Source organism: Macaca nemestrina, chromosome 3, assembly GCF_043159975.1.
Source record: "Macaca nemestrina isolate mMacNem1 chromosome 3, mMacNem.hap1, whole genome shotgun sequence".
NCBI classification, from domain to species: domain Eukaryota; kingdom Metazoa; phylum Chordata; class Mammalia; order Primates; family Cercopithecidae; genus Macaca; species Macaca nemestrina.
The window spans coordinates 1,454,507-1,598,685 of NC_092127.1; the positions used below are offsets into that span (position 1 = coordinate 1,454,507).

Here is a 144,179-nt window from a genome sequence, read left to right on the forward strand (position 1 = left end):
CCAGTGACAACTATCATCTTTAATAGAGTATTTCTATCTTGTTAGTGACTGATATTTGGAGTGAATAATTTCATCTGAGAACTTTTAGTTTCTCACACTTTACCATTAAATAGTCCCAATTTATGAAATAACACTCACTGTTTGAGAATATTATGCTGTATTCATTGCAAATATCTTCCCACTTTAACTTCACATCAAGTAATATAGGAAGGAAAGACAACTGAAGGTAAAGTATTGGGCATGGATGTCACATTTCTTGGCAGATTTTTAATTTAGCTTCGTAACCTTAATGTGAGATAAATGATACAATCCTCATTGCAAGGCTTACAGTACCATTTAAATACGTGACAACACTGACAACAACATAGATCAGAAGCTGTGTGTGTGGGGGGAGGGGTTCTTTAATGGACATAGGTGGTCCAGACCTCAATCACAAATCTCATTCAAAAGATAGCCTTTCTGGTGGCTAGTGACCCCTCCAGGGAACTCAGAGCTTCCGTTTCAGCGTTTCTAAACATGCAACTTAGGATGGTGGCTTTCCTGAACTTGTGATACTGTGCCATACAGAAAAAAAAAAAAGGAAAGAAAAGAGAGGGAATTTCCATCTTGTTCGTCCCTCGAGACTATCTTGGAAAATGAAAGAGGCTGTGTCATATTAGTGAACATAGGAACTTAACAGCATTCACCTTTTTAAAAGAATTTTAGTGTAAAATACAACATGTTGTTTTCAGTAATTTGGGAGAAATTATGATTGACAGTTCAATTGAATTGTAGTCAGTAGTATTAATGTAGATGAATCATCTAAAGATTTGTAAGCAATTTTAACAGCAATGGAAAACAGTGTTATATAAATACAATGCTCAATAGGTAACAACTCATATTCAGTAACAGATGAAGACAGACAACTCTGTTCACATACATTATGATATAAAGAGAAATGAGAAAATTGGTTAAGAACGCAAATTTAGAGTGCTACAGCCCTTTTAAAATTTGTCTAGCAAGTTTTCCAGTTTTCACTGGAACCTCCACTCCAATCAAAAAAACAAACAAACAAACAAAAAAAATGAAAAACCCACAAAAGAACTCTAGAATCAAGTTGGCTGATTTTATATTCTAGAGCTAGCACTTCTCAAGTGTGTAACTTTCATCAAGCACCCTGTCCTCTCTGAGCCTCAGTACGTTCATCTGTAAAACGGTGGTAACACTGATGTCAAGGGTTCAAGACCAGCCTGGCCAACGTGGTGAAATATCGCCTCTACTAAAAATATAAAAATTAGGCCGGGTATGGTGGCTCACGCCTGTAATCCCGGCACTTTGGGAGGCCGAGGCAGGCGGATCAAGAGTCAGGAGATCAAGATCATCCTGGCTAACACAGTGAAATCCTGTCTCTAATAAAAATACAAAAAAATTAGCTGGGCGTGGTGGTGGGTGCCTGTAATCCCAGCTACTCAGGAGGCTGAGGCAGGAAATGGCGTGAATCTGGGAGGCAGAGCTTGCAGTGAGCCGAGATCGCGCCACTACACTCCAGCCTGGGCTACAGACCGAGACTTCGTCTCCAAAAAAAAAAAGGTGGTAACACTTCTAGGTCACTCTTAGGGTTGTTATGAAGACCAAATTAAGTAATACAGATATAGCACATTACCTGATGGCCATCAGTAATTATTACATAAATTATGTATGTTTCTGTATTACTTAATACCTTAAAAGAATAAATTTCACATTCACTTATCATGATAGTTTCCAGACAGATTTATAGCTTAGTTTAACTCAGATCATAATCTCAGTAATATATGTTCTTAAATTAGGTTGCAGGAGTGCTGTTAGAAAACATTTATTCTTCCAAGACTTTTAGAAATATCTGCTATTTTTAAAGGGCAAGATAAATCCACTCTTCCTTTCCCTAATTTCCACTCCCCCCTGCACTGTTAAATTTTCTGCATGTTTGTTTACATAAACACTGATAAAGCACAATGTAACTAACATTTTCTATGTATATAAATTATTGAAAAAGCCCAATAGCTTTAAGACATGGTGAATGTATTACATATGGTTCAATTGACCTGAATGAATTTGCAAAGATTTGTTTTCTCAAAATATTTTTACTAACTGCAAGATTGGCCGTTATCCATGGTGGATGCAGAGAAGTGTTTTTAGAAGGAGCTCTATCCCCTGAGAACTTGCTAGATATCCTGCCTGACATATCCCTTGAATTTGAAACTGCTGGGTATTTAATGATTTGAGGACCTTTACCCGGTCATTCTTCCGATGTTCAAATTCATTCTCCCTGAAGTCTGAATTTTGTCCAGCCAGTTGATAATTTAATTCACTCGTCAAACATCTTTCACTTATTCTCATCATTGATCTTTGCTTGTGGTTTTTGATTGTCTCCTGTGGTGTTCACACTGAATGTGTAATATTCAATTAAGGTCTTGGAAGGCAGCTCAGGCTCTGCCTCTCATCCTTAGTGGCTATCCTTCTGTCTCCTTGACTATCTGCTCAGTGTATTCTGTACTCAAACAGTCATTGTCAATGGTTACTACAATTCTTGCTTCATTTCCTATGCTTTGATTCACCACAGACACCTTACGGATACCACAGGCATTAGCACCAGAGGTGATTTCAATCTAAAGAATGCTATGTAGCTCACGAGAAATGCCTCAAATGTCAAACTTTCCAACTAAGATTTTCCCTTCGCCATTGCTTCCTCATCTTTATAAATTCAAACGGTTGTCAGAATATAAGGTCTGTGTCTCCTTGGTGGAAATGGGGCATTATGTGTGATCCCAACAAGTATGTCTTCCTTATCCATTTTAATACCAAGGGAAACATGAGTGATGTCCAGATACAGTAAAGCCTGACTTTTTTTCACTTATAATTAAAAATTATAAACTTAAGCCTCTTTGCCAATATCATTTTTATAATGAAGAAACCAAAACGAAGCTACTCTAGGAATTTCCCATTAATGTATTGTAGAGCACTGATCTCAACTGTCTGCACTGACAACTTGATTTCCTGCTCAACTGCTCCATCAAAAACAGATGTATTGGGGCTCATGCTCTTGTTTAATTATTTACTATTGCATGAATCTTGCAAAGATTTCTGGAACTTGGGAATACACATACTGCCTTGACTCTATGACTTGTCAGGTATAAAGCTTTCTTTATGGGATTTGGGGTGCTTGTCTTTATGTTAGCTTTCAATCCTTCAAAATGTAGATTTCTTCATAGAAGAAATGTGTCTCAATATTGGTCTGAATGTTGGCAGAGTACTTTAACAGGTTTGTGAACTATACAGAGTCAAGAAGCAGCATTTTGTCTCAGTTTTGTCGTTTTGGGATTGTATTTCAACTTGGTGATGAAATGGTTAACTATTGGATTGCCCACCCAAGTGGGTGTACCTAGTTATAGACTTGATTTTAAATATTTTGTCCTCAACAGTAAGGGTGAACATATCAAGGTGCCATGCTTAAGGTCACAAATCAATGCCAACACACTTTTTAAAAATCAACACACTTTTTTGGCCTCAATATTTTGTCCAAATTATGATCAATAACAGTGACAGTTGGCTCATTGGGGATTTTAGTCACAGTAAATGGAGCAATTATGTAACTCTCTTCATAACACTCGAAAGTTATTAACGTCAGTGATTCTGTGACAACAACTAGGATAGGCTTCTGAAGTTTTCTTTATCTTTGTCAAAATCATAGAAATTACAGCTTCTGGGGAGATGCTTTTGTTCTCTCCCTTGTTCTCCACCTGGAACTGGGCACATTACATATCATACACTATCATGGATAGCCAATGCTTCTTATCTGAATGGGCGGTTACATAACCAAATCTACATCCAGTGACCTGCTTGGCATCAGAAGTTGTTGGTGGGCTTCATTGAAACATGATTCTTTCCAGCAACAGTGATCAATCATTCTGTCAACGTAGCAATATGACTTAGAGCTGTCTTATTTCCTTGATCATTGCCAATGATCACACTTTTCCTTGTTGGAAAACACCTAGCCAGATATATGGTTTCAAGATTGTTGTCAGCTGGAAGCACCTTTGATGTATCAGGAAGACAGATCTGTCTCACAGGAGGAAGATGTAGAGAAGATAGCAATGTCTATGTCACATTCAATCTATCAAAGACATTTTTAATGTAAAGTGGTAAAGACATTCAAGAACAACCTTTTCAAACCCCTATCAGATCCTTGAACCCCAATAAACCCCATTCCAATGAAAATGCTAAGTAGAGAGAGCTGTTGTTTCTAGCAGTCTGGGAGAAAGAGATGGAGATGGGAGTGCCTCCTACAGTAGCAGTGGTGCAAAGGACCCAAGGCAAATCAGAAAGTCATTCTGTGATGTACTAAGGGTCAAACTAAGAGGAAAATAATGTGAATATGGCTTACCAAAATGAAGCGAGCCAAGAGGTAATACTTGGTTATATTGACATCAAAAAGGCATAGAATTAAAAAACAGGTCAAAAGTGATAAAGTGGAGGAACAGTACAGACAACTTCTGTAAATGTAAACCAGAATCTTTATGTGATGTTATAAATGCCTTTGATACATGTAGGTCCATGGTTTGGGGCCAATGACATAACTGTCATTCAATTGATAGCTAAAAACTTCCTGTCACTGGAAATCAGTTCCCTTCTGAGGCACTTTTTCCATATTTATCAAGTTTCTGAAATGGCATGGATTAAATATCCTCATCAGCCATTTGATCGTCTATAAACTTAAGCCTCTTTGCCAATATCATTTTTATAATGAAGAAACCAGAATGAAGCCACTCTAGGAATTTTCCATTGACGTATTGTAGAGCACTGATCTCAACTGTCTTCTAATGGATTTAACAGTGACAATAAAGTGCAACAAATGTCAAGTGCTCTGACAACTAGTTCACTACCTGGTACTCGTGTTGAATTTATAACCAACTCAGGTGTTTATCTTTTTTCACTTCTGCTAAGCTATATGCATTTCCTAAATTTGTTGTTATGATTATGATATTCTGCATAAGGTCATTCTTGCATTGCTATAAAGAAATATCCAAGGCCGGGCACAGTGGCTCATGCCTGTAATCCCAGCACTTTAGGAGGCCAAAGCAGGCAGATTACGAGGTTAGGAGATCGAGACCATTCTGGCTAACACAGTGAAACCCCGTCTCTACTAAAGAATACAAAAAATTAGCCGGGCATAGTGGCGAGCGCCTATAGTCCCAGCTACTCAGAAGGCTGAGGCAGGAGAATGGCGTGAACCCAGGAGGCGGAGGTTGCAGTGGGCTGGGATCGCGCCACTGCACTCCAGCCTGGGCGACAGAGCAAGACTCTGTCTCAAAAAAAAAAAAAAAAAAAAAAATACCCGAGACTGGGTAACGTATTTTTTTTAAAAAGATGTTTAATTGACTTGCAGTTCTGCAGGCTTTACCGGAAGCATGGTGCTGGCACCTGCTTGGCTTCTGGGGAGACCTCAGAAAGCTTACAATTGTGGCAGAAGGTGAAGACGGAGCAGGCACATCACATGGCAAAAGCAGAAGCAAAGGAGCAAGTGAGTGTGGGGTAAGTGCCACACATATTTAAAGGACCAGATCCTATGAGAACTCACGCACTATCGAAAAGACAGCACTAAGCCATGAGGAATCCGCACCCATGGCCCAAACACCTCCCATCAGGCCCTGTCTCCAGCATCCAAGATTACAGTTCAACATGAGATTTAGATAAAGACAAGTATCCAAACTATATCGTATTCCATCTTTTTAAGTTCAGTGTTCAAGTTTACAAAACCTGACTCGCATGCTTGTTCTCTAGGAAGGGAATAATTTTACAAAAGAACCAAAATTTAACCTCATGGTCAGAAAAATATAAAGCGTAGAACTATATTTTACTTTAAATTAACAGATTTTTTTTCCCTGTTACTCTTCAAAAGCTGAGAATGATATTTCTACATACATTGAACATGGAAATTTGTATTCACAGTGTGTCCAGCTGGACAGGTATCTGCAGAGAAAACTACGCTCTATTTTATCAAATATATCTTGAATTCGGATTCTATCATTCAACATCTTTAGAATTCATTCCAAGCTTGTATGCAGTTAGAACTCCTTCTGAATTGACAGCAAGTCTTGTGAAACTTTTTACTAACCTACTTAATTTTATTAGAATTGATCTCATGTCTTTTCCACAGAGTAATCATTAGAAACACTATCAAATATCTTTTGGAAGTCCTGGGAATCCGCCAAGTATTCCTGTCAAACAAAGAAATATCATTTGTTTGACAAAATTATTCTCCAATTTATTCCAACAGGTAGAAGCTAACTTTAGATATTGGTTACTAATTGTATTTATTTGCATTTCATCTTTTTATAAAAATTGCTTGTAATTGTAGCAAACTTTAACATTGAGTAAGAATCTGATAATCTTTGAGGATGGTGTGTGGTGGTTTAAACAACAACAACAAAAATCCACAAACTCATTGAAACTCTCTCCCTTGAGAGCTGGAGGTCCATCCCCCTGTCCTGGAATCTGAGTGGGCTGGTGCTTGCTTCAACCAATAAAATGCAGCAGAAGTCACATAAGGCCTTCTGAGGGTGTTTAAAGGGCCATGTAACTTCCTCCTAGTTCTCCTGGCATGCTCACTATGAGGGGCATAAGTGATCATGGGACAAGTCCAACTGCCCTGGGATTGACAAATTGTGGGTGGTCTGGTGGAGAACCCCCTTTGAAGCCAAACATCTTGGCCATCCCTATCAAGGTGTCTGACATGTGAGTGGAGCCATTGTGGGCCCTCAAGTTCATCCCACCCACCAGCTAAGTACAGCTGAATGGCCCAGTTGAGGCCGTAAGCAGAAGAATCATCCCAGTCCCTGCAGTACACAATCCATGTGATATTATAAACATGTGAATTGTCTTAAGCTACTAAGTCTTTATTTTTATTTTTATTTTTTTTGAGACAGAGTCTCACTTTGTTGCCCAGGCTGGAGTGCAATGGTGGGATCTCGGCTCACTGCAACCTCTGCCTCCCAGGTTCACGCCATTCTCCTGCCTCAGCCTCTCAAGTAGCTGGGATTACAGGCGCCCGCCACCATGCTCAGCTAATTTGTTGTATGTTTAGTAGAGATGGGGTTTCACTATGTTGGGCAGGTTGGTCTCGAACTCCTGACCTTGTGATCCACCTGCCTAGGCCTCTCAAAGTGCTGGGATTACAGGAGTGAGCCACTGCACCCGGCCTTAAGCTACTAAGTCTTGCAGGTAATTTGGTTTATAAAAATAGTAACTAGAAAAGGGAGAATGCCTTTTTTCTTGTTTTAAAATAATTAATGTAGCACTGAACAATTTGGAGGCAGAATGCAAGTACTATTAATTGATAAACGGTTTTACTTCCATCTAAATTCATGTCTTTTTATATGATGTCACTCTAATAATTCTTCATTTTTATTTTCATATATGTTTTGAGAACTGAAAATTATACTCAAATGAAGTTTGAGATTGTATTTATCTTACAAAGCATTATCTCAAAAAGCACAATTTTTTCGATTGTATGAATTTAATAAATCAAATATAAATAATTTCTGGCTTGGAAATCCTGTGTGAAATGCATAAATATTAACTGTGATGTTACACTTATGAATCCTTTAATTGGTAAGATTTATCAATCTCATAGAGTTGATCAAATTGAGATTTCAGAGACTGTTTGCCAAGAAATTGGAACTTTTCAATATTCCTATATTAGGTGAGTCATCTTAAAAGGTAATTGAGTCACCTAATCAAATTCTCAGTGTTATCGTCTGGCAACTGAGATACGTGCAACAGATAAATAAAATGTGACAGGCTGTTTTTTTAATGCCTACTGATAAACTTCATAGACCACTGAGATAACAGAGCAGTCTGTGTACCTGCTAAGAGTTTAATTTAAGCCAAATAAAGTTATAGAAACAATAATTTATAATTCACCAAAAGCTTATTATTCCTTCCTTCTACGAGCCAGTTCAGTTACTGGCCAGAGGAAAACATTTGCATGCTGGAGTTTGGAACCCAGAGTGTTCACTATGACTCTATTATATTGAGTCAACCTTCTCGGTTATCTATGAGACCATCAACTATCAACTGCTCAAAATATTTCCTCCAGCAATTGCTCCTTCTCCTAAAAGTTAGTATTTTCCCTCTCTCCTGGATTATTCTCATCTGCATATAATACCTGAAAAATTTTTCCTATTATGAAAACGAATACTGTTCCTTTTTTTTCTTTTTTTTGCCATGTCTCCATTTGTCTTCTTTCCACCTTCCACTTTTCTATTCCCCCTTAAAGCCATATTCTCTGTCTCCAGCTTCTTTCCTCCTGTTTTCTTGGCGGACACTGCAATCAGCTGAATATGCTCCACCGAAACCGTCGTCAGGGGCACCAGTGACCTTCCTGTGGCTAAAATCAGTGATCAATTCTCAGCCCTCAAATTACTCTTTCATATCAGCAGCATCTGATGCAGTTAATTGATCTCTTGTATTACATCATTTTCAAACTTGCCTTTCTGGAATCCACAACCTCGTGGTTTTCCTCTTACGTGGTTTTCATCTTACTTGCTTGTTCATCTTTTCCCCCTAACTCCTAAATGTACTATTTCTGTCCTCTGACATCTTCCCTCCTGCATTGTTACTCACTTCCTGGATGATCTCTTCCAACCTCATCGCTTCTAATATGACTTCTATATTTATGAATCCCAAAATGTGCACCTGCAAACCGAATCTTATCCATGACCTCCACAATCACATATCCAGTTTCTTACTTTGATTTTCCCTTGGTGTTACAAAAGTCTCCATCTTTAAATGTACAAAACATAACCTTTGACTCTCTTCCCTTTCTTCTTCTCAATCAGTATACATTAATAACTTGCATTTTATTGAAAAACATTTGTTTATACACAGAAGTGGGAACTTGCAAAGACCTAATGACTTTTACCTTCTAAATGCCAGTGATTTATTCTACCCACAATTATAATTTTATATGTAATCCCCAGTTTTCCTCTGTTTATATAAAAAAGAATTTTTCCAGTCTAAAAAATATTGCATCCATATATTATTCAATAAATTGCAAAAGGCTTTTGCATAGATGATTTTATTTGGTCAATATAAAAAAATTGAAAAAGACTTTAAAAGAATATACTTATTTTTTAATAACCCCTGGCAGAACTAAGGAGTTACACAGGGTCACTCACCTGAAGTATCAATAGAAAGACTAGAAGGCGTTTTCTAGGAATTCTACTTCTTTTTTTCTTTTTCTTTTTCTTTTTCTTTTCTTTTCTTTTTTTTTTTTTTTTTTTTTGAGACGGAGTCTCGCTCTGTGGCCCAGGCTGGAGTGAGCGGCGCCATCTTGGCTCCCTGCAAGCTCCGCCCCCGGGTTCCCGCCATTCTCCTGCCTCAGCCTCCCGAGTAGCTGGGACCACAGGCGCCGCCACCACGCCCGGCTAGTATTTTGTATTTTTAGTAGAGACGGGGTTTCACCGTGTTAGCCAGGATGGTCTCGATCTCCTGACCTCGTGATCCGCCCACCTCAGCCTCCCAATAGGAATTCTATTTCTATGCTCATCTGATAAATAGATCATCTGTTTGGTTTCTGAACTCCTACTACTGCACAGGAGTTTCAGGAGCTTCAGGAAGTCCTCACCCACCTTTACATACCAAATTCTAATGGATACTGTGTCTGTGGCTCTGCTTTTAAATTCTATTGTTTTGATATGTCTCTATGTTCCTGTACCTACCGACGGCTTCAATTATTGGAGTATGATCTAATAACTTGTATTCTCATTACTCACTCACTGGACTACATTAAAAATTATTGGTTCTTGGCTGGCGCAGCAGCTCAAGCTTGTAATCTCAGCACTTTGGCCGACCAAGGTGGGCGAATCACGAGGTCAGGAGTTCCCAACCAGCCTGGCCAACATGGTGAAACCCCGTCTCACCTAAAAATACAAAAATTACTAAAAGGAGGAATTTGTGGTAAACATACTAGATTGGTCTCGCACATCACCTTGGAGCCGCTGAAGAAACGTCACTGAAATTATAGTAAAGATGTGAAAAAATAACCTTACAAAGACAGAAAAAAATGAAAAGGACAGCAGTTAGAAATAGCAACTGAATTGCAGGCGAAAAAAGTTAAAGGCTAACATCCTACCAGTGGGCAAAGGGCAAGGGGAGGGCCGGGTGCAGTGTTTCACGCCTGTAATCCCAGCACTGTGGGAGGCTGAGGTGGGTGGATCAGGAGGTCAGGAGATCGAGACCATCCCGGCCAACATGGTGAAACCCCGTCTCTATTAAAAATACAAAAAATTAGCCGGGCGTGGCGGCGCCTGTGGTCCCAGCTACTCGGGAGACTGAAGCAGGAGAATCGCTTGAACCTGGGAGGTGGAGGTTACAGTGAGCCGAGATCACGCCACTGCACTCCAGCCTGGGCGACAGAGCAAGACTGTTTCAAAAAAAAAAAAAAAAGGAAAGGGGAGACAGAAACCAGGACACTGGTCAATGTCCATGGCAGATTCCAAGTAGGTTTCAGAAAACAGAAGAACCCTACATTAGACACAGAGTGCTTGTGAGTTGGAAAAGTTGAACACATCCAAAATTTTTGAAAGAAGTCAGACCTCTTGATCTCTACCCTCCAACCCAGAAAACTAGCAGTTAATCACTTGCTCCAAAGGTTGAAGGTTTTTCTGAAGAGTTTAAATGACAGAAAATTTTAATTTGTGGAAGATTTAGTTAAATTAATCCTGTGACCAGTGAGTATCAGAAGCCAGACTGATAGGCCATCAGAGGTAAAGGATTTCTCTGTTAAGTTAACTAGGATAAGACAAAGTCCAGAGAGATGCTGCTAGATGTGATTATCTAAAAGAAAGAGCCTAAATTTTACCCAAACACTCTATAGAGAAGCCCATTATTCTATAAGACCATCATTCTTCCTTAGGCTCGGAAGTTCTTATTTGTTTTTGCTTCCTCACTATCTCATTCTGAAATATAAATTGAGGGACAAGACGTGCCAGAGTTTGAGGAGAGTTTCAAATAAGAAAAATAGAGGCCAAACCCCAATAAGTTAACAAACAAAAATTACTTAGTGGAAACCGTGATAGTTCCAGAAGAGAAAGTAGCCTAGAAATAAATAACTGATGCACTCAGAAATATTAGAAGAAAATATTGTACTTTGAAATTAAAACAAGATGTTATATTTTTAAAATTTCAAAAATTCACATAATTAGTTATGCATACACACAACAGTAGCAGAAAAATCAGTAGGAGATTTAGATGTTTCATTTGAGAAAATTTCAGAAGAGTTGAACAGAAAGAAAACAAAATGTAAAAGTGGATGAAGTAAGTAAATGGGAAGATCCATCTAAAGTACTGATGTTCCTAAAACAAAAATTTTCTCAAAAAAGAAGAGGAAAAGGCAAAAAATATTCAAGCAATAAAGAGAAAATTTCAGAACATACCCGGACATGACTTTCTAAGTGGAAAGTCCACTGAGTGCCTGTCATAATAAATTTAAAAATGGCAATACCAAAGCATGGAATCAGTAGGACTGGGAATAATCTTCAGGAAGAAAAAAAACTACACAAGTTACACATGGCAAATCAGGAGTTAGAATGACAGAATGGAACCTAATACTCTATGCCGAGAAGCTGATATCAAGAATCTAGAACATGATGTGAAGCCTTCGTATTTCTGACAAAGTAATTTTCGATTCATAATCCTGTACACAATCAACTGCCAACGAAATGTGGGAGTTGAATGAAGACATCTTTCAGACAAGAGCTATAGATATTAGCCTTCGGCGCACGCTTACTCAGGGAGCTACTAAACAGTGCACCTTACCAACAAGAGAGATAAAATTAAGAAATATATTTTGGAAGCCTGGAGAGGTGACTTAAACCTGTAATCCCAGCACTTTGGGAGGCCAAGGTGCGAGTATGACTTGAGCCTAGGAGTTTGAGATCACCCTGGGCAACAAGTGAGACCTGTCTACACACACACATACATACACACACACACACAATTAAAAATTAACTGTGGCCTGTACTCCCAGCTGCTTGGGAGGCTGAGGCAGGAGGATCCCTTGAGTGCAGGAGGTTGAACCTGTGATAGCACCACTGCACTCCACACTCCAGCCTGGGTGACACAGAGAGACTCTGTCCCAACATATAAAAAGTAAAATATAAAGAAAATCTTCTGTGGCCTGTGAAAGAGGGAGAAAGCCCAGGAAAAAAAAAGAATTAAATCATGTGACAAGATTGATAAAGAAAGATTAATGAGACACTGTTCAAGATATAAGTGAGAGATGGAGGACTCTGGAAATTAAGTCTCTATAATAATAATACTAATAAAAAGAAATGAACAAGTAAATAATCTTATAATTAATTAGGTATTCTATAATTAAAATATTACATATATTTTAGAGTAATATATCAGAGGACAAATTTCTGATATGTGCATAGAAAATTTAAGAATAAAAATGCAATGTTCACCTCTAAGTACAAAATGTTACACAAGAACAAACTCATGCACATTGTACAAAAAATGATTCAGTAACAAGTAATTTTTAAATAGCCCTAAAAATGTAAATATTTCAATACTGATTAGACCAGAAATGATTGATATATATATACTCCCTATATATAGCTGTTTTGTGTGTGTGTGTTGCATATATAATTGGGATATGTATGCATATCTAAATATATATCCATATTTATATACACACACTGTATGTATATGTGTGTCTATGTGTGTTTGTGTATATATAATCTACCTTTCTTAAGAAAAAGCAAAAGAATTTATTTGTGTGTATGATTAGATGGATATAATAAATTTAAATGCTGTTTCTTTAGAAGGATGACAATAGACAATATCTAAAAGTCATAAATATAAAAACACATTTAATTATGTATATTGGACTTCTTAAACTATGGCCTATGTATTGCTTTGCTAGAAATAAAACTAAAATTACTAAATTAAATTAAATTAAAAAATAGCTAAACAATCCGGAGAAACAAGGGCAAAATTGGAAAACTCACACATCCCATTTCAAAACTCACTACAAGCTATGGTAATCAAGACAGAGTAATTCTAGCATAAGGATGGACATACAAACCAATAGAATGGAAACTCTAGAAGTAAATCCTAACATTTTTTGCTAATTGATCTTTGACAAAGAGGCAAAGACACATCAATGAGAAAATAATTATTTTTTCAACATGTACTACAACTCAAACTAACAATAAGATACCACTTCACATCCACGGGAATGGCTACCACCACAAAGATAAATAAACACAAGTGCTGGAGAGAACGAGGAGAAACTGAAACCCTCATTCACTGCTGGGGCAAACGTCTTAGGTTGGTGCAACGGTAAATGAGATGTTGTCAGTACTTCTAATGGCAAAAACCACAACTACGTTTCCAACCTAATAGAACAGTACAGTCACATTGGAATGCAGTCTAGCGGTTCCTCCAATGACTAAACATAAAGTCACCGTATGGCCCAAGTATTTCACTCCCGGGTATATACCCAAGAGAAATGAAAACATGTGTCCACACAGAAACTCATATGTGGGTGTTCATAGCCAAATTATTTATAATAGACAAAAAGTGAAAACAACCCAAAGTCTGTCAACTAAGAAACAGATAAACTAAATGTGGAATATTTGGCCATAAAAATGAGGAACTACTGGTACATGCTACGACATAGATAAATCTTGAAAATATTACGTCAGGCAAAAGAAGTCAGTCACCAAAGGCCACATATGATGTGACTCTATTTGAAATGCCCAGATTACTCACATCCATAGAGAAGCAAAGTAGATTCGGCATTGTCTAATTTGGGAGCTGAAGGAGAAGAACATGGGAGGAGCTGGGTTTGCAAAGCAACTGCTGGTGGGCATGAGATTTCTTTCTGGGGCGATGAAATTGTTCTGACCTCATATTATAGTGATAACTGCACACTCTTTATGCTAAAAATCCATTGAGTTGCACATAGGTAAATTCATGGTAAGTAAATTGTATCTCAATAAAGCTATATCTATTTTTTAAAAGAGGTTCAGAAAACAAATTCAGCTCGTATTCCATAGCTCATAAATTACTTCCCCTTTGTGGCATATCTTAGCTGGCTGTGCCCAAGTTGCTATCAGTACTGACCACAGCTATAGAAAGAGCCGTCCCTCGTAATACAATTTTAATACCTTTTTAAAAACATACAGTAGATTAATTCATTCTTACATCAGTATTCTACATTAGGCATAGTGGAGCCTTCCCCAAAACGGATTTTTCTGCATAGAATGGTTCACGGAGTGGTTACTGAATCAAAAGACTCTCTTTGATTTAACATGCAGGCTTTCCTGTAAAATCCGCTTTCAGATGTTTACAAGGTGTGAAATGTTTTTCACATTATCATATTCTCCTTCATTAGGTGCACTTGGGAAAATGCAACAAGGCATGCTGGATCCACAGGTCGTGATGCATTTTCCTGTGTGAGAATTCCTGCTGTTTCCCTGGAGACTGAAAGACACTGAACGGAATGCAATGAAGAAAATCCACCATTGAATAAATACAGCTGTTTCTTTCCCACATGGAAAACACCATTTGAGGAAGGGTGAAATGTTGGTATATAATACACCATAATGCTGATTTGAAAAGCTGTGTTCTCACTATTGCTTTGAGAACTCTTTGACCATCTCATAAATATGAACAGCACATCTTTACTGAGTGCTTATAATACGCCAGACACTATTCCTTCCTTTAGTAGGTCTCTTCAGAGAGTCTGACACCTTCGGTAAGAGACATTCACATCTATTCTCCTTCTTTTCTTTTTTGTTTGTTTGTTTGTTTGTTTGTTTGTTTGTTTGTTTTGAGATGGAGTTTCACTCTGTCACCCAGGCTGGAGTGGTGCAACAGTGTGATCTCGGCTCACTGCAACCTCCGCCTCCCAGGCTCAAGCAATTCTCCTGCCTCAGCCACCTGAGCAGCTGGGACTACAGGCGCCCGCCACCACACCCGGGTAATTTTTGTATTTTTAGTAAAGATGGGGTTTCACCATGTTGGCCAGGCTGGTCTCAAACTCCTGACCTCATGATCTGCCCACCTCGGCCTCCCAAAGTGCTGGAATTACAGGCGTGAATCACTGCACCGGACCTCGATCTATTCTCTCTGAAGCCTGCGACCTGGAGGCTGCCTCTTTATGACACAATCCTTGGCTTCATAACTCCCTTTTCCTTAACTCAAGCTGACTTCAACGTTTCAGGCAGAGCTTATCCCTGTCAACCAATTGCCAATCAGGAAATATGTGAGTCTGTCTAAACCTAAAGCCCCACCCCCAGCTTTGCATTGTTCTGTCGTTCAGGACCAAGGGAATGGATACCTGACATATATTGACTGATGTATTATGTCTCCCTAAAATATACAAAGCCAAGCTGTCACCCAACCACCTTGGGCACATGTTCTCAGGACCTCCTAAGGCTGCATCACGGGTCATGGTCCTTAAACTTAACAAAATAAACTTCTAAGTTGATTGAGACGTGTCTCAGATAGTTTTGGTTGACAAACCTGTTGAATGAAATTCAGCGGAAAGCTGCCTCCTTACCTATTTCAAGTTTCACCTGAAGGTTTTGTAGCACAGAGTGAACTAGAACCTAAAGGAGGTGTAAACAGAGTGATCAGACTGTAATCTACTCTTGTGCCAATTGCCGAGTTTTGGCCAATCCAAGAAGCATAACTGTTCAAACTGTGTTCAAATAAAGCAAACAGGGAGCTGTCTCCAATATTTCTCTTCCTGTACCTCACTTCCTCTTTCTGTTTTCTGTCCATAAGCCCTCTTCCACCACCGGCTGTGCCCGAGCCTCTGACGCTGCTCTGGCTTGTGAGGCCGCCCGATTTGAGTATTATTCTTTGCTTAGTTAAACTCTCTTAAATTTAATTTGGCAAAGGCTTTTCTTTTAACGAACCAGATCCCCTTTCCCCAAATCCAGCCATAAAACCTACAAGTATCCCTCTTAACTTTCCCTTTGCCTTTTTATGTAAAAGCTGGCCATACAGACATTATCTGACCTATTTTACTGGATTGTAGCACATAAAATCCCTATTCCAGAGAGGCCCTGTCCCACACCAGAAGGAAGGACGCTGCTCAGAGAGGCCAGGAAGCGTCTAGACTGACAGGCCTTGCTGGATGACCCCACTCAGTCTTTAACAGTGGGGTGTTAAAAGTGTGCGTTAAAACAGTCTTTTAACACACCCTTTGTGTCCACCCATATTTCTACATGGCTGTCCATACTCTGTTAAATCTCAGCATAAAACGACAATTTCCCCTGCATGCGTCTTCATTCTGAAGGCTCCTGTATACACACATTAAATGAATTTGTATGTGTTTCTCCAATTAATCTGCCTTTTCCAAGTTGATTTTTAGTGAACTTTCAGAGGGTGAATGACACCTTTCCTCTTGGCCCATACATTTTCTTCTATTGAACCTCTACATATGTTCAAATTAATAGCTTTAGGTAAATAAACCTAAATTTTTAAAATGAAAATATTCATTTTAAACTAATACTTACATTTCTGTTAGCATGTAAATGTGTCCTTGGGGTCTTGCAAGCTACATTGTTTGGGCTAATTTCTATTATGGTACTATAAACTAAAGTACTATTTAAAAATGAAAATCAGGCTGCATCTGAGTTAAAACTGTGAACAAATGATTAGTTTTTAAAGCTACTATTTATTTATGTTAACATTAAAAGGGGCCAATTTGTAACACCATCATCCCCCAGAACTAATAGGAAACAACTTCAAACAGCACTGAAACCTTAATTTGCTCCTTGTTATGTTTACAACATTAATAATGTAGTATTTGTACAGATAACAATAGTGATGTGGTTTGGATTTGTGTCCCCACCCAGATCACACGTCGAATTGTAATTCCCAGTGTTGGAAGTGGGTCCCAGTGGGAGGTGATTGGATCATGGGGGTGAATTTCTCAGAAAAGGTTTAGTACCATCCCGTGATAGTGATAGTAAGTTCTCATGAGGTGTGGTTAAAAGTAGGTGGCACCTTCCCCTCTCTCTCATGTTCCTGTTCCTACCATGTAAGACGCTTACTTCCCCTTTGCCTTCGGCCATGATTGGAAGCTTCCTGAAGCCTCCCCAAAAGCAGAAGCTGCTATGCTTCCCATACAGCCTGCAAAGCCATGAGCCAATGTAACCTCTTTTCTTTATAAATTACCCCGTCTCGGGTACTTCTTCATACCAACGCGAGAATAGTCTAATACAAATAGATTCTCCTTTATAAACCTAAAGAAATTTTTATCACAAAAAGTACTTCTTTATAAAGAAAACTAATAAAATTATTTCTTTAACTGGCATTTTAACATAGAGTACTCTCATAATTATAAATAATGCCATATTGGTAATTTGAATGGTAGAGTAATCGTTTTCAAAACTGCATATGAACTTTAATATTTTTCTATTTTCCTAAATTAATCCTTATGTTTTTAACACATAGACAGATATAAACTTTTGCAAGTTTATAAGTATTTCAATAAAATCTGACACCCACATATTCTTAATATCAAAACAATGCTGTATTCTGTAGGACCTGCTATAGAAAAGATAAAGGAAAATAACAGGTTTTGGATGACCACAGGCTTGAGCACTTATCAAGGAAGAATTAGGGCAACTCTAAGAAATTCTAGTATGTAAGAAACGTTTTACTGGCAGTTGTCAAGAGCAAGCAAAGTTTTCCCTCCTTATCTCTGTGAGATTCTTTTCACTAGCAGCAATTTTCAAGGCTAAGCACTAGAGTTCTATTTTTACCAAAAGAAACAAGTAGAACTAAGAAAGTAGGAACTTCAAATACACAAGATAAAAAGAATATAAGATGACTGAAATAATGGAAACCAAAGTATTTTACCCCAAAATACCCTTCTGTGACATATTTTGAGATGGATGTTCAGAGGGGGAGCGTGGGCAGCCCTGCAAAGGTCGTCTGTCAGGGAGACTTGCACCTGCAGGGAAAATCCACATCCGTGCAGCTTGGCTTTCCGAGACCCTCCCTCGTCCAGATCTAGAAAAGATTAGCAGTGTGACGCCTTTAAAGATCTAAAAGAGACATTTCCCATCTCTTCTCCCTGAGCCCTGCTGCCTGGGAGGTTTCATCTACGTAATAAGACCACCTTTGCAGGCCAGGCCTCCTCTCCTCTCCCTCCCATACCCTGTCCCGTCTAAAGTTGATTTACTACCATAACCTATTTTGCCAAGATCCAAGCTTATATACTTTCTGTAACCTCCAGATGGTATAAAAGCATCAACTACCTGGACATTTTTTGGTGCTCTTATATTTTGTATGCCTCCTGTGCGTGTTAATAAATCTGTATGCCTTTTCTCCTATTACATTGTCTTTTGTCAATTGATTTCATTAAATCTTCAGAAGGCAAAAGAGAAGTTTTCCCTTGGCCCCCACAATACCTAATGAAGTTTGAAGGTTAATGTTTTGTCCAAAAAAATTCCAGTTTTCTCAAGTCCATATATGTTTTTTCAAGGCAAACCACCAATTCTGAAGCTTGATTATTATTATTGGTACATTATTTATTATATTTACATTAACTGATTGGTTGGCTATTGGGAATTTGTAGGAGCAAAGCATTTTTATAAAAAAATGAGTAGGACATATAATTTTTTTAAGGTCATTCTACTAGTACGACTCATACTAGTACAAAATTCTTTCACCTTTCTGAAATGCTATAGATAAAAGATGCCCTTCTAAATCACAAGCCTTGCCAGATTCAGGTACCTGAACATGACGATTTGTTCTAAGACGGCTCACCTTATTCAAATGTACCCTCACCGAGCACCTCTGAAATTATGCTGACTTACAACCAAGGTTAGAAAATTTAAACAATACATCCTGTGTGATGTCAAATACATGACTTAGATTAAAAGTAGACTCTCGAAAGATTATTTTTATACTTCATTCCTTCATGCTGTTAATTATATTATATAGTTTACAAAAGCATATAGCTAAGATTATATTTTATTTTATCTGTAGTTAGATTAAATACAGTGATTATTCTGATGAGTATCTACTGATAAATCTGAATTTATTATAGCTGCAACTGGAAACACACTCTATAGCTTCCAACTCTTTTTTTTTTTTTTTTTTTTTTTTTGAGATGGAATCTCACTCCATCGCCCAGGCTGGAGTGTAGTGGTGCCATCTTGGCTCACTGCAAGCTCTTCCTCCCAGGTTCATGCCATTCTCCTGCCTCAGCCTCCTGAGTAGTTGGGACTACAGGCATCTGCCACCAAGGCCGGCTAATTTTTTGCATTTTCAGTAGGACGGGGTTTCACGGTGTTAGCCAGGATGGTCTCGATCTCCTGATCTGCCCACCTCCACCTCCCAAAGTGCTGGGATTACAGGCGTGAGCCACCACACCCGGCCTGTAGCCTCCAACTCTTATAGTTCATTGTGTTAAAAGAAAAGGGGAAACAATACTTTAATACGTATTTTTAAAGGGACAATAATAATTTCCTGAAGTTTTTAAAAACATGAAATAGTAACAATTTTATCCTGTAAACTCATTACCTACTGATTCTATAATAGAATTATTTGAATGTGACAATAAATAAATCTAATTAGCTTACAGAAAATGAGGATTTACTGGTAAAATAATAAGATAACTTTCAGAAATAACAAAGTATATGAGGAGTTTCCCGGGTTTTGTACCAGTCTCCAGTGTATTTTAAAACCATAAAACCTGGCCAGGTGAGGTGGCTCACGCCTGTAATCCCAGCACTTTGGGAGGCCAAGGTGGGTGGATCATGAGGTCAGGAGTTCAATACCAGTCTGGCCAACATGGTGAAACCCCGTTTCTACTAAAAGTACAAAAATTAGCTGGGTGTGGTGGCATGCACCTGTAATCCCAGCTACTCAGGAGGCTGAGGCAGAGAAGTACTTGAACCCAGGAGGCGGAGGTTGCAGTGAGCCGAGATGGAGCCGCTGCACTCTAGGCTGAGCATCAGAGCGAAACTCCGTCTCAAAAAAAAATCCATAAAATCTAATAACATTCATGAACTATGGGTGCTGATATTTCTGCTATATACAGAAAGTTCTCGAAAGAAACAGACAAGAATGAAGCCAGAGCTCCGTGTTCCAGTTGTTCCTGATGTCTTCACAGAGACGGCCACACTGCTTACAATTATTACTAGACTTGTTAATAAATGGATTGATCTGTGGCCTCGACAAGAAAATGGTCAGTAAGAAACCAAATTAATAAAGTGATGTAAAGTGGAAAGATCATCGATTGCACCAAACCCTAATGGTGAATGCATTTATTTTATTTAGAGAACAAAAGCTAAAAGGAGAAAATATATATGCAGTTGGACTGTTGATAGCTATTTTTTGGGAGGGAGATTGAGGAGAAACAGGTGCGTTCCAGGATGTTGGATAAAACATTGGAAACTGCAAATGGAAATAAGAAGAAGCTACAAAACCTCATTAATTATAACATAAAACGAAAGTAAAAATATGGGAGAAAATTATTCACCTGTCAGATTAACAAATACATAAAACTTTCTTAGTACTTTGCCTTCAAGCAAACGAAGAACAGCACTTTGTTACCTTACTGATGGATATATAAAGTAGTACAACCTCTAAAGAGGACAATTTGGCAATATCTATAAAAGTTGGAACGTACATGAATTTGGCTCAGTAATTCCACAGCTTGAAATGTATTTTCTCCTGTATTTATATATCTACATGAAAATGACTATGCCTGGGTCACCACTCCCCATAATGTATCTTTACTTGTTGGAGCTTAATAGCCACTTACAGACCAATCATGATTAAACTAGTTCAAACAGTCTTGCTGAATATATGTAATACAATACTTTTGTAACATTAGAAAGATGGTATTTTTTTCCCCAAGATACATTGTTAGTGGGGAAAAAAGTACAGAACACGAATGCAAAATAAGCTGCAATTTAGATGTAAAGAAAATAGGATGTATATGTGTAGCTATCCATCCAGGTGTAAGATAGTCATGGAAGGATAAAAAAGAACTGAAAAGAGTTTTTGTCTCTGGGGGAAAAAATTGAAGAATGGAGAGTTAGGGATAAAACCTCATGTTCTCTTGTAAAACCCTTGAATTGTTTTTATCATGTGAACGTACAAAACAAGCTATTTAAATAAAATGAAAGAAGAAGGAAATGAAGAAATGAACAAGGCAACATCTGAATAGATTATTGGCCTTCTAAGGGATCCTCCCACCTCAGCCTTCCAAGTAGCTGGGACGACAGGTGCACAACACCGCGCCTGGCTAAGTTTTAAATGTTTTTGGCTGAAAATGGGGATCTCACTTGCATTGTCCAGACAGGTCAAACTCCCAACCTCAAGCAATCCTCCCCCTTCGGCACTGGGAATACAGGTGTGTGCCACCATACCGGCCCAGTCACCTTTAAGGTGTGGTATACCCGCATGAGGATGAGCAGCCTGGCTTGACAGCAAATGCTGCAGTCATTTTGGCCTTGTAGACATGGTCAAACTTAATGATTTACTTCCTACATATGTACTATTTTGTGTGGAAAGAGTCAGGACAAGGCTGAATTACTTTTCTTAGTGTATTCTGGCAAACTTTCATTCATGTTCAAAAAGGTCAAGAACGATGGAAGACCCAGGTCAAGTTCTCTTCCTGTAAAAGGACCTTCTCAATTTCTTAGAAATCCTAACTGCTGCCTATTATATGGCAAGAAACACTACTCCTATTACCTATGTGTTCTTTTTGTCTTTAATGTCATTTTTGGATTTGAACCTAGAATCGTCTTCATTTGAGTTATTTTTAAGACATTTTTAGTGCCTAGGTAGGAAATAGTCTCTTGAGTTTCAGAAATCATATTTTATGTTGTGAATATACTTAAAACCCATCCTTAGCCACACTATATTATTTCGAAGTTCAGTAAGATAGCTTAAATTTAATGTGTATTAAAACGTATGTGTGACTAAGAATGTCTTGTTTTAAGTACACTTGCAACATAAAATCTGATCTCTCGGTATCATGTACTATGACTTAAAATAGAGACATGTGGTTTAAAAATAGAATATACTGCTCAAAATATTTTCTAGAAATAGCGAGACTTTTATTTAACACCATCATGCCAAAAAGTAAGACCAACAAAAATGTTTAAGCTGTTTGCCTTTACTTGACCACTTATCATTAGTTCTCTGTGGAAATATTTCCTAACGTAATGCATTTTGAGTCTATTATAGCAAATCTCTTGAGGTGTTTATATTTCAAAGTAGAGTTTGTCACTTCTTTTTAACATTTTCTTGAGCAAATAATTCTAAAATGTATAAATAAAATCAGATAGGTAGAAAGACAGAAAAATAGGTACCTGCAGCTTTTAGATTAAAATCATTACATCTGACTGAAGTGCCATATGAGCAAACATGTCATTTCATAAGAAAACAATTTTGCTTCTTTGCCAAGGCAATTTCATTTTTCCATTATAAAGTGTTTGGTCTGAAATTAGTTCATATCTGTTTTTCAAAAGTCCTAGGGAGGAAATTTATTAAACACAAATACTTTGTTTTTATATCGTCTAAGAAATCACTTTAAACCCTCATATTTTAAATCTTCATAAACTGTAAGTTAATATGAATGAATAAAGTGCAAATTTTATCATGTAATATGGCAATTACTGCACAGAACTCTTGTGTTGCCTTTCTGTAAGTGAGCATGGTTCCAAGCACAACTGATCTGACATAATTTTGGTTGTTTCAGTCACAAAGCTCACTTTATGAATTGGGCTCTACAGAAATCTTACTTAGGAAATGGGAAGTTAAGTACATGAATTCAAACCACTTTCCATCTTGGCTCATAGAGACTTTCTTTAGTCAGTTTCACGTGCCTCTGGGAGGCATCCTGAGCTGCCAGTTGTGCAATAAAACCTGGCTATAAATTGCTTGAAATTGACTGCCTTTGAGTCTTCAAGGACTAGATGAATAGGAAAGATTATGGTTTATAACTAGATTATAACATTCCTATGGGAAATTGAAGATGTAGAAATAACAACCAATAGATGTGGTTTTTTTTTACAAGGACTTCTGTAGCTTTCCAAAAATGGCTAAGATAAAAATCTAAACCTAAAATAACCAGGTTGCTTCCCTGAAATTGCATTCCATGGCATGTTTTGAATATTGTATTATTAAACGATTGATTTTGAAAATATTAGCATCAAAATTTATAGCACTTATTTTATTTAGTATTATTCAGCTGCTGATTTACTTTTAAAAAATAGCAAAACGTGTCATTGTTTTTACAAGGGTCTTACTAACATATGCTGACGTCTATGATACTGAGAAGTGAAAACGTGCTACTAGCCCTCACTCACTCTCAGCGCCTCCTCGGCCTTGGAGCCCACTCTGGCCACTCTTGAGGAGCCCTTCACCTGCCGCTGCACTGTGGGACCCCCTCTCTGGGCTGGCCAAGGCCGGACCCGCTCCCTCCGCTTGTGGGGAGGTGTGGAGGGAGAGGTGTGGGCGGGAACCAGGGCTGCACCCAGCACTCACTGGCCAGCATGAGTTGGGGGTGGGGGGCGCAGCTCTGCGGGCCCCACACTCGGAGCAGCCACTGGCCTCGGGCAATAAGGGGCTTAGCACCTGGGTCAGCAGCTGCAGAGGGTGTGCCGGTCCCCCAGCACTGCCGGCCGCTCCCCGCCCCCCTAACCCTGCGCTGGAATTCTCATGGGGCTTCAGCCACCTCCCTGCGAGGCAGGGCTCAGGACCTGCAACCTGCCATGCCTGAGCCCCCACACCCGTGCATTCCCCATGTGGCCCGAACCTCCCCAACGGGTGCCACTTCCTGCTCCTCAGCACCCAGTCCCATCCATCAGGCAAGGGCTGATGAGTACAGGCCCAAGGCACGGGACTGGCGGGTAACTCTGCCCAGGGACCTGGCTCGGGATCCACTAGAGGAAGCCAGCTGGCTTAGCAGTCACTTGGAGAACTTTTATGTCCAGCTGGAGAATTGTAAATGCACCAATCAGCACTCTGTGTCTAGCTCAGGGTTTGTGGATGCACCAATCAGCACTCTATATCTAGCTAATCTGGGGGGGACTTGGAGAACTTTTATGTCTAGCTAAAGGATTGTAAATGCACCAATCAGCACTCTGTATCTAGCTCAGGGATTGTAAATGCACCAATCAGCACTCTGTGTCTAGTTCAGGGATTGTAAATGCACCTATCAGCACTCTGTCAAAATGGGCCAATCAGCTTTCTGTAAAACGGACCAATCAGCTCTCCGTAAAATGAACCAATCAGCAGGATGTGGGTGGGATCAGATAAGGGAATAAAAGCAGGCTGCCTGAGCCACAGTGGCAAACCAGCAAGGTTTCCTTACATTTTGTGGAAGGGTAGTTATTTTGGTGTTTGAAATAAATTTTGCTGTTGCTTACCTTTTGGGTTTGCAGTATTTCTATGAACTATAACACTTATCACAATGGTTTGAAGCTTCACTTGTGAAGCTAGCGAGATGACAAACCCACAGGAAAAAACAAACAGTTCCAGCCTCGCCACTTTTAAGAGCTGTAACACTGTGAAGGTCTGTGGTTTCACTCCTGAAGTGAGGAAGACCACGAATCCACCAGAAGGTAGAAACTCCAGACACATCTGAACATCTGAAGGAAGAAACGCTGGAGACACCACCTTCAAGAACTGGAACACTGGGAGGGTCTGCCGCTTTGTTCTTGAAGTCAGCCAGACCAAGAATTTTCCAATTCCAGACACAATACTTAAAAATTTTTCATAGAATTTATGAAGTGTTTCAATATAAAAATTAAAAATACACAATACATATGTGGCAATTTAAAAAGAGGCTAATCATGTAAATACTCTTTCCATCTAATAAAATATTTCTATGTCTTTAGTATATAAGAAATACCATCCAACCACCAATGTTAATTGCATATGTATGTGTATATGTTTTTTTGTTTGTTGTGATGGAGTCTTGCTCCGTCGCACAGGCTGGAGTCCTGTGGCGGCATCTCAGCTCACTGCAAGTTCTGCCTTCCTGGTTCACACACCATTCTCCTGCCTCAGCCTTGTGAGTAGCTAGGACTATAGGCGCCTACCACCACACCTGGCTAATTTTTTTTTATTTTTAGTAGAGACGGGGTTTCACTGTGTTAGCCAGGAGGGTCTCGATCTCCCGACCTCATGAGCTGCCCACCTCGGCCTCCCAAATTTTGCAGGGGTGAGCCACCGTGCCCAATCAATTGAGTAAATATTTTAAAATGAGGGGAATTATGCCACTTTATAGGAATGTGAAATCTGGGATATCCAACCATAAAAGTTGGCATATCTATGAGGAAAATACAAATAAATGAAGAGGATACTCTAAATACAACTGATGTAATATCCAAAATTTATTAGTTAAGAAAAAAATCCAGAGACTAAGGGATCAGGCATTTCCAGTTGTGTGAAGTGAAGACAGAGGCTGTGAGCTAAGAAAATCCAAAATGCAGTAGTCATTTTTCAAATGGTTTTGGTGAAGCTACAAGGCCTGGCACAGCTTTTATTTCCCAGCATCCTGTTCTATACACAATTTGGTGCTTAATCCGTAAGAAAGGAATTTGGCCCTTTCTAACACATTTAATAAAATGAGGTGACAGTCTGTTTATTCGTTCAATAAGTATTTATTGAGAACCTACTAGACTCTACATACTGTTACAACATTAATCATTAAGTAAGTTGTTTTTGCAGAAAAATGTAGTATAGTCCAAAGCAAAAACAGTTGTAGAAACACTGAAACAGCGGTGAGACGCTGGGAGAGTAACGCTGACTTCACAGGGGAAGTGACTTCCTTTCTCTTTTCCCCAAGTAGATTCCAGGGGTATCTCTTCCCATAAATATTTACCACTTTAACCAGTCGTGAATCCGGGATCATAAACTAGAAAATTGTGGTAAACCACTGCTACATTTTTAAAAAGAGTGTATTTATTCAGAAATGTCTACATATCTTGGAATTATTCAGATGTCTTTATACGGCCTCATACCACTTTAGTCTCTTTAAAGAATCGAGCTTTAAGGAGAAGGATTGCCGAAGCACATCTTACGCCTGGAATAAAAACGATTTCTGACGTGCATGGTTTCCACACATCCCTGCTATGAAATTTCTCAGTAACTGTCTTTATACAAGTCAGTGGCTCTACAAGTACAACATGGACGATGTTTAAAGGGTAGAATTCTCCCAGGTGCCTGTGGCCTCCTCACTGACGTTTGGCAGTAATGTCAGTTGCAAGTGATCTGATTTTCCCCTTCAGTGTACCAAGGCACATTCTTTATCTCCAAGAATTCAGTCAAGCAACAAACTTCAGCTTGTTGGAAGAAAAAAAAAAAATCTAGGTTTTCTTCTTTAAAGTATCATGAAAAATGTTTCCAGACTTGCAATTTGGGGGGAAAAAAAACTTATTTAATCCCTGTTGTAATTACTAATACGGAAGGACAAACCATTCAGAAACTTTTATTCCTATCCCAGTTCTAGGTCTCATTTTTGGACAATCCAAATTAATTTCCACAATGCCTTAAATCATTATTTCCATAAGGTCATTCACATTACTAAAATGTGCTATTAATAAGGTTTTCCAATTGCTCACGGATTAAATTCAGTTTTCCAAGAACAATGCAAGATTTTCAGATTTTAAAATGACAATTTTATTGCCTAGCGAATGCTTTCATTGAATGTATCAATTTTACATTCTAGAATATAGAATATACAGAAGTAAAATATTTTTCTCAAAATATTTCATATTAAAATGTAGGATAGTCTTACAAATTGTAACACAAAGCCAGAATTTCTATAAGTAAATGACAGTAATATAAGAATTGGCAAAATAGAAAATTCTAATTTGCAGTAAAGTTAGAAAAGATACTCAAGTGTAATCATTATTATTATCCCCACTTGTTTGATTAGCCAACATTAAGTAGAAATATATCATCTACTTTTATTGAAAAGGCATTCTTTTTCTGAGGCATGTGCATTGTACCAGCTGTTTTGCAATGTCTATTATCATTTACAGAACATACATCTTTTTTTTTTTTGAGATGGAGTCTAGCTCTGTCGCCCAGGCTGGAGTGCAATGGGTCGATCTTGGCTCATTACAAGCTCCACCTCCCAGGTTCCAGTGCTTCTTCTGCCTCAGCCTAATGAGTAGCTGGGATTACAGGTGCCCATCACTATGCCCAGCTAATTTTTGTATTTTTAGTAGAGATGGGATTTCACCATGTTAGGCTGGTCTCAAACTCATGACCTCAGGTGATCCTCCCACCTCAGCCTCCGCAAATCCTGGGATTACAGGTGTGAGCCACCGCACCCGGCCAGAACGTACAACTTTGACTTTACATCTTCACTTCTTGGGATGTATGACATAGAAATTAAGTCTCGTGTTTTAAAGATTTTTATACAATAGTGCTTAATCCAGCATTATTTATGGTGTTGAAACAATCAGAAACAATGGAAACGCCCTTTAGTGGGGAAATAGTTGAGGTTTATACACATCATGAAATATTATATACAGTCACTAAAAAGGAATGGTAGAATTTCACTTCCTGACAAAGACAGCTCCCTGATGCACTGTCAAGTGAGAAGAGCAAACGCCGAGGAGTCAGCATAAAATGTATGAACCCTTCTAAAAGGCAAACAGCAACAGGAAATGTGTGTGTGTGTGTCTATTTTGGATGTAACTATACTGGAATGGAGAAAGCTGTAGCGAATCACACTAAGTTGGTAATCCTGGCTACCTGGTAAATTTAGTGCCTCAAGGGAGAAAGTTAAAAGAGAGCAAATGTGTATATATATATATATATATGTATATGTATGTGTGTGAGTGTATATATATGTATATATATTCTTGAAGAGTAAAAGAGAATACAAATCCTAACCATTCCAAATTTCTTCTTTATTCAATTTTGCCTTTCAGTGAACTATTTATTTATTTGTTTAAAGTACAGTTGCTTGCAGGAGGGACTTGCTGAAAACTCTCTAAGGATGTTGTGGTATGTAGACCTGGTTCTGTGCCTGATCTGACTGTATGAGAGTCACTCAGCTTCTAGAGACCACAGCTTAGGGTCCCTGAGTCAATAGAAAGAACGTAGCTTTAGATTAAGATGGCTCTAAATTTGTGGTCTGGTTCTACCCCTTCCTGGATGTGTGAATTTGAACAAGGAAAAACAAAAACGGTAAAGCTGTTTACAATGATAAATGTACACGGAAGCAAATCTATGTATATGTTATTTTTATAAAAGTTATTTTTGTGAATATGTTTTCAAAAATCAAATTAAAAAAACAGATTTACAGAAAAGAATGACCATCAAAAGTGTTATCATTGACTATGGGTAATTTTAATCGTTTCTTACTAAAAAAATTAAAAATGTTTTTTCACAATTATACTTGTATAAATACACATTCACATTGTTTCCAGTTTTTAACACTATGAATAACACTGCATTAAACATTTTTGTACATAAATTATCATGTCTTATGATTAAGAGATGAGATGAATTAAAATCACTTTATAAATAATAGAAAAATAAGTTTGAACCCCATTGTTTTAACTACAGTGATTTGAAGATATCATAAAATTCTCAAAGTAAATTTAATTTTAATATATAATGAAATTTAAATGTGTATGCTATTTTTAATGTACTAGAGGTATTAAAATATTAAGGTACAGTAAGGCAAATGTTTGATTCACTACCTTAAATTTCTAGTCACATAAGATCCTTCTGAAAAACATCGAGTCTCTGAAAGCTGGATGAAAGGGTAGAGCCACTAATGGCTAAATAACGTGTACGTTTCTCAACTTGCAGATATGTTATGAGAGTTTATTCATCCACTTTTTGTTTTAATATTCAAGATTTTGTTCAGACATAACAAATTGGATATGTGTACGTGTGAGGAGAACAGGTATCCATGCATCTTCATGGATGAAATAAGAATCTCTTTTTCTGTATTAATTTGTCTACTATCTTGATGAACATATATATGAAGGAATGATCTTTTTTTTGAGATGGAATCTGGCTCTGTCACCCAGGCTGGAGTAGAGTGGCAAGATCTCCACTCGCTGCAACCTCCATCTCCCAGGTTCAAACAATTCTCCTGCCTCAACCTCCCAAGTAGTTGGGACTACAGGACCACGCCACCACGTGCAGCTAATTTTTGTATTTTTATTAGAGATGAGGTTTCACCATATTGCCCAGGCTGGTCTCAAACTCCTGACCCCGTGATCCGCCGGCCTTGACCTCCCAAAGTGCTGGGATTACAGGCATGAGCTACGGTGCCTGGCCACGGAATGACCTTTTTAAATTACATCCAACAAAATATGAGTGCCACCTGATTTTTAGGAAACCATCATTGAACAGGAAGACTCTCCTTTTTAGTTTAAATATTGTGCTGTGCATTCTGGAATTAGGATGGAAGCATTTTGCTTGGACAGCATGAGAACTCTGGACAGTTCAATGTCTGGGCCACGACTACCAGGCATGACACTTTCTGACACAGCCAGAGAATGCCTGTCAAAAGGAGAGCCTGCTGGAGTTGGGAAAAGTGACTGCCTTTCTCATCTACGCTCATTGATTTTGTTTGCTGTCCCACATCGTACTTCACTGAACAGCAAAATTGAAGAAAGAAGTCAGTGACATGGTTGGGATTCTTATTCACTTTTACTCTTCGGAATATTTTTTCCTAATAAATGGAGTTGAAGGGAGTGTTCGATGGTGAGGGGTTTGGAAAATGGGGATGACAAAGACTGCTCTACAGTTGTATAAAGAAGAAGAGAACGTAGAGTAGAGAATTTCATGATACAAATAATCGAGCAATCTACAGATTAGCCCATGTAGAAAAATCAGTCTCTCATCTAGACAGTATTCCTTCTTCCTGCATTTTGTGTGTCTGCTTTTGAGTGATTTTTTTTTTTAATCTAGGAGCTGAGGTTGTTGAGTTTCTAATAGAGACCATGTTTGCTTGGCTCCTTCACAACCTATGGAAAACGTGGACTGTTGTAAACTTTAATTCCACCCAACAGAGCCCCAAGTCTCCAGTCAGCCCTCAAAATAGTGACCAGGAATAAAATACGAATAAAAAGATCAATTGTTTTGGCTGTGTTAACAAAGTCATTTATTCTCAAAAAAGAAAATAAAATGTTTTTCTGTGCTCCAGTCATGCTGTGTGATTGGTTTTTATCTCACTATCACATGCACTGCACAAGGAGCAGATTGTACTCACATGTTTAAAGAAATTCTGTTTAGCTGATAAAACTAGTTTACCTTGAAAACTAGTACAGTAAGTCTGTGTGAAAAGATACCTGTCATAGCATCAGAATGTTCCCTTCCCGCTACTTTCCCCAAATGTTGCACTGCTAGTAGGTCTGAGGGTGGAGACTCCCCTCTCCACTCCCCAGTCCATATCCGCAACACACACACCATCACTCTCTAGTGGAAATAGTTTATGGCTAGTAGCACCTTCTTCCAGATGGATCAGACAAATCTATTTACAATTAATGTAATTACCTCCGGAAATGTAGACAGACTTAGAAGGAGTCTCTGCTGTGGTGTTGTAAGAGAAAACCAAACTATTTTTTCTGTTCTTACACTCAACCTGCAATCCTAAATACTTCATGTCTGGTCGCCAAAATGAATGTGTGAATTTTTCCCCATTAACAACCAATCAATTAATTCTCCAGCAGACATTGGCTGGGTGTCCTACAACGTAACTCAATCCTGACACTATTTACCTGAAATTAGCCTCAGATCCCACAGGTGGAGGGCTCAGTCCCCAAGACTGTCTTCCACTTCAAATGACAGTTGCAAGCATCCGGTTGTGATCTGTGCTTCTGACTGAGTGGCTATAAGTTGGGGTCTCCACAATCCCCTCTTCAGTTCAATTAACTTGCTAGGACAGCTCACAGAATTCGGGGAAACACATTACTGATGTTTACCAGTTTATTGCAAAGGATATTACAAAGTCTGCAGAACAGTCCGATAGGAAAAATGCATAGGCAAGATACTCGGGAGGAGGTGTGGAGCTTCTGTGCTCTCTCTGAGCACAGCACCCTTCAGACGCCTCTCTGTATGTAGCTGTCCAGAAGCTCTCTGAACTCAATCCTTTGGGTTTTTATGGAAAGTTCATTACATAGACATGATTGATTGTATCATTGCCCACTGGTGACCAAGTCAAATTTCAACCCTCTTTCTGACCTGGAGGTTGGGAGTGGGGCTGAAAATCCTGACCACTGATCAGTCCTTGGTCTTTCTGGTGACTGTGTCCCATCCTGATGTTAGTTAGGGGTCCTTAACCACCAGTCATCTCATTAGCATACAAAGGACGCTGTTGTGTCTCTGGAGATTCCAAGGGTTTTAAGAGCCATGTGCCAGGAAACAGGGGCAGAGAACAAATATATGGTTATTATCACAATAACCACAGTCTCATCTTTCATTTAATGAAATCAGGTTATGTTTTCTCTAGTGTAGGACTAAGACATGTTAACAAGGGGAATGGACTCTTCTTACATGGGGTTAGACTGTTTTGTCTTAGAGAAAAATATAGACATTTGCTGGTTGCGTTGACAGCATCCTTAGACGTTCCTGTCTAGGTGTTACTAACAGTGACCCACCTCAGTGCACGGCAAAAAGTGTCTATTTGTCACATTCATCACTAATCGTTGGTCTAACTGTCATAGCATGCGTGCTATGCAGTCATTGAGCCGATAGCCCCAGCGGAAGCCTGCGGAGTGGGCAGGCTTGGCCGATCTGCAGTGAAGGGTGGAGAGGGCAGGAGGCTGGCATTCTACCCTGGGGTGTCCTGACTCGTGACATACAATAATGATGTGACCAACCATTTGTCACTAATAATATTTAAAGTGCTAAAATTTATAAACTATTTTCTTAATTATTAATTACAGACATGCAAAGGTGTGAAAGTGACAATGAAGTAATTCGCAGTCATAAGCATTCAACATTTTGAATGGTGGGGGAAGGGTAGAAGAAGAGGGAAGGGAAGAGTCTGAGGAAGCAGCGAGAGGATCATGCCCAAAGCTTTTGGATTTTTTAAAAATCAGATTTTTTTTTCCTAGATATTCAAGGTACCAAGCTCTTTTCATAATTGTAACACACATTAAAAGACCTGAGTTATACAAGCAAGATAATAAGGCAGGAACAGAGTAGAAAATAATGATGATGACAATTGGAAAAAAGGAAGTAAAGTTAATATTATTTGAAGATAATATTGTTGTTTACTTTGAAAAACCAAGAGAATTAATGGAAACTTGTGTATACCAGGGAGGATATATTTTCTGTATTGTCATCATAACCACCAAATTGGGTTCTGGTACTATTTTATTTTATTTTTATTATTATTATTATTTTTTTTTTTTTTGAGGCAGAGGCTTGCTCAATCACCCAGGCTGGAGTGCAGTGGCAAGATATCTGCTCACTGCAAGCTCCGCCTCCCAGGTTCACGCCATTCTCTTGCCTCAGCCTCCCGAGTAGCTGGGACTACAGGCACCCACCACCACGCCCAGTTAATGTTTTATATGTAGTAGAGATGGGCTTTCACCATGTCAGCCAGGATGGTCTCGATCTCCTCACCTAGTGACCTGCCCACCTCAGCCTCCCAAAATGCTGGGATTACAGGCATGAGCCATCGTACCCGTCCAAGCACTATTTTATTTTTGAAACATAGGCATGGGATGTTCTAAAATAAGGGAAACATTAAATGCAAATGAATCTCATCATCAATTTGGAGCTATGCTAAGGAATTTACACTTGAGGGAATTAAGCCTCAGAGAGGTTAAGCAATTTGCCAAACATCACAAAGCCAATATGCAGCTCAGCCATGATTTGAGTCCAAGTCTGACTGACTCCAAGGTCGTTCTAAAAGCACAAAGCTGGGGCTTGGTGGAAAATAACATTTTTCATTTTCCAACTGCTTTATTATTTTTAATGTATTTTTTTTAAATGTGTGCCGTTCAATCCAATAGAACTGTTATTGTAAAGTCTAATAAAAATTAATAAAAAACATTTCATACGACTCAGTAAATTCTTATAATGCAGCTGAAACCCTATTTCTGTCTAAACTTGTTTATAATTTTTTTTGTGTGTGTGACAGTGTTTCACTCTTGTTGCCCAGGCTGGAGTGCAGTGGTGCGATCTCAGCTCACTGCAACTTCCACCTCCCATGTTCAAGCCATTCTCCTGCCTCAGCCTCTGGAGTAGCTGGGATTACAGGTGCCCACCACCACTGGCTAATTTTTGTATTTTTAGTAGAGACGGGGTTTCGCCATGTTAGCCAGGCTGTTCTTGAACTCCTGACCTCAGGTGATCTGCCTGCCTCAGCCTCCCAAAGTGATGGGATTACAGGTGTGAGCCACCGCACCCAGCTCTCATGATTTTTAATAATGGAGTAATATATTATTATTATTATTATTATTATTATTGGAGACAGGGTTTCACTCTGTCACCCAGGATGGAGTGCAGTGGAGCTATCTCATCTGATTGCAACCTTGACTTCCTGGGTTCAAGCCATCTTCCAGCCTCAACTTCTAGAGTAGCTGGACTACAGGTGCACACCAGCACACCAGGCTCATTTTTGTATTTTTTTTAGGGATGGTGTTTCCCCATGTTGACAAAGCTAGTCTTCAATTCCTAGACTCAAGCAATCTGCCTACCTCAGCCTCCCAAAGTGCTGGTATTACAGGCATGAGCCACTGCATCCAGACTACTATATTGCTTTTAATCTTATTAAAACTTTGACCCACAATATGCCTTCTATTGCATTCAGGAAATAAAAATAATAATATTTGGACCTAGGAAATAACCCTTCCTGCTCTTACTTTCCTTTACATCATGGTAAGATACCTTTTTTTTGCTCTTAATGTAATGAATTTTAAACATGCCTATGCATTCTTGCAGTGATTTCTAATAATGCTTGTTGTATCGGTTATTTACTGCTGTGAACCAAACTGCACCAAAACCACCGTGTTGTATTTCTGCTAGCTCTGTAGGTCAACAGGGCATTTGTTCTGATCACCTCCCCTGGGCTGACTCTAGTGGTGCAGGCTGCAGGCAGCATGGCTTGAAGTGAAGGTCTGATGGGTGACTCTCATATTTCTGAGGCTAAGTTTCAAGGCTGAAATGACTGAGACAGCTAGGAGTCTCTCTCCATGTGGTCTTCATTCTAGGCTTCTTCACATAGTGTCAGAAACACTCCAAGAAAATAATATTGGAAGCCACAGGTATGAGTCCAGGGTTTAGAAGACATGCAATATTACAGATTATTTGATGACAGGAAATTACAAGGTCCTTCCAAGTTAAGAGACAGGGAAGTATTTTTCACCTCTTGATGGGAGCTGAAATGGAGTTACGGTCACAGTTAAGGAACCACACTTGAAATAGTCAGAGTATTCACATACTGCAGTGGTAAGACCCATAATAATATGAGAGACAGAGTCATCACACTTGAAATAGTCAAATTATCCACATACTGCAGGGGTGAGACCCATAATAACAGGACAGGCAGATTCATGCAGAAAAAAGAGCATAAAACGTGGAGGGCAAACGCATGACATCAAGCCCCAGTTTCCCCACTAGATACGCATTTGTAAGCAGTGACTTCAACTATGTATGGCTTAAACCTAATTCACCTCAGCTGTATAAAGGGATCATTCCTCCCTCACAGCATGGTCATGATAATTAGGTTCCATTGCATGCACAGAAAGAATTGTAGAGGATTAAGTACGGAGTTAATATGACATATTCCATAAATAACAAGGTGATAATTGTTTATTTCCCTAGACATCTTCTCAGGACAACTTAGGAAGAGCCCTGTTAAGGCTGTGTGAAACATTTTCATGAGCCACAGGAGGCGAGAGTGAGATTTTATGCAAATATTCAGATATTAAAAAGTGATTGCTAGATCCTGTATATTACTACTAATAAAGAGTGGTCAGGCAAAATGGTCCATGAAAACGTAAATTTGTGGTAATTCACATAAATTATGACGAGAGCTTTAGATGTCCACAGGCTGTAAGTAGGGTGTTCCAAGCTGAATTTACCTCTTTTCCAAAGAACAAGGATTTAGCAGCAGATTGCTAGATTACATCCAAACAAATCAGAGAACAACTTGCCCAATTGCTTTATGATTAAATTTCAAACAATTGATTCAGTTAAACAAGAGGCTATAACTTCAATTTCCCTTTTGAGTTAAGTTTATTATTGCTTTTATTAGAAAACAAATGGTACAAACTTTCTGGACCATAGAAGATCAGCAGTATTTTTTCCTTCCCTGGCAGAACGGAGAATAAAGGTGCAACTTGGAAACAGCCCAACTTACTTAACCTTCAGAAGACCAGATGCACGTGTATAACATTAATGCTGCTGAAATTTGCAGTTGTCACTGCTCCTAAGACAGGTCTCACTCACTGCTGACATTGGGTTACAGAGCAATGAGGCTTGCAAAGAAAGGCAAATTCAAGTTTTATTGGTACAAAGAGAGCGACATTGCAAACTAATGACTTCTGTCCCTTTAAATTATGGCTGGCAGGGATTTGCTCCAGCAAGGCAATCTCTTTCAAATAGCCCATCAAGATCCCCTCAACTGCCATAAGTGTCAGCACCCGCCTGCTCCTTGCCTGGACCATCTCTCTGGGGGCAATGTCCATGCCTCTGACTTTGGGCTAAGTTCTCACTTGAAACATTACAAGGTTTACAGGGGATTGGTGACTTCGTATCTTTTTACTACATTTGTTTTTAGGTAAAATTTGTGAGCCTTTCTCAAAAACTAATGGAGGATGTAAATTTCTCACTGGTCTGAGACCACAGCTTATAAATGGAATTTATACTCAGTGCAGCTCTGTCCTCACCCAGCGCCCTCCCGGTTCCAGGCATTCCGTTTGTCACACTGACTGTTTCCCCACTGAAGCACCCCCATTTCCATTCTTTCACATTTTTCCCGAGTCTTCCCCTAAATTCTCTAATTTCGATATAATTTATCTCCTTCATTGGGAGTTACCTCAGGTTGTAACTCAACTAAAAGAATAAACTATTTTAAAACAATGTCTGAGTGGCTAATGTTGATATGATATCTTTCTTTCTTTTTTTTTTTTTTTTAAATCAGAGTCTGTTCTGCCACCCAGGCTGGAGTGCAGTAGCACAATCTGGCTCATAGCAGGTTCAACCTCCTAGTCCCAAGTGATTCTCCCACCTCAGCCTCTAGGGTAGATGGAACTACAAGCCTGTGCCACCATACCCGACTAATTTTTTAAAAATTATTTTTAGAGATGGGGTCTCACTATGTTGCCCAGGCTTGTCTCAAGCTTCTGGGCTCTCACCTCAGCCTTCTAAAGTGCTGAGATTACAGGTGTGGGCCACTACACCCGGCCTGATGTCAATTTTTAAAATAAACTTGTTGAACTCTGGGCCAAAGCTTAACCTAGTATTCACAAAACAAACCTCCAAGCATTTCCCCAAATGAAGAAGGAAGTGGGAATTCGGCCTTAATCAGTGTGGCAAACGGTCTCATTCCCATTCATGTCTGCATCATGATTCTTTCAAGCCCTCAGCTTCCCCGCTTGGGATTTCTACAGCTCCCGGGATCGTGGGCACACGTGTTCCGGGCAGAAGCCTCCTGTGTCACTCTCTTGCTGGGGCTTTCTCTGCCTGGTACCTGCTTCTCATGAAGCTGCTCAACAGGCACAGGCTCAGTGACATTTCTGCAAGGAGTGGCCCTGGTGAGAAAGCCGCCGTCAGTGCCCAGGGGGCTAGCCGCTGTGCCATGAAGCCCACCGCCCCTGCCTGGGCCTGGGTCTTCCTTCATTACCGGGGTGCACCCAGTATTACTTACACCAGAGTCCCACAGTCACCTAAACGAATGAGGCTTCACCCTCAGGCCCTCAGCTCCCAATCTCTTATAGGCAACTGAAAAGAAAAATATACATCTCAAAAATACGCAACAGTGTTCAGACCCAGAACAAGCCCAATCTTTACTTATAAGAAAATAAAAGCTCTCTCAAGGGTACAAAATAAAATGCAGCTCAGCATGATACACAGACGACATTTTCCATTATTACACAGAGCAATATTTTCCTTGGGACCAGAGCATTTCAGAGCCATGTCTTTCTTACTGTGGTCTCTGAGGTATATTTGCATAACTGAAGATCTAGTCATGGACGCATCCTTCTAATCCCTCAAAGGCAGAGTCTGCAGAGCTGTCTTCAAGCCTTTGTTCCTTATAAGACAGGAATCTGCATTTTTCTTTATCTTCCATATCAATGTTTCAAAAATCTCAAGGCCCAGTTGTAGCTGGAACTCATGCTCAATGAACTGGGAGTGAGCTGCTTTTGCCTTCAGCAACCTCTGCAAGGAGAAAGCAAGTTGCCTGGAAGTGGAAACTGAGGCTTCAGAGAACAGCAAACCACACTCTATTGGGAGGCCTCACTGCATGCTTTTACGTCTTCCTGACAACTGTGAATGTTGCTCCCGGACCACACAGGGTACTGCTGAGTACTGAGGACAGTGGCAGCTTCACCCGTGTGAAAACAGGGGGCAGGTAGAAAGTACGGAATCCGCCCTCTTCCAGTCCAGAAACATCTTTAGCGCCTCTCCCCTTTCCAGCTTCTCCAGCCATTGTGGGGGCTCAGCAGCTCTAACACTTCCCTGTTACTCACTGATGCCAGGAAAGTGACTGCAGTATCCACTCAGGGTAACTGGCATCGTTAACCACATGCTTTTGCCTCTGTTCTCCCCTCCCCATCGTGCTGAATTCAGATATTGAACTCATGCTTTTGCTTAAGAAAAATCTGATTATCTGATTATCTTTTGTTAAAATACAACCATATACAGAGTACAAGCCTCTGTGCATTTGTGTGCTAACTCTCAGAGATTCAACTAGGATTCTTAGTGAACTATTCATACACACATACACACACACACACACACACACACTTTAAAGAACTTTTTGCTAAAAAAGTTCTTTCTCTTTGGCCTTAAAATTGTTATGATATGAAGCACTTTCACATGAATACATTAAATTAGTGTATTCAGAGAAAAGGCTTTGCTTTGTTTTTGCTTCTCTTGGTAAGTCTTTTTGATGATGCTCACTGCACAGGGCAGGGGACTGTGTAGAATGTGAGAAGTTAACACAGGAGCCGCCAAGATCTAATGCTGTATGGTTGTTGAGACATTCAGCTGTCAGCGGACAGAGCATTCAATAGAGTTAAGTAGAACTAAGTGCCTTCTTTTTTTATTTTAATCTAATGACTGAAAGCAGAGAAAAAAAGCACAACCAAAAAGAGCAAATCTGCATGTCACCAACCAAAACAACGGGGTTAGTATATTTCCAGGTAGTTGAAATGCTTCTTCTTATTATTTAGAGATATGTTCCATCAATGCCTAATTTATTGAGAGTTTTTAACATGAAGGGATGTTGAATTTTATCGAAGGCCTTTTCTGCAGCTATTCATATAATCATGTGGGTTTTGACAGTATTTCTGTTTATGTGATGGATTACATTAATTGATTTGTGTATGTTGAACCAACCTTGCCTCCCAGGGATGAAGCTGACTTGATTTTGGTGGATAAGTTTTTTGATGTGTTTCTGGATTCAATTTGCCATTATTTTATTGAGGATTTTTGCCTCAATGTTCATCAGGGATATTGGCCTAAAGTTTTCTTTCCTTGTTGTGTCTTTGCCAGGTTTTGGTAAGAGGATGATGCTGGCCTCATAAAATGAGTTAGGGAGCAGTCCCTCTTTTTTATTGTTTGTAATAGTTTCAGAAGGAAAGATACCAGCTCTTCTTTGTATCTCTGGTAGAATTCGGCTGTGAATCCGTCTTGTCCGGGGCTGTTTTTGGTTGGTAGGCTATGAATTACTCCCTCAATTTCAGAACTTATTATTGGTCTATTCAGGGATTTGACTTCTTCCTGGTTTAGTCTTGGGAGGGTATATGTGTACAGGAATTTACTGATTTCTTCTAGATTTTCTAGTTTATTTGAGTACAGGTGTTTATAGTATTCTCTAATGGTAGTTTCTATTTCTGTGGCATCAGTGGTGATAGCCCCTTGACCATTTTTTATTGTGTCTATTTGATTCTTCTCCCTTTTCTTCTTCATTATTCTACCTGGTGGTCTATCTTTTTTTTCCCCAGAAAAAACCAGCTCCTGGATTCATTGATTTTTTGAAGGGTTTTTCGTGTCTCTATCTCCTTCAGTTCTGCTCTGATCTTAGTTATTTCTTGTCTTCTGCTAGATTTTGAATTTGTTTCCTCTTGCTTCTCTAGTTCTTTTAATCATGATGTTAGGGTGTTGACTTGAGATCTTTCCAGCTTTCTGATGTGGACATTTAGTGCTATAAATTTCCCTCTTAACACTGCTTTAGCTGTGTCCCAGAGATTCTGATATGTTGTCTCTTTGTTATCATTGGTTTCAAAGAACTTATTGATTTCTCCCTTAATATCATTATTTACCCAGCAGTCATTCACAAGCAGGTTGTTCAATTTTCATGTAGTTGTGTGGTTTTGAGTGAGTTGCTTAATCTGAGTTCTAATTTGATTTCACTGTGGTCTGAGAGGCTGTTTGTTATGATTTCCATTCATTTGCATTTGACAAGGAGTGTTTTTTTTTTTCCAATGATGTGGTCAATTTTAGAATACGTGCCATGTGGCACTGAGAAAAATGTATATTCTGTTGATTTGGAGTGCATAGTTCTGTAGATGGCAAAACCCTGTCTCTAAAAAAATACAAAAATTGGCCAGACATGGTGGCATGTGCCTGTAGTCCCAACTACTTGGGAGGCTGAGGTGGGAGGATCACTTGAGCCCAGGAGGTCGAGGCTGTAGTGAGCTGTGATTGCACCACTGCACTCATCTGGCAACAAAGAAAAACCCTGCCTCAAAAAATAAAAAAATAATAAAAATAAAAAAGATGAAAAAATAAAAAATAATAAAAACAAAGTATTACAAATACAGTTGATATTAATCCAACTATACCTGTTATTACCTTGAACATCAATGGTCTAAATGTACCTATTAAAAGACAAAGATTATCACAGTGGATCAAAAAATAAGACCCAAGTATATGTCTACAAGAAACTCTACAAGAAACTGACTTTAACTATAAAGACATATAGATTAAAAGTAAATAGGTGGACCAGGCACAGTGGCTCACGCCTATAATCCCAGCACTTTGGGAGGCTGAGGCGGGTGGATCACCTGAGATCAGGAGTTCAAGACCAGCCTGGTCAACATGGCAAAACCACATCTCTACTAAAAGTACAAAAATTAGCTGGGTATGGTGGTGGGCGCATGTAATCCCAGCTACTTGGGAGGCTGAGACAGGAGAATCAATTGAACCTGGGAGGCGGAGGTTGCAGTGAGCCAAGATCGCGCCATTGCACTCCAGCCTGGGCAACAAAGAGCTAAACTCCGTCTCAAAAAAAAAAAAAAAAAAAAGGAAATAGGTGGAGAAAGATACACCATACTAGCACTAATCAAAAGAAAGCAGGAGTAACTTTGTGAACTTCAGGCAGAGCAGACTTCAGAACAAGGAAAGTCACCAGGAGTAAATAAGAAGAAGATTGCGTGACGATAAATGGTTCATTTCTCCAAAAAGATGTAACAATGCTTAACAGGCAGGAGCCTAACAACAGAGCATCAAAATATGTGAGGCAAAAAACTGATAGAAATGCAAGGAGAAACAGACGAATCCACTATTACCATTGGAGACTTCAAAAATAGATGAATATGGATAAAATATATTTCTATTTTTTCTTATTTTTAAACCTTTCTATAAGATTGATATTTTCAAAAAAAACACTCCCATTATCTATAAGGCACCACATATTGGAGGTTACACGTACACACGCACACATACACATATATATATACACATTTGTATTTGTATTTTTTTTATTTTTCCTGAATATAGTATCTACATCGTACAGGCTATAGTCATTAGAGATGTCTGTTTTGACTTAAGTTGGACAAAGCTCACTTTGGGGAACTGTGAGGCATCCTAGGGCCTAACTCACCCAAAAGACATGAAAACTGTAGAGTCATAGCAAGTTTAAGCAAGTGAAAATGTGTAGAGATCCTGAGTACAGCGTGGTGTCTGATACAGAGCTCTAACGGGATAAGCAGATGCTATTAACAGAAACCTAAGGCAGCTGTTCCCTGAAAACTCTCTGTGACACTGGCATCCTGGATGCCTTGCCCAGGGGAGCTCTGACAGAATGCGAGAGAAATGCAGGTCCATCCCCACCCTCCCCTAACATGACAACGCCCTGCAGCTTCAGAGAGTCATAGCTGAATCAGGGGACAGAGGGGTCTGGTGCCCAGTGGATGGCAGAAAGGGGAGAAGAAAGGAAATATGGGGCATTGTGTGATAGCTAGTAACACAGTCGGCCGTACTTGCTTGAATCACTTGCCAACTCTGAAAACTCTGAGCACTGGGGAATAAAGTCCAGTAGTGGCCACGATTACAGCCCCATTTAATACTCACAGGCGGATGACCTCCAGCGAAGGTTAGTGCGTACACTGGATGTGAAGTCTACACCTCCACATTTTCCTATGAAAAAGGCAACTGATGCCCCAGTCAAGACGCAGGCCCAAAATCGCCATGTAAAATACAGGCAGATTTTCTTAAATTTTTCGTTTTATATTTATAAACACAAAGGCCTCAAGCCAAACAGAAAATCAATGTAAAACGAGAAGGTGAATACAAGTCTCCTGCTTTTACAATCAAGTATTCTGCCCAGAGAACACTGCTTTAGGGAACATAAATAAAAAACAATGAAAGCTATTCATCAAACAGACACCACCCCTCCTCCCTTTGCAAGAACTGCACTGAAAGGAAACTGCTTTCTCTGTCAGGGATCACACCAACACCGACCAACCGAAAGGAAAGAGAAAAACTCCTCAGCTTTGTATCACCTACCTGTGGGGAAGCTTTTAGAAAGATGCTTCCTTAGACTAATATTATTTGGGGAATGAGAATAAGGAAAGCTTGGAGAGAGGGAGACGGTAGTTTAAAAATATCAAGATAAGTAATTAAAAAATATTGAAAAGAGTACTTCATTTGAGAAGAAAGAAAAAATAAGAAAAAGGAGAAATAGAAAATAAGATTATAAAGAAATTAATTTACCATACCCTGGCTTTCTTTAAATTGATATTCTATTTAGACTGCCCATTGCAAACCAACAAAAAGAGAAAGGAAGGAAACTAAAGTTTTGGCAAGACAGTACTCTTTAGTGTGCTAGAAGTAATATTCAAATATCTTGCTGAAAAACTAACGAACTAGTGAGGCAAGAGTGGGGGCTTCTTTCTGCTCCCTGTGACTCTGCCTGAGGATTCATAAAAGAGCAAAGGGCCACTCCTGAAGTTTCCCCAATGATGAAATAACCACACACACCCATATTTAGAAATCAAATGTTATTTCTTTGTGAGTTCAATTTATAAAATTAGTAATTCGACACACATTTACTAAGAAGGCCTGACTTATTTTTTTTTAAATGTTGCTTTTCCTTAGAAGTTAAGGTTAAGCATATCTACAAGGAAATCTGAAACATGATTTTACTAAAATTTTATATATCCATCTTGTAACCTACCATTTGGCCGTGAAGATACTCTAACGCAGATAAGGTTAAATAAACTTGCAATGTCCCGTTGGGTTGTTCATGTAAGGATGCTGGGCTCACCTAGCAGCTGTCTAACATCCTCCTCTAGTAACCATCTGACACTCTGGAGTTATTGACCATTGCTGATGAAAAGCAAAGAAGGAGAAAGTCAGCCCACTAAACACGCACGGTGTCCTGCCTTTACCTGGGCCCTAACACACCCTCAGTTCTATCATCTATACCACACACGCCACACCCTCCTACCGTCAATAACTCTCCTTCCCTAGAAAACCTTTCACAAAACTTTAATATTGGCTCCTTTTAAAAATGCCATCTAAGACTCTTTTCTTGCAGAAAATAAGCCCACCTCTTTTGGGGGGAAAATAAGGTCAGTAGGGAAGATCCTGCGCGTCTCTGGGGCTTCTCCTTCTCCATCTCCCTCTATTAAAAAGGGTTCAGCCAGGCGCGGTGGCTCACGCCTGTAATCCCAGCACTTTGGGAGGCCAAGGCGGGCGGATCACGAGGTCAGGAGATCGAGACCACAGTGAAACCCCGTCTCTACTAAAAATACAAAAAAAAAAAAATAGCCGGGCGCGGTGGCGGCGCCTGTGGTCCCAGCTCCTCAGGAGGCTGAGGCAGGAGAATGGCGGGAACCCGGGGGGCGGAGCTTGCAGTGAGCCAAGATGGCGCCGCTCACTCCAGCCCGGGCGACAGGGCGAGACTCCGTCTCAAAAAAATAAATAAATAAATAAAAAGGGTTCATATTGGTATCTTCTTGGTTGACATTTCTCTTCAGCCCTGGGACGTTGTTGGTAGCCATTTTCTGTTACACAAAATGGAAAACAGAGAACATTAATTCACAACTAAAGAGAAGAATGGAGCAGAGGTACAGAGATGAGCAGGAATGAGAAGGAAAGTCTTCCCCAATTCCCTTTAACATTGCTGTCCTCAGTTTCCTTTTGTTCATAATTTCCAACTCAATTCCAGGCTGTTCCAGAATCCTTCTCAAAATATTTCATCTTTTGTTACTTGGTTTCGGATGCATGACACACAATATCTTAACTACCATAGCCACTGTAAAATGTTCTACGTTTAGGAAATGTTACATGTTGAATTTTATTCTCCAAAAGATATGCCGAAATCTTAATCCCCAGGACCTGTGAATGTGGTCTTATTTGGGAATAAGGTCTTTGACGATGTAATCAAGTTATGATGAGGTCGGACTGAATTAGGATGAGCCCTAATTTAATGTCTGGCGTTTGAATAAGATGAGGAAAATTAGGACACAGACACACAGGAGAATGCCAGGTAAAAACACAGGAAGAGACACCCAGAGGAAAGACAGCAGGATGGTGACAGACATGGAGATGGGAGCAATGCACTGAAAGCCGGGAACATCAAGGATTGCTGGACATTGCCAGAAGCCAGGAGAGTGGGGAGCAAAAGTGACCTCACCTTGATGTCAGTCTGCCACGGTGACTTCTGATCAACCCCAGTCCTGTGAATGCCTCCTGATTCCTACTTTACTTACTTTGCCTTGTGTAAATGTCAACCTTGGCATTATTGCACAAATCATAGGCTGTGACATACCTGGTATTCCTGCCTCTTCTGGAGGACTGCCTTTAGTTGTTCATACAGAGGACATACACCTTTTCCCTATGAGCCCTGGGTCTGGGGGTAACAGGTGCAGAGATCTACCTGTTTTGCTGCCACTCAAGACCATGCTTCTGTCTGCAAGTTCTCCGATAAGTCACCCTCTACTGACACGCTGGATTTGTCTGCCTTGTTCTTTGGTTTCTCAGCTGCTTTGGCATTGGGAGACCACTTTCCATATACAGTCCTTCCACAGAACAGAGAGAGACATGGAACAGATTCTCCGTCAGAGTCTCCAGGAGGAACCAACCCTGCCCACATCTTGACTTTGAACATCTATCTGCCAGAACTGTGAGAGAAAACATTTATCTCGTTTCAACCACCAGGTTTGTGGAACTTTTGTTACAGCAGCCCTAAGAAACTAACACAGGAGACATACTAAGAAGGTTTTCTGCTGGGACCCTGAGACTAAAGGTCAAAGTGACAGGCTCAAAGGAAAGTCACAGATCTGGCAAGTAGAAGGCCTAGTCCTGTGATATTTCTCGGATGTCATAAAACTATTACATATAAATGACTCCAGTTGAATTTCATATATCTGTAGATTAGGCTTTGACCTCCTGCTTCTAGGTAATAACTAGTTTATCTTTATTTTAATCAGTCGAGTTTACAAAGAAATAAAATTATTAAAAACAAATATGTTAAGCAAGAGGGCGTAATGTAGAATGCTATCACTATCACATATGACATTCTGTGAAACCTCAAGGCAGTACTTGGCAGTGACGATATTATAGGCACTATGCCTAAGCGATTACTTTGAAAACAAACCAAGCCTCGCTGAATCTTTAAGGCTGTTTGTCTCATTTTCTGATGGATTTTGGATTTTATTAAAGTATTAAAGTTTTTCTTTTTCATGAGAACACAAGGCATATTAATATTATGAGGGATATAGGCTGGGCGTGGTGGCTCACACCTGTAATCCCAGCACTTTGTGGCTCACACCTGTAATCCCAGCACTTTGGGAGGCCGAGGTGGGTGGGTCACAAGGTCAGGAGTTTGGGACCAGCCTGGTCAACATGGTGAAACCCCCTCTCTACTAAAACTACAAAAATTAGCCAGGTATGGTGGCGGGAGCCTGTAATTCCACCTACTAAGGAGGCTGAGGCAAGAGAATGGCTTGAACCTAGGAGGTGGAGGTTGCAGTCAGCCGAGATCGTCCATCACACTCCAGCCTGGGTGACAAGAACAAGACTCCTTCTCAAAAAAAAAAGTTATGAGGGATACAAATACAATGAAAGTAGAGGACAACCATTGCTTGTGTGCAGGTTCTATACCAAACATTATGCTAAGTACTTTTATGTCCTTATGTCTAATCTATGCAGTACATATTATTATTCCAACTTTATTTTATTATTCATTTATTTTTGAGAATGAGTCTCGCCTTATTGCCTAGGCTGGAGTGCAGTGCTGTGATCTCAGCTCACTGCAACCTCTGCCTCCTGGGTTCAAGCCACTCTCCTGCCCCAGCCTCCCAAGTAGCTGGGATTACAGGTGTCCATCACCATGCCCAGCTAATTTTTGTATTTTTAGTAGATGGAGTTTCACCATGATGGCCAGGCTGGTCTTGAACTCCTGACTTCAAGTAATCTGCCTGCCTCAGCCTCCCAAAGTATTGGGATTACAGGAATGAGCCACCGCACCCGGCTATTCCCACTTTAGAAAGACCCTGGGTCTCACAAAGGGTATGTGATTCACCCTAAGTCACATAGTAAGTGGTAGACCTGAGTGAAGTGACTGCCTGAAGCCACAACCAACACCCATTCCATTCTACTGAGCTGACTTGGCACTTGCAATCAAGGCCAGAGCTTAAAACACAGACTTCCTGCTCAAGAGCAAAATGGAATAATCTAAATGTCGGTTTAAGAAGGAAAGTCATCATAGCACAGAAAAACCAGAAAGGGTGTTATGAATAGACTAGATTCTTGAAAAGTTCTTGGAAAGTAGCAGATGAGATGAGATTGATTTTTAAAGAAAAGATGAGGCCATAGCCCAAGACAGCAGAGAAAAATGTGGGTTTGCCCCACTCTGGGGTAAATCCATAAAAGGAAAAATATACGGCTATGACATAGGGTGACCAGGGGATGATTTAATAAAGAGACTTTTGGAGACAGTTGTCTCCCTTCTCTGTATGCAAACAGAACGTCTGGTAGACATTACTTGTGACCTCAAAAACCCCATTACATGCTCTCTGAGGAAACGAGGCTCCCTGTCCAAGAAGACCGCTCCTGAAGACAGCGCGACCCCCGGAAGAAGCAGAGCCTAAGAATACGGTTCTCCCCAGTGAAAGAAAGAGAGAAAGAAAGAAAGAGAGAAAGAGCAAAAGAAAAAGAGAGAGAGAGGGAGGGAGGGAGGGAAAGAAAGAAAGAAAAGCAACAAAAAGAAAAGCAGAAGTTCCATCCTAGAGCAAAGCGCTCCTTACTTTGCAAAGTGAAAGTCCCCAGATGACTGCATGCTCCCATTGCAGGTTGAAAGACTGACTCCCTGACTGCTGGGAGAGAGACCTAGCCATCAGCTGCAGTTCCCCAGACTTTCGGCTATTTACCTCAGACTGAAGAAAGCAACTTGCTGAAGTCCAGGCCCCTTCCCTCTGGCACCTGTCTCCCCATGACTAGCATATGCTAGGGTATAACGACTCTCTCTGGCCACCCTGGGCAACTGTGAAGGGCCTGTCCAGTTTCAGACTGCCTTGGGGGTTGGCTGAGGCTTGATGTTGATTGCATCAGGGTCCAGCTTCTCTCTCTACCCCATCGTATTTTCTTCCCTTCTCCCACAAAAGTTGATTGACAGAGAATCTGAATGTGCCTGGGATGCAGGGCCAGCTCTCAGCACCCAAGACAGGTAAAGATGAAAACCACAGCAATGTCTGTGGTAGAGCAAGGTGGTACCAGGGTTTCTAGAATCATGCTAATTTATTATTCCCTGGATTTGAACTTTCCTATGTGTGGCTATCAGTGTCAAATAAGTAAAATTTGAATTTATTGGAAAATATAAATTGTTTTTATATGATGAATATAGCTACTCAAAAACACCATATGTTACAGAATTCAAGGATTTTCCTTGCTGATATTTTCTTCAGGGGAAAAGTTAGCTTTAGATGTATACCATACTTTTAATATGCGTTTAAAGTTTTATTCAAAATAGCATAACAAAAGGACTTCTTTTTTTTTTTTTTTTTTTTTTTTTTTTTTTTTGAGACAGAGTTTTGCTCTTGTTGACCAGGCTGGAGTGCAATGGTGTGATCTTGGCTCACTGCAACCTCCCGGGTTGAAGCGATTCTCTTGCCTCAGCCTCCCGAGTAGTTGGGAATACAGGCATGCACCACTACACCCGGCTAATTTTGTCTTTTTAGTAGAGACGGGGTTTCTTTCTCCTTGTTGGTCTGGCTAGTTTCCAACTCCCAACCTCAGGTGATCCACCCACCTCGGCCTCCCAAAGTGCTGGGATTACAGGCATGCGCCACCTCGCCCGGCCAAGGGCATTTTTTTGAAAATTCAGGTTGTCACATTTTAATTGAGGTTCCATTTAAAATTAATCATATCCAAATTTCTGACCAGAAATGTTTATTTCCTTCTTTTCATTGCATAGGAATATGATCTAGTTTTAGTTGGCCAAATTTCTCCTCTTTTGGTTAAAAGTGCAAGACTTATAATCTGGCCACTATGGGGAGGTTCTTTGCTGTCATTTTGTTTTAGTTTGTTTTTTCCCCAGAGATATGCTGAAAAGACTTGATATTATTGGTCAAAACGTAATTGCTAATGTTCTGGCCAGTAAATTCAACCCAGGTATATGCTAGATCCAGCTTTGTTCTGTTCTTAATGTAACAAAAGGTCATTGACCAAAACAAAACAACAACAACAAAAGGCTAGCGTTGGATAATGGTTTTTGCTCAAGGTGTTCCCTGTTTTGGGCTGTGGAATTGGCTGGAATTTCAGCAGTCGTCCAGGAAAAGCACGCGGGGCAAGGACTGTGTCTGTGGTGCCCTCAGCGGGCAGCTTGGAGCCGCTGTGCCCCGAGCCTCAGGCCAGAGCAGGCCTGAACCTGCAGCAAGCTCCTGCGCTCCAGCGGGCGTGCGCACCGGGGAGGGAGGCAAGAGCCATCACCGCATCTGCCGTCATGGGGACACGCGGCCTGATTCCCCGACGGAACCATGAGCAATAAACCAGCTAAAGCCAGGGTGTAAGGAGCTGGCCACCTGCGCGGCTCCCTCGCGGCCTTCCGGAGTCCATTGAACTCAGACGGCAGATCGCGCGCCCCCACGCGGCGGGGCGGGAAACCTGCTGTCCCCGGCAAAGCAACCACTAGAGGGCGCCGCGCCCGCCCAGCGCCTGCAGCCCGGAGTCCCAGGGTCGCGGGTCCTGATGCAGGATCGGAAGCGGAAGTGCGGCCGCAGGGCCCCGGATCCAAAAGGAGGAGGAGGAGAGGACAGGAAGAGTCCCTGACGCTCAGCCTCCACCCCAGGGAAACAGAGCGGCCCTGAACAGCAGAAAGCTCAGGTAGAGCACGGTACAGTGATTTCAGCCCATTTTCTCCAGTTCTTAATTGATGGCGGCTGGCCGCTTCCTTCCTCATTACACTCAATGAGTTGATATCTCTCACCAAAGCACCCCCGCTTTCTCTCTCGAAATTTCTTCCGTTAAGAAACTCAGACTTGTTGCAACCTAGCATGTGTCACATGCCTGCTCTGTGTCTGACGGTGTGCAAGGGAGCGTGAGGATGCAAAGTAAGACTGACATGCTACCCCCTTAGGGAATCTAGTAATTTTGGAAAGACATGATCCATGAAATCTTTGGAGAAAGATATAAGACAAGATATAATCAAGTGTCACTATGTAGTAGAGGAAGCAAGTGCCACCGCGCATCAGACGAGGTAGAGATCTGGGCCAGGGGCGAAAGAGAAGATGGGGCAGGGAAGGCGCCAGGAAGGAGGAATGGGGTCTGGATGAGAAAGAAATTACACACAATCCATTTAGGACGTGGGATTTTCATAGAGGGGGCAGCGAGGACGCCGGGATACCCTGTATACTCCTGTGGGACAGAAGAGAGAGGCTGCCTCTGCAAATCTGGTCACTATGAGTGATGGTTGCTACCTTTAAGGCTTGAGGTATATATGTCTGACCACTGAGAAGTCTGCTGGTCACAAAAAAATACCATTAATGAATAATATGGGATGCTCTATCTCACAGGTGAAAAAGCTGAGACAAAGAGATTTTATAAACAAGTTGATGCTGCTTACTTTTTTCCCAATTTTATGTACCGAGATTTTTGGTGAGGAATCAGATATCTTCCCTTACATTTACAATGTGCTAGTTCTTGGCACATTAGAAACAGAAAAAAATAATTAGTTGTGGATAACTGAATGTACCTTTTGTAATACACTGAGAGCTATTTACTAAAAAAATAAATAAATTTTAAGGCAGGCTTTTATAGAGGCAAGAAGTGTGTAAAAGCAAACATGACACCTCCCACTGCTGTCATCCCCAGCACGTCATCATGTCCGCAGCTGGCGCAGAGAAGCCTGTTGTGCTCCCTACAACAACCAAAAAGCTGCCTGTCTCCCTCGTTCTAGTCCACAAGCCAAATGGAGGCTTGAGCCATCATTCCTATAAACTGCTGGCTCCATAAAAACATGACTTTATTCCTGATCTTTACAATAGTGATTACATTATCACTTTCAGATATAATTATATAAGAAAACTATTGTTTTGCTATCATGACTAAACTAGTAATAGCCTCAGTAACCTTGTTGATGTTGCTTCTTTTTTTCTTACCTGTTGAGCGGTTTCCACAAAGACAGCTGAAATGAGTGTCACTTCTTGTAGCCTTACAACAACAGCAAAACCCTAAATAAACGGTGAGTTAACAACTTTTCTGGAACCCACCAGAAAGCTGAGCAGGACAACCAACGGTTCTGAAATCTAAGGAGAGACAGGAGCCTCCAGGGGGAGATGAAATGCCAGCAGTGTTTTACCAGGACAGGATGAGACCAGCACGAAGAGCTCAGCACAGGTGACTGGTCGATTGATGGGGACTGAGTGTGCCTTGCTGAGGCAGAGTAAAGCACTAAGAGCCACGTATACAGGGGAGGGCCATATCCTCTTGCAGAATTTTTCTACACGAATCGGAGGAAAATTAAGGAATCTTGAGAAAGTTTGTTTTGTAGTACAGACTGGGGAAAGAAAACTGTAACCACTGTAGGAGAAGCAAGGCATTTCACCAGGATCCTTCTCCCATGTCTCTTGTGAAACCAAAGTTTTTATCTGCGTATATATGGTGAAATGGGGAAGTGGTGGTGCAGGATTCACATGGAACCCAGGCCTACAGCAGCTGGAGGAAAAGTAGGGCACTGAGAAGGCTAAACTCCCCCAACACCCAGGGGTTCGCTGCCTGCCTAGGACTGAGGCCTATCCAGAACAGCAGAAATTACACCTACTCACACATGCACATTGCCAATGAGCAAGCCTCTAGCAATATGTAACTTGCAAGAAAGAGACAAGCCAGGCCCAGTGGCTCATGCCTGTAATCCCAGTGCTTTGGGAAGCCAAGGGAGAAAGACCACTTGAGCCCAGGAGTTTTGAGACCAGCCTGGGCAGCATAGTGAGACCCCATCTCTTAAAAAAAAAAAAAAAAAGAATTAAAAATTAGCTGAGCATGGTGGCATGTGCCCCTGGTCCCAGCTACTCAGGATGCTGAGGTGGGACGATCATTTGAACCTGGGAGGCAGAAGTTGCAGTGAGCTGAGATCATGCCACTGCACACTGCAGCCTGGCCACAGAGCACAAAGTGAGACCTTGTCTCAAAAAAATAAATAAATAAATAAAAGAAAAGAAGAAGACCCTCTCTGAGACATAAGTGCATAGGTCACAGGGAAGACCAAAAGCAAAAGGAAGAGACATCAGAAAAAATCCCCTGGCCCCTGACAAAGCAGCCACAACCCTAAACCCAACATATCTCCAGAGGAAGTTTAAACCTGTGGTACCTAAAAGTGACCATAGCACAACAAACCTAAGCCTAGTTCAACTCCTAATTAGATTAATAATTCAACTCTCCACACTAAAGACCTACAAGAAAGAAAGGCATGCTCATTTCTAAGCAGGAAAAAAATCTTCATTTTTACAGTTCTGAAGAAGATGTCCAACTTTCCCCAAAAAACTTCAGACACACACAAAATAACAAGAGGAAAACGGCAGTCTCCCAAGGGCCCAAGCAGGCCGAACCAGACTTAGCTGTGCCACAAACCTTGGAAATGTATTAATCTTGATTAACACGTTAAAGGCTGTAATGGAAAAAGTAGACAGCGTGCAAGACCAGATAGGTCATTTCAGCAGAGGGATGAAGACTTTAAAAAAGTCGGATGGAAATACTAGAAATGAAAAACCTAATAGAGATAAAGATTGCCCTGAAGTGATTATTAGTAGACTCCAAACAGCTGAAGAAAGAATTAGTAAAGTTGAAAAGTCTGTAGAAATTACGCAAAATGAAACACAAATAGAAAAGATGGGAACAAACAAACAAGCAAACAAAAACAGAGTACCCACAATCTGTGAGACAACACCAGTCTAACATATGTAAAATTGAAAGCTCAGAAGGAGAAGGGAGCCAGGCACAGAGGCTCACGCCTGTATCCCAGCACTTTGGGAGGCTGAGGCAGGTGGATCACCTGAGGTCAGGAGTTCAAGGCCAGCCTCAGCAACATGGTGAAACACTGTCTCTATTAAAAATACAACAAAATTAGCTGGGCATGGTGGCACGGGCCTGTAATCCCAGCTACTCAGGAGACTGAGGCAGAAGAATTGCTTGAACCTGTGAAGCAGTAAGCCGAGATCATGCCAGTGCACTCCAGCCTGGGCAACAGTGCGAGACTCTGTCACAAAAAAAAGGACAAAGGAAAACAAGGCAGAAGGAATATTTGAAGAACTAAATACCTTTTTCTTTTTTTTAACTTGGAAAGTTAGTTCCTCTAAAGGCTGTATCTCCTTACAAAACTTCACTCCATGTAATCTAACTTATTTTTTTCAATGCTTTTCTCTCTGTATATTTTCTTGGCAAGTGATAAATAGCATGAAATCTAAACTACATTTCTAGTTTTGGTGTTAAATACACACCTCTCACCATTCAGATCTTTTTACACTGTTTGACAACTAATAATGATTCCTAAAGGAATTCAGTGGAACCCTAATCCTGGGAGACAATCTACCAGAAGAAAAAGTTATTCAGGACACTAAATTTGAAAAATTCTGATTACAATCTCTGTATTAGATCAAACACAAATCAAATTATGAAATGTTCTAAAAAGCTTTACGATAAAAAAAGGCTTAATGATTTTAACCCAGCATTTTCTAAATCTGACCATGCATTCTTTTCTTTGGAACATACTACTTATTAAAATTGTGTTAAATTGATGTTAAAATGAATCAATTTTAGGTAATTATAATCAAGGCCTTTGTTCTATTCTAATTTTCTTTTCCTTTTTTGGGGTTTATTTTGGTCTATGCAGACCTTCTATCAACTGGTACCTAGCCATTTCTCAAACCACATCTTGTACTGTTCTCTACCACACTCACCATATTTTAGCCACAGGTTTCTGTTATTCCTTAAACGTACCAACCTCATTTCCTCCATAAGAACTTGGTACTTGCTGTTCTTTCTGCCTCAGATGTTTTTCTGTTAGATATTTATATAGTTTACTCTTTCATTTCATTCAGGTCTCTGGCAAACATTACCCATTCATACAAGTCCTCATTAGCCACCCTTTCTAAATTACCATCTTCCTCTGTCATTCTTTATCCCTTTATTCTTTTTATTTTTCTTCATAACATTTATTACTATCTAACATTGTATTTCACATTCTTTGCTTCTCTCTGACTCCTAAGGAAGAGTGTAGATTTCATAAGGTCAGGGAATTTGTTTCTAAAGGACTACAATCTTGATGCCTAGAATTGCAACTACTATCATTCTAGAATGACAGGCACTCAATAAAACTGTTTAAAATAATGAAAAACGAATGAATTTGTCTGAACCACCTGTATTGGGTCTGTGTTCTTCTCTAATTTATCCCTAATTGGCCTAGCTAGCCTATGCCATATCAGACTTGTTCAGCTTTCTAACAGAGGTGATACACAAATGGAAAAACATTCTCTTTCTCTTAGTCTTAATTGTTAAAAGATAAGTCAGTATAAAGACTGCCTGACTTCCACACTATAATTCTATCGGCTACTTCTTTTCTTCTGGATTGATTTTGCACTAATTTATGTAACGTTGGGGCATCTGAAAATGTGCTCTGCTAGCAAAAGATCTTAATGCTGTGTAGCTTTGCCTAATTTTTAAGGAAAAAATGTATCTTTCTCTGGGTGATTATCTCAGTCTCAAACCATCTTTACCATAACTAAACAATTTTAAGCTACCAGTGCAAAAGAATTTGTGTGCACTTAGAAAATATGAACCTTATGCAAGGAATTCATTATCTGGGAAAGTAATTTTAAAGCAACAAAGTGGAAGAACATCGAAATGTATATGGCAGAACACACGATTTAAAGCTCCATATCAATTGTGAGTCTAGATAAACACACAGAGGACATCTGTAATACAATATAAAATAGATATGGTCTTCATCCCATGGTCCCATGTTTCTGATACAGAGCTGCAAAAACCCTTGGAATTTACAGCATGATGGGAAAATTTCTGTTATGTTAATGAGGCAGCCCCTGGTGGGGATGGGATGGGGGTGCCTAGATGGCTTCAGGATTGGGATTGATCCCCAGAAAGGCCAAATTTGTGTTTCAAGAATTGGAACTCTGGACCAGCCTGACCTCTGGGGAAAGCAGGGGTGCTGAAGGTTGAATTTAATCACCTGACCTGTGATTTACTCAGTCATCCCTAGGCAATGAAACCTCAATAAAAGCTCTGGCCATTGAGGCTCAAAGGACCTTCCTGGTTGGTGAACGTGTAAGTGAACCAGGATGCTGGCATGCCACGACTTCCCAGAGATGAACGCTCCTGGGCTCAGGACTCTCCTAGAGCTTGCCCCATTACCTCTTCATGTGGTGGTTTATGTATATCCTTTATAATGAAATGGTAATTCTAAGCAGCACTTTCCTGAATACTGTGAGCCTTTCTAGCAAATTTTATAATGAAATGGTAATTCTAAATAGCACTTTCTTGAATACTGTGTGCCATTCTAGCAAATTTTTCAATCTAAGGAGATTGTAGGAATCCCTGAATTTGTAGCTGGCTGGGCAGAAGTGCAGTAGCTTAGGGACAGCCAAAGCTGTGGCTGGTGTCTGAAGTGGAAACAGTCTTGCGAACGACTTTGCTCTTACTATGTGGATCTGTGCTAACTCCAGGCAGTAACTGTCAGAATTAAACTGGATCATAGGACATGCAGTTAGTGTCAGCAAACTGGTGTCAGAACACAGCATGCTAACAGAAAATTTACTTGTAAGATACAGATGTTTACACAAGTATTTTGTCTTTCATTCATAATAAAAACTTTTGATCATTGTTATAATATATTAAATTATTTCTTCTAAAAATAAAGATCAAACATTGGTGAATTATTTCCTCGTTCAAAAGTAAACTAATGTGTTGCATAGATTTAAGGTAATGGAGAAAGTAAATTCTTTGAACTTTAATGAATTATTTATCTTTTCTAAAATTTAAGACCATTCAAAAACTAATTGTTTTAAACATTTGACTCAATTTTTTAATATTTTCTTTTATTTAAGCAGTTGAAAGTGTGATATTTAAATTTTTCACTTTCTATTGTTGTTTTAGGGTAGCATTTTACAGCAAATAATTCCATGTTTCTCTCTAAAATAATATTGAAAAATTTGAAGAATTGATGGCATTAAACATAAATTTCTCATTCTGCTGTTCGATATTTTCCTCTTAGTTATTCTTATTTTTATCTTGGCTCCTGTACAATAAAGATTCAGTATACATGGAAAAATAATGCCAAATCCAGAGGTTTAAGGATAAAGGTTTGTGACTCTAGGAGTAAGCAAGGAAAGTTAGAAATTACCAACTCAAATGGAATGACTCAACTAGACATTTGGAAAAAAGACAAAAGTTAAAGATAAAAGAAGCTAACTCATTTTTAAAACTAAGGACATGAAAAACCTTGAAATAATGAAAAAAATCATAATTTTCATTTTAAAAATATATAATTTAAAATATTTTTACATAATAAAATCGATATTATATATAATATATATTACGTGTGTATGCTATGTAGAAGTGAATGAAAACTGCCCATGAATTTGAGCTGAGGATTTGAGACATTTTGAAATCAGCTCTTCCTCAATTACAAAATTCAGCTTTTAGAATAATGAGAGTCAGCATAGTGTAATATTAAAGTGTAAGTTTTGAAATCAAACATTTTGATTTCACATAGCATATCAGCTATGTGAATCTGGGCAAGTTACATTTCTCCTCCTTGGCTAAGCCATCTGTAAGAAGGGAGGATATTATAACTGGAGTGCAGATTACTTGTCATGCAAAATGGCTAGCTCATCATTGGCACCTGCAAATGTTAGATAATTTGGCCTGAATAACCCTAGACTTCACAGTCTGGGACTAGAACTGATGATGTGAGAGAAATGCTTAGAAAAGAAGCTGGATTTTTAAAATTGTTGTGAACAATGCAATTGATATATTTTAATCTTTCCAGCCATGAAAACAAAGAGTGAATGCTTTGCTATTAAACTGTTTTTTCTGAACTCCATGCCTCTCTGAGCCTGAACCACATATGCCTATGCTTTACCAGGATTACACAAGCAGATGCTGGAAATGTACTCTGCTCCATAATCACTGTGAATCAGGGGGATCTCCATTTCTACTTTTCATTTTTTTCTGGGAGAATCATGTCAACATTTTGTAGGGAAAGTGAGGGGAAATCTCTAATGTCTAATGTAGCATTTCGCTGTACGTTCTAATCCATACAATTAAATAACATGGGAAACCATTGAATTGGGTCTGTAATAGAAACATGGGATTGTCTTTATCCATGTCTGTGGTTCAATGGTTCATCATTATTTGTCATTGAACTGAGTCACAAAGGAAGCTGGATGGCGCCTGAGAAGCAGGTGTATAATGTTAACCCGAATTTAAATAAGGGTTCCTGAAACAATATCCTCTGACATTTCTTAAAGTGTCAGATAATACGGCAAAGTCAATGAAAATGTCCTTTAAAATAGTCACTATGAGTTGTTATGGCTACTGATTTTATTTCTTAAAGTCATTGATTGCTTCTTGAAATGATTATTTTTCAAAGACAAACAAAATGTTTGGCACTTGTTTGTGAAATTAAATTTTTCATAGTCTGTGAAACACCTTAAAATCAAATGAAATATTTCTTAGGCTGAGCAGCTTTTCCCATTTCAGAAAGAATGTTAGGCTACAAAAGCTTATGTGATTTCGTTTTCATGGCATTTGCCAAGTTAAGTGAATCTGAATGTAAAAGTCAGTTAATATTAACGATCCTAAGAAGGAAGCTGAACAAATCTGGATTTAGACTTCCTCTTAATTACTTTGCTATTTATCCTCTTGGCTGGGTTCAACTGAAAACCCTGTAAGTGTTGTCAGCACACAAAAAATGAAACTCCCTTCTTTAGCTTAATCTTTCTTAAACTATTCTAACAAGTTGGTGTCACAGTTGGGGTTTTTTGAACAATCTTCATGGACGTATAAAATATATTTTCTAGGCTGGGATCAACAGCTTTGCACCTGCACTTAACTTTCTAAAGCTTCATAGTCACTTTCTATCTGTAATGAATGGAAAGAGCTATCACTCTGGAAAGCAACAGCATGAAGGATATTGGCAATCTGAGCTCACGATGCAATCTGAATTTCAAAGTGCACAAGAACTTTTGACGAGGATTTTATTTAGTTTTATTTTCCCCCAGTATAGTTTTTTAAATCTGTGCCGCACCTTCTGCTTTATTTATTTATTTATGTAACAACACAGTCTGTGTTTACCTGAGGAAAATAAAATCTTCTACTTGAAAATTGGAATAAATCGAAGTCCCTTAAAATCTTCTACTTGAAAATTGGAATAAATCGAAGTCCCTTGTATTTCTGCCTCTAACTAAGAGAGATTTTGTTCTGCCTACAAAACAGAATATAGCAGAAATGTTGAGCTACATTGACATAAAAATCTTACTATAACTTTCACATACCTAACTGCCTCACTTCTGTTTTCCCTTTCTTCAATATTATAATTTTCTCCCACTCTGAAAATATATTACTCACAACACAACAGAAAGACATAAATCAGGACTACAAAATGAGACACGAGAGGTCAGGGGCACATTAATCACGTGTGGGGCAGGTGATTTAGCAGAAAGTGCAGGGGATTGATGAGGTCTGGGCGCTGTTGTGGCGTGGCTGCAAGCCTTCAGGCGAGTCTTTGTATGCTTTTGTGGTCTCCTCTGGCAACGTGTGGATAAGAATGCAAAGACTGGATGGTTGCTCCTAAGAATTGAGGTGATTATAACTATGTTGGCTACAATTCATTAAAGTTTGATTGTTTGCTGAGGGACTGTTATAAATCTTTACATCAATTAATTTTTAGGACATCCCTATAAGGTGGCTACTGTTGTCCCCATTTAACAGATAAAGCAATTGAAGCACAGGGATTCAGCTCCTGTTCCTAGCTGCTGTCAAGATTGCTTCTCAAAAATATGTGCAAATGCCACTGGATCAAAATCCGTATTCAATGTTTGTTTTCTTTATTCTTTCACTCCAGAAAGGCCTTGCTGGATTTCTTCCCTCAGTCTATTAGCATTAGATCTTATCCTTTTTTTCCAATCACACCTCTACACAACGATCCATTCTTCATCGAAAGGAAGCATAAAAATAGTTTCCCCTGAAGGCTTTATTTTTGAAGGCTTCTGTATCATGTAAAGCTTAGATTAAACAAAGTTGTCATGCTTATCTCTTGTTAACTCACCTTTTATTATAGAAGTATTGGCCATGACCCTTGTGATGGGTGAGGTGAAGCATCACATCCTTTAGCACCTATAATAGTTTGTGTTATTTCAGTCTCTTTAGAGTTATTGAAGCTTGTTTTACAGTCCAACAGATGGTCTGTCCTGGAGAATGTGCATTGCACTTCCTTGAGAAGAATCTGTATTTTGCTAGTGTTGAGCAAAGTGTTCCATCAATGTCTGTTAGGTCTAGTTAGTTGATAATGTTGTTAACATCTTCTGTTTCTTTCTGATCTTCTCCCTAATCACCATATTCTTTGCTGAAATGGATATTAAAGACCCAGCTGTTAAATTGTACATTTTCCCTTCAATTCTTTCAGGTTTTGATTCATGTATTTTGGAACTTGTATATGTGTTTATAATTGTTATGTTTTCCTGATGGAGTGACTCTTTTATCATCTTGAAATTCTCTTCATTATCTCTAGCTACAAATTTTATCTTATGGACTATTTTTTCTGACTTTAATATAGTCACTTCAGGTTTATTTTGGTTACTGTTTGCTTGTCTTTTTCTATCCTTTTGCTTTCTATCTCCTAATCCAAAGTGTGTCTCTTGTAGATAGCATACAGTTGTATCATTTGTAAAAATTTATCTGCTAATGTCTGTCCTTAAATTGCAGTGTTCAATTCATGTATGTTAATATAATTACTGATAAGGTAGAATATGTGTTTACCATTTTGTGGCTTGTTTTCTATGCATCTCATGTCTTTCTGTATATCTTTCCTGATATGTCAATCCCATTGTGACCCATGGGTGAGATTTATTTATGTATCTCATAGAAAATTTAAACATGTCCAAAACTGAATCTATATTGATCTCCATTAGAGTCTCTCTTCAGTGTTTAATCTTTTAGGAAAAAGTAATATTGTTCATTCACTTATGTATGAGACCTAATTGCCATTGGTTACATTTCCATCTTCTTTACTCACCTCATCTGATGACTCTCAAATATCTACATATTCTCCCTATTGAAATAATGCACCTTTCCTCAGCCCTGCCCCACTCTCTTAGGTCTGACCATCATCACAGCATGCTAGTTCTCAGTCTACATTCCAGACTTAATTCTACAACTAGATTGATATTTCAAAAGTGCAAGTATAATTATGTCAGCATAAAAATCTTAGTGGTTTCCCATTGCTCTAAATTTTGCAGTCCTTGGCATGCTTTATACTACCTACCTGACTCAGTCCCTCTTTTCTGCCAGCTCTCTACCTTGAACCTTGCCCCTGACCTGGAAAGCTTCTTTCCATTGTCTGATCACAGCCTCCTCTCACATACGGCTTTCCCTGAGAAACACATTTCTTTTCATCCTCTCCTTTATCTAACCAGTTCCTCTCAGTACTTAAGGTTATCTGTTAATTATTTTGCACCCCAAAATAATTTCCTGAAACTTCTATTTGAATTATCTTCTAATATTTACTTTCATAGAATTTTATGCCCTTTTTATCATACCACTAACATCATTTTTGATAATATTTCTTGTTTCTAGTCCCCAAATAATCTCAAATTTCATGAAGGTATGGACTTTTAAAGTTTTGTTTCTTAATATATTTTAGCACATTTCCCAGAACCTAATAGTTACCAAATAAATACTATGAATGAATGAATTAATACCCTAATTTTCCTTAATATCTCATTTTAAACTTGTCATCCATAAATTGTTTAACTTTTTAAAATTTCTCTTTAGAATTTCAGTTTGCACTGACTCTTGGAAAAAGAATTTTTAGATGTTGTCTCTAATTGTGATAACATGGATGGTATGTGGTGCACAAGCCTGAGTCTACCCTACAACCCCTACAACTAATTTTTTTCTGTTATTATAAAGTCCTATAATATGTCTTCTTAACTGTCAAACTTTTGAATTTAAGAGTCATCTCAAGATTTGAAAGCCATTTCTAGATGGAATATGAATTGTCAATTCTGCTATTATTCTAGGAGTTAACTTTCTTTAATTCTATTACAACTTTTTAAAAAGTATGGCTTCAAAGTAATTCATGTGAGAAGACATGAGTTCTATACAAAGTACATAACAAACTAAATTCTCACTGGAGTAATTGTCCTAGTGACATAAAATAAAATAAAATAAAAGTCTTCAATATACAGTGTACTATAATGCCGATCAAGCCTCAAGCCTGGCAGGTTGAAGACTATTATTCATATATAGTGTTGAACATGCTTCTTAACTGTGTGAGACTACACTTATTCACAGTGAAACACGTGGAGCCTTCGAAACCAAACCACCAAACTGCCGGGCTTCATTGACTTGACGTTTCACTTTTGAGATGCAGATTTTAATTATTGATAGTTAGAAAATTTGGATAAAATTTCAATTCTACCAGCCAATCTTTCTGGAAGATGACTGCCTGAAAAATCATTTGGGTGATTCATTTAAAATTCAAGTTTATGGGCTTGTATACAAATGACAGTAGTGTGGGCTACCAATGATCAATGTTTTGTAACATTAACAGGGAGAAAGGCTGTTAGACACTGTAGCTCTGATACACTACTCTTTACATGTAACTGTGGGATGTAAGATTGATCTTTGAAATAATTTTATTTATAAAAATTTTGCTATAGTTTACATACAATTTTAGCAAATATATCACTTTATTTGAAAAATAGAATGCTGTGTAATATACAAACGTGAAAGATAAAAGAATATAGATATACTGTATTTCAGCAAAGACTTATTGAGTTTCAAAATATGATATCCCCAAATATGAACTCTAGTGCTTAAGAAAAATAGCAGAAGTAGGAAGGTCCCTGTGACCTCTCCCTTCTTCTTCTCTCCTGAAGACTCTCATGACACAAGTGTCTTGCTGTTTAGCCAGAGGGAAGGACTGTCACACAGGGAGTCTAACAAGAATCCGAACAAACCGGCCTTCATAAGATCCCCCCAGTTTACTGCCATTAGACCGTACCCGTTTGTCCTCCAATCACACTTCTGCACGACTGTCAATAAAACACACAGTTGTCCCTGGGTCTTCAGGTCCCATGTCATGTAAAACTTACATGAAATAAACTTGCATATTTTATCTTGTTCATTTGTATTTTATTACAAGAGTGTCAGCTATGAACTCTGTGATGGGTGAGGAAAATATATTACTTTTTCTCTCCTACAGACTAAACATTTGGCCAAAAATTTATTTGAGATAAATTGCTGTCTTATGAGATTTGTTTACTGGAGAGATATTTTTCATTTAGAATGCAATTTGCAGAATCCAGTATGGAGACATGAATGTAAAAACCCATTGTCATTTACACATGGAAAGCTTCTTATTGTGTTTTCCAGAAAAACACCACATCAGACAAATTTGGTTTTACAAAACTGAATACTATATTTAACATACTCTATGTTTTAATGTATGGGACTTTATTCATAGTATATGTGAATTTGTGCAACACAGGCATGTTACAATAACGTTAAATGTTATAAAACAATTTCTTAATGGTATAATAATGTGCATTTATACTTCTGTCTATATAGGGCTCCAGCTTTTAGACCTTTTTTTTTTTTAGTTTATTGAATTTGGAAATTTTACTATTTCTGCTGTGGACTAGATGGATATAAAGTACATTGGGGAGAAATTGCAAAAGAAAATATTACTCCTTGTAAAATGTAATCTTGTGTGGCCTCTCAGGTGTAGGAAATACATTTATTATTGGTTAACTTTTCCCCACAGGAAGGTGGACTCTGGAAATAGCAGGGGAGAGTTGGAAATAACTGGTAATAACAATGGATGGGTATGGCATTGTTTTGTAGTAGTTCTGAAAAGTGGTTGTCTTCTCATTTTATAATAAGAGGACACATTCTACATAAGGTTAGTTTGCCTGCACAGGTCTTCTCATTTCATTGCCTCCTTTCTTCTGTTGAATACTCAAAATAAATAATCCAAGAATGGGAACTGAGTTCTATATGTCTGCTCCATCTGTTGGAACAATGCAGATACTAAAGCTTTTGCAATGTAGGACCTAAACCTCTAAGTCTTTTAGGAACACTGTGACTCTCTTTCTTATTGTTGCTGAAAATTATTATAATAAATGTTATTTATCAAATGCTTACAACACGTCAAACCTATTTTCTGCACATTATATATAAAATGTTCCTTAATCTCTGTAGGGAGACCCCCTGAAATTATTGCTACGGAATAAAAGATGAAATGCTTCTGATTATTGTAAATACAAAATTACATGCAGGATTGTGTAAAGACAATGCCAGGTTGGGCTGCCAGAATGAGCCAACAGCGCGTGATGTGCTTCCTCCTGCAGAGAGCCTGTGAATGGACGTGCAGTCAGGGAGGTTTCACATCACCAAGATTCCTATCCCAGAAAAGCAGATGTTCATAGCTCTGAGAATGGAATGTGACCTTTGTGGAGAGCCTATAAATGGACGTATGGGGGGTGCCTGCCCATATGATAAGATAGGGCTATAAATGCCCTCATCTCGCCATGGCTTTTCTAGGCCTCTTTAGGGTTAAGGCATAGTCCCTTCTGAGAATTTGTGGTCTAACCGGTTGTCTAGCTTCACGTCCTATTTCTACGGATTGTTTGTAACCAGTTTTTGCTGCAACTGTTACTGCTGATTAATATCTTGCTAATCATAGGTTATGGAAAGACTGCATTTCTGTTTTAAGGCTCTGTGAGAAATCAGCAGATGCACACCCTCTATCGTAAATTCTTCTCTCTGTATACAGAGAATTTACTTCTGCATACAGATGCTATGTTAAAGAATTACGTCATCCCCATGTGACCATCTCACCTCATAATCAAATGACCCTAAATCCCTCACTAACCTACCCCCACCCTCACTAAACTTAATAAGAAATGTTGGTATATCCAGTGCATTGGTGGCACCGTGGGAGTAGAAAGCAGTGACCCCCATGGACCCAGCTTTCACTATCTTGTGTGTGTCTATTATTTCTCAACCTGCCGATCCACCTGGGAACAAAGAAAGAGCCCTGTTGCATTGTGGGCTGCTGGTCAGATCCTGCAATAAATCTTCATGAACTTGTAACCTAGGTTCATGTTATTGTCTTTAAATGAAGAAATCAAGACTCAGTGAGGTTGTCACAATCATCATAACACAAGGACTTAATTTGGACTGTCAGACTCTAATGCCAATGATATTTAAAATTATTACCAAAACTATTTTTTTTTTAATTTTGCAACACTGAATTCTACATCAAAGATTTTATGTGTTGGTGAAGATACAAGAGTGACTAGCAGATACTTTCCAGCATTCTGCAGGTTAAAATGTATTATAAATACAAAGGACTGAAAATCGAAGACTCTCCAGCTGTCATGTGAAGAGTAGCAGCCTGTGGAACTCAGAAACTGAGATTCTGACTCTGTTACAGTCCTCCTCTGCTTCAAAAGTGCAAAGGATGAGTGCATGGACCTAAAATGCTATTTAGAACTATTATATTAGAATTTTGGATTATATAAATATGAAATAAAATTTTGCTAAAAATACCAAAAACACACAAGATTTTACATGGCTTTTGATTTTGTCATTGTTTTATAGAATTTTAAATGTTTCTGTAGAAGACAATGGAAAAGTTCCTCTTTGCCCTTTGAAGATTTGCTGACAAATCAACTCATAGAAGGCAAGTTAATGACAGAAAAGCCGTACAAATGTATTAACATGGGGGGAATTCAGAGAAACCTGAGGCTTCTATTTCAGTTCAACATGTCAAAGCGCTATATTTTGGGGTATCCGTTTCTGACCTCCAACATTTTACATGTACTATATATTGATTTATGCTATTTAAACTATTCTGAACTTCAGATAAGTGTTGGCTTAACCGTTAATTCCTATGCCAAACAAAACTATCACACCTAACTAGGTTTATCACAAATTTACTAAAGAGAAATCAACATAGTCCATTAAATTTCTCTAAAATCCAGGCAATTTACTAATTAATACTTTATCATTCTAAATTTTATTAGCAACCTGATTCTTCAGATGTAGTAGACCATGGAATACTATTTTATTACCAGACTATGAGAATTTGATAGAAAAGCTGTCTTCCAATTGAAATAACAAAGAAAACTCTTTCTTTGAGTAGCGAGCCAATAAAATGTTCTCCTTTGAAAATATGCTTCAGGCGGTGAGTGGCAGCAGTTGCTTGAAGAGTTCTCTTCTTAGCTATTCAAATGTAATCGACAAGTAGGGAACCCATTGCTAGGGGAGGGAATTTTAACAGGGCTCCCTCTCACAGCATGTGCAAAGTTGGTCCCTATGGAAAAAGAAAGTACATTTCTCTGGGGAAAAGGGCCCAAACTAAGAAAGGGATTATGACCGCAATTACTTTTCCTGTTGATATTCAATGGGCTTCTACTTGTAGTCGTGCCTGGGGTTTTCCAAAATCTATGGCTCCACTTTACATCATTATCCAGGTATCATCAGGGCAGAAAAAAATGTATGAAACTACATAGAACTAGTCTTCATTAGTGACACCACATAGCTGTTTTAGAAACATTGCCTACAGTAGACTGACAAAACACTAGTTTAGAGACAGGCAGGCCTGACTTCTTTCGGCTAAATAAACCCCAAAGGTGTGGTAGCAGATTTTCAGGGTGTATCTCCATCTCTATCTTGAGGGGATTCAGAACACACTACCCCCCAAAATATGGCATCTTGGCATTTGAGAAAACAGCAGAAGCGGGAAGATCACTCTGACCTTCCCCTGCCCTTCTCCTCCAAAGCAGGTTGTACAACTTTCATTCAAAATGTGCCCTTCTATACCTGGAAGAAAAGAGCATCCTTATCTCTGAAGACACAAGGACACAGAGAAGCACATGAACAAACAGGCCTTGCTAAGTTCCCCCAAACACTTGTCCTCCAATCATGTTTCTCTACAACTACTCACTCTTCTTCAAATCTAAGCATTAAAACGTACAGATTTACCTGTTTATTTCAATCTTCATTTATGAAAGCTCCGTGTCTTATAAAACTTGCATCAAATACATTTGTATGTGTTTCTCTTATTAATCTGTCTTTTGCTACAAGAGTCTCAGCCATGAACCTAATCGGATGAGGGAAAAGTATTTCTTTTCTTCTATAATCTCCACCTCTATCTGTATCTATTTATATCTGAAATCTGTATGTAACCTATTTCAGAAGAGGTACAATTGATTAATTAGAAAAATAACATTAAAATTTTATTGGATGATGAGATTACAAGTAATGTTTTCTACTGATTTCATTTTCCATTGTTTTCCAAATTTTCTCCAGTAAAGGCATAAGGTTTTTCTTTTCAGTATTTCATGAAGCAAAAGAGAGTGAGAGTAAGATAAAGAGAGGAAGAGAGGAAAGTAAGGAGAGAGTATGCAGAATACTTAAACAACATAATTAGCTGATCAAGTGAACATGGCATCTAATATTTGCATAATATACCTTCTTTTTAATCACTCATGAATCATTTAAAAAACATGGCAAAAGGCATTTCATAAACAAAATTTGTCAATTGTCAATTGATTTCTATCTCTAGACCAATGATATTGGGTTAAATTTTATAACGAAAAGGTAACATACCTCTAAATAATTCACAAAATTAAAATTATAATGAAAATTAGAAAGTATTTGAGCTAAGTTATATGTACAATTGACTGTAATTCTAAATATGAAAACATGTGATGTGGCCAAAACACTAGAGGAAAATTTATAGCATCAAATATGTGTTATAAAATGTATATTATAAAAGAAGAGATGACAATAATTATGTATGCAATTTAAGAAATGTGAAAAAAGAGACAAAAAGAGGAAAACTATATAACAGGAATCAATTGATCTAGGCATACAAACTGGCTCTGTGAAAAGAATAACAGATTAACAAATGTTTGCTGAAAGCACAAACAATACTGGAAAGTAAAAATAAATAATTATATATGAAGACATCATTGCAATCAACCAACATAATCAATTTTAACTGATACATTTGAAATTTTGAGGAAATAGATAAAGTGTGAAAGATTAGGAAGAAGAAAACAAACTTTCTTTGAATATTACATAATTGTATCCATAGAAAATCCAAAGGAATCTATAGATGATTTGATAAAGGAAAAATAAGGCTTTGAAAGGCTAGTGAAAATATATCAATATAAAAATGTATTCTATAAGTCAACAAATATGCATTTTTAAGACTTTATTTATAATAGAATTGAAAATATGGTTGTATTTAAAAACATGATATGTGATACCTATAAAAAAGTTAAAGTTTTTAAAAAGATAGTAGGAAAGACCTATTTCCAATAAATGAGAAGATGTAGCTGGTTCATGGTTTGAAAGTGTTAATGAATAATATTTCAAACTTCTCTAACAGTATCCATAAATTTAATGCACTCAAAATCCAGTATGCTTTCAGTGTAAATTTATAAACTGAATCTGTAATGTATATAGAAGTATAAACATTCATGAATTATCAAAATCCTCTTGAAAAATGCTAACAAGGTGAGAGGAGTTGCTTTATCAATTATTTCTTATAAATTCATTATAAATAAAAATTATAACAATGTGGTAATGAAACTTTAATACTCAAATGATAAAAGAGAATAAAGAGCCAAGAATACCTCATATCGACAATTTAGGACTGACATGGTTGTGCAGATCCATAGAAAAAGAATGAGCCTTCCAATAAATCATGATCATACAATTACAGATATGACCCAAGAAGAAAAGAAAAGCATGAGAGACAGAGGGGGAAAGTGGAAGGACAGGGAGAAAGAGAATGTGGGAGTAAAAAGGAGAGCAAAAGAGAATGGAAGAGAGGAAGGAAGAAAGGAAGGAAGGGAGGGAGGGAGGGAGGGGGGAAGGAAAGAAGGAAGGAAGAAGGAAGGAAGGGAGGGAGAGAGGGAGGAAGGAAAGAAGGAAGGAAGGGAGGGAAGAAGGAAGGGAGGGAGGGAGGGAGGGAAGAAAAAAGGGAGGAAGGAAGGAAGAAAGGAAGGAAGGAAGTGAGGGAGGGAGGAAGGAAGGAGGAAGGAAGAAAGGGAGAGAGGGAGGGAGGAAGGAAGGATGGAAGGAAGGAAGGAAAGAAGGAAGGAAGGAAGGAAGGAAGGAAAGGAGGGACAGATGGAGAAAGGGCGAGAGGGAGGGAAAATTGAAGAGCAAATGAAAGAGCTTAGACTCCTGCTTCGTGCTACTCACAAAACTCAATTTCAAGGAGACTAAAGACATAAAAGTGAAAGTATCCTTTCAATCTTGAAATAGGAAATTCTTTTAAGCATGATGTAAAAGAAAGAACGTACCATAAAGTTAATAAATGAAGTCGAGTATATCGAATTAAGAACTTTTATTTATGAAAGAATATCATAAAGAGAATAAAAGAACAAGATGAACTTGGAAATAATGTAATTGCTTTTGATATAATTTACAAACGAATGATTTCCAGAATATATAAAGAGATCCTCAAATCTATAAGGAAAAGACAGAAAATGTAATTTAAAAATGGGTAAAAGAAAAGAGCAAGAATATTACAACTGAGAGATGGAAATTACAAATGAGAGGATGATTTTTTTAAATGCCAACTCTTTTGTCAACTGGAAAATGTAAAATAAAACCCTAATTACAATCAACTCTCCCCAGATGCACTGTGATTAGTCTGACAGGATTAGTCCGGCCATGTGTTTGAAGCAGGGAGGAGAGAGCTCCTCAAACACACTGCCAATCTCCCCTGAAGATTGCTGTCAGATTTTTAGCCACATGAATAAAATCTCAAGAGCTAAATGAAAAATCCCCCAAAGACAATAATGAATATCCTTCCATCTTTGTGGGGTGGGGTGAGATTGGGAATTGCCAGACTCTCAATTTAAAAATTCCGTGAAACGCACATTCACAGACGAGAAGCAAACTAGAAATAGACTGAGTGGTACTGAAATTGCCTCAGCACAGACTTGATTACATCGTAGTGATCAGCTTGTCACCCTATCTTCCTCACGCAGGAATGAGGAGACCTTCTGGGGAATATTAAAATAATGTGCAGTTTTTTATATATGTCGGAGGTATAAAATTAAAAATAACCAATTACCATGCATATAGAGAGGCAGAAAAATGTGACCAATAATTCAAAGAAAAAGAAAAACAAAATCAATGGGCCCATCGACGACAACAGCATTAGGACAAAATCAGTGGGCCCATCGATGACAACAGCATTAGAATTATGCTAGAATTTTAAAATAAAGTGATTTTTATAAATATGTTAAATAGAGGAGACAAAATAAATGAACAATGAAGAATTGTGATGTGTAAGTGGAACTGTAAGAAAAAAATAGATACACTAGAACCAAAAGATACAATAACTGATGTTCATTCAATGCATGAATTGATATAAAGACCCGTTGGATGGTTTAACAGCAGACTGAGCACAACAGAAGACAACATTAATAAACTCTGCAGTGAGTCAGTAGAAAATAACAAAACTTAGAGATAAAACAATGAAAAGGAGAAAACAACGCATAACAGACATATAAAATATGTGGTCAGAATGTCTGATGTATGCGCATGGAAGTTCTAATGATGCGGGACCAAGAGAATGAAGCAGTAGCAATATTTGCAGAGATAAAGGCCTTAAAACCAATCAAATACGTGCGTTTATGAAGCTCAGCAACTCCCAAGCAAGATAAATACAAATCAAACCACACATAGGCATGCTGTAGTCAAATCGCTGTAATTCTAAAGTAAAGAGAAAAATTGTGAAGACATTCATAGGAAAGAAGCACATCATCTTTTAAGGAGTACGTTAAAATTGATGGTTGCCTTGAACAAATTAAATAAACAGAAAAGAATGAAATGCCATCTGTAATGTTCAGGAGAAAAATATATTGTCAAACTGAAAGTCTAAATCCTGCTAAAATAACCATCAAAATTGAAGGCCAAATGACGACTTTTTTAAGAAATTACAAATTGAGAACATCTAAAGTTTACCGTCAGATCTGAATTACCAAGAAATACTGCAGGAAATATGCCACGCTGATGGAAAATGATTCAAGATGGAGGGACAGAACCCCAGCAATGATGGAAGGACAACTGTGTAAGTAACTTTAAAAGAATATTGACTGTTAGTGGAGTTAAAATGTTGCAGGCCATATACATTTTTAACAATTGCTAAAACCATTATACTAATTTAGAGTACACTCTATTAAGTCAGAGTTGCATGCTGTAAAGAGCAACCACTAGAATTATAAAGTAAAAAAACTAATAGAAGGGATAAAATGGAAGATTGAGAAGTGGATTAATTCAGCTCACTGCAAGCTCCGCTTCCCGGGTTCCCGCCATTCTCCTGTCTCAGCCTCCCGAGTAGCTGGGACCACAGGCGCCGCCACCACGCCCAGCTCATTTTTTGTATTTTTAGTAGAGACGGGGTTTCACCGTGTTAGCCAGGATGGTCTCGATCTCCTGACCTCGTGATCCGTGCCTCGGCCTCCCAAAGTGCTGGGATTCCAGGCGGGAGCCACCGCGTCCACCCGGTAGTTTCTTAATAATAGTGAATTATGGGAACATGCCTATTCTATCCAATTAGAGATTTTCTTGAGAGACTAGGGCAGAAATTTTTTGAGTACAAATTCATTTTTAGTTTTTAATATATTTGCATGAAGAAGAGACTAGAAATTTAATATATTTTTGGTCAAGTTGTCATGGCTTTTAGAATAAAAAATTTTTTTTGAAAATGCTGTTGCCGATGGCAAATCATAAAACTGTTTCTGGCAACAAATGTACAAGCAGAGGAAGTGGTTGAAGGGAATTGTATACATAATATGTCTTTTTTTTTTTTTTCCTTTTTCCTGTGGTTTTGTAAGTTGTAACAAAACTGCATAAAATTGAATTTAGGAAAGTGTGTCTCTATTAAATTGAAATTATATAGAATTATTTGCAGCTGGTCAAGCCATTTTTGGTACACAAAACAACATTTCTAAGTGAAAAACAGCAGCAAATGAGCACCTTGCAAATGTTCATAAACACAGTTAACAGTTCATTATGATATCAAGTATCAACAGTAAACAGCATCAAAACCAGACACAGTAGATAATTACAGCAGTGAGAATCAGCTGAAGTCCAAACGTATCTTCCCGGATGCCAACCTCCTTCCTGTTGCTTTTATCACAAGTAAAAGACCCCATGCTTTCCCCTTCTTCCTTTTCCCTTCTAATTGTCACTAATTCTAATGTCTCTGTTTTCTAATTCTAGTGAGTCACAGAATGCTGTTACCTAAAATAGAAAATGGCTGTTTTTAGGTCAATATTCTTTACATCCCTTCTTTCTCGAGATAAAGACCATATATGGGGTGAAAATAATTCTGATTCATTATGTGAATGTAATTCTGTATCGAAATTTACTCATTTTATAAACTTAGCCTTTTCTGTATTAATTTTGAAGTGCTTGTGTCTACTTGGAGTTTCTCAGTTGGTTTTGATGTTTTCTGTTTGCTTTTTACAAGGATTAGGGGGAGGAGAAATTTACATTTGTTTGGATGTTTTAAAAGCCATTATTCTGGTGGTTTCTTCCTGGATTATCCATATTGAATAAAATCCCCGTTCTTATCTTAGCTTCGTCTATCTTTAATGCTATGCCGTAAGTCCCTTATTGGTTGTCTTCTGACTTTTGCTAGACTTAAAGCTCTCATTGCTGGTTTCTCTGTTCCGGAGATAAATGGAGATAAATAGGATATCTGCAAGTATGTCTCTGCCTGGGCTGAAAATGAGAAACTTAGTAAGAAATTGTACCCATTTATTTATAAATTTGCAAAATTAAAAAAAAAAAAATGAAGAGTACTTTTTATTCTTTTTGTAACATGGGGTTTCATTCCTCATAAAATTAACCAAATAGGAAGAACGAAAAGAGTAACGTGATTTCTTCCGAGAAAACTGAGTGCAAGCATGGTTTTGTGACCGTGCTTGATTTTTATATATAGAGGCAACTGTAATTTATTCTGAATTACCCATCTTGTAAAATCTAATCCAAAATTTATTTATCTGGGTTAAAAAGTGGAGAATTAACCTGAAAATTGTAAATATTTGGCCCTATCAGTGCAGAGAGAGTTATCTGACGTTTTTAAATCCCTCTACTTTGTAGGCAGTAAAGACATCAGTTTGTAGGAATTCTTGGAAACATGCACAATAAAAAAAAATTCCTCAGATTTGCCTTGCAGAGGAACAGAAAGGGCAGGGTGGTACATTTCAGGTAGATTATCCCCAAAGTCCTCCTCATGTGACTATGAAGGCCTCTTTACAAAACAGAAAGGACATGAAATAAAACTATGTTGAATGTTTTAAAATACATCAGACTTCATAAAGGGTCTTTGGTTGTTCGTTGTAAAGAATGCAGGATCAGTGAGATTTATATTATAATACTGAGTCTGCTCTCATTACAAAATGACATGCTGAGGAACTTTATATGATAACGAGTAACTTTTAACTGTTTAATCTAAGTTTTCTGGGAACCAAAGACCATTCCCTGCTTATAATTTTAGAAGTTCTTTTTTTTTTTTTTTTTTTTTTTGAGACGGAGTCTGGCTCTGTCACCCAGGCTGGAGTGCAGTGGCGCGATCTCGGCTCACTGCAAGCTCCGCCTCCCGGGTTCACGCCATTCTCCTGCCTCAGCCTCCCGAGTAGCTGGGACTACAGGCGCCACCACCGCGCCCGGCTAATTTTTTGTATTTTTAGTAGAGATGGGGTTTCACTGTGGTCTTGATCTCCTGACCTTGTGATCCGCCCGCCTCGGCCTCCCAAAGTGCTGGGATTACAGGCTTGAGCCACCGCGCCCGGCCTCATAGAAGTTCTATATACTTAGGAAGGGCTGAGGCACCACTTAAAAATAATTCAAACAAGAAAATAAAGAAGGAAAGGAAGGATGTAAGGAAAAAAGACACAAACGTCGGAAGTGAAATAAAAATAAGATGTTTTGAAACATAATTGGGAATTTAAGAAGATAATATTTTAAATACTTCTCTTGTTATTTTAAAATAAAAATACAAAAATTTCTTCACTTTTGGAAATATAATTAACTATAATCTCATAATTACATATGAAATATATCTTCATACATCACAGTAGAATAAACATAAAAAAACTAAAGAAAAATTACACATTTCTCAGATAACTGTTCTTAGAATATGTAATTCTATGTAATATTTTATATGACAAGGTGCCAATAGAACTGTTTTAAATGAAAGGTAAACTTCATATTCTTATAAAAGAAGGAATATCCCATTATCCTGGTTCTCATTAGAAAATAAGTAAAAATAAATAAAATAAAAAAGAAATAAAAATAAGCATGTTTGGACCAAGATTTAATTGCGTTCACGTAGGGGTGTGTTCTGAAAGATATCATATGTTAGAATTACAAGTTAAATTATAGAAGTAGATTTTCTAGGTAGAATGAAAGAATAATTTTACTAATTGGCACTTTGGAATATAGTGGTCATAAAGGGACACCAGTGCCTCTGCTCATTTCTATACCATTTCTTTCTGTAAAGCATGATGTGTGCTGTTTTCCAAAGTGGCTGAATGATTCTGATTCTCTTCACCAATGTCTGAGAATGGAAGTTGTTTTACTTCCTCTTAGGTATTTGGGGTTTGTCAGTCTTAAAAGGTTTAAGCTTCCTACATGTGTGGTGGTGTCCGTGCAGGTGCAGCCTAAGTTTTCCCCAGACTGCTCTATTTTTGCCTGTAGCTGTGATTTTTCAGGCAGGCTGCTTCTCCGAGGACCAGCCTTAACTGTTTACCTGACTGATTTTTCCTTTTCCTCTCCCTCATTACTTTCAAACTTCTTATACAGAACCAGAAGTCTCAATTTTCTTTTTAAAGAGGCTAAAAATGAAGAACAGGGTCTTTTATATTTACTCACACTTTTCCCATTTTGGTGCTCTTTATTCCTTTGCACAGGTAAAAATGTCAGGCTGGGTGTGGTGGCTCGAGTATGTAATCCCAGCACTTTGGAAGACCGAGGCAGGCAGATCACGAGATCAGGAGATTGAGATCATCCTGGCCAACATGGTGAAACCCTGTTTCTACTAAAAATACAAAAATTAGCCAGCCATGGTGGCACACGCCTGTAGTCCCAGCTACTTGGGAGGCTAAGGCAGGAGAATCACCTGAACCCCAGAGGCAAAGGTTGCTGTGAACCGAGATCGCGCCACTGCACTCCAGCCTGGGTGACAGAGCAAAATACCGTCTCAAAAAAAAAAGGTCAACCTGTTATCATTCCTTCTGCGAGAGGAACCAAATTTGACATCATTTGTAGTGCTTAAGTGTTGATAAAGCTCTTTTTGTTGACCAGGAAAAAATCTTATTTCACATTCATTTTTGAAAGATATTTTCACTGAGTGTAGAATTCATAGCTAACATTGTTTAGCACATTACAGAGGCCATGCAATTTACTTCTGGTTGATGTGATTTCTAGTAATAATTTTCTGCCACATTTATTTTTATTACTCTGTATATAATGTGTTTTTTCTGGTTTATTTTAAAATTATCTATGTTATTGGTTTTCGGATATTTTGTGTTTATGTGCTCAATTTGTTTTTATTTAAACAAATAAATTTGCAAAATTGGGGGTGTACATTTTTAAGCATTTTTCTCCCTTGACCTTATTTATTAGAACTCCAATTGCAAATGTGTTAGACCACTTAGTATCGTCTTAAAACTGAATGAAAGATTGTTCTTTTCTGCTGAACCTGGTTTTCTTTGAACTCTGTGCTTCATTTTGAATAATTTTGATTGGCAGCTTTCAAGTTTGCTGATCTTTTAGATGCTTTTTCTACAATCCAATGTAATTGTCATTTTTGATATGCTTTTTATTTCTAGAAGTTCCATTTCAGTCTTTTTATATCTTTGATTTTTCTCCATAGTATGTTTATCTTCATTTACATCACTGAGCATAATCATAAGATTTATAATAATCTTTGAAATCCTTTTTTACTAATTTGATCATCTTTGTTATTTCTGCATATGTTTCTATGGGTTTATTTTTCTCCTGGTTATGAGCCAAATGTTGTCACTTTGCATGCCTGGTAATTTTTTACTGGGTGATAGACATTGTGAATTTTATGTTATTTGTGCTACATTTTTTACATTTTTTAAAGAGTTTTGGATTTTGTTTAGTCACACAGATAAGAACCTTATGGGTCAGCTTTATCATACTTTATCCTATTGAGCTTTGTTTGGTTGGGTCTAGAACATCTGTATTCTTGTGCTAGTTTAGCATAATTAGCTAATTTAACGCTTCTACTACGGTTTGTGTCTTTTCTGGATTCTACACTAACCATGTATATTATGAAGTTCCTACATTCTGGCAGATAGGACATGAAGTATTCCTAATGCAGTTGCTGTAGAATTATTTTGCCTACTGCTTTCTTTCCCCAGTCTCATGGAATTTCCTCTCATCTCTATTTTCCAATAAAACAAACAAGCAACACTGGAAGAGTCTCTTCTGCTGTTCTGGAAAGTTCTCCCTGTATGTATCTTCTTCTAGCAAAGTACTTTACTTTTCAACTTCTGGATTTCAACCTCAGCCTCCTGAAATACTGAACTTGTCCAATCCACTTCTGGGCTTTAGTTCAGGTTCCCTTCACTTTGCTATAGAAAATTCCTCCAGACACAAACCTTATCTCTTTTGTTTTCTTCCCCTGTCAGGTGTTTTAGTCTTGTGCTGTTTGTCATCTAAAACTGTTGCTTCATATCTTTTTTTCCAGGTTTCTAGTCATTCACTCTCAGAAAGCAATTTCTGTAGCTGTTAATTCTTCATGGGCAGAAGTGGAAGTCTCCACAGTGTGTCCAACTGATTTCAATATAATCTTATTAAATGTATTTGCTTTGATGTTTCCTGATGTGTTTGATTTGTTTTCCTCTAAATTCTACTTAAAAGTCTTTTCAGGAGGTGGTAGTGTTGAGCCGAAAATGCAGAGCGTACAACGCAGACTCAACACAGTATTGGGAAACCATGGGTCCACTGACGTTATTTGACAGAACTGTCCTCATTTTTCTCATCTGCAGATGAGAGGGTATTCATATCCATCGTGTAGGTTTGCTATATGGAATATAGGTCACATTTTTTAGTACCTAGGGCACAAATTTAATAAGCTTAATACAGAAAAAAGAGATATTGTGTATTAGAAGATTGTTAGAGAAAGTACTATGGTAAGCAACTAATTATTTTCAACATATACTAACTAAAAAACCCTAATTTATATATAAACACAAATTTCAAGAAGCAAAACACTTATACTCTGGATTAGACCAATGCAACTGACTGGACATTATAGTCTTTTTGCAATTGTATCAATGAAGAAGGCTGCTTTAACAATCATCATGATGTGACAGCTGATTTTGCTTATAAAACACATTTAGTGTTTCTCTCTCTCCCTCTCTCTCTCTCCTCTGCACCTATTGAGGTTGAAATGACAAAATTATTGAATGTGCATTAGGGCATTGTTAGTGTAAGTGGATGTGTTACCAAACCTGGGTTTGCAGTGTATTTGTTACTGCAACGTTATAACTACTATAGCAATTGATGCGACTTGCATGTATTTAAGACTAGATTCAGTGCTTTGTAAAGACTTTAAAGGTGAAACAAACATATCTCTGATCAAATTTCTGTTGGCCAGATTGAAGAATTAGTGGGGAGGAGGTGTGGATAAGGAATCATAAAAAGTGTGAAGAAATTTGTTCTTCACCCAAATTCCTATAAGTGCTTTTAGGTTCTCATTAAATAGTATTTTGGATAATACATTAGCTGTAATTTGTGCCATAAAATAACACAGAACTCTTCTTAGCAGGTCAAGAGTCAGAAGAAAATCCATGACCTTAAAGTAAAAATTAAAGAAAAAATTTCCAATCATGCTAAAATTTTCATGTTGTCTTTTTTTAACAGAATTTACTGCTTATTCTAATGGCATCATACACATGTTTTTTATTATTATATAAATGAAACTTTCAACGAATTTCTCTATCCTTACTCTACTTCTCACCCATTTCCTTGTCTTTTTTTCTTGTACAGGTCTAACTCCCTAATCTTCAGTCCCCTTTGAGGGAAACAACTCTCTTATTCAGTTTTCAGCTTTCATGGAATTTTACACTTAAAATTATTCCAATAGTGGTAAGTAAATGATAGCTACTTTTAAAGCATCGGGTTCTTAAGAAAAAAAAGAAAAAACAATTATGAACTCTCAAAGGCCAATCCAAGTAAAAGTTCTTGGAGAGGCACCACAATGAATAAGCACACAGAGGCTCTCAAATGTTAATGCGTATTACTGCTATTACCAAGCACTCAGGAGGTTATTTATTTCTTCTATATTGACGATTTCTGATGCTCTAAGCATTGAAATAAACGCTAACGATACCAAGTGATATATTTTCCAGAAAGAATTTAAACAAACACATCAATAATTTTGGTATTATGAGTTCCATGATTACCAAATACATAGATTGCTAGGTGAACTCACTGTAAGGACCCTTGACTCATTTTGATGGGTATCCAAGGAAGATTTCCTAGAAGAATAAACATGTAACATTTTTTGAGGAACAAATTGCATAAAGATATGAACCCTTATGTGCAGAGGTGTAGAAACTGATCCGAGACAAAACACAGAGGGGACAGAGAGAAAGAACACGTATCGCACTCGAGGAGTGAGAAGTAGTTGCGTGAAATTGTATCATAGACCACCACCCTGGTGTGGGCGGTTAGACCATGAATTACATGATCTGGTGTTTTAAAATTACCCTAAAGTTAAAAATCTAAAACTTCTGGTAAGACAATGGGAACATAATTATTTTGTTTGACAAATATCATTTTATTCATTAAGGACTGTCTATGAAATTAAGATGTGTGAATCCCAAATATCTGAGGCAGGTCTCAGTGAATTTAGAAAGTTTGTTTTGCCAAAGTTGAGGACACGCCCATGACACAGCCTCAAGAGGTCCTGACGACACATGCCCGAGGGGGTCAGAGCACAATTGTGTTTATTCATTTTAGGGAGACAGGAGACATCAGTTAGCATGTGTGAGATGAGCACTGGTTTGGTCTGCAAGGGCAGGACAACTAGAAGCCAAGGTGGGAGGACTCCAAGTGGGGAAGAGGCTTCTGGCTCACAGGCAGATGAGAGACAAACGGCTGCATTCTTCTGAGTTTCTGATGAGCCTCCCCAAAGGAGGCAGTCAGGTATATGCATTGATCTCAGTGAGCAGGGGGCTGACTTTGAAGAGAACGGGAGGCAGGTTGACCCTAAGCAGTTCCCAGCTTGACTTTGCCCTTTATCTTAGTGATTTGGGGCCCCAAGATTTACTTTCCATTCACAGATGTTACAAGGATGCTATAATACCTCATGCCAGTTTTGATTGTCCTGATTATACATTTTAAATAGTTCTATTAGTTATATGTATGTGTTTATAATGAAGGCATGAAAGATACCTCGCACAGTGGTCCTCCTGAAAAGCACTTTCCTTCCACACAATCTATAGATAATTCAAAGGAAATTATTTTTTACCATATATACATATTATATATATACCATATATATATTTTTTTTTACATATATATGGGAAAAAAGTAGGAACCAACAAAAAAAACATGACTTGTTTAGTTCATGTATTTATCCAGCAAATATTATTTATTATCTGAGTGTTTACTGTGTGTCAAGCATTACAACAGGTACTAGGTATTTAGCAATGACCAAAACCAAAAATTTACTTTTACATAGAAAACAATCTATTTATAAACAAGAAAAAAATTCAATATACTTTTCACACATGAAAAATACAAACTAAAAGTTTTAGTATATCATCGCTTCATATGTCACGGAAATTTTACTTCAACTCCCATTTCTTAACATCTTGTGAGACCATAACTGCATTTTATTCTGAAAAATCTCTTCTAGGATGTTCGTATACCACAGAGCCTTGGAAGATACAGGTCCCATTATCTTACAAAGAGAAGAGCAGGTTTGTTTACAGCCTTGAAAAATAGAGCTCCTCCTTCCAAAGCAGAGCAGGAATGTTGAATGCCCAGGATGAGAAAGGGAGGTTCCCATAGCTTAGTTGGTGCTGTCACACAATCTACTGGGCAGGCAAGTGTCACCTGGCTCTCTTCATAATGCCTTGTGTTTAGGCTTCTGGGAGCTAGAGTCAAGTGACCAGCTAACGATTTGAGCAATAAACTGTTCTTTGTCTCTGACCCAAAACCTCCTGCTGTCTTGAAACAGTCATGAAAATGGAACAGGCTAAACTGTTAGCTTGCAAACAGGGTGAACTCTCAGACAGTCACAATTATTGATAACAAATATCTCTTTATCTGTAGTTCAAAATGAATTTCACCTAGGTCACAAGTTCAAAAGCATCAAAAGGTGATAAAGCAACGGTTTTAGATTCTTGGAATTTATATCAAGAAAATTATAAAACCACATTGAGAGACAGAAATAAGATCTGAATAAATGAAAACACATACTAATAACTAATAATAAAACTATGTTAAAACTATACTAATAGAGGAAGGTTCAAGATTATAAAGATGTGTTGTGCTCAAATTAATATTTTACTTAATTTCATATCAACTACAATTCTAATAAGCTATTCTATTTTACGGAATTCCTGCTGGGAAATCAGAACTGAGGGAGCAAGGGTGGATTAAGGGAGAACAGTGACACGTCAATTTTTACACTTTCTAAATTTAATTTTACATGAAAAATGTTTTCACATATTACATATATTACTTTATTAACTTTATTTTTTATTTTTTTATTTTTTTGAGACAGAGTCTCGCTTAGTCGCCCAGGCTGGAGTGCAGTGGCCGGATCTCAGCTCACTACAAGCCCCGCCTCCCGGGTTCCCGCCATTCTCCTGCCTCAGCCTCCCGAGGAGCTGGGACCACAGGCGCCCGCCGCCTCGCCCGGCTAGTTTTTTGTATTTTTAGTAGAGACGGGGTTTCACCGTGTTAGCCAGGATGGTCTCCATCTCCTGACCTCGTGATCCGCCCTCCTCAGCCTCCCAAAGTGCTGGGATTACAGGCGTGAGCCACCGCGCCTGGCCACTTTATTAAATTTAAAAATAAGTAAAACGATTACAAATAGTGAAAATGACTAAGAAACATATAATTCTTGGCAATGAAATTAGAATCCACCATAAATTATACAATAAGACTTTCTTCTTTTCTTTAAAAATGTTAGTAAAAATAGTTTACGTTTTTTTCCATGACCATGCACTTTGATAGACAGAAAACACATATATGTTTCATATGTCAATGGTTATGATTAGATAAGACATAAAAATGTTAAACTCAGTGACTAAGTTATTTCTTTTGCGATGTCATTAGATAGATTTAGTACATGAGATGGCACATTTTCTGTTTTCTATTTTATGAAACATTTTCTACATTTCTATATTGTTTGTTTCCTATTTTATGTCATGCATTTTCTATTCATAAGAGAAAAGATGACAGGTTATTCTGTATCTTACAGAAAAAAAGCAAAATGTTTATTGTCATCTTTATTCATTTTTTAAAGAAGAGACAGTATGTGCATTAGGCTTGTCAGTGAGCTTTTTGATGCTCTGTTCTCTGAGTCTCTGACTTTCTGACAACTTTGATTACTATAACATAAAACCCAACATAATACAATGGTAAAACCATTTAAACGTTTTAAAGTTCTTGCTAAATTTCCTGTATTCGAAGACTTCAAAATTCTAACATGCCCAGAAGATCTCATTTTTACTTTTAATTCCATTGTTATATTCAGCTTTAGAAGTCTGAGGCCATATATTTATTTGCATTTATATATATTTATTTATATATTATATGGATATATTACAATAATATTATATATCCATATTATATATGTTATGTATATGGATATCTATATCTCCATATATTCATATATGTCTATATTATATATAATTAAATAAATATTTAATTTTGAATTTTGATAAAGTTCACTGAAAATATCAAGGTATCAATTTCTCTTTGGTTTTATATTTATCTTTTATCATATTCCAATTTTTTTTTTTTTTTTTTTTTTTTGAGACGGAGTCTCGCTCTGTCACCCAGGCTGGAGTGCAGTGACCGGATCTCAGCTCACTGTAAGCTCCGCCTCCCGGGTTCACGCCATTCTCCTGCCTCAGCCTCCCGAGTAGCTGGGACTACAGGCGCCCGCCACCTCGCCCGGCTGGTTTTTGTATTTTTTAGTAGAGACGGGGTTTCACCGTGTTAGCCAGGATGGTCTCGATCTCCTGACCTCGTGATCCACCTGTCTCGGCCTCCCAAAGTGCTGGGATTACAGGCTTGAGCCACTGCGCCCGGCCTATCATATTCCATTTTATAAACTTTAATTTGCCATTAAAGTTCACTGAAAATATCAAGGTATCAATTTCTCTTTGGTTTTATATTTATCTTTTATCATATTCCATTTTATAAACTTTAATTTGCCATTGAAAATACATATGCACTTAAACCCAAAAATGAGATATTTGACTTGAGTCAATATAACTTATGCATCTGATTTGAGCCTTAGGTCAGAACATTCAAGGAGCATGATCCAGGCAAGGGCAGCTGTTTTTAGAGATGCAAGCTCTGACCCAATCTTCTCTTTTAAACTCTGTGCATCACTTTAAGTGCAGAGAAAATGGAGACAACCAGTGACTTCAGACACCTACTAAAATCATAGATATCTCAGAGGAGAGAGCTATATTTACATATATATATAAATTTACATATATCATATATATATCTAATATAACACATTTGGAGAAAAATCTTAAAGTGATCTAATAATAACATGCAAATTACCTGGAATTATCTTTCATCAAATTAGAATTAGAATTTCATAAAATGTACAATTGAACTAGAACATACCTATGAAATTATTTAATCTCAAGTCTTACTTTCTAGTTACATACTGAGGTTAGGCCTTCACTCATTTTTTTCTTCTATTCTAGCTTAATCTTATTTTCACCTGTCATTCTTTTTCTCTTTTAACTATGACTTAATTTATCAAAAATTGGTTATATTCTTTTAACAACTTATTTCTTCCCTTTCTTTGAACTCTAGTTCACTTTAACCATGCCTCGAAGCTAGTGAATGAAATAATGTAATCAAAACTTTTATTTCGAATGTAATATTTTGACACATTTTTGATCAGTTTAAAAAATAAGCTATAAATACTCTTGGATTCTTTAGTAAATTGTCAAGTCTCTATCTTCATTAGCCTATAATTTCTATTTCTCCTAAACCATAATGGTTATTCTGTACAGGAGAGTAAATTTTCAGTCAGGTTACACCTAGGGAATTACCCTACTTTCTGTGATTTGGACCAAGCTTTGTTTTGACTCTGATATTCCAGCATAAATCAAATCCAAGCAACTTGACCAAATCATTGTTTGCATTCAGTTAAAAGGAAAAACAAACTTATAAAAACAAGACCTAAATCCCACTTTTTCTTAAGTTGACATTATTGACTGAACGTAATTTCTGGATTATTTAGCTATTTTGATTTCTTCATCAGATGTTTTGCACATAGAAAAAAAATATGTAGGTGTTAAAAACTGAAACATACATTTAAAAATTATCAGGAAGTGTTTTCCTATGTCTCAAATACAGGTATTCCACAAAAATTTGTTTCCATCATTAAAGATAAAATCCATAATGCCTTCCAGAATTAACTTCTTTGGAAATAAATCTGGGGATATATTTATGTAGAGTGAATTTGTTTATTTGAAAATATATCTTGTCTCCTAAAGTAAAATTAGAATTGATAAGAAAATTATTAGAAATTAGATATTATTAATTAATTAGAAATATTAATTCTGTATATAAATACACCAACAAATAAACACAGACTGAAATGATACAGTGTAACAGAAATTTTTAATCTGGACAGACCTTATTTATCCATCTCATTGTGAGCCATACATCAGGTGGTTGATAAATTGAACATTAAGCTGTAGCTTAACATTTAGTTAAGATTCACCAGAAACTATCACTGCTCTATATTCTTATTTAATTTACATAAAATTTTTTAATTTTTTTGTTTCATTTCTAAGAAATAAGCTTATAAGTAGATTCTGCTTCAATTAAAAAAAATAAAGCAGTGAGGTTCATACTGCAATTACATATAGCCTGTAAGTTGGCCATGAGCAAACATTGGTAGGTTGGGATCAGCATTAAAATAGAATAGAATAGAATAGAATAGAATAGAATAGAATAGAATAGAATAGAATAGAATAGAATAGAATAGAAAACAAAGAAAAGGAAATATCAAAGTATCTGCCAAAGCAGTATTGTCTTGTGACTCTTTTACTGAAAGTATACATTTCTGTATTTATGTTTCAAGATATAAAGTATACCTCTTTCAGAAGATTGTGGTCAAAAACCTTGGAAGCCACTGCTTGAGAGAGCAAAGTGGCTGAGACTAAAATAACAGTGTGATCAGGAAAGCATCTGCTGACGGTAGGCAGAGGTGACAAGCTAATCCTCTGGTGAGGGACTGTTATTACCTACAAACATTCATAAGAGGTCTTAGGCAGAAGAATTTGTGCAACTCCAATAGGCCAAACCTCAACCATTCTAATACGTCTCAGCAGAATTCTGACCTCTCTCTGGTATTTCAACTTCTCAGTTTAAGAAACACAACAATTTGGTTGGTCTGAGAAATGATGCTGAGAAACATTTTTACAGGATTCTGTTTCAGTCTTCTCTGTAACGTGGATTTCTCTTTTCCCTTTCACTTGTTCAGCAAGAAAATAGTAACTGCTTCACTCTGTTTCCTGCTTAGCACAAGCAGACCTTAGCATCCCGTTAAACCAACTTCCCATTATTGCCCTTGTGAACTTTTCTTTTCTACTTTTAGGAGCAGCCATTTTCCAATAACGTGGTCTCAGATAATACAGATGGAAAATTGCTATTTGTCACCTTCATTCCTTACATCCAACTGTGTAGCATGCTGTTTAGTTAACTGCAAATAAAGGATTATCTGGCTGTGACCTTTACAAGTACAACTTTTAGTCATTTAATTATTTCACTTGTGGTCATGGAAAGTCTAAGGTGGCCCCTCTGAAAACTGAGGCTGGATTTGTTGATGTTTGGATGAGGTGCGGCTCTTGGGCAGTGAGGTGGTAAGAGGTTTCCCCAGTGCTCTGGCTGCTGAGGGGAAGATGACTGGAAGTTCTTAAAAAGAAAGTAAGTGGCGACCCAGTGTTCACAATGCCCATGCGTGCCCGCAGGCGGTTCTGTAACCGGGTACCCACGTTGTTCTAAGAGAGAGTTTTTAAACATTGTTTTCTCTTTTTTCTCCTTTCCACCTTTTCCCTGTTTCTTAACCCTTTGGAAATGTAAGCACAACTTTTCACGGCCCCTCCCCAGACATTCCCTGCAGAGCAAGTATAACTGTGGGCTCCAAGAGGAACCTGTCCTGGAGACTTGACGGTGGATTTGCTGACCAAAGCCCCCCACCCCCCGCGGAACTCTCACCTTCAGGGGTTGCCTCGGAACTTTCATCCACCAAGAGGCCATGTGAAAAGCAAGTCCACTTGGCCACTTTGACAACTTATGTCTGCCCAGGAAGGCGCCAGCTCCACTGCCTGGTAGATAAGGCACCAAGCTAGCAAGGGGGGCCCTGCTCTTGGTCTCTTCCTCCACTACCTTCTGAAAGGACCGCTTTCTGCTCCACAGGGGAAGTGCAGGATTTAAAGGCAGGACGCTGGGCCCTGCCCGAGGCTGGCTTCGGAATAAATTCACCTGCTTTGTACCCACACCTCGCTCTTGTTACTTGGGCTGTGCATGCGGCAAGCGAGTAGCCCACATTCCAGTGACAGTTCCTTCGATGCCCTGTGAACATGTGGTGTTGGGCCAGGCCCTGTGCTGACTCCCCCGCAGAGCAAACCGCTGTGAGCTGCTGGTCTGGGTGCCCCACCAGTCTCTTGCCTTCTGCCGCGTTTTTCTTGGCTCTGTCTTTCCCAGCACTGCTTCTTCCAGGTGTGGTCATCACTGCACACATCATTCTACTTACATGGATCACAATTTAAATTGTAGCCAACTGGCTTCTCAACCTTTCTCGGCTGCACAGGCCATTCATACCCACGTGTCACCAACACGGTAACCTTCTGCCACTGGGAGCTCAGGAGCCTGAAACTCAGTCCCCTCCTTTGGGGAATCTGAACCCTCTCGGGATAGCTTCTTACCATGGATCCCTTCATTATAAACCACCCACTGTGGTCTACTCTTAAAAACAGGTTCTCAGTCGGGCGCGGTGACTCACGCCTGTAATCCCAGCACTTTGGGAGGCCGAGGTGGGTGATCACGAGGTCAAGGGATCAAGACCATCCTGGCCAACACGGTGAAACCCCGTCTCTACTAAAAATACAAAAATTTGCTGGGCCTGGTGGCGGCGCCTGTAGTCCCAGCTACTCGGGAGACTGAGGCAGGAGAATCACTTGAACCCGGGAGGTGGGGGTTGCAGTGAGCCGAGATTGCCCCACTGCACTCCAGCCTGGGCGACAGAGCAAGACTCTGTCTCAAAACAAACAAACAAACAACAATAACAACAAACAGGTCCTCAAAGGCAGACATTAGTAGTTTATTGGCGCTAAACGTAGTTCTGATTAATTCAAGCTTTCCTTTGCATATCCATGAATACACAAATCATTCTAGATTTTAACTTCCTCTCTTGGCCTCCATTTTGTAAATAAAATATTTGGTATCAAACCTACTTTTTTCAGAATCGCTCACCTCCGTGAAAAGATCAAACAAAGAGCCACAGAGGTTACACACTGCACCAGACTGAATAGAAAAATAATTTAATCAAAATACGTTTGTTCTCTTTTGTTTGCCAGGATCTAATCGTTTGAGGGGCACTCTTCCAGGTGAGAGGGGCCACCGTCTTTATTTCAAAGATAACACAAGTCTGATATTTCACACACATCTTTCATTTTGAGAATCCAATATCTCTCTGTCAAAACCACTAATGGAATGTCATAATGTTCTTTTTAAAGTAAAAAATTCAGGCAGAATAAAAGAATTAAATGATTTCAGAATGCCTCTTCATTTTCACACAAATATTCACACAAATATGGCACGTGTGAGTCACAAAATAATATTGAACCTAAAGTATGTATTTTTTAAATATCCCGTGATATCTTTAAAAATGCACTTTCCTTTTAATCCTATACTCTAGGTAAGTTCTTCAGCCAAAATGAACGCAGCCAGTTCTACAGTCAACACAGCTTTCAAAGTCATGTTCCAGAACACTGCTGCACAGCCCCAGTGTCCCAGTCATTTTAGGGATATCTGCTAATTGAATATCAGTTACCTGAGATTCAAAATAGTTTAATTAAAAATGCGTCTAGGAATTTGGGTCTCATTTCTGCTGACAAATATAGAGTATGAAAGTTTGCAACTTTGCTGCAGAAATCACTGAGCGCATGCTAGGCCTAAAGAGGAGCGGGGAGAGCATATCTTTTTAGATCCTTCAGCATAATTGGTGACACACAAATGGAAGCTTGAGGAGCTCTGAGGACTGTGATAATTCAACCAACCCCCTTGCCTCTTGGGATTGCTCCAGGTCACGTCATCATCACAAGTTAGCTTCCCAAGTCATCTTATAGGAAGATATACTTAACTATTGACAGGTCATGGTACCATACATGTGTCATTATTCACGGTATTCATTGAAATCCTGTCCTTAGTACACTGTCATCTCAGGCACCACTCTCCCTGGCCTCTCCTCCACTTTAGGGTCTTCACATCACTTGGGAACTGATGACTCCAAACTTTTCTTTTCTATCCTGGCTGCTTCTCTGAGCTTCTAAAGGGACATCTCACCAGTACATCCCACAAGCATACAAGTTCCACATATTCAAAACAGAATTTAGCCCCTTCTTTCTATATCTGCTCCTTCTCCAGCATTCTTTTTCTCCATTAGGGAAATAATAACCCACTGGTCACCCATGCTGGAAAATGGAGCAATTCTTGGCTCTTGCTCTGAGCCTCCGTATGCAATAATTCACCGTGTCTCAATGTTTCTTAAATTGGACCTTCCATCTTCATCTTCATTTATTAAGCTCATGTTTACTGAATGCCTGATATATGCTAGCACTCCTAAGGCTGAGTTTGATTTGGCCAAGAAAACAATGCAAAATCCTGCATTTCTCAAGCTTAATTCTAGTTGGGGAAGACAGAAAATAAGCAATGATTATAGTACATTGGCTATCAGAAGCTGTACCGAGGATGGAGTAAGATACATGGACCAGGGTAAGGAGGATTAGGAATGTAGAGGAGATTAAAACTTTACACGGAGTCTGGGCATGGTCGTGGGCACCTGTAGCCCCAGGTAATTTGGAGGCTGAGACAGGAGAATCACTTGAGCTCAGAAGTTTGAAGCTGGCATAAGCCTTGATCACACCACTGTCCTTCAGCCTGGGTGAAAGGGAGAAATCTTGCCTCAATACAAAATAAACAAAAAACAAAAATACCCCAAGCTTTAAATGGGCTTGTCAGTGGAGGCCTCACTGACAAAGTGATAACTGAGCAATGACTTAAAGAATGTATGAGTTAGTATGTACTGGAGAAGAGTATCCCAGAAAGAGGACAACCAAGTCAGGATGGGTGTGGTGGTCGGAGGAACAACAAGACCAGTGAGACGAGATCACGGCCTTAGGGGTGATCATCCTTATTACTGAACTTCCAAAATAGTCTCCCTCTCTACATTCTTACAGCCATCAGGGTTATCTCTCTTCACCTACAATTATTATGATTCTCCCCTTTTTAGACCCCTCAATGGCTACCCACAGACCACAAGAAGCAGTCAAACTCTCAACTGGTGTATGGAGGTTTCCATCATCTGCTCTGTGTTTTCTATAGGTCAGTCTCATCCTTCCTCCCATCGACTTTATGTCCAAAAATACCAAACTCTTTGTAGTTTCATAAATGCTATTTTTTTTTTGCCCCTATAGCTTGATGTTGTGCCTTCTATGCAGAATTCCTATCCCTCTTCCATTTGGCTAAATGTATTTACTATTTCATCATTAACAACCCCTAACACAGACTAAATTCACTGGACCTCCTTTTTCTACCTATGTGTATCTTCAACATTGTTCTGATTAACTATGTTGCATCTATGTTATAAATGTGTGCCACAGGTATATGTCATAGAGATATGTCTGTACGAAGGTCTTTTCATCAGGACCTGTTAAGCTTCTGAAGTGTAAATACTGTGTACCGTGGGCACAGCAGACGCCCAGTAAATATTCTAGATTAGTGATTATCATCATGTCTAACTGCTTATAAAACAAAGTAGCAATATCTTAGTTGGACTTTAAGATGAACTTTTTTCCTATTGTTGCAAGATAAAATTACAATTGTTTTCTGGCTGCCATAGAACTCAAACTTTTAGGCCGGGCGCGGTGGCTCAAGCCTGTAATCCCAGCACTTTGGGAGGCTGAGACGGGCGGATCACGAGGTCAGGAGATCGAGACCATCCTGGCTAACACGGTGAAACCCCGTCTCTACTAAAAATACCAAAAAAAAAAAAACTAGCCGGGCGAGGTGGCGGGCGCCTGTAGTCCCAGCTACTCCGGAGGCTGAGGCAGGAGAATGGCGTAAACCCGGGAGGCGGAGCTTGCAGTGAGCTGAGATCCGGCCACTGCACTCCAGCCCGGGCTACAGAGCAAGACTCCGTCTCAAAAAAAAAAAAAAAAAAAACTCAAACTTTTAGTCCCATGTAGCTGTCAAAATGTTTGTGCATGTAAAATCATCTATTCAACCATTTTTTACTGACATTCTACTAAGCATAAGGCATGAATTCTTTTTTTTTAAGGGCACATGTGGTTTACCTTTTCTTTTTCTTTTTTTAACTTTTATTTTAAGTTTAGGAGTAAAAGCACAGGTTTATTACATAGGTAAACTTGTGTTGTGGGGGTTTGGTGTACAGATTATTTCATCACCCCAGTCTTAAGCCTAGTAGTCATTCGTTGTTGTTCTTGATCTTCTCCCTCCTCCAACCCTCCACCCTCCGAAGGCCCCAATGTGTGTTGTTCCCCTCTATGTGTCCATGTGTTCTCATCATTAGCTCCCACTTATAAGGGAGAACATGCGGTGTTTGGTTTTCTGTTCTTGTGTTAGTTTGCTAAAGATAATGCTCTGCAGCTCCACCCATGTCCCTGCAAAGGATGTGATCTTGTTCTTTTTCATGACTGCATAGTATTCTATGATGTATACATACAACATTTTGTTTATCCAGTCTATCATTGATGGGCATTTAGGTTGATTCCACGTCTTTGCTGTTATGAACAGTGCTGCAATGAACATGCATGTGCATGTGTCTCTATAATAGAATGATTTATATTCCTTTGTATATATCCCCAGTAATGAGATTGCTGGGTCAAATGGTATTTCTGTCTTTAGGCCTTTGAGGAATCACCACACTGCCTTCTACAATGGCTGGACTAATTTATGCTCCCACTCCCAGTGTATAAGCATTCTTCTTTCTCTACAATCTCGCCAGCTCTGTTATTTTTTGACTTTTTAGTAACAGCCATTCTGACTGATGTGAGATAGTGTCTCATTGTGGTTTTGATTTGCATTTCTGTAATGATCAGTGATGTTGACCTTTTTTTCGTGTGATTGTTGGTTGCATGCATGTCTTCTTTTGAAAAGTGTCTGTTCAAGTCCTTGGCCTACTTTTTTATGGGTTTTGTTTCTTATAAATTTGTTTAAGTTCCTTATGATGCTGAATATTCGACCTTTGTCAGAAAGCACGCTTCTTTACATTTAAAGAGGTCACTGCTTAATAAAAATACATTATATATGAATATATGGTGTATATACTTTCCATTTATCAATAACCTCTTTTCCATTTGTGAAACCCCTTTCCAACATACCTTCCACAAGCTGACTGATAATCCTGTCTTCCTCGTTTCCACAAACACACGGTGCTGGTTCCGGCCCCTGCACCACTACGCTAGTGCTCTCCTCGTCTCTTTCTTGGTTCATCAGCTTCTCTTTTCTCTATCTTAAGATTTATCTCTAAATCTTATCCCTCTTATAAACATAACGGAAGCTCTGCTTCTTCACTGAACCCCCTTTGCTACTCACATCCTAATGAGGTCTCTCTCTCCACCGTTGTGTTTCTATTCTTCTTTCGCAAAACATACTTTTGGGGTCATTGTGTGGATTTCCTATTTATCTTGTGTTTTGGCTTTCATCTTCTCCTGATTTTAAGATACAAGAAAGCAGAAATTATGTCTTATTTTCCCTATGGTCGTCAGAGTGAATATTTGCTGAAGAACTTGGAGTGCCTAATACTAGAATGAGATAAAAAGGTTTGTTAGTTATTTGCATTTGGAGATGGTTAATTAAAGCATAAACAGTCATTTTCCCAAGCCAATCTGGAATTCACCTCTGTATAAGAAGAGTAATGGGCAAAATAGTTCATTGAAGACAATTCAAGTTTCAAGATTCTTACCTCAAGCTTCAAAAGGAAAGTAAATGAATATATCTTAATGAGAGCAAAACTCAACGAGAAGAAAATGGCCATGTGATTTTGCTTGTCTATCGTAGGAAGCCAGCTTTATTTCCTTTCTATTTTTTCTGTTTAGCAACTCTAAGTTCCAGTTAATCTCTTGTAATTGCAGTTGCTTAGTATTGATTAATGATGATGCGAACCAAGAGGTAAAGGCAGGATTTCACCTCAGTTTGAAGGTTTTGTATTTCAGTTCTCTCTTTCCTTTCTCTCCTGATCTTTTCTGTGGAAAGTAGAATATTCTACGTACCCAGATGTGCCGTAATTTCTTTGTTGAATACCAGAGTCCTTGCATTCACAGTTTGTAGAAATACAATAAATCAGAGGGATATTGCAGCATATTTTTCCCAAGAGGAAGATTATTATGTGCAATAAACATGTAGAGAAGGACCCACTGACCTGGAACCCAATGAGCTGGTTTTCAATTGCCTGGGTCTGAAGAGCTAGTTCTTCTTTTGACGATCGTATTAGAAAAAGCTATGAAGAGAACAGTGCGAAAACACTGTGCTACCAGGTGGACACTGCTGACAATTACTTCATTTTGCAGGAGAAAAGTCCTATGACCTGGTTTTCTCAGATAGTAAGTTTGTATTTTATGCCCCTTTATCATTTTCTAATCTTTGTAAAGTGAATTGACCTTAATGGCTGTATTGTTTATGAGTTGATTAATTTATGTTGAAGTGACTTTAAGACATCATGTTGTCTGTCTTTTATTGGTTTTAAGTCGACTACAACAAACGCCTCTCAATAAGTCAACTCTATTCACTTAATCTGTTATAGATCTGAATGTCACCCATAGAATTAGTGTTAGCATTAAGCGGTCTCCCACACTTTGTGTTTTGTAGCCTGGTCATTCCTCTTCACAATATGATTGCGTTTACACAAATACTAAATGCTTGAAAATTTACCAAGGGAAGTGATGTGGTCCCGAGATCAAGCATACACGCTCTGGCACGAGAGCTTGAGTTACATTCCTAGTTTCATTGTTGTTTACTTTCTCTTTGCCTTGTTTTTCCCACCTGTGAAGGGTGATAAGTATACTTAATCCTCAGGGCTAAAGACTAAATAAAACAATAGATGTACCTACTTATGACTACACCTGGTTAATAATAAATGCTTTAAAAATTTGCAACTGTTACTATCATAAAATATTCATATTTTTAAAAATTTAAGTTGTTTTAGAGGCAGGATCTCACCGCGTTGCCAAGCTGGAGTGCAGCACCATGATCCTAGCACATTGCCTTCCACGCCTGCGCTCAAGCAATCCTCTCTCCTCAGTCTCCCATGTGGCTGGGACTACTGCTCTCTCGAATATTCACCAGCTTCACTTACTGTATCTGTACCCCGTACTTAGTGAGAATAAAGCCTCAGACTCATTCACACCAACATATTATTTTCCTGTTCCATGAAATCACATTGAATTACTTTTGTAAACTGTAAAGTGCTCTGTGAAAAAAAAATTTAAATGTAATTAGCATCTGAAAGGGAAATAAGAGGACAGAAATGGTTTTGACACAAGGAAATGGTAGAAAAAGATGGAAGGCAAATTCAACTCCGGCATCCTTTTTCCAGTTCCCTCCTTTACAGTGTAGATTATATTTAGGGAATATAATCTAAGTTCATCTCTTTGTGGTTATCCAATGAGAAAAACTCCATGAGAGATTTCTCACCCAACAGGCTGAACTGAACAAATCCAGGCCAGTCAGCCCTTCACAGAGGGCAAAGGACACTGCTTCCCCGGGCACAGGATTGGTCAAGTACGTGCGCATCCTGACCGGTGTGCAAAATGTGGCTAATGGAACATGCAAGGCCGTGACCCTACACAATGCGTGCCAGACCCGATGTTCACAACAGTTGTAGGTGCCCAACTCCACTGGAAACAAATCGCAGCAACTGTAGAGGGATTTGCAGAGGGCATAACCTAGGGTGGGAAAAAGCTTGAGGGGCTTGGATCTGTTTAAATCTTAAGTCTTAATGTACGTATTATCTCATTCGTGTCTTTAGTGTGGAAAAATGTAGTTACTGATGTTTAGTTTTGTTTCTGGTTTTGCCCCACTATCTCTTTTTTGTAGAATATTGTGAACTGCCGGAGAAAAATAATTAATGTCATAATCATTTCTTTTTTCTCAATACCTGGCACACATCCTGGCGCAAAATAGCTGCTCAATCACTTTTTTAGTACACAAATGAACACAAGAAATTATGCAAAAAGTTGTCTTTGGCATTTCTTCCAAAGGTATACATGGAGTGCCTGCAAAATGTGGTCAAAGCTCAGATTTCACCGAGAGAAATCCTCAGCAACGTTCTGCCATACCGTAGTAAAGATGAAGAGAGGGACTTACAAAACAGCATGCTCCTTGTGAACCCTCTAGCATTTCTGTTTCAATCTGAGTGATTCTGAGAAGATTCTAGAGGCTGTCTTAAGACACCGTTATTATCTTCCTTTCCAGGGGAATCAGAAGATCTTTAGATTTTACCAATATTATAACCCCAGAGAAAGATAATTATTCTATGAAGCACTATTCAAATGTTTTTATTCATGATAAAGCATTTAATATCATCCTGTTTTCTAAAGACTTCGTTTTGTTATTTGCCTGTGAGTGCCACATATTAAACAGTCTAAGCAAACATACTTTTAAACTGTATAACAACATACAAATAGTAAAATTATATTGATTCAAAATTTTTAATGCATAGCCTGAAAACTCTTATAGTTAGGCACAATAATATATTTAACTGTATTTTGAGTTCATTAAACAAAATGACTCATTATAACAATTTTATTTTTATGCACAAAAATTGCATTCTGTGCAGGTTATATGCATATGGACAAATGATCCTTTATTGAGACTGAGTTATCTCAAGAGGAAAATTCACTGTAAAGTTGGTATGAATGGCACTATACAAATTGTATTCTGATATATTATTCATGGATAATAAAGCTGAGTAAAACTTCCTTTTGTGATGCAGAAATGCTACCTAAGTATATTTTGCTGTATGCAAGTACATAGAGACAGGTGTCCAGTTTTGATTATTGCATATGGCTGTCATTCTAAGAGCTGCTCATATAAGCTATTTATGCTTTTGGATGTGGATCATGTCTGCCTTGGAACATATGGTCATCCTTAAAGTCTTCAGCATCTCTACAAATGGAAATTATTCTTCAATAATTTAAATTATTTGAATTATAATTTTATCAAAACAAAGATATCATGACCAAATATGAGTACATAAATATCCCAGGATGCCCTTAATTAAAAAAGAGAAGACAGAAGATTTAGATCCAGCCAAGAAATTACAAAAGAGATAGATATTTGATATTTGGTTTCCTAGTTCACCTCAAACTCAAAAATTTCTTACTTAATGTTTTAGGAGATTTATAAAAATGAAATGTTCCTTATTTCACGCCTACAAAAACTTTACTTTTCTGACAGTAGACAAAAAGAAAAAAATTGGCCTGGGATCCAGTTTATATTTTACTGTGGATTTGAGTCATATTTAATTTATTTTCTACTCTGCCCAATTTATCCCTGAAATTTGGTACATGCATTCAACGAGTATTAAATACCCCCTTCCATCTGAGCTCAGCTTTGCCTTCCCTCTTTCCTTTTTTTCTCCCTCTCTCTTCCTTTCTTCATGTTTTCTTCTCCTTACATTCATTTATTTCTTCCTTCTCCCATCCCTTCAATCCTTTCCTCCTTTTTCTGTATCTTCTTTCCTTCCTTTTTTTTAATGCTTTATATTCTTTGCAGTCCATCAACTGTTTTCAGCCCTCAAACTGGGAACCACAGCTTAATCACAACTTGAAGCTATCACTTTGTACTCCTTATTCAACAACTTCCCGTCCCCCCGCTCCCTATCCCTGGTGCACAACAGAACAACTCTCGTCTGTAGTATACTGTATATTTCACAATGACTAAAAGAGTACATTTCAAGTGTCTCACCATCAAAAATGATAGATAAATGAGATGATGGATATGTTAATTAACTCAATTTAATCATTTCACATTGTTACATATATCAAAATATCAAATTGTACTCCATAAAGATAATTTGTCAATAAAAATAATTTTAATTTAAAAAACGCAAAACACAAAAGCTCTCACTTATCACATTCCTAGCCTCAGTGCAAAGACTTTTGCTGAGGTGAAAGTTCTGTTGGTGATCTGCTGAGGCAGTATTTTCAAAACCTCCAGATCGTAGAAACTACCTAGGATCTAGCTGATACACAGATAGCCAGGACCAACGGAAAATAAATTTTAATGAACTCTCTAGATGATTCTTAGAGGAAAATGCTAGGAAAGGCTAATCTAGATCCACCCCTCAGTCAATGCAAGATTTTCCTTCTTGCCATTCTGACCTGCAGTCATACAATACCAGCTTCAGCACAACTATCAATATTTCTTTTAGGAGAAAACCTATTCCATTGTTAGACTGCTCTAATTACAGGGGAAACAAAAGTCTTCTTATCTTGTTCTTAACTCCATTTCCTATTTTGCAGATTACAGTTTTATCATGGGCACATACTGCTATCATTAAAAAGAGAGAATAATTGTAGAGGAAATCAAAAACACTGTAATATATATGATTTGACATGAACAGGGCTTTGCTGGCGGGGAAGCAATGAAAATGGGATCAAGTCTTCCCAGCAAAGGAAATTAACCGATAGGAGTCTGACAATTACAGGCTTATTTTTAGAGACAGGTGATATGTTTTGAAGGTTATTAAGATGTCACCTCTTATTCATCTAGAAACCCAAATGTTTCTCTTTGAGAAAAAGTCTTTAGGAAAGCTACAAAATGTTGTTACCTCTGACAGGTGAGTTCCCAGGGAGTAATGCTATTATCACATGAGTTTAATCAGAAAACTTCAGTTTAAATTTCGATTAAGACACAGTAATCCTGCCACCTTAAGTAAATGATGGAACTTCTCTTCGAATTAGTTTTTCATGTGTGATATATAATAAGGCAATTCCGACATACCTAGTTGTAATAAGGATAAAAGGTGCTATGTGGATGAAAAATTATAAACTTACTTCAGTAAGCATGTGAACGTCATTAAGGAGTGTCACTAAACTGGCTCTAAGACGTGTCTCTGGTAGAATTCTAGTACTGATTAATTCAGAGAAAAAAAAGCCTAACAAGTCAGTTAGCATGCATATATCTAAAATTACCTATCTCCAGAAGTCACACCTGGTGGTTTTAAAATATCATTCTGCTCTCAACAGAAACTTTTTATCCTTATTAGGTTTCACGTATTTATTGGTGTGAGAGAATAGAAACAAGAAAACCAGGGTGAGGAAAGACTGAGACTTCAAATCGAAATCAGTCATCACTTCTCTCTGTTAGCCAAGCAAGACAATGGAACAATAGATTAAATTAAAGCTTTATGAAAGTAAAAGACAATATAGGAAGCTGAATGAAGTATTGAGGCTCGTGAAATCATCTTGCATATGTCTGCCCAAAGAAAATGCATTTGGGACAATTGCCTTATTGTACTCTGTGTGTGTGTGTGTGTGTGTCATTGTACTAAAAATGTCAATTTTTAAAGGAGACAAATTACATGTTCATTTTTCTCTTCATACACAATATATCAATGTACGTATTCAGGAGGATACTTCAGTGTTGGATTTTTTAATAAGAAAAAACAGAGCCCCCCGCCCCCACCGCCCCGCCCCGGCCCACAAATTAAACCCTGGTTCTTACATTAGCTAGCTGTTTATTTTGAATAAAGACACAGATAAAGTCAATGATCACTGAAAGATGCATCTAGCTTCAACCTTGATTTGTACACACATTTTTATTTAAAGAAAATATTTTAAAATAGAGAAAAATGACTTGAGCACTGAAGTAAAACTGAGGACGGACACAAAAATAAACATGGAGTGGTATTTTGAGTTCATTATGTCAAGCATTCCTTTAAGAGAACAATGGCAGGGAAAAAATTGATTAGACAAGATTTCCGATATAACATTAGGACAAGTGACATCAAAATTTTAAAAAAGTTATTTACTTACTGTTGTTCCTGATAAAATATTTTTAAAGTAAACCTAATATTAGCATTTCTCATTTAGTAAAACAAAGGCAAATTTGATTGCAATTTGAATCTGTTTTATCTTTTAAAATATTTTTAATGTGTGCAAAAAAGAAGTTTAACCCTAAATTATGTATCTCATTTTAAACATGTTATTTAACATTGCTGAGGGCTGCAAGAATATGAAGAGATTAGAATCAATTTTCTGAGCACCTTCCATGTCCAGGGTACCAGAGAAGAAAGAAGAGGTGCTCAAAGATCAAAGTATTGCTTATTGAACAAATACTGAATGAGTTCCTCACACACGCCGGGGAAGGCTGATCTAGCACATTGTCAGATAAGTGCTGTAAAGGAGGGAAGGCTGATCTATAGCAGACTGTTACATAAGTGCTGTGAAAGAGATAAATGTACTACAGAAAAAAAAATCAGATTAATTCCAGCTATGAATCTCTGTAAAGGTTTTGGTAGGATGCAACTGACAAACGCATTCATGAACTAAATCTGAACAACTCTCCAAAATCATATTCAACTGAGCATGTAAATGAAGAAAATTAACGATTTCAGGGGAATATACAGCCACGTTTCCCATAACAATGTTTCAGTGATGAACCTCCTATGTAATAGAGGTTTCCCAAAATTATAATAGATAGTTTAGATACACAAATATTTACACTGTGTTACAATTGCCTGCAGTATTCAGTACGGTAATGCTGTCAGTGACATTCTGCACAGGCTCATTGCCTAAGCAGGAGGCTACCCCATGCAGCCTCGATGTGTAGTAGGCTATCCCATCTAGGTTTGTGTAAGGTACCCTATGGTGTTCCCACAAAGACGAAGCCTCCTAACAGTGCATACACTCTACATACATTGGACATGTTTTCCTGTATTTGATTTCAGAATCTATATGAATAACATGATTGAAAATTTCCGAATAGGCCGGGCGCGGTGGCTCAAGCCTGTAATCCCAGCACTTTGGGAGGCCGAGACGGGCGGATCACGAGGTCAGGAGATCGAGACCATCCTGGCTAACACGGTGAAACCCCGTCTCTACTAAAAAATACAAAAAACTAGCCGGGCGAGGTGGCGGCGCCTGTAGTCCCAGCTACTCGGGAGGCTGAGGCAGGAGAATGGCGGGAACCCCGGGGGTGGAGCTTGCAGTGAGCTGAGATCCGGCCACTGCACTCCAGCCTGGGCGGCAGAGCGAGACTCCGTCTCAAAAAAAAAAAAAAAAAAAAAAAAAGAAAATTTCCGAATAAACTAGTTTACTAGAGAGTCATCTCACCCAATTTTTGTATGTTTCAAAACGATTTCAACAGTTTGCTTAGGATGTTTAATGTAAGTAAAATTTTTTCTGGGGAAAACCATTTTTCCGAAGAAGAGGCAATCTTATTTATAAAATTAATATTTTTATATTATCGACTGGGTACACTTTTCTTTCTTTGTAAAAAAATCCATGAATATTTTTATACACTTATAAATATCAGATTTTACTGCGATACAAGTTTTTATGAACAAGCAAAATGGTATAGTTAACATTTGAACTGTGATTTCGACTCCATTCCTCAATCGTGAAGTCGGTGCACAACGCATTTGTCTCTATATTTTGTGAGAATAATCTGGATTGAAAAATGTTGGAAGATTTGTGTTTATAATTAACTTATTTGTTATTCAAAAATTTAATTTCATGAAGTGACCTAATCTTTATTTTTATTAAGCTTTTGTTCATAATAATACAGTCATTATCATATACAAATTAATGACAGATAAAACTTCATTTTTAGCTTTTTGTCACTAGACAGATATGTTTTCATTTCTGGGCCTCCTTGAGTATATTCTAGTACTCCCAATCTATAAAAGTTTCATAATTTTGCTGATCCAATACTTTACCTCTGATATAAAAATTAGATGGGATACTTCTCATTTGTATTTTAATATATCGTCTCTCAAGTTGTTTGTATCAATTTCTTTTTTTGAATTTCCAAAGCAGTCTCTGGTAACGTTTTACTGCTTCAAACTTAAAATCCCCATTTCTTTGTTCTTGACTTCATGCTTTGTATAACTCAAGTGTGACAACTCTAGATCCCAAAACCTATCCCTGAAAGGATTTATAGTTTAGCAATTTCAAATTTTAATTTCTTCATGAACATTTATTGAGCACTTACTATATGCAGTGTACTTTTAACATCTTTCATCTCATTCTACTTTTCAGAAAATGGTAGTCACACATCTTCTTAAGTGTTTAAATTATTGTTGTTCAAATGGCAGGTCATAAAGAATTAATGGAAAGTACAATGAGATGAAAAGTATAATGAGTACAAAGAGAAAAGTAATGTTTGATGCTTGCCATTTTGGAATTCGCTAGAGGCAGTTTGTCACTGTGTCCGTCATTTTCCCTTCTAAAGTGTCTCTCAAATTTACCCTTTCTTCTCAAGTCTGACTATGAGGCTGAAGCTCAGACTTCCGTCCTTCATGCCTGGAATATTACAGCAGCTCTTTCACTGATAAGTCTGTCTCTACCCATTCCTTCTGGAACCCATCTTTCATTGTGATACGCTTTCTAAAATCACTACTATTACCATGCCAGCCTTCTGCTTACCACACCCTATTTTCTTCTGCATAAAGATCAAACTCTCTTACCCAGCCTTAATGGTCACTTATAATTTTGTGCCATTCTACTAGTGAAGCTTCATTTTCTAATTTTTCTAAGTCTACATCCATTACCTCTGTCAAATTTGACAACTCACTTCGTTCCCAACTGTATTAGTCAAGATTCTCCAGAGACTCTATCATCTATCTATCTAGCTAGCTATCCATCCATCCATCTATCCATCTGCCTATCTAATCTATCTGTATGCATGTATATATATGCACACACTAATTACTATGGGCATTGGTTCACATGATTATGGAAGCTGAGAAGACCCACCATCTCCCCTCTGCGAGCCGGAGGCCCGAGAAAGCCTGTGGCATAACTGTCTGACTCTGAGTCCAAAGGTAGGAGAGCTGAGCTTGCAAATCCCAGTCTGAGTCAGAGCCTGGCTGGGGAAGTGGGGGATGTGTTGGTGTACATCCTGGAGTTGAAAGACCCAAGAACCAAGAGCTCTGATCGCCAAAGGCAGAAGATGGATGTCCCAGCTGAAGGGAAGAGAGAATTCATCCTTTCTCTGCCTTTTTGGTCTATTTGGACCCTTAATGGATGGGATGATGCCTGCCCGCATTGGTGAGGGCAAATCTTTATTGATCTACTGATTCAAAGGCTAACTTCTTCCAGAGTTACCCCAGTAAACTCACCCAGAAACTATGCTTTCTCTGCTCTCTGTGTATCACTTAACCCAGTTAAGTTGACACAAAATTAACCACCATAGCAAGACACACTGTCTCTTGCCAAGTTCTTGCTTTGTGAGTGTAATTTGCTTCTTTGGAATGTTTCCCCTTCCCTGCAGCTATCCAACCACTAACCCATCCTGTAAAGCCAACACTGAACCTCACTTACTGTAACAGTTCCAGCATATCCCAATGCTCTTTCCTTTTCTGAATTCCAGTAACATTTATCATCAGAATCTCATGGCTTGTGACTCAATTGCTCCTGAAAAAGGCACTGGAATCAAATACAGACACTCTGAGTTCACGGTTCAAGACACACATCGTTCACGGTTGAGCCTTCAGACTGTTTCTGCCTCCTTTGCCCTCTGGTATGGCAGTCACCACAGCCTCCCAGTGAAGGATGGTGTTCCCTTCTTCTCCTCTACTCTGGAAGCCCCCAGGAGGCATCCAACTTATGTTAGCTTCCCATGCCCAGTGCCCCCGAATCACTGCTGACACATGGCAGTCTTTTGATACATGTTTGAAGATTGAATGTCTGACATGAATTCTGATCTAGGGCTGCCTTATCTGTACAATAGAATTAAGCCCTGCCCCGCTTAGTTCACAAGAACATTTTGAGTAGGAAGAAAAGGAGGGGAAGTGCTTTGTAGTTGTAAGCACTATAGAAATATTATATACTATATGACATTGTATATATAAGGATGCTTTCCTAACTACTTTCTTTGAGGCTAGAAGCTCTCTTATGTTGACACCAATGTGCACACTTGACTACTAATATCTTGTTGGCTGACATCATACTTTTAGTAAAATTTATGCAAATTTGTCAATTAATTATAATTAATAAAATATTAAAATCATTCCTTTATATATTGTTAGTATATCTGTTTGTCTCCTATACATCATAGTACTTAAAACAATAAAATAATTGAAATTCCAATTATGAACAACCTGAGTGTTTCCACGAATTATATTTGTATATGTTATAATCTCTGCACATAAATATGAAAAAAGATACCATTTAAAACAGAAAACCATTAAGATAATCACCACCTAGGATAGATAACAGAGCCAGGGAACTCTTGTTTGGCATTAGGAGGAATCACTACTTTGCAAATAGAAAGTGTTAGAAGAACTGGATTTTGATCTCAGTTCTACAGACATACTGGCTAGATGGTCGTGAGCAAATTACTCACATTCACAGAACTTCATTTCTTTCCGGCAAAAATATAAATCTCAATAGAATTCTTGCTCCCATATTGATATCACAGATTAATGTAAATAAAAGGAGAAAATATATGTTGATATGCTACTTTATGAATGCAAGTTTTTAAAAAATTTAATTATCTGAACATTTCACACTATATACCAATACATCAACAACACTATTAAATAAAGTATTTTTATAATGGTGACTATACAAAAATAGTGGCTACATGAAAAACTTTGGGATGGAATATACATATGTTTAGGGTTATGTTTCTGAGTACTTTTGGTGAAATGCATTGATCTGAGTAAATGACATACACAAACCATTTTTACAAATCAAAATGCCTTGGACACAAGGATGTTTTCCTTTTTCTTAATTATCTTTCTAAGTGGATTTGGCAGATTAGCTAATAGCAATTTATTGCTGCATTGTGTGAAAAGGTAGGTGTTAGGTGTGAAGAAGCCAATGAAAAGTAATTGTCAATTTTTTTTTTTTTTGATGGAATTTCGCTCTTTGTTGCCCAGGCTGGAGTGTGATGGCATGATCTCGGCTCACTGCAACCTTTACCTCCCAGGTTCAAGTGATTGTCCTGCCTCAGCCTCCCGAGTAGCTGGGATTACAGGCATGCACCACCATGCCTGGTTAATTTCGTACTTTTAGTGGAGACAGGGTTTCTCCATGTTGGTCAGGCTGGTCTCGAACTCCAGACCTCAGGTGATCCACCTGCCTCAGCCTCCCAAAGTGCTGGGATTACAGGCGTGACCCACAGTGCCTGGCCAGTAATTGTCAACTTTTGATGGAACAACTTTAACAGAAAGTAATGACTCTAAAGCAAGTCCTGCTGTAAAGAATAATAAAGGAAGTGAATAAAACATCACCAAAAATCCCAAAACAACAAAAAAGTATATGTCCGCTGTGTAGACACGAAGTAAAGGTGCTGAAGTTAGCACATCAAACCTTATCATTAACTTTCGTCAAAACAAAAGACTTTAATTTTGGAGGTGAGGCAGGGCAGGCAATTCCTTCAAGTTGTGGTCCAGCAGGAGCAAGCAACATCATGTCTTTAGCATTGCATCCAGCGTGGGGAAGGGCATGAGTGTTCTGAGTTGTAGTAAAGGAGGAGTAGTGGAAATCACATTTTTCTTAACACAGCTAAAAATTATGCTTCTTTTGCTTTTATAAGTTTCTAATGTTAAGTGCCTAATTGAATTATACAATAAAGGTTGATAAACACGGATTAGGACAGACTAGATTTAATTCCTTGAATTGCTGAGAAGGAATCTGTCATCAATAACCATCACCACGGCCGGGCGCGGTGGCTCGCACCTGCAATCTCAGCACTTTGAAAGGCCGAGGCGGGCAGATCATAAGGGCAGGAGTTTGAGAGCAGCTCGGCCAACATGGTGAAACCCCGTCTCTACTAAAAATACAAAAGTTAGCCAGGCATGGTGGTGGCCGCCTGTAGTCCCAGCTACTCAGTTGGCTGACGCAGGAGAATTGCTTGAAACCAGAAGGCGGAGGTTGCAGTGAGCCGAGATTGCACCACTGCACTCCAGCCTGGGCAAAAGGCGAAACTCTGTCACAAAAAATAAATAAATAAACAAAAATAATCATCATCATGAGGGCCCTTCTGAATCATTAAAAATAGAATGTATTTATCCAGTAAGGTTTGAATTCTATGTATTATTTACTTGCAAAATTTGGTAACCGTGCCATATTTCACTTTGTGTACCAAAGACATAAAGTAGAAAATAACATGGTGTGTATTTGGGAAAAAAGGGAAAAGACTGATCCTGAACTTTGCATTCAGCTGGATTTTCATTCATATCTAGTTTAGACCTTTCCATGGCAAAAATATTATGACTGCCATTGACTATCCTATTGTCTCTTTTTCATCTCCCTCCAGATTAATGTGGGCACCGAAGACCCTTCTACCCACTAGTTTTTCAACAACCTACTTGGGCCCATTTTGCTTTGCATTCATTTATATGATGCTACAATCTGAGTGTGCGTCCTCCAAAATTTATAAGTTGGAAACTTAATTGCCATTACAATAGTATTAAGAGGTGAGGCCTTTAGGATGTGATTAGGATGTGCATGCCTTGTTTTATTGCATTTTGCTTTGTCGAGCTTTTGAGATAATGCATTTTTTAGAAAGGGAAAGTGGTGGCGCTCCTGCATTGAGTAAATATATCAGCACCGTTTTTCCAACAGCATGTGCTTAATCTGTCTCTGTGCCATGTGTTGGTAATTCTTGCAATATTTTAAACTTCTTACTTTTATATCTGTTGTGGTGATCTGTGATGAGTGATCTTTGATGTCACTATTGCAATTGTTCTAGGGCACCATGAATTGTGCTCATATGAGACACTGAACTTATTAAGTGTTGTATGTGTACTGACTGCTCCATCAAACAACTGTTCCCCATCTCTGTCCTTCTCCTCAGGCCTTCCTACTACCTAAGACACAACAATATTGAAATTAGACCAATGGCCTCTAAGTTTTCGAGTGACTAAGTGTTTTTAGTCTAGAAATGACCAAGCTTAGTGAGGAAGGCAGGATGAGAGCTGAGATAGGCTGAAATCTACACCCCTTATGTCAAGCAGTTAGCTAAATTGTGACTGTAAACAAAAAGCTTCTGATGGAAATCTTTTCCACTGAGTACACAAATGATAAGAAAGCAAAACAGCCTTATTGCTGATACGGAGAAAGTTTGAGTGGTCTGGAAAGAAAACCAAAGCAGCCACAATATTCCCTTAAACCAAATCCTAATTCAGCACAAGGCACGACTCTTTTCAATTCTGCAAAGGCTGAGAGAGGTGAAGAAGCTGAAGAAGAAAAGTCGAAAGCTAGCAGAGGGTGGTTCGTGCAGTTTAAGGAAAGACGCTGTCTCCATGATATTAAAGGGCAAAGTGCAGCAGCAGTGTTGATGGAGAAGCTGCAACAAGTTATCCAGAAGGTCTAGCTAAGATAATTAATGAAGGTGCCTACACTAAACAACAGATTTTCAATGGAGACAAAACAGCCTTCTATTGGAAGAAAATGCCATCTAGAACTTTCATACCAAGAGCAATCAATGCCTGGCTTTAAAGCTTCAAAGAACAAGCTGACTCGCTTGTTAAGAGCAAATACAATGAATGACCATAAGTTGAAGCCAGTGCTCAGTTAGCATTCTGAAAGCCCGAGGCCCCTTAAAAAGTGCATTAAATCTACCCTGCCTGTGCTCTAGAAATACAGTAACAAACCCTGCAAGATGGCACATCTGTTTATAGCATAGTTTACTAAATATTTTAAGCCCACTTTTGAGAACTACTGCTTTAAAAAAAAAAAGTGTTTCAAAATATTGCTGCTCATCGACACTGTACCTCGTTACCCTAGAGCTCTGATGGAGACGTACAAGGAGATTAATGTGGTTTTCGTGCCTGCTAATACAACACCCATTCTGCAGCCATTCTTGGTCCATTCTGCAGTGCATGGATCAAGAAGTAGTTTTAAATTTCAAGATGTATGAAGAAATGCGTTTTGTAGGATGATGGCTCCCATAGATAGTGACGGATCATTCCTCTGATGAATCTGGGCAAAGTAAATTGAAAATCTCAGAGGGATTTACCATTCTAGATACAATTAAGGACATTCATGATTCATGGGAGGAAGTCAAAGTATCAACATTAACAAGAGTTTGAAAGAAGTTAATTCCAACTGTCATTAATGGTTTTGAAGAGTTTAAGACTTCTGTGAATGAAAATCACTGCAGACCTGGTGAGAATAGCAACAGAACTAGAATTAGAACTGGAATCTGAAGATGTGATTGAATTTCTGCAATCTCACAATAACACTTTAATAGATAAAGAGCTACTTCTTACGGATAAGCAGAGAGTGGTTTCCTGAGATGGAATCTACTCCTGGTGAAGATGCTATAAACATGGTTGAAATGACAACAAGGAAATTAGAAAATTACATAAACTTACTTGATAAAGCAGTGACAGGGCTTCAGAGGGTTGACTTCAATTTTGAAAGACATTCTTCTGTGAGTAAAATGCTATCAAATAGCATCATAGACTACAGTGCAGTCTTCTGTGAAAGGAAGAGTCCATTGACATGATGAGCTTCATTGTCGTCTTGTTTTAAGCACCGCCAGAGCCAGGCTAACCTTCGGCAGCCATCATACTGATCAGTCAGCAGCTGTTAATATCAAGGCAAGATCCCCCTCCAGCAAAATGAAAATTACTTGCTGAAGATGATTAACGTTTTTTACCAATAAAATATTTTTAAATTAAAGTATCTATTTTTGTTGTTGTTGTTATTTTTCTTCTTTATTTTGCTCTCCTGTGAGGAGCCAGTTAAAAGCCTCCTTTCATAGTTTGAGGAAAGCAAGATGTTGGCTTGGACCGTAATGATACTGATAGGCATAAAGAAAAGTGAGTAGATTGGAAGATATTCTGGAGATAAAGCTAACAGGATCTTTCTAAAGTATCTGTTTTTTAAATGTAATGATACTGAATACTTAATAGACTACAGTATAGAGTATACACAACTTTTATATATACTGGGAAACCAAAAATTTGTGTAACTCACTTTATTGCAATATTCACTTTATTGAGGTAGTGTGGAACCAGGCCACAAATATCTCTGAGGTATGCCTGTGTTGATGCTGTTATCTCAGAACTGGGCTCTCATGGGAGTTGGTTCCTAAAAATAAGGTCATGTTCCGCCTCCTCTTGCCCTCTTACCCTCACATTCTGTCTCCCTTGCTCTTCTGTCATGTGTGAGGTAGTAAGAACACCTTAATCAAATGCTGAGCAGATACTAGTGCCATGATCTTGGACTTCTCAGCCTCTAGAAACATAAGTCAAATAAATTTCTTTTCTTTATAAATTATCCAGTTTGTAGTATTCTGTATAGTAGTAGAAAATGGATGAAGACATAAGGTTTATACAACTGAGTGAATTTAGAAGTAATTCACCCCTCTCTCTTTCAAACTTCTAGCACCTAACATACCTGTTAGAGAAGATGGTAGTGTGTGAGAAGAGATTTTATTTGATTTGATTTATTTTGAGATGGAGTCTCTCGCTGTAGCCCAAGCTGGAGTGCAGTGGCCTGATCTCAGCTTACTGCAACCTCTGCCTCCCGGGTTCTTGTGCCTCAGCCTCCCGAGTAGCTGAGATTACAGGCACACACCATCATGCCTAATTTTTGTATTTTTAGTAGCACAGGTTTTCACCATGTTGGCCAGGCTGGTCTCGAATTCCTGACCTCAGGTGATCCACCTGCTTTGGCCACCACAAAGTGCTAGGATTACAGGCGTGAGCCACCGCGCCCAGTTGAAGAAGAGATTTTAATATGCTAAGGTCTGTGCAGTCTACCCAGAATACTTTGCATTTGTATTTATGTATAAAGATACAGATTAAAAATACACCTATATAGGGAGATAAATATTGGATACAGAAATATAAATATAAGAATAGATGTAACTATATATAATAACAGAAAGATGTAATTTTCTGTTACTTTCATTAATATTGAATTGGGATAGGGGATTTCCAACATTTCAAATATTCCCATGACTATTACTAATAAAAATAACAGTTGACCCGGCAAAATATCATGTACTTAATTAACTATAAGAGTAATTACATCAATATTAATGTATAATATTGTATATATTTTATATACATATTATAGATGAAAAACTAATTCTAAGTTAACATTCTTAACTCATCAGATATCTCAATTCTTAGCCATTCTGAATCAATAAAAGCTTGCCCTTTTGCTCAGAATGGGCCCTTGATCAGCATTACTGATTTTGAATTTTTCAATTTTCTTTTTTAATAGATCATCTTACTTTCCACCTTTTCTGTGCCTTTATTAGCAACTAACTTGAGCTTTGTTCTCACAGTGAGGACTACTCCCTTGAACTGGCCTTATTCTTCTGATTTATCACCCTCTGTCTGGCTTCCCTTTTCTCCTTAACTTGGATTGTGAGATCCATATTAAGCTTATTTAATTGTCTTCTCATTGATGCTCTCAAATCTCTTACCTGTTGGACTTTTGCTCCCTGTACTCTAATTAACCCCAACTCTGTGATCATTATTGTATTTCTTTACGGCTAGCAGACTATTTTAGCACTGCTGGAGAAAAGTAAGTAAGAAAAATCAGACTAATTCACTACAGATCCCTACTGTCCAGTCCTATTTCTATAGCACCACTACCGTGTGTCTCCTGATGGGATATGACTTCACCTTCTAAAAGAGTTTCCTTCCTCTCTTTATATTCTAATCTATTTTCTTCTTCTCAGGTTGAAATCTTCATTTTTTCATTTGACCATGTGTATCAACACCATCCCAGATAAACTGTATAAATCTCTATACAAAGGCATCCCATATATCCAGCCTTTTATTCTTTTTTACTGTCTCAAAGAAAAGATAAAAACAGACCGATTGCCTTCCTATTTTAGTGCTTAACTCACTATCTGGACTTTGATATTAACCCTTTTTTTCTGTTCTTTAAAACTCATTTCATTAATTAATCATTGTCCATATTTCTGCCTTTCTTCTTACATTTGCTCTGCCCACAAATGTGCCTTCCTTTTTCTGTCTCCTGACAAAGCCTTTCCTCACACTGGCAGTCTCCCAAGGTTCAATTTGTCTTGTCTTCTTGCTACTAAACCTTGTGAAAGAGTAGTTATGATGTTTTCCCCAAATCCTATCATTCTTTCACTTCTTGCACAGGAACTTTCACTACAAATACTAGATAATAACCAAGTCTACAACCCTTGGCTCAGCCTTCACTTCGCTCAACTTCTCGTTCATATCTGATCCAGGTAAACATCCCTTGTTTCTTGAACCTAATTGACTCTTGATTCTGCACAATCGTTTTCACTTTGACCATTCCACTATTTCTGCAATAAGAATGGGCATTATCATTTATGAAGTTCTTGCATCAGTGTATATATTTTAAAATGTGCTCTAACATCTATCATCCTCACTTGGTTCCCAATAGCAACTAACATCTTACATTCTCTGTTGTTGCTGCTGCCACATCATGAATAGATCTCATTGCTTTTTCATAATCTCAGGACCTCTCTCTCTCTCTCTCTTTTTTTTTTTTTTTTTTTTTTTTTTTTTTTTTTTTTTTTTTTTTTTTTTCCGTGGAGACAGGGTCTTGCTTGGTCGCCCAGGCTGGAGTGCAGTGATGCGATGTCTGCTCACTACAACCTCCGCCTCCTGGGTTCAAGCGATTCTCCTGCCTCAGCCTCCTGAGTAGCTGGGATTACAGGCACCACCACGACGACCGGCTATCAGGACCTGTCTCTTAACCTCCAAACTCACATCTCTATCTATGTGTTATCACCTTTACTTAAATATTTTGATATGAGCAGCATAACCAAAAGAAACCTTATCGTTTCTATGGCCCTTATCTCTAAATTAGTTTTTTCTTCTTGCTTTGAAAATATTTATTCACAGAGAGTACTTCTTAAAGGAATCACAACTTGAAACCTAAAAGCAATTATTGATGCCATTATCTTTTTTTTCTCCTTTACAACATCTAGTTTTATTCTTTGTTTCCCTTTTCCGATGACTTCCTTTTAACCTTTCTCCTTTTCCACTCCAACTGCCTCTTTCTTAGATTTAGTTCTCATTTTTCTTTACCTGGATGATGACCAAACTTTTTTTAACTTTTGAGACAGAGTCTCTCTCTGTTGCCCAGGCTGGAGTGCAGTGGCGCAATCTCAGTTCATTGCAACCTCCACCTCCCGGGTTCAACTGATTCTCCTGCCTCAGTCTCCTGAGTAGCTGGGATTACAGGCGCCCGCCACCACACTCAGCTAATATTTGTATTTTTAGTACAGACGGGGCTTCACTGTGTTGGCCAGGCTGGTCTCGAACTCCTGACCTCGTGATCCGCCTGCCTCAGCACCCCAAAGTGCTGGAATTGCAAGCATGAGCCACCGTGCCTGGCCAGTGACCAAACTTTTTACACCTTATGTGGTGTGGCTTTATCAAGAATCATCGTAAATGTTCTATTCCTCCATCCCACTATATTTTTCAATTCATGCATAATTTTTATCATTTTATTTGCTTCAATAAATCTTTTCCAAAAAGAGAAATATCTGTAGGACTGTAAGACTTCTGAAATTTCTTTTATTCAGTTATATTGTTTATGTGTCCTAAGGCCTCCGTGCTATTTGTTTCTGAAATATGTACTGCCTTCTGGGTGAGTTTTCATGAAAAATTCAGGAAGCTACATTTGTGTTTTCTTCTTCGTAATGTAACTATCTTTTAGATATTTTCCTTTTCTTCATGAGAAACTCTGTAGTGTAACTCTTCATTTACATAAAAATAATAAATATATGCAGAAAAGGATGAAAAACATTATTATTTTCCTAGTGGGGAAAAAATACAAATGTGAATAATTAAAGATGAATCCCTGTTAGTCACAGAGCAATAGCCCTTCTTACTCAGCTTGTGGATAAAGGGAGTCCACATGCCCTCACCACGTGATGTCCCCAAAATGAGCACTGATTGCCTTTTTTCCGGGGCTAACAGGTGTCTTCTCTTAAAACCGTTTTCCTGAGGCTCAAGCCCAGGTATGAGCCTTGATCTGTGTCTTTTGTCTTGTTTCTTTTTTAAACACAGGTACTGGCAGGAAGATGGGCTGCCAAAGGGTTTTGTTTTTAGCTGCAGAGCTCCTGGGATCTGTGACAGAAACTGATCTTCTAGTATACCAGACTCTTAAAGAAATATCTACCTTCCTTCCATGTCAAGGATTGACTTAAAAGGTTTTCTGGGCTAATAGATTAAATTACTCTTTAAGGCCAAAGGGCTGAGGTATGGAATTATACCTGATGTAAGAAAGAAAGAAATTAATAGGAAGATATGAAAGTAATAAATCTTCCTTTATGCATAACCCATGAAGTGTGGTTTTATTGCTGACACGGAAATAGTCACACCAGGTTTTTTTGGAGGTGTGCACCTGACTCAGAGCTCTCCACATACTGCTGAGAACATGACAGCTGATGTTCACTGGCCTAATACTGGTGAAATCTTCCTGACGGTGCCGCCACTTGTGATACATTATTTTTTATCAGGTGCTTAATAACTTCAGTGGGCATAAGAAATATAATTGAGTGTGCTCAAGAGTTTTAAAGGCTATTCTTTAAAGTAAGTGCACAACGTCATAAAATCCGCAACATCATAAAATCGCCTTTATATAGAGCTTGGCTTGATAGAGAAAAAAATAAAGAAACACAAGTCTGTGAGATGCTCAAAAACAAAACTTGTTGATTTTTGCTGGTTGATTCCAGCCCCTTGCCTAGAGTTTAGTAAATATGCTTAGGAATGTATTGAATAAATGAAACTAGAAAAATTATTTCACAATCATCTTTCAAATATCAAAACTTAAGATACACTAGATTTTACTGCAATGTTTCCTAATTTGCATGTCAAAGCTCAGCTTAAACCTTCATTAAAAGACCCTGATTTGTGCTCCTCTGATTAAGTTGCATAAGGACCTCTTTGCATTTCTACTTTTCCAGGAAAATCGCAAGAGCTATGACTGACTAAAAGCATAAAGAACATTCTTTGACACCGTATTTTAAACTCACCAGTTTATGTTATAGTTGAGCATGCTGAGGCCACAATTTCTGAAATGGAAACATTCAACTCAGGGCCCAGTTAGGCTCAGAGAGGCTCTAAGAAAAGAAAAGATGATATTGTCTCTTATCCAAAATTCAAATCTAGATAAACAACTCTGTAAAACAAATGTAATGCAGTCAGTTCCATATTACTGATTTTACTCACAATGAGTACCTAAGTGATATCAAGCATCAAATCATTCCTTGAACGGGGACAAGAGTGACTCTATTTTAGATGCTAACCCACCACGTGCCTCCTGAGGAATCCTGAACCCAGGAATGGCTCCAAGATATTTAGTTGACATATTACTCTTTATGTAGAAGCATCTATTTACTGGAAGTTTCACCTTTCCTCCAAAACCAGCCTTGGCATTGCTGCATCCATCATAGGCTGTGGTGCCCACAGCAATCTCTCAGCCACCTGCACGTTCTTCCAGAACACACATACTCTTCCCCAAGATGTAAGTTCTGGCTCTTGGGGATTTTAGCGCAGAGATCTACCTGTCTTGTGGTTGCCCAAGACCACACTTCTGTCTTTAAGTTCTCTAATAAATAAATAAATAGAATAAATCCTTTATGGACAAACTGGATTTGTGTGGCTCTTTCTTTGGTTCCTTGCATTTGAGGGACCACTTTGCATTTATGACCCTTCCAGGGAACACCTTATATCTATATCTACATCATTTCTATCTGCATCTAGATAGCGGTAGCTATCTCTCTCCATCTCTACCATCTCTACCTCTGTTGCTCTGACGGAACCCTCAGCATGGACTTAGTCAAATCATCCAGCCCTGAAAAGCCGCAAGCACAAGAGAAAACGGCTGATTACGGTTTCGATGTGTACATTGTGTTCTTCCAAGAAAAGCATTTTGGGAGTACCTAGAAGAACAAGGAGTAAGTCTTTTTTTTTTTTGTTAAAAAGGCAAATAATTTACTAATCACAGAAACAAAAAATTAAATATGAAAGCAGTCTTCTAGGGTTTCTGAATAATAAATATTGACTATGAAATTCTAAATCATGTATTGGCAGAAGATCTTACAAGAGCTTTGAAGAAAACTATATTCCTACTCACTTGTGAAACTATAATGATTCAGAAGTTATTAACTTTTTTTTTTTTTTTGAGATAGAGTCTCTCTCTGTCGCCCAGGCTGGAGTGCGGTGGCCCCATCTCCGCTCACTGCAAGCTCCGCCTCCCGAGTTCACGCCATTCTCCTGCCTCAGCCTCCCCAGTAGCTGGGACTACAGGCACCGCCACCACGCCCGGCTAGTTTTTTGTATTTTTAGTAGAGACAGGGTTTCACCGTGTTAGCCAGGATGGTCTCGATCTCCTGACCTCATGATCTGCCTGCCTCGGCCTCCCAAAGTGCTGGGATTACAGGCCTGAGCCACCACACCCGGCCTTAGAAGCTATTAACATTTTTAAACCTCTATATTCATTTACAATTTGAAGATATTATATACTATAAAAATATTGGACATAAAATAGGGGTACATTTTCTTTCTCTTACTCATTATAAAATAAACTCACACATGAAACCAGTTATAATAATCATTTAAAATCTGTTAAATGTATAGATGATAATTAAGAGTAAGTTCAAACTATTCTGAGTAAGAATTGATTTTTATTTCTTTTCTGATGAAATAAGGTCATCTAAAGGTAAGGTGAAAGTTAGTTTGAAAAGTATATTAACATTCATTCTCATAGGTAAGAATTTCATATTCTAGGGAAAAATTGACTTATACAATCTAGGAGCCCTTCAAATATGATGTCTTCATGTTTTAATTTATGAATTTCATTTTCTTTATTATTTTTTAATTTCTCTCCTCATGTTCTGTCTTTAAAGCAGTGGACACGAAGGTAAGAAAAGTTAGAAATCACATTATTATCCCACCATGAAAAAACAAAAGAACAACATTAAATTATCAATACTTTCATATTGTGATAATTTTTTTATTTTTATTTTTTGAGACAAGTTCTCACTCTGTTGCCCAGGCTGGAGTGCAGTAGTGTGATCCCAGCTCTCTACAACTTCGATCTCCTGGGCTCAGGTGATCCTCCCCTCTCAGCCTTCCAAGTAGCTGGAACTGCAGGTGTGCACCACCACGCCAGGCTAATTCATAAATGTTTGTAGAGATGGGTTTCACTATGTTGCTTAGGCTGGTCTCATACACCTGGGCTCAAGAAATCCTCTAACCTCAGCCTCCCAGTATGCTGGAATTCTAGACATGAACCACCACACTCAGCCATAAAAAAAAAATTTTAATGCAATTTTCTGAAGAAAGTATTTAATTACAATTACAAAGTACTATAAACTACATTTATTCCAGTTGTACTGTTTTTTAAAATTGCAGATTGATTTATATACATATATATACACATACATTTGCACAAATATGTGTATATGTGTGTGTATATTTAATACATAAGTGGATGAAAAATGCTCTTATTCATTAAATGTATGTACACACACATTTATATGTAATTGTTTGTATATATTTACACATTTATATATGTACGTGTGTATATGTATATATATTTGTAGACATATACATGTATGCAAATGTGTGCATATGTGTGTATATATTTATATATATTTATTAAATAAGTGCATGAAAATGTTTAAAGTTCTTCAGGTTAGATTTGAAATGCCACTTGGATTGCCTGGGCATGGTGGCTCATGCCTGTAATCTCAGCACTTTGGGAGGCTGAGGCAAGCAGATCATGAGGTCAAGAGATCAAGACCATCCTGGCCAACATGGTGAAACCCCATCTCTACTAAAAATACAAAACTTAGCTGGACGTGGTGGCACGCACCTGTAATCCCAGCTAATTGGGAGGCTGGGGCAGGAGAATAGCTTGTACCCGGGAAGCAGAGGTTGCAGTGAGCTGAGATCACATCACTGCACTCCAGCCTGGGTGACAGACTGAGATGCCATCTCAAAAAATAAAATAAAATACCACCTGGATTAAGGTCTGTTGTAGAATATCCATAAACTCTGCATCAAGCTACTTTCTTTTCTGTGAGACTATCATAGGAATCGATCTAAAGCCTTTCTCCAGGAGAGTTTCACTCGCATGACATTTCAGAAAGAAGCTCTCAAGTCTAGACAATATTCTGGTAGATCAGAATATTCTAGATGTTACTAAATAGGTACCAACCTGAGAAGCTCTGAAAACATTAGCTTATGGTCACAGCCCTGGACCTTCTAAAAGTGATCACTCAAAGATCTGTACTTTTTTTTTTTCTTTGAGATGGAGTCTCACTCTGTCACCCAGGCTGGAGTGCGGTGGCGTGATCTGGGCTCACTGCAATCTCCACCTCCCAGGTTCACACCATTCTCCTGACTCAGCCCCCCGAGTAGCTGGGACTACAGGCACCCGCCACCATGCCCAGCTAATTTTTTGTATTTTTAGTAGAGATGGGGTTTTACCTTGTTAGCCAGGATGGTCTCAATCTCCTGACCTCATGATCTGCCCGCCTTGGCCTCCCAAAGTGCTAGGATTACAGGTGTGAGCCACCACACCTGGCCAGATCTGTGCTTTTAAAGACTTTGCAGGATGATTCTTGTGAACTGCTAAGGTTTGAAATCCGTTTCACATTTTGTGGTCCCACAGGAATAAATGTAGGGATAAATTTAACTGCTATTCACCATTCTCTCATGCAGTCATCCTCACTCGCTTTTGGCAATCACTTCTCAGGTGGCCTTCTCGAAAGTATCTAAGTATATGCCATTATCATCCCTCATTGTACAACAGAAGCTGAGGCCTGGCCTCCAGATGAGCTCCAGGAAAATGCACCTAGGAGGTGTACATGAAGGAGTCTGATTCCATAAAAATGCACCTAGGAGGTGTACACGAAGGAACAAAGGAGTCTGATTCCATAAAGCAATTCCCCTGAGAGTCTTCATATTGTGCAGTTTCCAGCAAGGAGACATTTCAGCCTCCTGTGTCCCATCTGTACAACTTAGTCATGGATTGAGAGTTGCTCCTGAAGGAGATAAGTTAATAAAAAAAGGACTTTTCTTTAGTCAGAGTCTGGCGCTAACCAGACTGGTTGACAGAATTTGAACTCTATCAGACATGAGAGTTCTGGGGAAGAGAGAGCTTGGGGTAAACTAGAATGTTTAGAGAGAGGGTGGGGGACTTCTGAGGAAGAGAACTTGGGGTAAATTAGAATGTTTAGAGGGAGGGCGGGGGAAACAGAAAAAAAAAAAGGAACAGGAGCCTGAAGATGCTACTACAGTGAGGTGAGGCCAGACCATGTTCAGGACATACCACCCCAAAGCATGGTGCCTGGGCGTTTGAGAAAACAACAGAAGCAGGAAGGCCTTGCTCACCTTCCCCTCGTTCTTTCTCCCTGCGGCAGCCGTGAAATCTAGGAAGGTCACTCTCTGACCTCCCTCCCTTCTCTCCTGAAGAGCCTCCTGGGAGAGGTGGCTTGTCCTATACCTGGGAGGAAAGCACGTGACATGGGGGCACCAAGAGGAATCTGAACGAACAGGCCTTGCTAAGCTCCCCTATCTATTTCCATTAGACCCTTCCTTCCCTTTGTCCTCCGGTTCAATTTTGCACAATCGTCCAAAAAATACACAGATTCCTTGTTTATTTGCATCATTTCTGAAGGCTCGTGTGTCATATAAAATTTACATTAAATAAATTTGTATGTTTTTCTCTTGTTAATCTGTCTCCTGTTGTTGGGGTCTCAGCCATCAGTCTTGTGACGGGCGAGGGAAATCTGTTGCTTATTCTTCCCTGTAGGCCGAAGGTCCATATTGACTCTGATGGAATTTTGCTCTCCATCATTTCTATAAGAATCTATTTTCTCTATGATTACAAATAAAGAGGCTTACAATATAATATTAATTTGAAAATTCAACTGAACAATAATTTTGAATAGATAGGCAGAGTAGAAAGGCAAGCACATAGACAAGTAATTAAAATACAAAGAAGGGTGTAATTTTTAAGCCTGCAATTCTGCTGTGTGCGATTGAAGACTATGTAGGAGGAAGCATTTGAGCTGAATGGGTGAAATTTTGACAGCTTGAATTTAGGAGAAGGGCGAAAAGCGGAGAAGTGGAAGAACGGAGTATACTTTAAGTCAACGCCAGGATGTTTTGTATGCCAAAAATGAATTGTGGCTTAGTAAGATCATGATGTGAAAAGTAAGACAAAAACAGACAGAATCATAGATCAAGTTAAAAAGTTTGCATTTCATCCTGTAGGCAATGTTGAGCCATGTGAAGTGTTTAGTAAGAATATAACATGATCAGAACTGTGCTTTAGGAAAGCCTGAGAAAGAACGGGGGTAAGAAAACCATTTTAAAGTCAAATGCAGCAGTCTGCATAAGAGGCCTTACAACTTACCAACTAGAAACCAACCAAAAACACTTATTATTTATCTGTGAGTACAGACGCTCTTCAACTTACAATGGGGTTACATCCTGATAAATCTATCACATAACTTGAAAATATCACTAAGTTCAAAATTCATTTCATACACGAACCTACCACATCATAGCTTAGCCTAGCCTGCCTTAAACATGCTCAGAACACTCACATTAGCCTACCACCGGACAAAAATCAGGTAACACAAAGGCTATGTTATAACGAAGTGCTGAATATCTCATGTAATTTATTTAGCATTGCACTGAAAGTGAAAAACAGAAAGGTTGTATGGGTACTGGAAGTACGGTTTCTACTTAACGTGTATCACCTTCTCACCATCACGAGGTCAAAATATACTTTGAACCATCGTAACTCAGGGACCGTCTGTATTGGACAAAAACTGGATGAGGGTTTGAACTATGACACAGACATAATGGATGAAAAAGTGAACAATATTTAAAAGGCATTGCAGAGATAAAGAGAACAGTATAATTTGTAAATGCCTTACCCTGGCTTGCTTCAGGAAAAAAAAAAAAAAAAAAAAAAAAGTCCTTATCATCTTGCTGTTTAAAACAGCCTTATTGAGATGAACTTTATATATCATAAAGTACAGCAACTAGCTTAAAGTGGGAAACAAGGGTTTTTAGTACACAGAGTTGTGCATCCATTACTTAATTTTAAAACATTTTCATATTTGCCAAAAGTAATATCATACCCAGACTGGTTGCAGTGGCTCATACCTGTAATCCCAGCACTTTGGGAGGCCAAGGTAGGAGGATTGCTTGATCCCAGGAGTTCAAGACCAGCCTGGGCAACACAGTGAGACTATGTCTACAAAAAATAAATCAGTGAATAATTAGCTGGGCATAGTGGTGTGCACCTGTAGTCCCAGCTACTTGAAAGGCCCGAGATGGAAGGATTGCTTGATTACAGGAGCTTAAGACCAGCTTGGTGAACATAGTGAGACTGTCTCTACAAAACATAAATCAGTAAATAATTAGCTGGGCATAGTGGTGTGCACCTGCTTTCCCAGCTACTTGAAAGGCCTGATGGGAGGATTGCTTGATCCCAAGAGGCGGAGGCTGCACTCAGCCATGGTCGCACCACACACTTCATCCTGTGTGACAGAGCAAGATCCTGTTTCGAAAAGGAAAGACAGGAAACAAAAAAATCTCATATCCAAAAATTTTCTCCCATTCTGTAGGTTGCCTGTTCACTCTGATGGTAGTTTCTTTTGCTGTGCAGAAGCTCTTTAGTTTAATGAGATCCCATTTGTCAATTGTGGCTTTTGCTGCCGTTGCTTTTGGTGTTTTAGACATGAAGTCTTTGCCCATGCCTATGTCCTGAATGGTACTACCTAGGTTTTCCTCTAGGATTTTTATGGTATTAGGGAGAAAATTTTTGCAATCTACTCATCTGACAAAGGGCTAATATCCAGAACCTACAAAGAACTCAAACAAATTTACAAGAAAAAAACAAACAACCCCATCAAAAAGTGGGCAAAGGATATGAACAGACATTTCTCAAAAGAAGACATTCATACAGCCAACAGACACATGAAAAAATGCTCATCATCACTGGCCATCAGAGAAATGCAAATCAAAACCACAATGAGATACCATCTCACACCAGTTAGAATGGCAATCATTAAAAAGTCAGGAAACAACAGGTGCTGGAGAGGATGTGGAGAAGTAGGAACACTTTTACACTGTTGGTGGGATTGTAAACTAGTTCAACCATTATGGAAAACAGTATGGCGATTCCTCAAGGATCTAGAACTAGATGTACCATATGACCCAGCCATCCCATTACTGGGTATATACGCAAAGGATTATAAATTATGCTGCTATAAAGACACATGCACACGTATGTTTATTGCAGCACTATTCACAATAGCAAAGACTTGGAACCAACCCAAATGTCCATCAGTGACAGACTGGATTAAGAAAATGGTGGCACATATACACCATGGAATACTATGCAGCCATAAAAAAGGATGAGCTTGTGTCCTTTGTAGGGACATGGATGCAGCTGGAAACCATCATTCTTAGCAAACTATCACAAGAACAGAAAACCAAACACCGCATGTTCTCACTCATAGGTGGGAACTGAACAATGAGATCACTTGGACTCAGGAAGGGGAACATCACACACAGGGGCCTATCATGGGGAGGGGGGAGTGGGAAGGGATTGCATTGGGAGTTATACCTGATGTAAATGACGAGTTGATGGGTGCAGCACACCAACATGGCACAAGTATACATATGTAACAAACCTGCACGTTATGCACATGTACCCTACAACTTAAAGTATAATAATAATAAATAAATTAAAAAAAAAAAAGTAAAGGGTAAATGTAGAAAATGAAAAAAAAAAAAAAATCTCATATCCATTAGGAGTCACACTCCATCCCTCCTCCCTCTTCTTCTAGCCATAAGCAGCCACTAACGTACTCATCATTTCTTGCTTGTATTTTTTATTGAGCTCTAAGCTATTATGAAAAAGTCTCAGTCTTTTAATTAATACGCAATACTTAATGCAAAACATTTGTTTGTGGGCTGGATGCGGTGGCTCACGCTTGTAATCCCATCACTTTGGGAGGCTGAGGTGGATGGATCACCTGAGGTCAGGAGTTCGAGACCATCCTGGCCAACATGGTGAAACCCCGTCTCTACTAAAAATACAAAAATTAGCTGTGTTTGGTGGTGCACACCTGTAGTCCTAGCTACTCAGGAGGCTGAGGCAGGAGAATCGCTTGAACACGGGAGGCAGAAGTTACAGTGAGCCGAGATTACACCACTGCACTCCAGCCTGGCTGACAGAGCAAGACTCCGTCTCAAAAAAAAAAAGGAGGGGAGAAACATTTGTTTGTGCAAAACATTATATTCGAGCTCATGTCCCTTCACTCAACATCCATCTTACACACACACACATACCCCCCAGGTATTTCCAGTGCATTCTTACCTTCTGCTTCTCTCCCTCGTGAGAAGAGCAGAAAGCCCTGAGGTGGCTGCAGAGGCAGCTGGCGCTTCAGGAACATGGGATGTCAGAGCTGAAAGGCCCCATTACTTTTTTCCGTTTCTCACCTTGGGGTTTGCAATCTTGACTCTGTAAGGAAACAATGGAATATTACCAAACTGTGGATGAGGCTGGCTCTGGAGGCCTGGAGGCCCTCAACCCACACCAGGCCATGAGACACACTAGAGTTGGCTAGAGTCGGGTCCAGATGAACCAGTCCAGACTAAGCCATGCTTGGTATATAGTGAAAGCCTCTCTTCAAGAGTGTGATGGACCTCGTGTAATGCTGCCCAAATTCCCAGCAGAATCTGAGCATCCACAGCTGGAAACCATCATTCTCAGTAAACTATCGCCAGAACAGAAAACCAAACACCGCATGTTCTCACTCATAGGTGGGAACTGAACAATGAGATCACTTGGACACAGGAAGGGGAACATCACACACCGGGGCCTATCATGGGGAGGGGAGAGGGATTGCATTGGGAGTTATACCTGATGTAAATGACGAGTTGATGGGTGCTGATGAGTTGATGGGTGCAGCACACTAACATGGCACAAGTATACATATGTAACAAACCTGCACGTTATGCACATGTACCCTAGAACTTAGAGTATAATAATAATAAAAAAAAAAGAATCTGAGCATCCAGAGGCTTCATGCTAAAGCCTCTCCTCTTCTCTCCTCTCCTCTCCTCTCCTCTCCTCTTCTCTCCTCTCTTCTTTCCCTCCCCTCCCCTCCCCTCTCCTCTCCTCTTCTTAAGAAGGTGCAAGCTCAGAGGCTTTCTGATCTCTCCAAGCTACTGCTTGATCCTAGGATTTTACAGAGCTTGATAAATTTGGATACATCGTTACATATTTTATCATCTTAGTGGTTGATTTTATGAGCTTAGCTTAAAAGGACAAGTATTATAGACACTGTCTTTAACTTTCAGGAAATTCATTAAGCAAGTCACAGCACATTGACAAAAACTTTTTATCATCTTCCATATGAATTTACCAAGTCACTTACATTTCCTTCAACTCTCAAGGATTTTCTTTTCAAGATTGTTTTGAAGATTAAAAACAAGACAATGAATGAGAACATAATTTGTAAGTGATACGTGATGCTTGGTATAAATGTCGTATTTCTCCATGAAATAGTCTAGGTTGCCTTGGACTTACTGACAGGAGGATTCATGTTTAGTTCTCTGAATTTTTCTGGAGTCTATGAAGCTTTCTAATACACAGCACACTACATATCTTACTGGGAAAGTGGGTGTTTATTAGCTCTGCAGATTCCTTCTGAACCTTACCACTAGCTCACTGTACACAGTCACCATTTACACTCCTCTAAAAAATAGTCATTTGACACTTGGGTGCAAATTCTCTCGGCTGCAGAAGGCAACACCACTCCAAGGTCACTCACTGTCTTTGTTATGTTTGTGTGCAGCGAGCTGCCGTTCTATTGGTCCCTACGTGTGAGCAGTCCTCTTACCTGTGTTTCAGGGTCGAAGGATTTGAAGAACATAATTCCATACTTCCTTGCAATTGTTCCTCCGGATTTCTTACAGGAATCAGAAAAAAAGACAATATTCACACATTACTTATAATTATTAGCTGGTTACAACACCTCTCTTGATGTTTAGCTTGCTTGCAAGGTGACATAGAATTATGGCAACTCCTGAATTTAGCAATGTAAGGCCCTTTCAAAAATGTTCATCCAATAATTGAATTGTTTTCACTTCTTCCCAGTGCTTTGAACCTGAGTGGCAAAGAAAGTTCAGTCACATTCTCGAAAGAACAAACTATTTGGAGAACTCCAGGTTCTAAAAACTGTTATATTTTATTTTCTAAAATAACTGATTTTCCAAAATTACTTTTTTGTTGTTTTGAAGAATAAGCTGGAAACAATGCCAACTCTGACTTTTCTTTTAGAGGTGGTAAAGTTAAGTCATTTCCTTTATGATTGCAGAACCCAGTATATACAAAGCAAATCATAATTAAAGATTTTATATAAGAATTCTTTAAAGTATCAACTGTACTTAAATATAAATGCTTAATTTTATTCCCACTTAAGGTATTCAGTAATATTAGATGTTGAATAGTTGACTTATGTTAATTAGGATTTCCATAAAGTTTTCAGAAGGAAATAAAAACAAATTAGTACAGCACTATAGAATTAGAGTAGAAGAGAAAATGCCATATTTTTATGCTTATAGTTGAATACTCATTTAATTTTTTAGCATTATCAAATAGTCCTTATCATGTGAACTTGTGCGTGTATATTTTATAAACCCTGTCTACAGGGTTTAATGTGGAATTCAGCTGCACAGAGTCAACAATTAGAGCTTTTCGTAAATATTAAAGTTAGAGTTTGATCTAATGCAGTTTCTATTTTTCCAAATAGATCTGTGGTCTCCCCAGCACAGAAACTACAAAAGTTGTAAAGGGCTCGGCTACGATTTCCACTCAGTTTCATTGAGCCTACAGAAGCATTTTCCCTTAAGTGTTAGAGATAAACAAAGGCAACCCCGCAAACACAAAACGAGCAGGGCTTTCCATAGCTTGATTGCCTCTGCGAAAGCAGCTCTGGGCTGGGTTACAGCCACTCAAAGGAGAAAGCAGCCCAGCCCAGGGAGACAGTAGATTGCTCCAAATGCAGAGATCTTCCAAGGTTGACCCCCAGCAACATGCTCTAAGTCTCTGGGTGGAAGGTGAGGAGGGCGAACTGGAATCAAGTTTGCTGATAGCATAAGAGGCACCCACCTATTACAAAGCATTATGGACACTGTATCTTAGGTGGAAATGGTCTTCTCTTTGGGAAAAAGAATGTTTTATCTCAATCTGCAATGTTTTACTGCCCAAAGTCTATATTTTAGAAAACAATTTCTATTTCTTTGAACCCATGTCTGTTGATAGTATTTCTTACTAGTTCTGTATTTTGGGAGTAATTTGTCACATAATAATGCTGTTATTGTGCTTTGTGTGATTTTAACATATTCTTAAATTGACAACTAATAATTTTGAATATTTACGGGGTACATAGTGATGTTTCAATACATATAATGTGTGGTGATGAGATCAGAGTCATTAGTATATACATCAACTCAGACATTGATCATTTCTTTGTGTTGGGAACATTCAATAAACCTTTTATTTCTTTTTACTGTTGAATACTTGCTTTGTCTTAAAAACATTCCTTCTTAACTAATTTTGTTTCCTGCTCTCCTTCTCAAAATGGTTTCTTTACAAGGCAATTCATACCCTTATGGTTTTTTTCCTATAGCTTTAATCACCTATTTTTTTGATACCCAAAATTCTCCTTTCTGTCACTTTGCTAGTACAAACACCCTGCTCTCCTTCAGATCCATATCCCTGTCCAGTTAACCACACACCAAGTTCAAAATGCTGCTTTTGCTCTGGACCTTTCTCTAATAAATCAGGATTTTTTTTATTTATTTATTTTTTGAGACAGAGTTTTGCTCTGTTGCCCAGGCTGGAGTATAGTGGGGCAATCTCGGCTCTCCATTACCTCCACCTCCCGAGTTCAAGTGATTCTCCTGCCCCAGTCTCCCAAGTAGCTAGGACTACAGGCATGCATCACCATGCTCGGCTAATTTTGTATTTTTAGTAGAGATGGGGTTTCTCCATATTGGTCAGGCTGGTCTCGAACTCCCTATCTCAGGTGATCCCCTGACTTCAGCCTCCCAAAGTGCTGGGATTACAGGCGTGAGCCACCGCACCCAGCCACAAATCAGGATTTTTAGATATGATATCAAGAGATTTGAATGTGACTTTCTGTCATCAACCAGAACAGAGCTGGAATCACGTGTCTCAAAACGTAAAGGAGGTAAAACAACTCAGCCTTGTATTCCTACAGTTGGCTAAAGGGAAACATTAAAAGAAATAATAGTTTATGTTTTTCAGTATTCATAAATCCTTATATTTTTAGATAATTTCCCTTCAAGAACCAATGCAAATTACTAATAATTAGCAAAAGATAAAATATTCATTTTGATAATAAGTACGCATTTATTTCAAATATTATCTTCAGTCCCAGTTTATTCACGAAACGGAAAGGAGAGAGCTCAGTAGCATGAGTATGGGGTAAAGCAATCATGAAGAAAATGCCCAAAGGAAAGACAGACCTTCCCTGTAGTGTCCTCAGGTTAAAGAGATATTTTTGCTCTCTGTTTCTAATCCCAGATGGTCTGATCAAACTTCATTTCCGGGAAAAGATGAGACGAGTACCTGAAATAGAAGGAAGAAAGAAACACATCAATGCATACATTGACTCCCTATTAAATTCTCAAAATTTGGTAATGACAACTTCACAGGGACCGAGAATCTCCTTACCAATAAAGTCAGATATTACCTACACGACAACTTTCTGGAAATTCATATTTTATACTCATTCAACAATTCCCTAGCAACACAGCATCTGCTCAGTTACCTCCAAATGCAATTACATGCTGGTTATTTTATTGATCATGCATCTCTAACTTTTTGTTGGAAAAAGGAAGAAGCAACAGCACCATGGGGTTCCTTCCAGGCCTGAGTTCCTGCCTCCCTCTGCCCCACGCACACAGGGCAAAACAAGGTCATTATCCTCCAAAGGTTTACAGCTGAATTAAAACATCTATAGTAGTGTGAGCATGTGTTCTGCATTGACTCATTTTTTCTCAAAGCCTATAGATAATTGCTAGTTATGTAAGAAAAACATGGTAATTTTTTCAAATAAATTATTTAAAAAATACATTAACAATGCTTTTCTCAGGTACATTTTTTTCTTATGTCAACATTTGGGAAAGTTATTTACTATTAATTTTCTTAGTTTCTTGGGCTTTCTCAGTCTGTTTTTTTTTTTTTTTTCAAACATATTGTAACTTGTACACAATCCATCTTTCAAAATTATTGATCAAATAATCAGTGTCAACCTGGACAGGAGATGCCCAGCAGGTCTGTCCTCAATCCTTTCTGGTTGCATGTCTTTATTAATGACTAAGGGAATGGGAGCAATGGCAGGCTTGGGACATTTTTAGTTGGCGCAGATATGGCCATATCCAGAAATATAAAATCGAAGAGAATCAGTATTCAAAAAATTCTTAAATTTAACAACCTGTCAGCTCTAACTAGAAAGAAAATGTGACAAAGTTAAATATGTGGCACTGTTTTTGGTCTAAAACACCAAGTTCAAGAATTCAGCATAGAAGAGTCTAGACACAGCTAAAAAAAAAAAAAAAACAACAACAACAACTGTATGAAGGGTTTTGGTTGCCCATGAGCTCAATATAAGTGACAACTGGGATGTAGCGTCCCCAAAATCATCTGCGAGTGAGGAAAGAGATGTGGAGACACTTCCTGGCATGACCGCTCTCTGCGTTTCACTCTAAACACCACACTTTAAAGGTGACATCAAGAAACAAAAAGTTTTTTGTTTTTTTTTTTGAGACAGAGTCTCTCTCTGTCTCCAGGCTGGAGTGCAGTGGCCTGATCTTGGCTCACTGCAAGCTCTACCTCCCAGGTTCAAGCGATTCTCCTGCCTCAGCCTCCGGAGTAGCTGAGGTTACAGGTGTGCACCACCACGCCCAGCTAATTCTTGTGTTTTTAGTAAAGATGGGGTTTCACCATCTTGGCCAGGCTGGTCTCGAACTCCTGACCTCGTGATCCACCCGCCTTGGCCTCCCAAAGTACTGGGATTACAGGCGTGAGCCACTGCGCCCGGCCGTGAAACTTAAAACATTTACGTGTAGCGTTAAAGATGGAAAGAGAACTTGACATATATTCATGTTCAGAATTTATAATATTAACATTGAAGAGAAAAAACTAAGGACAGAAACTAGTATTGTCTTTAAAATATTTATAGATCTCTCAGGTAGAACACTAGTGACTCCACGTGGAATTCTAGATCAAAAGGGGGAAGTCCCAAGAATACAGATTTTTGACGTGAGGGGTGGGGTGGAGGAGAGAGATGGTAAGCCAGGGAGAGAAATCCTAGCTGCAGGGTTATGCAATGGACAACTGACAACCTTGAGAAATACTTCACAGAACCTGGAGGGATTCATGCAGAAGTCAATGTCCTCTGAGAAGGTGTGATTAGAAAAAATTCAAGCATTAGATGGCTGGCTGCACTAGACAAAATGGAAAATCCAATCTCACATTGAAATGTTATGATGTAACAAATCTAACTCACAGCTAGGTGATTTCTCTTTTTCTCTTTGAAATTTCCTTTTTTTTTTTTTTTTGAGACGGCGTCTCGCTCTGTGGCCCAGGCTGGTGTGAGCGGCGCCATCTTGGCTCCCTGCAAGCTCCGCCCCCTGGGTTCCCGCCATTCTCCTGCCTCAGCCTCCCGAGGAGCTGGGACCACAGGCGCCGCCACCTCGCCTGGCTAGTTTTTTGTATTTTTAGTAGAGACGGGGCTTCACCGTGTTAACCAGGATGGTCTCGATCTCCTGACCTCACGATCCACCCACCTTGACCTCAAGAAGTGCCGGAATTACAGGAGTGAGCTACCCCACCCAGCCAGGCAAATTTCAGTGATGGAGTTAAGGTAATAATAACATAATAGCAAAGGCTAAATATCCATTCAGAGAGATGGTTCAAAAACAAGAACACTGCGGATTTTTATTTTCTTTGTTTTGTTTTAGTATCTTCATCCATCATTTTGCTTTTTTTTGGTAATGGGCATATTTTCTGTACACATATGGGAAACGAATACCTTCAAAAAGGAAAATGCAGTAAGATTTTAAAATAGAGGAATGATTAAAAAAAAGTATTGAAGATGTCATTGACATAAGAAAGGGTTTGTTCCCTTTACCATATTAACTGTATAATGGAGTTATTCATGTACTGAAATATAACTTTAAAATAGAGGAAGAAAACATTCGGAGAGAAGCTATAGAAGAAGTACAGATCAGTAGATGAAGAAATTGGCATGTCAGCCGCTTGCTGCCGTGTGAATTCAAATCCATGGGGTTGTTGTCATATAATTAGGACAAAGCAATAATGTCACTGGGGGAAGAGAAGCTTAAAGTGGTATATGATGGGTTGTGGTTTTGCTTGGATGCTAGTAAGCACGTTACGAGAGCAAGTGTGAGACCATGGGTACAAGGAGAGTGACTTCCATGCCTAATTAGCAAAATGTGATGTGCAGTTTGAACAAAGGCCTTTCTCTATGCCTTTGAGTAGAATCCTCCAGTGAACTGGATCCCTGAGTATCTTAAAATTTTGGATCATCTGGAATTAGTAGACTTGGCGTGGGTGTTGACATTCTCATAATGAGCAGTATCTTAGCTTTAATTCCTAAGACAACAGAGCTAAGGCAAAGGCTTAAGGGCGAGTATTTTATCGAGGAGTGGAATCCAGGAGGCAGGAGAACAAAACAGGGTAGAAGGGAGCATGAATATAAAGATGCATTTTTAAGTTAGCCACAACTATTGGCAACTGGTTTCTTCGTTTCATTGATATCCTAAGGAAGTCTATGGACTATGTCTCAAGACTTTCTGGAGAAGCTATAGGAAAATGTGTATCCATTTTCTCCCAAGTTCCTTTGGTCAAAAGATTTCCCTAAAGGTTTAACTTCGCAAACCTCCAGGTAGCACATTCTTGAGCGCACAGCATCTCACCATGACATTACTCTCAGTATGACAACAGAAAAGTCTGGAACAGGAAGTCAGAGACGAACCGTCTACGGTTAACGAGAGCAGTTCCGGTGTCACTCACAGGAAGAACGACAGATCACTTTGTCTGGTCTGGGTTGCTGGTCTCTTGTGTTGACTCACACCATCACCTCTAAAGAGTTGAACCCATACTTTCCTCCTCTTACTGGACCATCACTGCTGTAAGTGCCTGTTCATTGTTCTCACTGAGCAGATAAGTAACAGGAGATGACATGTTAGTCTTTTGGATACCACAACATTTGTCACTGTCTCTCATAATAACCTGAACTAATTACCTCCTTAGCCTAGTAGCTTCTTTCCTTGCCTCTGAGTACATTGTTATGAGAAACTCAAGGTAATCAGAAGGCAGTTCCAACTTGAAGTAACTTTATGTTGTGTGGAATTCTTTCTATATTCCCTATAGAAGCAGTTCCTTCTTGGGAACCATTATCCCTAATCCAGGAGAGCCTAATGTTGTGAGACTGGAAAACACAGTGATTCTTCCAGTGAAAACTCATATGTGATGGTGAGGGGGCAACTCTTTCACCCTGTGTCCTGAGACCTGTGTTTTCTGGACATGTCAGTCTCAGCACCATGTATTGACTGCTGGCTCAGTGAATATTCTGTTTTCTGGAGGAGAGAGTCTCGAACATATAGAGCAGTGTCCCAAGTTCCACATGAGCCAAACCTATTACAGCTATTTGACCTTTCTAGCAGTTGCTTCTTAGCCCTGGGCATCTGATGGTCGTGCACACACGTTGCCACACCTCCTTTATTCTAAAATGCACTCTTTGCCCTGAGCCTACATGCAGAATACCACAAATTGTTTCTTCCTCCGTAGGTTGATCGTAAGATGTCTCTCCTGATGCCTTCCTTAGCTGAGGAGAAGACACTGGCACTACAGAGTATATGATACTGCACCTGGGCTGCTCATGGCTATAACTTACTTGTGTCTTCTGGATCTTTTCAGGCCTAAATCTGAATTTGTCTGTAGCAGGCAGACTCTAAGATGCCCCCATGATCTCCACCTCTTGGTGCTGAATGCCTGTGTCATTCCATCCCCTGGAATGTCATTGGGACCTTGACTTGATTTTAATCAGTAGAATTTGGTGAATGTGATGAGATGTCACTCACATGATAGTTACAGTATATTACCCTGTTTTGCAGGCTGGCTTGTCCCAGAGGTTCTCCTTGTTGGCTTGATGACGTGTAAGTGACCATGTGGCAGGAATTGCAGGTGGCTTCTCAGAACTACTGGCAGCCTCCAGAAGCTGAAGATGGCTCCCAGTCCCAGCTGGCAAGAAGCTGGAGACCTTAACCCTGTGACTGCAAGGAAATGAATTTTTCCAACTTGGAAGTGGATTTTCTCCAGTAAACTCTAGATGAGAAAACAGTCTGGTCAACATCTTGATTTCTCAGCCATTGAAACCCTAAGCAGAGGACCCGGTTAATCTGTGCCCACACTCTTCACCCATAGAATCTGTGAAATAATACATGTGTGTTAAGATATTAAATTTATGGTGATTTGTTACACAACTATAAACATTAATACAATACCTTTTCCATCAAATATTGTATGATATATTGATGTTGCAAACCCTCAGTATCATAAATTAACAGATCTCAACATATCCAACTCATGATGAAAAGCTATGATTGGAAAATCACTTGCTATCCCGCGTTAGGGTGCTCAGTCTGTCAGGGGACAGTGCACGCTAAGGAAGGCATGGCTTTTATCTAAAACCCGATGGGTCTGTCCTGCAACCCTTATATTGGGCTTGTCAGAGACTCCATGTAGCTTCATTATCTGTTACAGATATGTCTAGCATCTCTGGATTTACTGAGACATGTGGGCTAAGAGGCAGAACAGATTGTGCTACAGAGCCCTCTGTTTCTCTAGACTCCACTTAAAACTGATAGTTTCCAAGTTCTCAGTGTATTAGTCTGCTTTCATGCTGCTGAGAAAGACATACCGGAGACTGGGTATTTTATAAAGAAAAAGAGGTTTAATGGACTCACAGTTCCATGTGGCTAGGGAGGCCTCATAATCATGGTGGAAGGTGAAAGGCACGTCTTACATGGCAGCAGGCAAGAGAGAATGAGAGACAAGAGAAAGGGAAAACCCCTTATAAAACCGTCAGATCTCCTGAGACTTATTCACTACATGAGAACAGTGTGGGGGAAAACTGCCCCCATGATTCAATTACCTCAATTACCTCCCATAGGTCCCTCCTACAACACGTGGGAATTATGGGAGCTACAATTCAACATGAGATTTGGGTGGGGACACAGCCAAACCATATGACCCAATAAATAATGCTTCCTCCAAAATCCATGAAGATCTGGGCTTCTGCCTTAGTAACTGGAGCTGCAACATACAACAATTTCTTCCCTACCTGTGGCATACCTCAGTCCTCTAAGGATATCAATTTGTCAAGCCCCTGATTCTCCATGAGGTTTACCTACTATCTTCCATGATGCATATATATTTCCAGGATATTTTTGGATTATTTATACTTTATCTTATCAAGGCTCACAAAGATGATGTCATTATCTAGTGAATCAGCATGATGCCTGCCTAATATCCAGATTAACGAAGTTCTCTGTAAATTGTATTTTGATAAGGAACAAGATTGTTAACACAGACCAGTTATTTTTTACTTCTGTCCTTACCAAGTACAGACAATTTGTTTTTGAACCTCCTTATTGATATACGTTTCTCCTTCCTGGGAACTACCCTCTGGACTCACTAATCAGTAGCTCCTCCCACTTGGAAACTATCTTCATCATCATGCCCCAGGCTTTTGTTTCACACCTGATAAAATTCCTTCACTTCTTTATCTTTATGTCCTTCTACCTCTAACTCGTCCTCATTCCAAAATACATCATCTCTTTTAATTTCATATTGTATGTTTAAAATTTATTAAATCCAGAACTCAAATCATTAATAAAACAAAATGTGTTTTGCTCTATCCTCTTTCCTAGAGGGAAAGGAAACATTAATCTTAAAAAGCTGCAAGGAGTTTTTCTAATATAGCAAGAAAAATAAAGAAAAAAGACAAATTTCCATATTATACATATTGAACATTCATAGGCTGTCACTGTTGTTTTAAATATTTTCTCTGAAGAAGAAATAGTTTTACAGAGTAGAAATGGTCTAGGCTTTGGACTCAGACAGCCTTGGATTTGGTTTGTAGCTATTGTACAGATTTCATAACAGAAAGTTATGTTATACAATATCCCTGTTGAGTGGTTGCAAGAATAAATGAGATATATATGAAAATCCTATATCACATGGTAACATTTCATCAAACTTGCCATCTACCTGTGCATGTGTTCCCAATCCATATTATAATTAATTATCAAAGTTATACTGCTTTGTGTTTTTATAAGGAAAAAAATATCATTTCTTAGGGAAAATATGATTTTATTCTCAAATACCATGGAAGCTGTATAATTCAGTATTTTCAATCTAAAACAGACTAATAATCCACAATGCTTAGAAATGACCCTGAAAAAGTAGATCCAGAAATGTGACTCCTAGGATATCATTATACAGAGCATATATGTCTTCTCAAAAAGCAAAAACAAAAAAACAGGAGCCACCTACTGCATCTGAAATAAGGATTAATTTTTATTTTTACAGATTTAGAAGGTACAGGTGCAGTTTTGTTACATGGATATATTATGTGGAGGTGAAGCCTGAGCTTTTAGTGTAGTTTTCACCCAAATAGTGCACGTTGTACCCAAGAGGTAATTCCTCATCCTTCACCCCACTCCCACCCTCCCACCTTTCTGAGCCTCCAATGTCTGTTATTCCACTCTCCATGTCCATGTGTACACATTGTTTAGCTCCCACTTATAAGCGAGGACATGCCATATTTGATTTTCATTTCTGAGTTACTTTACTTAAAGGCCTCCAGTTCCACTTAAGTTTCCGAAAAAGACATAATTTCATTATTTTTTATATCTGAGTAGTTTTTCATGGCATATATAAATATATAAAGATATATATATATAAATATATATATATATATATATATATATATATATATATATATATATATATATATAAAACATTTCCTTTATCCAATCATCCTTTGATGGACACTCAGGTTGATTCCACATCTTTGCTGTCTTGAGTGGTACACATATGAGTGCAGGTATATTTTGATGTAATGCTTACTTTTCTTTGGTGTAGATACCCAGTACTGGGATGACTGGGTCAAATGGTACATCTATTTTTAGTTCTTTGAAAAATCTCCACACTGTTTTCCATAGAGGTTGCACCAATTTACACTCCCACCAACAGTGTATAAAGCATTCCCTTGTCTCCACATCCTCACCAACATATCTTTTTAATGTTGTAAGATAGTGTCTTATTATGGCTTTAATTTGGTTTTTCTCTGATTAGTGATATTCAGCAGTTTTTCATATGCTTGTTGACTATTTGCATGTCTTCTTTTGAAAAGTATGTGTTCATGTCATTTGCCTACTTTTCAATGGAGCTATTTGTGTTTTTTCTTGTTGAGTTGTTTGAGTTCCCTAGACAAGAATAATTTGGAGTTGGGGACTGGCTGCAAAGATAATGGAAGGGCTGAAACACCAGCGAAATCACTGAGAGGAAACCCAGGTATCAGGAACCCCAGCAAGGAATTATTTCTCCAAGGCTAGAGTAGCAAAGAGAAGAGACATTTACCAGAGCTCAGGGGCAGGGATTATCTGGTTAAAACTGAAGTAACAGTGGACCTTTCTGGATGGAGCCATGGACAGATGTAGCCACTGTCTCAGACAGTGGGGAGAGGATAGGGTCAGGGTGGGTGGGCGGGAAGGAGTAGGGAATCTTTACCTCTTTGCACTCTCCCCCTGTGCTTCACAATATGAAACGAGATTGAAGTAAACATTATGAAACCAGATTGAACTCTGGGCAATGCAGCCTTCAAAGACTGCATGAGAATAAACGCATTCCTAAGCACAACCAGGAAATTCCCGTTAAGTGGCAATTGCATAGAGAGAAGGTAAGTAGTTTTAATTCCAGATGATGGGTTTAGAAATGTGTCATGGTGGACAAATATGTGGACCTAAAATCAATTAACAGAGAGTTGATATTAAAGTTGGAGACCTGAATGTAGCAGTTGATGTTTTGATTTGTTTATGTTTATGTTCTGATTTGTCAATACAGAAATAAATGCTGACATTCTTGACACTTCACCGGGGCTTAAATTTTAAAGACAATTAAATTATCCATCTTTATATTTGGAAATGAGTATCTAGACGATCTTTTTTATTAGCTAATTTTAAAAATTATTTTAAATTGTGGTAAGAACGCTTTTAAAATTTATCTTCTTAACAAAATTTTCAGTGTACAATACAATATGGTTTCCTATAGGTGGAATGCTGTACAAAAGATGTCTAGAATTTATTCATCTTGCGTAACAGAAAATTTTCATCCATTAGCTAGTAACTCCACACAATATGGAGAGCAAGACTAAGTAAGTATCTGGAACCGTTGTGCTGTGCTGCTACAAATGAACACTGGACTTGGTGGTATGGGTAAGCTTTGATCATTACTGGTCAACATCTCTTTTATTGATTGATCAATATGTTTTTGATTTTGGCTATATAGTATTGATTATTTCATATTTTAGATTAAATCTATAACCATGATACTCATATATAGGGTACTATTTTACCATCAGAGCATTATTTTTAGGACTTTTATGGTGCGAAAATATTAGTGCTTTTCCTTCTCCAGATAATAAAAGATTTCAACAACAGTTTTATATGTGTGCAAAGTTTTTGCAGACGCTGACTGATGCCTATTAAAATGGTAAAACTCTCAACAGAATTTGGTGGAACCAAAAGGACTCTACTGTATACAGCAAGTGCACACTTTGTGGTTCTGCAGTTTCAAACTTTAAAGGTGGTTTATTAGAGAGAAAACTTCACAAAGGCAGTGAGGAAAAGAAGTTATGAGGAATAAACCCAAATACCGGAAAGCTTAGTTTTATCATACACATTTAAAGAGTTTTGAAACAAAATCTAAATATATTAATTAATTATTAAATTTTCTTAGTGGCCAAGTAAATGTTTACACTAGTGCTTACAATCTGAGATGCTTATTTTTCTTTCAACAAATGCTTCTTGAATTCATGCTAATAGCCAGGTAAAATGCTTGGGAATTCAAAAATATAGACCATATTTCCATTCTAGACTGTTGTATATTGGAGAAAGTATAACAAAAGACTGAAATGCAAAGATTAAAATAATAATGAATGGTGAGCCAGCATTTTGGGACATCTATTATATTTCAAAAATTTTAATTGATAGTTGCATTAAAATATTTTAGCTAACACCCACAATAATACTGTGGATTGTCTTTATACTCCCTGGTTTACTGATGAGAAGCTGACAGGCAATAATTTAGTTAACTTGTGCAAGGACATACAGCTGGTAAGCAGAAGAGCCCAGAAACAACCCACACACATTCTGTTGTACTTCAACACGTATGTGACTGACCTCACTGCATTTCACAGCAAGACTTCTTAACACCTTTACCTGGGTACAGATAAATTCAGTGAGAGTTTATATGAGAGATAACTGAGGTCTCAAATGTATCAGGTATTTTTCTATGTGAAAATAACACCATATTACAAAATAGAAAAATTTTTAATCACCATAGAAATCCTTTAAAATATGCTTTACTATCAATAATGGCTCATTTTAATAGTAAAAGTTGAGAATATCAATAATAACCACAAAGATTTAAAAACGATTAATACCCAAACTAGAAAATAGGAAACAGATAGATAGAAAACCCATTGGCTTGGATGTAAAGGGCAGTGCCTGGGGAAAAAAAAAGTACTTGTCAAATAACAAGCTGATAAAATTTAAAGTTTAGTATTAATTTTCTAGTTTGATATAAAAATAATAATTGATTTTGAAGAACCAATAACTTCTTGTTCACTCTGTTCAATAAAAAACAAACTGAAGCTACAAAAAAAGCAGAAAAAAGTAGAATTCAAAACTAAAAGCAAAGAACAAGGGCAACAAATGGAAAACAATAAAAAATATTATAGACAATAATCCAACTATATCAATAATCGCTTGGAGTATCAGTGGTCTAAATGCACCAACGAAAAGTCAGAAATTGGCAGAGTGGATCAAAAAATAAGACTCTATATTGTTCCAAATCCAATTTAAATACAAAGATACATATAGATTAAAAGTAAATAAATAGATAAAAATACACCATACTGACATTAGTCAAGAGAAAGCATGGGTGGTTATATGAATTCAGAGCAGACATTAGAGCTCTGAGGCAAACACTGATAGAACTGTAAAGAGAAATAAGTAAATTCACTATTATAGTTGAAGACTTTAACGTCCCTCTACCACAAATGTATAGAACCTGCAAGCAGAAAATTACTAAGGACATAATTAAATTTTAAAACACCATTAATCAACTGTATATAATGATCTATACATGTATAGATGTATAGACTATTTAATCTAATAACAGCAGAATATGCTTTTCTCAGACCCACATAAAATATTCACCAAAATAGATCATCTTCTGTCATAAAATACACCTTAGAAATTTTAAATAGTAGAAATTATATATCTGCTCTCAGACTGCAATAAAATTAAACCAGAAGTTAATAACAAAAATATTATACATGGAGAAATTCCCCAAATATGTAAATATTGAAGACACTCTTCTAAATAACTTGTGAGCTAAAAGAGACTCTCAAGAAAATTTTTAAAATATTTTGAACTAAATAAAAATGACAACAGAACTTGTCAAAATTTGTGAGATGCAGCAAAAGCTGTACTCAGAGGGAAACTGATAGCATTGAATGTATGGATTAGAAAAGAACATTGTGGCTGATGCCTGTATGGGGAGGCCAAGGTGGGAGGATCACTTGAGACCAGAAGTTCAAGACCAGTCTGGGCAACATAGCAACATCCTGTCTCTACAAAATAGCCCTAACTATTTGGGATGATGCAGCAGGAGAATTGCTTGAGCCCAGGAGTTCAAGGTTAGAGTTCGCTATGACCATGCCACTGCACTCCAGCCTGGGTGACAGAGTGAGACCCTGTCTCTAAAAAATAAAATATTTTTTATTTTATAAATATTTTTTATAAGAAAAAGAAAAAAATAGAATAAAGGTCAAAATGAATCATCTCAGCTTTCACCTGAGGAAACCAGAAAAAGAAGAGCAAATTAAACACAAAGTAAGCAGAAAAAAAAAGGAAAGAATACAAACTAGGGTAGAAATCAATGGCATTGAAAACAAAATCAATAAAGAAAATCAATAAACCAAAAGCTGATTTTCTGGAAAAAAATCAATAAGAGTAATAATCCTCTGGCCAAGCTAACTAAGGACACAAGAGAGAGAAGACAAAATGCTATGACCGAGAATGAAGGAGGAAACATCACTTCAGATCCCATGGTCAGTAAAAGGATAAAAGTGGAATAATATTAATAACTCTATGTCCACATATTTAATAACCCAGATGAAATGAGCAAATTCCTTCAAAGACACAGTTTTCCAAAACTCACACAAGAAGAAATAGACAACCTGAATAGGACTATTTATTAAGAAAGTTTAAAAAATAATTTATAACCTTCTAAAACAAAAAGAATCAGGCCTAAGTAAGTTCACAGGTGAAATCTACCAAACACAAGGAATAAATTATACCAATTTTTTACACTCTCTTTTAAAATATAGAGGAAGAGGGAGTATTTTCTACCTCATTATGTGAGGCTAACATGATCTTAATACAAATATCAAAGATATTATAAGAAAAGAAAACTCCAGATCAATAGCTTTCATTAACGTAGATGCAAAATCCTTAACAAAATGTTAGAAAATCAAATCAAAGAATGCATAAAAAGAATGACACACCACAACCAACTGGGATTTATCCCAGTTATGCCAGGATAATTTAATATTTTAAAATCAATTTATGTAATCTACCGCATCAAAAGGCTACAAAAAATCACATGATCATATCAATAGATGCAGAAAAAGCATGTGATGTAAGTAAATACCCACTCACAATAAAAACTCTCAGTATACTAGGAATAATAGGGGAATCTTTTCAGACTAATAATGATATTTACAAAAACATACAGCTAACATTATATTTAATGGTGAGAAAGTGGAAGCTTTTGTGCTAAGATGAAAAACAAGACAAGGATATTACCTCTCACCACTCCTTTTCAACACCATACTGGAAGCCCTAACTAATGCAACGAGAAAATAAATAAATAAATAAAACACACCGATAGAGTAAAAAAGCTGTCTTTGTTTGCAGTTGACATGATTATTTACGTAGAAAATCGAAAATAATCAACAACAATAACTTAATAACACCAACAAAACCTCCTGAAACTAACTTATCACAATGTTGCAAAACATAAAGTTAATATACGAAACCCTATTGCTTTCCTACATACCAGTCACGAACAAGTACAATTTTAAATTATAAGCGTAATACCATTTACATGAGCATACCCAAAATGAAATACTTAGATATAAATCCAAGAAAATATGTACAAGATTTTAGGAGGAAAATGACAAAACTCTGATGAAAAAATAATCAAAGAACTAAATAAATAGAGAGATAGCTCATGTTCATGGATAGAGAGGCTAAATATTGACAGTTCTTCCCGTCTGAATCTATACATTAAATGCAACCCCAATCAAAATTCCAGCAAGTTATTTCAGTGTATATTGACAAACTGATTCTACGGAAAGGCCAAAGACCCACAATGACCATCACGATATGGAAGGAGAATAACGAAGCTGGAGGACTGATACCACCAGATTTCGAGACTTACTATAAAGCTGCAGTAATCAAGGCAGTGTGGTATTGGTAAAAGAACAGACAAATATGTCAAAGAAACAGAATGGGGAGCCCAGAAGTAGACCTACACAGAGCCAACTGATCTTTGACAAAGAAGCAAAGGCAAGACAATGGAGCAAAAACAGTCTTTTCTACAAACAGTACTATAACAACTGAACATCCACATGCAAAAATAAATAAAACTAGACACAGATCTTATACTCTTCACAAAAATTAACTCAAAATGGATTCTAACACAAAATTATAAAACTCCTAGAAGATAACATAGGAGAAAATCTAGATTAGCATGAGCTTGGCAATGACTTTTTAGATATACCAAAAGCATAATCTCTGAGAGAAATAATTGAAGAACTGAACTTCATTATAATCAAAAAGTTCTGCTCCATGAGAAGCACTGTTAGAAGAATCACAAGAGAAACCACAGATGGGAGGCCATAGCTGGTAAGCGACTGCTATTCAAAATATAGAAAGAATCCTTAGATCTAAACTATAAAAAAACAAACAACTTAATTAAAAAATGGTCCAAAGACCTAAATAGACACCTAACCAAAGAAAATGTACAGATGGCAAATAAACATGCGAAAGGTGCTCCATATCATACTTCCTCAGGGAAATGCAAATTAAAACAATGAGATATTGCTACTCACCTATTGTAATGGCCAAGCTTCATATCCATAACACCAAATGCTAGTGAGAATAAAGAACAAAGAACTCTTTCATTGCTGGTGGGAATGCAAAATGGTAGAGTCACTTTGGAAGACAGTTTGGCCGTTGCTTACCAAACTAAACATTCTTTTATTATTTGATACAATAATCACTCTCCTTGGTATTTACCCAAAGAAGATGAAAACATGTCTACATAAAAACTTGTACTTAAAGCAAGTCTATTCATAATTGGTAAAACTTAGAAGAAATTTAGAGAGCCTAGAGTAGGTGAATGGATAAACTGTGGTACATCCAGACAATGGAAATTTTTTCAACGTTAAAAAGAAATAAGCTATCAAGTCATAACATATGCAGGAAACTTAAATGCATATTACTAAGTGAAAAAAAAGCCAATCTGAAAAGGCTACATACTACTTGATTCCAAGTATATGACTTTTTTTTTTTTGAGACAGAATATCGCGCTCTTGCCAGGCTGGAGTGCAATGGCACATTCTCAGTTCACTGTAACCTCCGACTCCCTGGTTCAAGCAAGTCTCCTGCATCAGCCCTCTGAGTAGCTGGGATTACAAGCACGCACCACCACACCCAGCTAATTTTTGTATTTTTGGCAGAGACGAGGTTTCACTGTGTTGACCAGGATGGTCTCGAACTCCTGACCTCATTGATCTGGCTGTCTCAGTCTCCCAAAGTGCTGGGATTCCAGGCACCAGCCACTATATGACATTTTTTAAAGGCAAACTATGGAGACAGTAAAAATAATCAATGGTTGCCCGGGCTTAAGAGAGAGGGAGACTGAACAGGTGGAGCACAGAGAACGTTTAGTACAAGAAACCTACCCTGTATAATGCTGTGATTGTGGGTACACATCATTATACATTTTTCCGAGCCCATAGAATGTCTAACACCTAAGGTAAATTTGGGGTGAGAATGTGTCAATGGAGGTCACATTTACCACTCTTGTGGGGGCTTTTGATAACAGGGGAGGCTATGCCTGTATGGGGGGCAGTGGATATATAGGAAATCTCTATACCTCTGCTTAATTTTGCTGTAATCCTAAAACTGGTCTAAAAAATAAAGTCTGTCAAAAATAAAAAGCAAAGGCATCCAAGAGATGATGTTGAATTTCACAATCACAGTTTTCTCCCCTTTGGCAATTTGTTTGTGTCGGGTTTCACATCACGTTCTGGAAAACATCAATAATGACAGCCCTGAGGCTTTGATGAAATATGCAGTATCTTCTGCAGTCAGACGCAGATTTGCAGCTGTGAGTTTGCACATCACTGATATTTTCTTTATTTCTACAGAAATGGATTTAGTGAGAGCATTTTTAGATTAATTTAGCAAAGGTCACTAAAAGTTAGTAGCACAGTGTGTCATTTGAAAGTTCATGTCATGCCTGATGCTAGGTTTCAGGGTTGTTGTTTTTTTTTTAAAGTTCACTACCAGTTTCTTAGAAATATCAGCCCTCTTCATCAGTCACAGAAGATCAGAAATATCTACCAAATGCTTATGTACTGGGTTGAGCAAGTGTTAACCTCCAATCTTATAATTTTGTCTTCCTAAGAGAACACTACTGTTGCCTCTCTTGCATGACTGTGTGAATTCTTCACATTCATCAACCAAAAAACAGAGTAATAAGGTAGACCACATGCTCATTTTACTAAGTACTAAATTGTTTTTCCTGTGCTCTAAAGAATAGCTGATAATTAGCTGTCTCTAAATTTAATACTTGAGAAATGCTTAGTGCGAGGAAAAAAGGCAGATTTTGGTTTTACAAAAAAATAATTCTTCAATTATACATTCTTGTTTTGCCAGAGAACAGGCCAGGACAATTTACATTCTCGAAAGCCCTGGGCCTTCCATCTAAATAGCAAAGGTTAGACAGAAGGTTGTGACCCTTTTTGCTTGCTTTAGCACAATCTGCCCATGTGATAGAATTACAGCCTTACAAAAAAAATCTACAGGGAAAATAGCTCCAATGTGGAGCAGATGCTCTGAAGGACAGAGTGAAATTGCTTTTCAATATGTGCCGTTATTATAAAAAATAACTTCATTAATATCAGGTTGAGAAAATAATAATCATAATAAACTAATTTTGCTTTTTCTAAATCTAGGCAATTTTATAATTTAACTTAAACATATCAATACAAATTCTTATGCTTTTTTCTATATGTCAACTACATATTAGAATTATGATTTATATCTGATTATGGCCATTGATATATTTTACTTGACACAAAGGTTATTTTTTCTCTGATTTTGAGTTTTACAGAATAGTCTACATGCACATAAGCTCACACGTGTGAATATATGCACACATACATGTATCTACACACACATATGGAAATATATACATATATACATTTGATCCTTGAACAACATGGGGGTTACAAGCACACAGTTGAAACTTTTGACTCCTCAAAAATTTAACTACTGATGGTCTCCTGTTGACCTGTAGCCTTACTGATAACATAGCTGACTAATGCATATTTTGCATGTTATATGTATTATATACTACATTCACTATACTCTTACAAAAAACATGAGACTAGAGAAAAGAAAGTGTTATTTTAAAAAATCACAAGGAAGCCAGGCATGATGTCATGTGGCCTGCTTCAACATCCCAGCTGCTTGAGAGGCTGAGGCAGGAGGATCGTTTGAGCCCAGGAGTTTGAGGCCAGCCTCAGCAAAATTGAGAGACCCCCATCTCAAAAAAAAAAAAAAAAGAGAGAGAGAGAGAGAGAGACAAAGGAAATACATTTACTATTAAGTGGAAGTGGATCATCACAACGGTCTTAATTCTCATCCTCTTCACATTGAGTAGAAGAGGAGGAAGAAGAGGGCTTGGTCTTGCTGTCTCAGGGGTGGCAGAGGTGGAAAAAATCTGCATATTAGTGGACTATGGAATTGAAACCCATGTTGTTCAAGGGTCAACTGTTGGTAAATATACATATATATAAATGTGTATCTGTTGATGATTTCTTATAAACAACCATGTTCTCATACCACGTGCCTTCATTGACATTCAGCCAAGTAATGGTTAACAAAAGTAGGATTTTCTACTTGGACAAATTCCAATCTTTTAGATGCTGCCATTAAAAAAAGGGCAGCAAGAACTCAAATGTATTTTATAAATGTATATTTACATATACAATATTTTGTAAATGTATATTTTATAGTTTATAGCTATATATATATATATATAACTATATGATATTTATATATATTTGAGATAGAGCCTTGCTCTGTCACCCAGGCTGGAGTGCAGTTGTATGATCACAGCTCACTGCAGCCTTGAACTCCTGGGCTCAAGCAAAACTCCTGCCTCAGCCTCCAGAGTAGCTGGGATCACAGGCGCGCCACCATGCCTGGCTATTATATTTTTATTTATAGTTTACAGGTATTTCGTGTGTTCTGGGTTTTTGTTGTTGTTTTAAATTACTTTTTATTGTACATACTATGGGATACAACATGATGTTTTGACATGTGTGTACATTCTGAAATAATTAAATCAAGCTAATTAACATATCACATATACTTATTTTTGTGTTGTGGGAACATGTAAAACCCACTTTCAGCAATTTTCAAGGGTACAGTACATTATTGTTACTACATCCGCCAAATAGGTCTCCAGAATATATTTCTCCTAACTGAAACTTTGTACACTTCCACCAACACATTCCTATACCATTCTACTTTCTGCTTCTATGCGTTCGACTTGTTTCCATTCCACATGTAAGTGGGATCATGCAGTACTTCTGTTTCTATGCCTGGCTTACTTCTCTTAGAATAATGTCCTCCAGGATCATCTATGGTTTTGTGACTGACAGGATTTTCTCCTTCTTTCAGCTGAATTGTATCCCACTGTGACAAAGGGGCAAGGCCAGGGCTGAGTGGTATGTGACAGTGTCCTGGGGGACCTGTCAGCAGAAGCATGCAAGGAATGGAAACGAAATATAGTTTGAAATGTACATAATTAAAAATTCTTCCAGTATTGAACGAATAAAGTATGAGTTGAAAATTTCCTCTCAAGTAATGGAAATTCTCTCTTTTCAGAAATATATGGTATAATAAAGCATATACAAAAATAAACACATTATCTAACTTTGGGGAAGATTTCATAAATTAGAATTTATCAGAATTCCTGCATGTGTAGGGCACAAATCTGGAGCAGTTCCAAAAACAGCGAGCATGTAAGTAACAAACCCTGTGTGAAAAAACGAGATCAGCCTGGTGTGGTGGCTCACGCCTGTTAATCTCAGCGCTTTGGGAGGCTGAGGCGGGGGATCACCTGAGGTCAAAAGTTCAAGACCAGCCTGGACAACATGGTGAAACCCCGTCTCTACTAAAAATACAAAACTTAGCTGGGCGTGGTGGCACATGCCTATAGTCCCAGCTACTCAGGAGGTTGAGGCAGGAGAATCGCTTAAACCCCTGAGGCAGAAGTTGCAGTGAGCCGAGATTGCACCACTGCTCTCCAGCCTGGGTGACAGAGCGAGATTCCGTCTCAAAAGCAACAACAACAACAACAAAGAAAAAATGAAATTTTCCTAAATTTGCAAACAATCCTTGAAATTTTTATGTTTCATTAACAAAGTATAATGTTAAAAGTACTTTTCTAAACAAGCACCGTTTAAAATAAATCAACCATACTAGTAGAAAAATAGAATTACCTTTCCTTTTTATAGAAAGTGACATTACAAAAGCGCTGCCATTGGAAGAGGAGATTAAATACTACTCAGCCAAAAACATAGGAAAAGAAGGATTATGGAACAATATCCGGCATAAACAACATAAAAACACATTATTTTCTAGGCTTCGTGAAGATTAGGTATTTGTTATCTTTTTAAAATCTATAATTTATTATTATTTCTCTTCTCATTCTAAAAAAATGTGCATTTCTCTATATAATTTGGCATTTATGGTTTTGTATGTTGCAAACTGTGTAAATACATCCTATTGAAACCAAATTGAACGTATTCTAATTCAATGTCTCATTAGCTGTATTCCAAACACACTTTTTCATATCAACTAACATGAGATGGGTGGAAGAGGGGAAGTCAGAGTGAAAAAACCAATTGTGGTTGAAGTATCTTATTTTGTAAATTTTGTAGCATTATCTGACTACGTGAAGGCGCTTGAACAGTGGAAGCACGTCCATGCGCTCCTCCTGCTCTGCCGACCTGCGCATCCGCCGGGTCTCTCCACGGTCCGCCGCCAGGTGCACCGTCACTCACCCGTCAGCGCGGTTAGTGCACATCAGGCTCTGTGCTAGGGGCGGGCTCGCAACGGCAAGCGAAACCAACTCTCTGTGCTCACAGAGCTTTTCCGTCAAGTAGAGAGCAAGTAAACACGAAAATAACCGCGAGCTTTGTAAATAGTTGTAGAAGCTTTGCGGAAAATAAAACGTGGCGTGACAGAAACGACCAGGGTCATGCAACTTCGGATGGTCTCAGAAGGTGGCTCTGCTAAGATGATCTTCAGAGACTCCATAAACTGAGGCTAAACACATAGACACCAGCCCTGGAGATGTTTGAGGAGAAATTGTTGCCAGTGGAGGAAAAGGCAAGTGCAAAAGCTCAGGGGTGGGCTAGTTTTAGTGGGTCAGGGGGTGCAGGAACGGTGGAGTGGCCCCGGGCAGGAGATGAGGTCTGAGCACCAGCAGTGGGCTTTCAAGGCCAGGCTAGTAAGGTTTATGGATGTTATTCTAAATGCAGTGGGCTATTCCTTCTGAACGCCCCAAAGGCACTTCAAATTCAATCTATTTAAAACCAAATTCATCATCTTTCTACCACAGGTATATTTATGTTTCCATGTGGCTGGTGATCTGTCAAGAAAATCATCTCCCCTCACTTTGACAACCTAAAAAAGTTCCTATTCTTCCCTGATGTTCGATGCTACTCTATTACCAAATGCTATCGATGGATTCTTCCTTCTAAATGTCCTTCACTAGGGGCTCTTTTACAGGCCACGGCCCCAGCTCCAGCTTACCTGTCTCTTGCCTCCCTCTCTCACCTGGATCTCACCTCGCCTTGCTCTCAAGAGGCCACAGCTCCTAGTTTTACTGCCTTGAGTTCCGCCTTCCACAGCAGCTGCCATGAGCTTCCAAAACTAGCATCTGTCACCTCTCTCTGAGTGTGGACTGTAGTCTGCACCCTCAGGTCTGGAATCCAGGAGCCTTTAGGTCTGCCTCTCACCTGCAGCTCCAGTCTCCAACCTGTCATACACATTAATTCTCCAACAAAACCTAAGTGCTTCCAATTTTCTTTATGCCCCTACTGTTTCTAAACCCGATTTTTTTGTGCATGCTCTTTCTGACATTTGGGATGACCAACCCCATAACACTTCCCGGCTGTGCCCCTGCAAAATTCATCCTTAAAAACTGAGTTTCAGTGTCACGTTTTACCAATTCTTCCCCTGAACAGTCACACTTGCTCTCCATTTCTCTCTCTCTTTCTCTCCATCTCTCTCTCATTCTGTCTCTCTCCTCTCACACACACACACACGCACACACACACCACCGCCACCTCCACTTGAGTCCTCTCTGCCTCTCTACCGCCTCTGCTGTGTTCCGCAATCTCTCAGTGCTGATATCCCTTATAATGATTCTATACCCCTGCCTCAAGCTGTTTGTGATGAGGACCCTGCAGAGCTTGTGCCTGAGCAGTACAACTATCAATCATCATAATAAAATGTTAAGCTTACAGGGAATTTAAAGACCATTACAGTGATCCCTTTATATTACAAATGAGGAAACTGATAACCAGAAAGTTTAAGCAGCTAAGGTCACCACAGTGTTTTTAGAGCCTAGAATGGCCTCAAATCCCGTAACTGCTGAGCTTTCAGGCACCACTTCCTTGTCTCTTATCTTTACTCCCATGGATGACACCTTAAATGAAGGGCTGATGGACAGCTATGGATCCAATTATTTTATTTATACCAAGAACTCGATCAATATTTGTAGAATGAATGAAAGAAACAACAGGATTTGCTTGTAATAATCTAGTTGATCCCATCAACAACTGAGGGTTACTATGAACTCACTTACTGCTTCGCTCATTAATTCTTTTGTGAAACGCTCGTTCACCACTTTTAACGTGTTTATATGCCAAATACCATACTTTGTGTAGAAAAGGAAAATCCAACAAGGAACATGGTCTTTGCACTCCAGAAAACCACAGAGAAATAGATACATAATCCAAACATTAAAGCAGAGTTAGAAGGGTTATAATAGAAGTGTGAATAAACCAAGTACACGAGTATTTTTAGAAAAAAGCAACAAAGTTTTCTAGAGAAAATAATATCTGAGCTACCCGTTTATTACTGCCAAGCACTAAGCTTGTTAACAAAAAGGAAAAAGAGGGAAACAAAAGCATAAATAATGAAACGATAAACCATTGTTGTTTACAGTCAGCTTGAATTAATCTCATCACTTATAACACTAATTTTTTATCATTCTATACAATTAAAGATGAGTCAGTGATATTCACATGCCCCTAACATTTAGAATTACTTAATTTTCCACTTTACGCATTATTAGTCTAGTTTAGTGTTGAGCACTTCAGCTTTGAAGTTTAATTTTAATTTTCTTTCTGAACCCCTTAAAATTGGAATATGTCCAGAGTCTGTTTCT

The 144,179-nt window shown here is 38.4% G+C and overlaps 1 long non-coding RNA gene and 1 other non-coding gene across 2 annotated transcripts; both read left to right on the plus strand.

Moving 5' to 3' along the window:
* The first annotated feature begins 967 nt into the window (after positions 1-967).
* Positions 968-1,028, plus strand: LOC112424044 (U7 small nuclear RNA). The gene has a single exon (XR_003014693.2). It is a non-coding gene; the product is annotated as a U7 small nuclear RNA (small nuclear RNA).
* Positions 1,029-48,668: 47,640 nt separating this feature from the next.
* LOC105466528 (uncharacterized) lies at positions 48,669-83,405 on the plus strand. Its single transcript, XR_978237.2, has 3 exons — positions 48,669-48,789; positions 76,267-76,365; positions 83,099-83,405. It is a non-coding gene; the product is annotated as an uncharacterized lncRNA (long non-coding RNA).
* The last annotated feature ends 60,774 nt before the right edge of the window (positions 83,406-144,179 follow it).